This window comes from Carassius gibelio, chromosome B9 (assembly GCF_023724105.1).
Source record: "Carassius gibelio isolate Cgi1373 ecotype wild population from Czech Republic chromosome B9, carGib1.2-hapl.c, whole genome shotgun sequence".
NCBI classification, from domain to species: Eukaryota; Metazoa; Chordata; class Actinopteri; order Cypriniformes; family Cyprinidae; genus Carassius; species Carassius gibelio.
The window spans coordinates 2,355,028-2,499,206 of NC_068404.1; the positions used below are offsets into that span (position 1 = coordinate 2,355,028).

The 144,179-nt window shown below is 38.5% G+C and overlaps 5 protein-coding genes and 1 long non-coding RNA gene across 12 annotated transcripts; 4 read left to right on the plus strand and 2 right to left on the minus strand.

The window, feature by feature from the left end:
- Positions 1-2,695: 2,695 nt before the first annotated feature.
- Positions 2,696-15,915, plus strand: LOC127965415 (WAS/WASL-interacting protein family member 1). Of its 4 annotated transcripts, none has more exons than XM_052566227.1 (9): positions 2,696-2,914; positions 10,080-10,164; positions 11,118-11,247; positions 12,441-12,488; positions 12,519-12,602; positions 13,492-14,142; positions 14,704-14,892; positions 15,371-15,475; positions 15,663-15,915. In XM_052566227.1, the coding sequence occupies exons 2-9, from the start codon at positions 10,111-10,113 to the stop codon at positions 15,707-15,709; spliced, it is 1,308 nt and encodes a 435-aa protein (XP_052422187.1). In that variant the 5' UTR covers positions 2,696-2,914; positions 10,080-10,110; the 3' UTR covers positions 15,710-15,915. The 4 variants fall into 4 exon arrangements, with proteins under 4 accessions (XP_052422187.1, XP_052422185.1, XP_052422184.1 ...); XM_052566226.1 differs by having other exon boundaries at positions 2,698-2,914; positions 13,489-14,142; XM_052566225.1 differs by having other exon boundaries at positions 12,441-12,602.
- Positions 15,916-17,518: 1,603 nt separating this feature from the next.
- On the plus strand, positions 17,519-40,692 carry LOC127965007 (integral membrane protein GPR155-like). 2 transcript variants are annotated; one of them, XM_052565524.1, is made up of 16 exons: positions 17,520-17,705; positions 18,974-19,453; positions 20,775-21,174; positions 27,233-27,401; positions 28,224-28,379; positions 29,957-30,040; positions 30,907-31,027; positions 32,425-32,509; positions 32,973-33,063; positions 33,505-33,664; positions 35,622-35,708; positions 36,202-36,341; positions 36,972-37,067; positions 37,162-37,226; positions 39,199-39,333; positions 39,488-40,692. In XM_052565524.1, the coding sequence occupies exons 2-16, from the start codon at positions 19,027-19,029 to the stop codon at positions 39,678-39,680; spliced, it is 2,409 nt and encodes an 802-aa protein (XP_052421484.1). In that variant the 5' UTR covers positions 17,520-17,705; positions 18,974-19,026; the 3' UTR covers positions 39,681-40,692. The 2 variants fall into 2 exon arrangements, with proteins under 2 accessions (XP_052421485.1, XP_052421484.1); XM_052565525.1 differs by lacking the exon at positions 35,622-35,708 and having other exon boundaries at positions 17,519-17,705.
- On the minus strand, positions 40,688-45,377 carry scrn3 (secernin 3). Its single transcript, XM_052565526.1, has 8 exons — positions 45,210-45,377; positions 44,700-44,856; positions 44,436-44,617; positions 42,965-43,164; positions 42,658-42,870; positions 42,392-42,554; positions 42,127-42,307; positions 40,688-41,886 (listed from the first exon to the last, which is right to left on the minus strand). Exons 2-8 carry the CDS (start codon positions 44,853-44,855, stop codon positions 41,725-41,727), a joined length of 1,257 nt encoding a protein of 418 aa, XP_052421486.1. The 5' UTR covers position 44,856; positions 45,210-45,377; the 3' UTR covers positions 40,688-41,724.
- A 2,185-nt stretch (positions 45,378-47,562) lies between these two features.
- cir1 (corepressor interacting with RBPJ, CIR1) lies at positions 47,563-55,358 on the plus strand. Of its 3 annotated transcripts, none has more exons than XM_052566179.1 (11): positions 47,566-47,897; positions 48,151-48,245; positions 48,348-48,421; positions 48,711-48,724; positions 49,020-49,072; positions 49,450-49,498; positions 49,624-49,741; positions 52,272-52,378; positions 52,680-52,765; positions 53,926-54,242; positions 54,300-55,358. In XM_052566179.1, exons 1-11 carry the CDS (start codon positions 47,826-47,828, stop codon positions 54,617-54,619), a joined length of 1,305 nt encoding a protein of 434 aa, XP_052422139.1. In that variant the 5' UTR covers positions 47,566-47,825; the 3' UTR covers positions 54,620-55,358. The 3 variants fall into 3 exon arrangements, with proteins under 3 accessions (XP_052422138.1, XP_052422139.1, XP_052422140.1); XM_052566180.1 differs by having other exon boundaries at positions 47,567-47,897; positions 53,926-54,299; positions 54,381-55,358; XM_052566178.1 differs by having other exon boundaries at positions 47,563-47,897; positions 53,926-55,358.
- A 2,624-nt stretch (positions 55,359-57,982) lies between these two features.
- On the minus strand, positions 57,983-60,476 carry LOC127965379 (transcription factor Sp9-like). The gene is made up of 2 exons (XM_052566181.1): positions 60,347-60,476; positions 57,983-59,769 (listed from the first exon to the last, which is right to left on the minus strand). Exons 1-2 carry the CDS (start codon positions 60,365-60,367, stop codon positions 58,471-58,473), a joined length of 1,320 nt encoding a protein of 439 aa, XP_052422141.1. The 5' UTR covers positions 60,368-60,476; the 3' UTR covers positions 57,983-58,470.
- A 135-nt stretch (positions 60,477-60,611) lies between these two features.
- Positions 60,612-92,662, plus strand: LOC127965380 (uncharacterized). The gene is made up of 3 exons (XR_008155291.1): positions 60,612-60,756; positions 61,165-61,235; positions 91,920-92,662. It is a non-coding gene; the product is annotated as an uncharacterized LOC127965380 (long non-coding RNA).
- Positions 92,663-144,179: the final 51,517 nt, after the last annotated feature.

Consider the following 144,179-nt stretch of genomic DNA (forward strand, 5'->3'; position numbering starts at 1 on the left):
CATTTACTGGGATCCTCAGCCGGTGATATTGTGGTTTTGGGAGGCGTGTGAGCGAGGGGTTGGGGGAGGTGGTGTTGAATCTGTCGGAGGCGGCCGGCGGTGAAATGGATGTTAGACGCTGTTATCTGGAAAACGAAAATCTAAATCAATCCAGTCAATCACCTTTGTGAGGTAATGGAATAGGACACACAATTTTCAGCCCTGTTTGTGTCAATGCATTTATATGCCAAACACACCCATTCAAATAAACATATTCACACACAAGAGCCCTTTTCAAAACCCTTGTGAAAAGTGCTGTAGTGCAACTTTGGTTTGTCTAATGCATCACTAAGATCACATCATGAATAAGAGTGATGTTGTTCCAAATATCTCAAACCTATGTAGGTCTGATACAGTTAATATTTTAGATATGATACTGTCAGTTAATCTGCTTTGTCTCAGTTAAATAAAATATCTCCAAACGATGCCACAGCAGATCGAACCATTGCATATCTCTGTAAAACACAGTAGTGATGAAATGAGTCAGGTGAACAGATCAGTGAAGGAAATCATTCAATGACTCACTTTTTTCCATTCATAAATAGGCCATCAGTTTTAAACAAATTGGTTGAGTGAATAATTCAATGACTCACAAAGATTGTGATTTGTTTCATTCCTAACTTGATCAGTGTTTGAATGAATTGGTTGAGTAAATGATTCAGTTACTCACTCATTAAGATGAAATCAAACACTTTCCTACTACATAGAAGACCAAAAATAGCATATGAAATCCTATGTCTGAAGTATTCATAAAACAGTACCCAGATGACTTACTGCTCCTGGGGAGATTCAGAAGTGTGCATCAAGTGGATATGTCACTGTCTCATGTTGCCACAGGAGAGGATTTGTGAATGGCAGTGAAGCAATACAACTTACACTGGAAGGTCACATAACAAACAATAACGCTAATACTGCACACATTCGCCTGTCATATTTTTAAAGGTTGTGCACTAATTACTTATGCAAACTAAGTTCCTTTTTAGAGAGCTTGCAATTTTATTCACAGCCATAATCACTAGTTTCATTAATACATAGGTAAGCAGTTTTGAATGAATCAGTTGAGTGAATGATTCAATGACTTACACTCAAAGACAGTCGTTTATCGCCACCTTCTGGTGTATTGGTGTAACCTGCAGAAAGACACCAAAAAGAAAAATCTCTAATGCACAAATTTCCAGTCTGAATGAAATGCACAAACATAAACATTGTCAGAAAGTGAAATTTCACTCTTTGATCACCCCACACTCGGGCAGGGATTCAATATTTGACACGATGTTCAACAACAAAAGGCACAGGCTGCATCCACAGAGCACTGCTCTCAGATCAGCCACTAGAGGAATGACAAAGAATGAGGAAAAAAGGGTTAACCTTTCTGCCTCTTTTATCTCCTGTGAAGGAAAGATGAAATCTAAGACATTTTTGTCAAATGATGGTACAAACTTACTGCAGTATCTTTGAAATCATTTAATTTGCTTTGCTTGGGTAAAATACACAACATAGTCATTACAGTATGTACAAAAATTAAATCTTTTATAATTTTGATATGCTTTCATTTACATCATGCCAAATTAGAAAGGTTTGTGTGTAAATCTGATGCTGCAAATGTGTGAAAGCAATATGCTCTCTACACATAAAACAAATCCTTCTAATTCAGCTGATATGGTTTATTATGGTGATACTATCATAGCACTTCCCTACCACCAGAGGTCGCGTTCCTCAAACTGTGCTCTCATCTGAGCAAAGTTTTCTAGCAGTTACAGGCCAAAACAAATGCTATACATCAGACTTTATGGGTTAAAGTATTTGTATAATGGTTAACCATTGCATAAATGTTTAGGGCTCAAATTACATTACTGAAATATTATATAGTAGTTTGGCAAGACATGAACCCACAAGAATTCAGAGACTGAAACCACACTTATAAAAATATCAAAGATACTAAATTTGGTATTTGTGGATCATGTGAAACTGAAGACTGGAGTAATGATGCGGAAAATCCAGCGTTGCGTAACAGAAATATATTACAGTTTAAAATATCCTACAATTGAATAGAGATATTATAATAATATTTCATAAGTTTTACAGTGTTTTTGACCTTTTAATGAAAACTTCCAAAAATCTTACAGACACAAACCTTATAACGGCAGTGTGATTCTTTACACCAGTGGTTTCACTGTGTGAACTATGCAATAACTGAAATAGCATGAAACAAATATTATAGCATGCTAGGCAATCAAACTTGACACCTGCTGATTAAAAGTCACTGAGCAAAAATGACTAAGAAAAGTGAAGTTAGTTCTGAGAAATGCTTTGATACTTAGTAACCCAATGATATTCAGGTATTTTAAGTGTCCAAATATTTGTATTTGTATTGTATTTCTCTTTTTCAGTCATAAACCTTTCTCTGATTTCCTTTCACAGAAACATGCTTGCTTTGTTTACTAGATTAATTCATGTTTCGTGGACCAGTGATGACTCCAGCAGTATTAAATCCACCGATTCAGAATATATGTGCAATAAAAAGTTCACAGAGGAGCGATTTGAATAACAAGCTCAGCGTGAGCAGCAGGCGAGACCAGCTTCAGCTCTATTTTCTCCAAATTAGTCATTTAGTTCCTGTTTCTGTTAATGTTCTCATAGTTGGAGCTCAGAAGAGCCCTGGCTTGGCTAATCTCACTCTTTCAAAGACACTCTGTGAGGAAATGCATGTGGTCACAATCGTTTGCATGCTGCGATCATCAGCTCGTTCTGTTGCATGAACAGCTCTTCGGAGCACGACTGTAGACTCTGATTGGTCTGTGGAGTCACAGAGAGGAAGTGCAGCGCAACTTTCTCCAAAACCTTGGATCTGGTGGCACCAAATGATCTGACATAGGTGAGTCTTTCTTTAAGTGTAGAAATGAAGGAGTAGAGCTTGTGAGGGAGAGAGTGATGCAGTGTCCAGGCCATCCCTTTACTGGATGAAAGTTGGTGTTTCTTTACAAGCTGCTGCTTTTCTAACAGTGTTCAACCACAGAGGAACTCAACAGAGGAAATGTAGCTCACTCTCTCGGTTTTCACACAGCTTGAGAACAAAACTAAAATAACTGTTAACTTGCTGTTAGATTGCATTTCAGATCATATAAAATGCACTTTCAATATAAATTCTGAGCATCTTTGGAAGTAATATGTGTAATAACTGTTCTTTTTTGAGCTTGAAAAACATTTAGAACAGGATACACATGAATTTGAAATCAAATATGTAAAATGAAAGTAAAATAATGTCTCTTTAAATTCATCTAAAATGTATATCGTTGCACACGTGTCTTAACACAAAATCTTTTGGATGTTAGTCACACAAACACACACACACACACGCATGCATGCACACACACACACACACACACACACACATATATATGTATATATATATATATATATATATATATATATATATATATATATATATATATATATATATATATATATATATATATATATATATATAAAGCAAGGATGCACAGAGTAAGGTTCAACGTGACAGTAAAGACTTATATATAAATCCATTTCAATGCCGTCCTTGGTATCATGGTTTCAAAAAAACATATTAATCAGGGTAATTGTTTTCAATTACTAAAACATGAATTAATTTATTGCAGAAATGTTTTTTTACACAACATTTGACTAAGTTATAAAACATTTAATATTATCAATCTACTTAAATTAGTGCAGTATATTAGTTTATGAGCATTCATGTTCACATTTTTAAAACAATCTTTTTAAAAATTGTAATATTATCAAATCTTACCTAAAATCTTTAAAAGTTTTAGAATTGTCTTCACTGAGAGCCAGAATGATTTACTGAAGTTGTTCTCTCATTCTCTTATACTTCCTGTTAACCTGGTCACTGAAAACGAGGGCTGTTCGCGACTAAGGTTTTTTCTGGTTGACTTGTAGTTGTTCATTTGAAGCATTAGTTGACTAATCAATTAATTAAATCCTTGTAATGAGCCTTAAATTGCCTTCATAGCCTATAAGTGCTCAAGCACACGCACAAAGCTTGCCACGGCGCACTGCAGAAGCTAATGGTTATGAATGTGTCATTGAAAAACAGCAAAGATGCTGCATTAACATTTTGTATTGATGCATTGATAGCCCTACACTATAGTGCTTTCTGTGTTTTCATCTTTCATGAATTTCATCTATTCGTCTTTAAGGCTTGTGAAGGTTTACAGGGTAATCTGAGTTTTGCGCTCAAGTTTACAGACCATCACGGCCAAAAATGCATCCTGTTTGCTTTCAATATTTTACAAAAGCACAATGTTTTGTTGTTATTGTGAGTGCACACAAATGAACATAGACTCTTTACATATTTGCAAGATGTATTACTTTTATCTGAATGACCATAAATGGAGTATATTAAGAGCAAGTGAGCGCACTGGTGCCTCCATCTGTCCTGTAGTGAGCTACTGTTCAGCTCCACACTCCGTACAGACACTGAATAGCGCACCTTTCTTTCTCTAGAAGATTATTTCTCTAGACGACATTAGATTGAGCAGCCATGTGAAGTTGCTAGTAATACTTAAATATTTCAGATGATTAACCATATTTGGGAGGTCAATGAATGATAGGCGAGCGTTTGGATGTCCTGTCTGATATACTGTATTACCACAAAGACCAGCCGTTAATGATCTGTCCTTCACAGACTGCGTGACTTCATCTGTGATTTTTGTTATTCTCCGACTAAGTGAAAAAAAAACATTTTGGTTGACCAAGCCTTTTCTTGTCGACTAACGGTAAGTCGAGAGGGGAGCACTACTGAAAACTGCTGTCCTCATTCCCACTTTTACTCTTTGGTGACTTCAACGTTCACCTGGACAAGCCTTATGCTACAGTTTCCATTCACTGCACTTCTAGCTTCATTTGATCTCAAACACCTTACCACTACAAATCAGACAACCACCTTGACATAATTTACACATAGTGTTGAATTGCAGATAACATTTTGGTCAAACCCCTACATATCTCTGACCATTTCTTCATTACATTTACAATACATCTTTATACATGTGTGCCTCCAACCCATCTACAGGTTACTTTTAGACTAAACCTACGCTCTCTTTCACCATCTTTCCTCTGTAGCATTTCTGTCTCCTCTCTCAGGCAAAAGTATAAAAACTCACACCATCTATCACCTCACACCTTCTCCTAGCAATCTCTCCTACACTCTTACCAGCACTCACACATCATCATCATCATCACATCTCTCCTCACAGGCTCGGGTAACCCCACTGCTAAAAAAAAAACTACATTAAACACTTCACTTATAAATATCTACTACCACTTCGCTGGTTTGAATCCAGTCTCACCGGTAGATCTTTCAGGGTTGCCTGGGGAGGGGAGGTATCCAAAGCACATCAACTGGTCACTGGGGTTCCTCAGGGCTCAGTTCTAGGACCGCTCCTCTTCTCCATATACACTACATCAGTGGGACCCATCATACAGGCACATGGCTTATCTTACTATTGCTATGCTGATGACACACAGCTCTAGCTCTCATTTCAACCAGATGATCCAACGATAGCAGAACAGATCTCAGGCTGCCTGGTGGACATCTCAGTATGGATGAAAGAACATTACCTGCAGCTCAACCTGGCAAAGACTGAGCTTTTTGTCTTCCCTGCCACTTCAACTGTACAGCATAATATCACCATCCTGCTAGGTTCTTCCACAATTACCCCAACAACTTTGGTCAGAAATCTTGGTGTAATCTTTGTTGAAAAGCTGATTGCGGTTTGCATTGCATAACTTTCGAAAGATCAGGGGTCTCATTTATAAAACTCTCCGTAGATTTATTTCAGATTTTTAAACAACGCATACGCTAGAACCTGTGCAAAAATCACTTTATAAATCTCAGTCAGGGGAAGATTGTGCGAACTTGCCTCTCCACCTCATCTCCTCCCCGAAATCACCATATATGGAGCTTACAACGCCTAGTTTTACTATGCATAACTTCATCTGCATATAATTTCCATGCATATTCCCATCCACCTGACACCATCAAGGAAATATGAGATACCGAGTATAAATGGCATTTGTACCATACAATATTTATTCCTAAAAATCATCCAGTATTCTTGTTATGTTTTAGCATAAATATATCAAAATCCAGAAAAACTAAACTTTTTAAAATAGTTCTCAGATAAATATTTTAGAATAGAGTTGATCTTATTTATTTTCCACTGGCCAAAATGTATTTCAATTGTTTCATACAATTTTAATCAATTTTCATTTATGCAGTTATCCTGATAAGGTGAACGTCTTTTAGCTATTTTTATTCTATATTTATTGCAGTGTAAATATTGTCTGACTCAGCACCTCACTGACAAAATAGCCTGTTTTAAAAAGAACACATGCAAATTAACATTTTCTTCAAGTTGTATTGTTCAAATACAGTGGTATTTTTCATAATGGCACCAACACCTCTGTGCAGCTGTGGTTGTTTCACTGACCTATTAAAACCAGACGACATAGATCGTTCTACTAAATCCAGCAGTGTCCGCCACAATCTCGAAGTGCACATCATTGATAATTGTTCTCACTAAAATATTTTCTCAAAACATCTACAGTTTAGTTTAAAGATGAATTATTGTGCACCTATAGCACTCCACACTGTCATTAAAACAGCATGACACAGGAAAAGTGATCAAACGCATCCACTAAACATGCCTAAATTTGTATTTTTTTTTTACTTCTGCATAATGACTTTATGCGATTTCAGTATCTCCATTATTGAGAGTGGAATATTTAATGTAAATGTGTAATTCAAAATGAAAACATTACTTTTCTCACTCCAGGAAAAAGAGTGCATAATATGCATGGTCTAGAATGTCCGTATGTTGCGTACATAATGTACATAATACATAATTTGGGTGTAGCAACATTTATAAATGAGACCTATGCCCTTTCTAACGAAGCATGCTGCACAACGTCTTGTCCAGGCCCTTTTCATTTTTTAGGCTGGTCTACTGCAACTCTCTCTCGCTGGACTTCCATCAACCTCAACAAATGATTAAGAATTCAGCAGCACGAGTGGTCTTTAGTGTGCCCAAAAGAGCCCATGTTACACCTCTCTTTATCTCCTAGTTCAAGACATTAAAGGGGGGGTGAAATGCTCGTTTTCACTCAATCTCCTGTTAATCTTGAGTACCTATAGAGTAGTACTGCATCCTTCATAACTCCAAAAAGTCTTTAGTTTTATTATATTCATAAGAGAAAGATAGTCTGTACCGATTTTTCCCGGAAAAACACGACCGGCTGGAGTCGTGACGTTAAAGAATCACGAGCGCCAGTAGGCTTTTGCGTTGAGAGCGTTTGGAAGCTGTGACACCGTGAGGAAAAAACCAAACAAAACAAACCATGGCTAACAGTTAGATTCAGTGTATATTTATGATCCAGAATCAGATCCAGAGGCTGAAACTGAACGAGAGCAGCAGCAGCAGCAACGACTCACTCCGAGCGGACGCACTAACAAGAAGGCAGAGATATTTGAAGCAGTTTTACTCACCGCCTGCGGTTCCAACACACGATCATGGTCCTTTTTCGTTGGGATTGCATCATCCTTAAGAAATAAACGATACGCAAATCCGTCGTCAAACTGGGCCATGTTTGTAAAACAAGCATCTTCGAAATCCAGGGAACAAACACAAACACTTGCACAACTCCGTTGATGCTCTGTAAAAATAAACTCTATCCACTTTTTTTGGTAATCTGTGCAGGGTTGTCTTGCCCTGGCAAACAAAAATACACTTCTTTTGTGACATTTCGCGATGCTCTCGCTCTGATCACTGAATGCCTCTGTTCTTTTACTGTCTATGCTCTGCTCTCAGTGCTCTGCTATACGGGAGCGCGCACTCTTCCGGCAGAAGTGCCCTAGGACCCATATAAGGAAATTCCGCTCCATCTAACGTCACACAGAGCCATACTCGGAAAAAACTTTCCGAAACTTGTGACAACCCGGAAGGAGTATTTTTGGAACAGAAATACTCCTTCAAACGTACAACTTAATTTTTGAAACTTTGTCCATGTTTAGCATGGGAATCCAACTCTTTAACAGTGTAAAAAACTCAGTATGCATGGAATAGCATTTCACCCCCCCCCTTTAATACTTGCATATAGAACAGGCACAGGCTCAGCACCTGCCTACTTCCACTAGCTAGTACGAGTCTACATCCCCTGCAGAAGTCTGAGATCCGCTAGTGAGCTACGCCTCGTGGTACCATCACAGAGAGGCTTAGAATCACTTTCCAGAACATTTTCATTCACTGTTCCTGGCTGGTGGAACGATCTTCCCACCCTTTCTGAAATGCTGATTCCATGTCAATGTTCAAGCGACTGCTGAAAGCAAATTCCTTCTCTTTCTAGCTTGTACTTGTTTGAAACAATGCCTGAAACTTGGCTTTACAAGCACTTCCTGTGACTGTTTGCCTATTTAGGAAGAAACGCTTTATGTATTCCCCAGTTGTAAGTCTCTTTGCATAAAAGCATCTGCAAAATGACTAAATGTAAAACTATAAAGAGTATCTACAGTCCCTGAAGTTACTGCAAAGTGATCATTTTGTTCTCAAAACGTGCTTTTCTATATATGTGCACCAGTTATAATAACAAGTATTGCAGGTCAGTTTGACTTCACAGAGGGTTTCCTTGACCATCTGAAGGTCACTGTATAATCTACAGAGATGAAGCAGTATGTCTATGTTTGGTCCATCCTTCTAGCTGGAGAAAGAGATATGAAACGAGTTTAATGGTGAACTGCTCTCTGTACAGCAAAGCCGTGTTTATTTCTGCTAGTTTCAGGAAGTCATTGGCTTCAGTGCGATCACTTGAGAAGCAGATAAGAACTTTAAACTATTTAGCAACTGTATTTAAGTGTGAAATAGGTCAGATTTTGGTGCATTTTACAAGCTGTTGTTTTGGCAGACTGACTTCAATTTAAGATGTTTTTAATCTAATGAAGAAGGTTTAAGTTCTGAAACTCATCGGATGTTTTTTGTTTTTGTAGCACAATGATCTCTTTTATATCAAAAGATCAGGGAATTTGGGTTTGTAAGTTCATGACCTATTTAAAGTACACTGAGTGTGGATTGACAGGCTGTTCTGGGTGGATGATAGGGTGTTGGTAGTGAGTGTTAAATACCAGCGGTGGTTTTGGTTTGTTGTGTGGTTCTTATGTGTTTCAGTAGCAGTTCTGCTGTTAAAAGGAAATAAGTGGAACTGTGGCAGTATCTGTTTAAATCCACTTTAAATTTAAGAGACACGAGGAGCACTGCATGCAATGATTTTACTGCCTATGCAAAATATCCACAGTGATGCACATTAGATTAGATTAGATTCAACTTTATTGTCATTGCACATGTAAGGTCTAACCAGAAGTGCAATAAGCAGTAAGTACAGAATATACAAGGTCTACAAGGTATTATGGACATATTTTAAATACTATCAGCATGATATACAGATAGGTGTACTATGAACATACTATACAGATGGATTGTGTAAAAGTTTATGAATACTATAGGCAGAAACTATGAACATATAAACATCATTTACACATGAGTAATCAGGTCACAGCTCTCACATGTTCACTTATGAATAGTCCTTATTATCAAAGTCTTTCTGCCGCTGGTGGTCTAACATCAACCTCAAGTTTTATTTTATCTTTCCTAAAAATACATTCTGAGCATGCTGCGCAATAATTGTCATTGTAGCAAATAATAAACTTTTTTAAATCGTCTTTATTTCTTTAACTTTACTTGTGGCACCCTACGATAGTGAACACCTGCTGTTTTGTTACTTTCATATGGTTGTATTAAACTACAGAAGGGTACGTTTGAAGAATGTATGTAAATATGTTCGTATCATGTGATATCATGTCTGTTTCTTTAGAAACAGGAACAAGCAAGATGAGGTATGTGTCTTCAGAAGATGTGCTAATGTGACTCGTCCTCCACTCCATCCTTGTTGACTGGTTGTTACTAATGTATTCTTTATCTGTGTGCTCTCAGTCTTTTAGGTTAGAAAGAAAGAAGAGGAAACATGTCTGGCCCGCCACCACCGCCCCCTCCTGGCCCTCCTCCAACCTTTTCACAGGTATAACAGCATTGTTCACATCTACATATATTGATTATTGGCTAAACTTAGTACTTAAATCTATCAAAATATTTATACCGAACCTAATAGATGTATTTTGGTAGTGATTATGTTACCAGTTCATTTGTATGAACTACAACAGTATCTTACTTGAAACAGATGATGAATCTACATTTGTTTTCAGGAAACAATCCCAGTTGTGCCTGAAAATGAAAGGACAAGGCTACTGTTAAAGATACTGTATTTTGGCACCTAAAAAGTTTACTTTTTTACTTTTACAGTTTATGCATAATTATTATGCAAGTTGAAATTCTGGTCATACTATATATGTATTTTTTTCAAAGAACATTTGAACAATTCCAAGCCATATCAATCTTAATAACTTCTATTAATTTTGTATTTAATAATTTATAAGTAATATATAATTGTTAACCAGGGCTGGAGGTGAAAAATGCCTTATGCTTAGTTATGCATAATTATTATAAATGCCTAAATCATAAAAAAAAGAGAGTGAGAGAGAGAGAAATGTTTAAGTTAAATATTATTAAAAGCCAATGAGAAATATTAAAATCTAATGCAATACAGAAACTGCAAAAATAAATCATGACCACTGCACGGCAAAATGCAAAATGCAGTTGGGACAACTATAGTATAGTATAGTATAGTATAGTATAGTATAGTATAGTATAGTATAGTATAGTATAGCATAACATAAGATAGCAGAGTAGTCCCATTGTTATTTCAAACAAGAATGTGACCAGAATATCAGCATGCATGATATTTATGCACACACTGTATTTAAATCATGTGGTCAAAAATGCATTTACACCATATACATAGCGTACGCCATATTTCTAAAGGGTTTGGTATTCAAGGCACAAAACAGCTATTTTGAGTTGATGGCAGTGTGTGTTGTTGATGGAGCCTGTCTAATGTACAATGACTGTCACTAGGCAAACATAGAGAAGCCAGCCCTGAACAAAACTGAAAAGCAAGGGAGAAATGCTTTACTATCAGATATCAGCAAAGGAGCACGGCTAAAGAAAGCTGTGACCAATGATCGGAGTGCCCCAGTGCTGGACAGTGAGTTCACCTTGTTTTCTGCAATATATTTGGTAACATATTTAATGTGTGTATGTGTGTGTGTGTGTCTGCATGTATCCTTTATTTTTTAAAGAGTGTAGAGCCAAAGACATTTGTGACCTGTGTTGGCAAAATGAGTCACAATGACCAACTTTTCAAAAATGAGTTGTTTTTTATTTGACTGAGCATCACTCATCTGAAGTCGATAGAGTCTGCAAAGTCCATTTGGAGAAAAATCCAGTAAAGGTTTTCTGAAGGTTCCAAAGCAAAACCATTTAGCAACATTACATCTGTAACAAGGAGTCAGAGGCGTTCGGATCCATGTGCAGAATTATATTAAGAGAATGGTCATACAGGCAGAAATCAGGAACGGTGTCAGGTGTGTTAGGGATATCCAGAATCATTAATGGTAACAAACGGATGTCGGGGCAGGCAGCAGAGAATCAGAGTCGGTAACACAATCCAAGATCAGACACGAGAAAAACAAACACAAGGGAAAACGCTCGGAAATGCTAGACAGGCTAAACAAGACTTTGCAGTGAGTGAGAGTGATGGTTTTGCTTTTATGTGTGTGTAAATGAGGTGCAGGTGTGGCAAGGTAATTGGCTGATGAATGAGGTGCAGGTGTGGCAAGGTGATTGTGATGCAGTGACTCATGGGGAATGTAGTTCGGGTGTGGTGCAACAGTATGAGAGGTGCTAGTGTCCAAGTGACATCTGGTGGTTGATGGGTGAAATTGTCCTGAGTGGAGTGCCCTCTACTGAAGTTCATGGGCACTCCATCTAATGATCGTGACAACATCTTTTCCTCCAGCTAAAATAATAACTATATTAGTCTAATAATAATAATAATAATAATAATAATAATAATAATAATAATAATATAGCTTATTTATTTTATCTTTGTTATTGTGAATAAGAACATATGCCGAAAACATATGCTCCTCAGAAACATGTACAAATAAAGATAATTTTAGATGTTTAATTACTATTTGGAGCAATACGATTGCTTGACGAGGGCTTAATGAACTAATTTTTGTAAAATCCTCAAATTTTATTTAAAAATTTACTTTTTAGCGTGTAGCTTAACATTAGCCTGTGCGCATTTCAACTCATTTTGCCAGCACGGGTCACATGTGAAGGATTCATTCTCGTGATTATAATATCTAATGATAATGTATTTATTTAATGCAGAGCCCAAAGGAGGCGGAGGCGGAGGAGGAGGAGGAGGAGGAGGAGGAGGTGGAGGAGGAGGAGGAGGAGGAGGTGGAGGAGGAGGAGGAGGAGCTCCAGGTGGACTAGGTGGGCTGTTTCAGGGAGGAATGCCAAGACTGAGATCATCAGGAGGCAATACCGGTAATCATCTAAAATTAATCATATTTAGGATTATTTAATATTGTACAAACCTTACACAAAAGTGGTGAAAATAAGACTTATTAAATACATAAATATATTTTTTATAAATATTACATACAATAAATATTACAACAACAACTACTACTACCACTACTAATAATAATAATTAAATTCATAATTTAATCATATTATTTTGACATTTTGGAAAAGAAATGTAAATCAAACAATAATACAAACTTGCATACTTACAAAATACTTATACTATTCTACACTTATTCATTTAATAATAATTAGAATTGTATTTGTAATTGAATCATATGATATTATACTATGCTATACTATGCTATGCTATGCTATAGTATACTTTGCTATGTTATGTTGTTCTATTCTATGCAATGCTGTACTATTCTATACAGTACTATTCTATGCTATTTTATATTATACTGTACTATGCTATGCTATGCTATTCTATCATATATTATACTATACTACACTATACTATACTCTACTACACTTATATAATGTAATAATAATTATAATTTAAAATTTTCAACCTTTTTTGCATTGTGACAAAAATTTAAATCAAAATGTTTACTATACTATACTACACTATACTATACTATACTATTCAAATTTTATATCAAAATGTTACTACACTATTATTATATACTTGTAAGGACAATTCTAATCCTATTTTTTATTTAAACAAAAAAAAGGACACTATACTATATACTACACTGTAATATATTATACTATACTACTAGGATACTATACACATATAATAACCCTAATCATAATTTATTCATTGTTTGGATTGTGACAAAAACTGAAATGTGCTATAATTAGAACTTTTCTTCATGTTCTTTGTTTTATGATCATACTAAAGCAGCAAGACCACCGATGCCTCCTACAGCGGGGAGATTCCCAGCACCCAGCAGCCCAGCCGGAAACAGACCCCCACTCCCAACCGCTGGACGACCCTCTCCTGGGAGGGCCGGACCCCTACCCCCCTCGGTTCGCTCGCCCAGCTCTCCCAGCGGCCCACCGCCTCTACCAGGAGGGCGACCATCAAGTTCCTCCCCTTCTGTTCCAGCCCCCAGCCAGCCGGGCAGACGTCCAAGCCTTCCTCCACCGAGGGATCCCCAGCCTTCCTTCCCTCCACCGCCAATGCCCACAAGCGCCCGGCCGCCACCAGCCACGATCCCAAGCAGGCCCTCGGATGACTTCCCTCCCCCTCCACCACCCACCGGAGGAAGCAGAGCATCATTTTCTAGAGATGGGCCACTACCGCCACCGCCGCCATCAACTGAGAGTAAACCCCTGAGTTCTCAGAGGCCTATGGGTAATACGCCTCCATCCTTACCTCCAGGAAGAGGAGGGGTCCCACCCATCCCACCATCCCCACGGGACGAGCCCAACACAAGAGGCTCTCCTAGAAACAGTCTTCCTCCTCCACCACCCCCTGGACGCTCCAGCCCTCTGCCACCTCCACCCAACGAGAGGCCGCCTCCACCGGGACGAGGCCCATCCACACGCTCAGGTATGAGCAGGGTCACTCCTGTTTTGCTATGTATTTTTTACTGTAACATTATTAAGTATTTTATTTTTTTTATAGAGCAGCTTTACAGAAAATTCTGTGAATTATTTACTATATATATATATATATATATATAAACAATCAAGCAGTTGATACTTGCTATATAGTATACTATGCATACTTTATATCCAATCTATATAAAGAGCAGCGTGATAATAAAGTTTACATTTGCAACATTATTTGAAATTCAACTAGTGTGACTAACTAATATGATGTTAAACTTTGAATATTTGGTGCTAATAGCGTATTTATAAAACATGCATTGCAATTCAAAAGTTTGAGGTGGTTAAGATATATATTCATAAGTTTCTCATGCTCATCAAGGTTGCTTCATATTTTTTTCGGAAACCATTAAACTTTTTTTTCGTGATTCAGAATGGAAATTTCAAAAGAACAGCATTTATTTTAAACAGAAATCTTAAAAGTTATGCATGTGTTGTCTTTACTGAGAGGAATCGTTCTATATTGTGGACTCATCATTTTGTGGCTGCTGCTCTCCTTCAGGTCCTCTACCACCTCCACCCGCTGGAGGAGGAGGAGGCAGAGGAGTGTCTCCCCCCTTACCTCCTCCTAATCGTCCCGGTGGATCCGGCAGACCCCCTCTACCCCCAGACCCTCCCAGGGTGCCCAGCTTCCCTCCTCCACCGCCCGACACCATCAATGGCTACCAGAGTCCTCCAGCACCTGCCACAGGTATGCTATTCGGGGATAAGAGAAAGTATTAAAGAAAAAATTAAAACGTACTATTTGGCAGTTTAACAAATTTTAGCTCAGAGGAATAATTCACCCAACGTTTACCCACCCTCAAGTGTTTTCCAAACTTGTATGACTTTCTTCTGTGAAATTTTAATAAAAAAAGGTGATTCTTTGAAAAATGTTGGTTGGTAATCAAACAGTTCTGGTTCCCATTGAAATTAATTGTATGGACAGACAGACAAACTGAAACAGTTTGACCAACAGAACATCTTCTTCTGTACTGCGCAGAAGAAAGAAAGAAAGTAAGAGTTGCTATGATGAGAGGTTGAGTAAATGATGACAGAATATAAGACACAGCATGATGTCGATAGAAATATTGACTTAATGAAACTGCTATTGAAAAACTGAGTGCTTATGTAATTGTTATTGATTCACTACTTGGCTGCACATATTCTCTTGTATTCTTTTCCTTTAGATGAGTGGGGGATGAGGTTTTCCTTCCATCCTCCGTCTGAATTTCCTCCACCGGAGCCATTCGTGTCCTTCCCCAAGACGTACCCCAGCAAATCTGGAGGCAAAGGTGAGCACCGCTGCATGTTGAGCAGAATTGTAATAAGAATTGTTTAAAAGTTATTCTTCAGCGTGTGTTGTGCTGTCTTTTCCTTCTGCTTTTACATAAGACATTGTATTTTTATGCAATATTTAAGTGTTTTAATGTTGTAATAATCCATTTGATCATTTGATATCTATTTGTATTTGTTTTTTAGGAACGAGAGACAGAGGAGCGCCACCCTTGCCTCCACTTCCCAGATAAAATGCTTAGACATTATTTCGTGTGAGCTGGATTTTCATCTGCTGAATGAGACTCGGGAACTCATTTGTGAAAATATGAATGTTTCTAGCTTTTCAGTTACATTTTTTAAATCACTTTCTCATGCATGTTAATTCCTTTGGGGGTCATTTTATATCATGGTACATATGTATTTCCAGATACGGCGATTAAAGTGCATTCTGTCATCATCTGAGAAAGTTTGTTTTAATCATTATAGCATCGTGTTATTCTGCACATTTCACTAATTACAAAAATATCCCATCCCGTAAATTATATTTCAATGTATTAATGTCACAGACACAGGTAGGTATATAAATGTACATTCATGCATTTAGCAGAGACTTTTATTCAAAGCCACATACATTCACTTTCATTCAAGCCATACATCATGTGTGTTCCCTGGAAATCAAACCCATGACCATGACCTTTTGCTGCTGCTAACACAGTGCTGTACCACTGAGCCACAAGAACTTCAACAGACATTTATAAATTCAATAAACATTTCGATATAGAGCAACAAAGAGTTTTTTTTTCAAATACCTGAAGCTCTACATTTTCACAAACATCACAAATATAAAAGAAGGGTGTAATTGTTTACCATTTGCATGTGTGAATATGATATTTACCCAGCAAGAAAACAAAACTGAAAACATCTGAAAAATGAGAACTGAATCCACACATCAAAAACAGGATATCTTGTAAAACACTGATAACCAGCTGCGGATATCAAACCAGAATTTAGAAATAACCTCACAGTAAAAAAAAAAAAAAAAAAGGCAATGAACCGTTTCAGGAAAAGAAGAACAAAAGTCACACAGCTACACCTCAAAGTGAAATCTTGCCTGTATAAAATCGCTAACAGGGTAAATCTTAAACATAAATATGTAATGTGTCTCCTTAACTTTTGGCTTTCACAACTGTATATGTGAGATAAAAGACAAAACTTCATGCCTTACTGAGGCTTCAACACCTAATGCACCATGATAATACATTTACTATCGAAGAGATCTACATCACATAGTTTTGGATTATTATTAACAAACCAGTGGGTATTGGATACTTTATAATAGCCTTTAATTGTAATTCTAACTCCGTATTTATTACTAAAATCATTATGAGATAAGAAATACACATTTGCATCTTATAAATCATGAATAAAGTAATGCCTTGGCTTTACTGTATTGTTTTTAAATGATACCTGTTGATAACTACAGCCCTATTGTTAAAAAAAGTGGAGTTGTGAGGGGAAAGCTTATAGGCAAATATCATTTCCCAAGAAAGCCGTTATTTATAAAAATTCAAAACCTTTAAAGGTATTTTCAAATAGATCAAGAAGACATCTTAACACAAATTCAAGGCCACCAATGTTTTTGAAAATATGATTAGGAATATGGCACCATAACCCATTTTATTCTGAATGTACCAAAGGATTGATTTAAAGTCAATGGCTTTCAAACAGTTCAACCAATAATCCTAAAACATAAATAAATAAATAAATAAATAAATAAATAAATAAATAAATAGCAGTGAATCCTTAATTTAGAGAAATGCTTCCCTCTATCGGTCATCACGAGAACCTGGTCGTATTTTGTATTCTGTCAAATTAATTGTTTAGTTTTTGATAATGACGTTATAATTTTAATATTATTCCCCATATAATCGAGAGATTTCATAACAGTCTTTAATAAAACAGTTGGAGCTGTTAAGTCTGTTTGGGGTTTATGCAAAGAAGCAGGTGCAAGGTCCCTGCGCATGCGCAGAGTCTTGGCTGTTGTGTGCGTGTGCGTGTGTGTGCGCGCGCGCTCGTGCGCGTGTTATACAGCGATAACAGACACATGTTTCCAGCAGAGTCGAGGCGGAAGAGCTGTCATGGAGCTGAGTTCATTGCTCAAAGTCATCTGAATGAGACAGAATGAGTGAAAGTGTGTTTGTGTGTTTCTCACACACTAGATCGGATTTACAGGAATCAGCTGAGCCGGTGAGTCTGTCAACTATTCACTACTGTACATCTAAACTAGACTCTGATCTGATCATTTGACCATGCGCAATCATAGCTGACTAGTAAATTAGTCAAGACTAGCAGACTAGAAGAAAGTGCCACAACTGGATATTTACTCCGACAGCAGGACCATGATATTATTAATGATATGATTGGGAGAGTAATGTAAATAGTTACGTAAATATGTGTAATCATTCAGTACCATGGTACTATCATCAGATGCCTTCTCTGTGTCATGCTACAGCGCTGTCTGAGCGCAGGGTCCGACTCAAGATATATTCCCATTATATATACACCATGAGACCCTTTTAAACCTTAAAGTCTGGGTTACTGAATGCAGTAGTCAGAATATATGTGTATACACACACACACACATATATTAGTGATGTCAAATGATTAATCAGATCCAAAATAAGTTTTTGTATACATAATATATGTTTGTATACTGTTTATATTTATTATGTATATATAAATACACACTCATACAGTATACATTTTATAAATAATATTTACATGTATTTAAATTTAGATATTTATGTTTTCATTTATATTATTTATAAATATATTTCATATAAAAAACATTTTCTTCAGTATATACTGTATGTGTGTGTATTTATATGTATATAATACATATACACAGTACACACACATATTATATAAACAAAAACTTATTTTTGATGCGAATAATCGTTTGACTGTTCTTATATATATATATATATATATATATATATTACACAGTCAAACCAAAATTTATTCAGACACCTTCAAGATTCACATTATCACTGGTAGTCCACTGTATGAAGATTTTTTGGGTATTATATCACTGTTCACTTTATTTTGCCATCCTCATGTACATAAATGAACTAGTAAAAAAAAAAAAAAATCTAATATTATATCTGGTGTCTATAATCTTTGGTTTGACTATGTATTTAAATGGAAGGTAATTGAACCTTTATACAAAAGACAATATAAAACTATGAAATGATGAAAAAGAAAATCTAAAAGAGTTTGCATATGTGTTATGGCTCATATAGTACGATATAGTGACAATACGGAGCTAATGATGAGGATTAGAAATTCATGCATCAGATGTGATATAATAGGCTTCATAAGGTTCGACTAGACAGTGCCACATATATTCAAATAGTCACATTGAAATATTCCCTTGATATGTATGACTGTTATATTTTGTGCAACACAAGACTGTCATTTGAATAAACTAATGAGTTATTTTCCTTTGCTTTCAGAGTGTTTTGGTAGTTGTCTGCCGGGTTATGAGCGGCCAGCGGTCAGCCTGAAGATGGGTCATCTCTCACTTAATATCTCCATCTTCAGCAGCAGGGACGGATCTGACCCCCCCTCCGTCCCCCCCTGTATGTCCATCGACAAGCTCCTTCCAGCCCTGCTCGAGTGTTTCGGGATCATTCTCTGCGGATACATCGCAGGCCGTACAAACATCATCCCAGCTACACAAGCTAAAGGACTGGGCAGCTTCGTGTCCAAGTTCGCACTTCCCGCTCTGCTCTTCAAAAACATGGTGCTGCTGGACTTTGGCGATGTAATCTGGCCGTTTTTCTTTAGTATTTTGGTGGCTAAAGTGTCTGTGTTCTTCTTTGTGTGTGTCCTCACACTGTTGGTGGCGGACAGAGAGAGCCGTTTCTCCAAAGCTGGCCTCTTCTCCATATTTGCCACACAGAGTAATGACTTTGCTCTGGGGTTCCCTATAGGTAAATAAAAAAAAGGAGTAGCCATAAGCACAAAAGAAAATACTACAGCATTTGTCATAGAGTTGTTACTATAAGAAAACTCCTTATTATGGGTATCAGAACAAATCCAAACATAGATCTACACTCACAAATCTTGAAAAACTTGAATCAGTGATATTTCCGACTGTTCTTTCTTTCTTTCATTCGCCCAAAGTTATCTTCAAGCATTATGAGTTTGTAGGTTATTTTTCACAGTTGCATGTGAACGCATTTCCAGGGTTTGGCACATATTACTCGCTTGATTCACATAATACCTCACCTTCCCTAAACTTTAATGTTAAGAAGTAAAACAACATTGTGATATCAACACTGATTTGCTAAACTTAAACAAAATCATAATAACAATTAATCGCATCCAAAATAAACGTTTTTGTTTATATACTATATATATATGTGTGTGTGTGTGTGTGTGTGTGTACTGTGTATATTTATTATGTATATATAAACACACACACATAGAATATATATTTTTAAATATTTACATGTATATTTTTATATTCTTATAATTTATGTTATATATAAATACAGTAAATGTATATATAACAACATAATATATTTTCCGGAAAAATGCATGCGTGTGTATTCATGTATACAAATAAATATACACAGTACGCACATATGTTATATACTCAAAAACTTGGATTTTGCATTTGATTCATTGTTGACCGCACTAGATTCAGCCATGGTCCATGAATACAAAGAATAAGCCTTAAGGCTGCTTCAGACCAAAAAATGTTGTTTTTAACAATAAACGGCAAAATAAAAGAAATAAAAAAGATTTGTAACTGCACTCTGCTCATAGAATTAGAAGGATTAATACAGTGTTATAGATATATTTATCGTACTTGCTGTGCATGGGCCTTTAACCTGTAAACACATATAGTATTGGATGATAGTGGTGTTCCATTGACCTTTAACCCAGAAATTGTGCAAACAAAAAGCCAAATGGAACTGAAACATGAATCTGTGTGTGCTTTGCTTCTCGTTTCCACCCCATTATGCTTTTCCAAACCCATATTATCTTTCTATTTATCTTTTTGGTGTAATAAAAGTGGAGCATTTGCTCATATTCAGCCATGGCTCTTAAAACCAATGCTGTTTGGTGCTTTCATAAATCTATGGTTTATAAAAAAGAACACAATTGACATAGAGAGAAGCATTTCCTTTTGTGAGGAAAGAAAGAGAGAAAGTCTTGGAACCAGATTAGTGTGATTAAATAAATAACGGCAAAATGTTGAGTGTTGCTTTTATCTGACACTAATCGTCTGTGTCTCCTCCGCAGTTGAAGCTCTGTACCGAAACACTCATCCTGAGTATCTGCAGTACATCTACCTGGTGGCCCCCGTCTCCCTCATGGTCCTGAACCCGCTAGGCTTTGCTCTCTGTGAGGTGCAGAGGCGGAGGACAGGGGAACCTCAGCCGCAGAGGAAGCTGGAGGTGCTGGGTTCGGTGCTCCTTCAGGTGGTCAAGAACCCTATCGTCTTCATGGTGGTGATCGGGCTCGTTTCTCACTTCCTGCTGGGCCAGAAGATCCCGGCCTTCATGCAGGAGTTTGTAGATGGTCTGGCGAACTCATTCGGAGGAGCAGCGCTGTTTTATTTGGGTCTGACCATGGTGGGGCAGCTGAAAAAGCTGACCCGCTCCACTGTGGTGGCACTTATTCTCCTCATCACGGCAAAACTGTAAGTCTACCACGCAAATAGTAGTAAGAGTTGAAATATTCTGTGGAACACCGAATCAGAAGTTTAGCAGAATGTCCACGCTGCTCTTTTCCATTCAAACTGTTAAAGGGACAGTTCAGCCAACAGTTAAAATCGCTTTCTTGCCCTCACACTGTTCCAGAGCCTTATGAATTTCTTTCTTCTGTCGTACACAAAAGAAGTGTCACGATAGGTATTGGGGAAAAACACAAAGAGAGGGTAGATCCAAATGCAGGTAAGGGTTTTATTTAAACAGAGGGATAAATACAAAATAAACAGTCATGAGAGACAAATCAAACAAAAAGGGAACCGGATGAAACGGGGAACTCGGAAGAACGGGAAGGTAGAGGAAGTCTGGTGGAACGAGAGAATGAGACACATAGGGTAAGACAAAGCAAGACTGATGGACCTGAAACACAATGACATCAGACAAGGACTCCGTAACATAGACTAAGACAGACTGGGTATTTATACACAGAAGGATAATTGGGAAACAGGAGACAGGTGGGGTGAACAATCAATCACGTAACAAGGAGGAAGGTGACCATATACGGGAACAGGAAGTGATCTGGGACAGACACCGTGAGAAGGAGGACATCTAGTGGAACCCCGGGGAACAACAACCCAGACACTGTGACAGTACCCCCCCTCTACGGAGCGGCTACCAGACGCTTAAAGAAAAAACATGACACAGAGACCAGGAGGGAGGCGGACAGGTGGAGGCTCAGGGGGAGGGACGGAGGGCCAGAAAAGGAACACAAGGGGAACAAACACCAGAAATGATACATAAAACCGGGAGACCAGGAGGGAGGAGGACCGGAGGAGGTACAGGGGGAGGGACGGAGGGCCAGACTAAACTAAAAGGAACAGACAGAAACAGAACTCAAAAAAAACACAAAACATAAGTCCATGAAGGACATGTTGAGGCGTCCACTAGGACGGAGCAGATGACCACCACAGCCGTGTGGTCAAGGACAGAGCCCTCCAGGGCGGAGCGGAAGACCACCACGTCTCTGTGGTCGAGGCCGGAGTCCACCAGGTCGGAGCAGAAGACCACCACGTCCTCATGGTCATCACCAGAGTCCCCCAGGGTGGAGCGGACGACCACCACGTCCTCGTGGTCACCGCCAGAGTCCCCCAGGGCGGAGCGGATGACCACCACGTCCTCGTGGTCATCGCCAGAGTCTCCCAGGGCGGAGCCGAAGACCACCACGGCCTTGTGGTCACCGCCTCGGGAACTGTAACGGACACCGCCTCGGGAACTGCATCGGGCACCGCCTCGGGAACTGCATCGGGCACCGCCTCGGGAACTGCATCGAGCACCGCCTCGGGAACTGCATCGGGCACCGCCTCGGGAACTGCATCAGGCACCGCCTCGGAAACAGCATCGGGCACCGTCTCGGGAACTGCATCGGGCTCCGCCTCGGGAACTGCATCGGGCTCCGCCTCGGGAACTGCATCGGGCTCCGCCTCGGGAACTGCATCGGGCTCCGCCTCGGGAACTGCATCGGGCTCCGCCTCGGGAACTGCATCGGGCTCCGCCTCGGGAACTGCATCGAGCACCGCCTCGGAAACAGCATCGGGCACCGCCTCGGGAACTGCATCGGGCTCCGCCTCGGGAACTGCATCGGGCACCGCCTCGGAAACAGCATCGGGCACCGCCTCGGGAACTGCATCGGGCTCCGCCTCGGGAACTGCATCGGGCTCCGCCTCGGGAACTGCATCGGGCACCGCCTCGAGAACTGCATCGGGCACCGCCTCGAGAACGACCTCGGCCTCGGGAACAGCATCGGGCACCGCCTCGGGAACTGCATCGGGCTCCGCCTCGGGAACAGCATCGGGCTCCGCCTCGGGAACAGCATCGGGCTCCGCCTCGGGAACAGCATCGGGCTCCGCCTCGGGAACTGCATCGGGCACCGCCTCGGGAACTGCATCGAGCACCGCCTCGGGAACTGCATCGAGCACCGCCTCGGGAACTGCATCGGGCTCCGCCTCGGAAACAGCATCGGGCACCGTCTCGGGAACTGCATCGGGAACTGCATCGGGCTTCGCCTCGGGAACTGCATCGGGCACCGCCTCGGGAACTGCATCGGGCACCGCCTCGGGAACTGCATCGGGCACCGCCTCGGAAACAGCATCGGGCACCGCCTCGGGAACTGCATCGGGCACCGCCTCGGGAACTGCATCGGGCACCGCCTCGGGAACTGCATCGGGCTCCGCCTCGGGAACTGCATCGGGCTCTGCCTCGGGAACTGCATCGGGCTCCGCCTCGGGAACTGCATCGGGCACCGCCTCGGAAACAGCATCGGGCACCGCCTCGGGAACTGCATCGGGCTCCGCCTCGGGAACTGCATCGGGCACCGCCTCGGAAACAGCATCGGGCACCGCCTCGGGAACAGCATCGGGCACCGCCTCGTGAACTGCATCGGGCTCCGCCTCGGGAACAGCATCGGGCTCCGCCTCGGGAACAGCATCGGGCTCCGCCTCGGGCACCGCCTCGGGAACTGCATCGGGCACCGCCTTGGGAACTGCATCGGGCACCGCCTCGGGAACTGCATCGAGCACCGCCTCGGGAACTGCATCGAGCACCGCCTCGGGAACTGCATCGGGCTCCGCCTCGGGAACTGCATAGGGCACCGCCTCGGGAACTGCATCGAGCACCGCCTCGGGAACTGCATCGAGCACCGCCTCGGGAACTGCATCGGGCTCCGCCTTGGAAACAGCATCGGGCACCGTCTCGGGAACTGCATCGGGAACTGCATCGGGCTTCGCCTCGGGAACTGCATCGGGCACCGCCTCGGGAACTCCATCAGGCACCGCCTCGGAAACAGCATCGGGCACCGCCTCGGGAACTGCATCGGGCACCGCCTCGGGAACTGCATCGGGCTCCGCCTCGGGAACTGCATCGGGCTCCGCCTCGGGAACTGCATCGGGCTCCGCCTCGGGAACTGCATCGGGCTCCGCCTCGGGAACTGCATCGGGCACCGCCTCGGAAACAGCATCGGGCACCGCCTCGGGAACTGCATCGGGCTCCGCCTCGGGAACTGCATCGGGCACCGCCTCGGAAACAGCATCGGGCACCGCCTCGGGAACAGCATCGGGCACCGCCTCGGGAACTGCATCGGGCTCCGCCTCGGGAACAGCATCGGGCTCCGCCTCGGGAACAGCATCGGGCTCCGCCTCGGGCACCGCCTCGGGAACTGCATCGGGCACCGCCTCGGGAACTGCATCGGGCACCGCCTCGGAAACAGCATCGGGCACCGCCTCGGGAACAGCATCGGGCACCGCCTTGTGAACTGCATCGGGCTCCGCCTCGGGAACAGCATCGGGCTCCGCCTCGGGAACAGCATCGGGCTCCGCCTCGGGAACTGCCTCGGGCTCCGCCTCGGGAACAGCAGCTGCCTGTCTCCTCCTCCGCCCTCTACGATGGGGAGTCGGTGGCGTTGAGTCGGCCATCTTGTGCTGTGGTGCTGGGCTGGCGGCCATCTTGGGCTGTGACGCTAGGTTGGCGGCCATCTTGGGCTGTGGGGCTGGGCTGGTGGCCATCTTGGGTTGTGGGGCTGGGTTGGCGGCCATCCTGTGCTGTGGGGTTGGGCTGGCGCCCATCTTGTGCTGTGGGGCTGAGCTGGCAGCTTTGTCTGGACACTTTGGTGTGGTTGTTGCATCCCACTGGGCCCGATGGTGCAGGTAATTGGTAAACCCCCAAAAGTCCAGTATCTCTAACCCCTTCATCTCCCATGAAGGTAAAGGATCATCCAGGCAATTATTAAATAAATCCTTTAGTGCTGCATCATTGTAACCTAGCCCGACTGCCATAGTCCAAAACAATTGCGCCAGGCCACCCACCTCACTTCCCTCTTGATGAAGGGTGATTAAGTTCTGGTATCTCCCCCTCCGTTCCTCCATGGTGGCTGGGGAACCGATTCGAAATCCCACACCGCTGGATCTAGGCATGACGGAGTCCTTCTGTCACGATAGGTATTGGGGAAAAACACAAAGAGAGGGTAGATCCAAATGCAGGTAAGGGTTTTATTTAAACAGAGGGATAAATACAAAATAAACAGTCATGAGAGACAAATCAAACAAAAAGGGAACCGGATGAAACGGGGAACTCGGAAGAACGGGAAGGTAGAGGAAGTCTGGTGGAACGAGAGAATGAGACACATAGGGTAAGACAAAGCAAGACTGATGGACCTGAAACACAATGACATCAGACAAGGACTCCGTAACATAGACTAAGACAGACTGGGTATTTATACACAGAAGGATAATTGGGAAACAGGAGACAGGTGGGGTGAACAATCAATCACGTAACAAGGAGGAAGGTGACCATATACGGGAACAGGAAGTGATCTGGGACAGACACCGTGAGAAGGAGGACATCTAGTGGAACCCCGGGGAACAACAACCCAGACACTGTGACAAGAAGAGGTTTTAAAGAACGCTGGTAACCAAACATTTGCTGGTATTTTTTATACAGTACGAAGAAAATTCATTTAAGTTTTGAATAACTTGAGGGTGAGTATATGACAAAGTATATATAAAAAAAAAAATTCTGTGAACTATCCCTTTAAGATTTTAAATAGTCCGAAAGAGCACCATAAAAATAGTCCATTTGGCTTGTGTGCGAAAAAATCATAATCGTGATTATTTTGGTCAATATTGTTATCACAATGTTTAGTGTTGCACGAATATGACAAAAAATTATAATTGCAGATATGTCGATTATTCCCTTGAAATTGTAATTGCGATTATTAATAACTATTATCACAATTTACACTGAATTTACTCTGCTTTTGAATAGTATAAAGCCTCAAATGTCAAATATATATGGGACTGATTTCTTCTTTAAATTATAAACAAGTAAAAATATGAATGGTATTATATCGAATAACATAAGTGGACTTTGAACGATTACGTAATTTTGGCATCCATAATTGTAATCGCGATTAGAAATTAGATTAATTGTGCAGCCCCAAAGTTATTTAACACAGTTATGAGTGGACCGCATGACCAAAACATCATATGAGTGATTTATTTAAAGATAGCAATATATATCAAATATATATTTTCTGTAAATAAGGTTACTATGACATCTACATTTTATATACCAGTGAAATTTCAATAATCAACACCACAGCAGAATAAGATAACTCATAAAAAATCCTCAAAACAATTCATAGTTTTACACAGTCAATAATACAATTTAAAAACAGCCTGCTACAGAAATAAAATAATCGAATGTAAATAAAACAGCATAGTCTTCATTTTAAGAATTAAACTTGCTTTGTTTCTTATTAAAGCTACAAAAGTCTTTCAGCCAAAAGCAGTAAGTCTTTGTATTTTGTAGTTTGATTAGTATTAAGCACTTAGTCTTCAGCAGGAATATTAGGCTGCTGTCACTTTAAGAGCTGCACGGATCCAGTTGACATGAATGTTCACAGTACAAACATGAATAAATCTAATAAACGTTAGTAAAAACCAAGCAGGTCCTATTTTGCGAGTCACATGATTTTACTGATTTGCACTTGAAATCGGGCTTTTATGGAGGAGCGCATGTGCACTGTTGGAAAGGGGCAAAATAATGTTTTATCATGATTATTGTATTTTCATAATCGTTGAAGGCCGATATCAAAATCAAAACTGTATTTCGATTAATTGCACCGCTCTAATTCCAAGTCTTCTGAAATCATAATATAGCTTTGCTTTGTTTTGATTGAACCTTTAGAGGAGCATCAGTAGTGTATCAGAATTACATTTATCTTCACCCACATTATTAGGAGTGATCTTTGCATGTTTTACTGAGGCGAGGAAACTAGTTTAATGCTCTTGCCTTCAGGTTTTTAGATTGCAGGTAGTAGCTTCCAGTGAAACTGAGTTTCACTGTACAGTGTTGGTCCAATGGGAATGTTTCGCAGAGTTAATCCATCTAGATTTAATGCACAATCTTCGTTAGAGGACAGTCACTCTGCTTTTGTGTGCAATCTTGTGGTTTGATTGCATAATGCCGAACTCCTCTGTTGATCTGTGGCCTCTTTAGGCTGGTGATGCCTCTGATCTGTAGAGGGATGGTTGAGGTCTTGGACCGTGGAAGCAGGAGCTTGTTGAACCACACCAGTCTGTCAAACTACGCTTTCCTGTATGGAGTCTTTCCCACGGCCCCGAGTGTGGCCATATATGCATCACATTACAACATGGAGCTCGAAGTGGTATGTGCATCGTGTAGATGTGTTTTGAACCTTTATTTATTTATTTATTTGTGACCCTGGAGCACAAAACCAGTCTTAAGTCACAGGGGTATATTTGTAGCAATAGCCAAAAATACATTGTTTGGGTCAAAATTATTGATATTTTTCTTTTATGCCAAAAATCATGATATTAAGTAAAGATCATGTTCCATGAAGATATTTTGTACATTTCTTACCATAAATATATAAAAAACCTAATTTTTGATTAGGAATATGCATTGCAACTTTAAAGGTGATTTTCTAAATATTTAGTTTTTTTTCCACCCTTAGATTCCAGATTTTCAAATAGTTGTTTCTCGGCCAAATATTGTCCTAACAAACCATGCATCAGTGGAAAAAATTATTTATGATTTTTTTTTAGATGATGTATAAATCTTTCAGTCAATTTTAGAAAATTGACCATTATGACTGGTTTTGTGGTCCAGGGTCATATTTATTTAAGAAAACAAGTCAATAAATTGATAAAAAAGTGACAGCATATCAGAATGATTTCTGAAGGATCATGTGACACTAAATACTGCCGTAATAACGCTGAAAATTCAGCTTCGCATACCAGGAATAAATTACACCTCGAAATATATTAATATATAAAAAAAATTCAATTGTAATATTATTTTACAAATATTACTGTATTCCTGGTAAACGTTAAAAAGGTTTATAAATCTCAAACCTCACCTGACATTACTCCCATGGCACACTTAATTACATTGTAACCTATTTTGATTGACTCGTGTAGATTATGGAAGTAGCGCCCCAGTATCTCCTCTTATTTGTCCCGTCCAGGTGACCTCAGGGATGGTGATCGGCACATTTCTGTCTGCTCCCATCATGTTTGTGTCGGCCTGGCTGTTGACCATCCCGTGGATGGACTCGGATCCACTAGCGTCAGCGCTGCAGCACGTCAGCTTCAACATCAGCATCATCAGCCTCTTTGCATTGGTGAGTGTTGAGGCTTTTCATCTCTCTTCCCTTCACTCTTCCAATCTTCCTCTTAAAGACATGAATAGTTACAGTGTGTTGATTTTGCTGTTGTCGCTCATGCTGGTGTGAGAGCACAAGTTATTCTGCTGTCATGCAGGTGATTATTATGGGATGAAGATAAATCCATATTATTACCAGTATTGCCGGAGATGTCATGGAAACTAGGAACTATGCTGTTTGAAATCTGAAATGATGTAAAATGTTTTTTTAGTTTTTTGGGTAGTTGAGAAAATATTTAATGATGCTGTGTCTGGATTTTTGTTTGGGTCTATAAATGTATTCAAAATACGTTATTAATTTATTAAAACATTAAATGGATTAAAACACTATTTATATATTCGAAAATAAACAGAAATTAATGTCCAATTGTTGGAGAGGGGTACAACTGTCCTGGTACCATAATGAGTATCAAAAAGAAAAGTTCTTAAAAATAAAATATTTTTTTCTTTATCTTAGTACCGTTTTAAGTTAGTTCAAGCTGTAAAATGTCATGTGACACAATTATTTTAATTAATAATTTAAATAATAATTCATAATATTTGTAAACATATTGGAAAAATGTATACTTTAATACAACTATTTAAAAGCCTTTGTAAAGTAGTTAATAAATAACAATAATAAATAAGATATGTGCACTAATGTAATGAAGGCAAAAAAATATGTATATAAAATAATACAAAAATAAAATTTTATTACATTGTTATACCACATGACAAACATAGTCGTTAAATTTGAACTTTTGTTGAAAAAGGCATAAATACTTTTCAAAACCATATGACACTAAAATGACTACGGAGAGTAATTTATTTTGGTATTTTTCTGGAACAGTTGGAACAGTTCTTCCCTGTTCATGGTCTTAAATGCCCTCATTTGTCATTTCAGATAAGATAAAGCCATATCAAGGTTATTTATGGAAAAATCTGATAGAGTTCATTCAGCCATATGACAAAACGCTGATAAAAGCAGCTTGTTATTTGGTTTTGATATCGAACATGCACACGTTGAATAAAGGCCAGTAAAAGTGTTTACATGCAAAGTGAAATTGGGTTAAAGGGCAACAATTAATGTGCACAGATCAGAAAAGAACTGCTGGTGATGCATGATCATGCATATTATCAGGCTAGTAAGCATAATCATTGTAAGATGCATGTAAACACTCATTTTTATTTACAGTTGTTATGATCATTGAAATTCAACCACTTCGCAGAATGACTTTTGTAGATGTTGGCTGCAATGTTTCAATCTCAGATTGTGTCATGCTGTTGTTAGATGCATCTGTTGACACTTCCTTCCTCTTTGTGTTCAGCTTGAGGAAAAAACAAGAAACTGAAGTTTGGTTTAAGCTTATACAGTATATAACAATATTCAAGCATATACATGCACACACACACACGCTGTGAATCATTAAACTGGTTTTGAGAGGTTACTGTAGGTGTATGTTCACACTGCACTAGAGGGGATGCTAAAAGTATTCAAACTCTGGCCTGCACTTCTCTGAAATGCTCTGTTCATGTTTGTTCCTCCTGTCCCTGCAGGTGTGGAGTGTTGCAGTCATGCTACTGAGCAGAAAGTTTCACAGAATTCCTCACATTTTCACCATTAATCTCTTTGTGGCGCAGGTGAGCTTGAAATTAGGATTTATTTGGATTATTTGTGCATGTATGAAATAGTACAGCCACAGTGTGTGCACGTGTGTGTATGTTCTACAGTGAACAGGGGATGCAAAATACAACGTAAAAGTTGTTAATGTAAACAATATCATGACTAACATAAAGAGTATGAACATTATTAATAGCAGTAGCAATACAAATTCAAGTTATCTAAACAACTGCATTCAAGTGTATCATTAATATACTAAAGACAGTTACAAGTTAGCTTACATATAAAAATAATACTATGAAATATATGAAACTACTGTATGTGCTATTATAGGAGCTTCGACATTTGGCCTAACTAGATCTGCTTGCAATGTACCTGAACGTATACATATTATTTTAATTATTATTTGAACAAGTACAGTTCTCATATGACATGTAAAATATTTAAGATTGAACAGCTTTGAAGGTAAACCGATAAATACAGAGTTCTGGCATGAAACTCTAGATGGCGCTGTCTGATAGGTCTAACTCTATCTGACCTGATGACATCATTATCACATGACACAGCTGATTGGTTCTCTGCTGTATCGGTAGCCAATGAGCTCTCTGCCTTACATTCAAATATATGACTAGTGCTTGCAGCAGCAGTGCAGCTTGCTTCAGAAACCCTCCTCCTTCCCCAGCTCCACCTGTATAGATCTGCTACTAAGTGATTCATGTATGCTATCTAGGGGTCGTATTTGGGCTTTTGTACAACTGTACTTTTCCATTTATATCACAAATATGTTTCTGAACATTTCATTTAACACGAACATGCAGTCAAAATGCAACCTGGTGATTTTTTCACTGCACATTCTGCACAAACTAATACTGCCGTGTGTTTGTAGCTATTAGCCTGTGTTGGGATGATAGCGTGGAAATTCATGGCGGAGCAGGACAACTTCCTGGGTCAGGTGTTGACCTTTACTCTACTGTACGGCTCTCTCTACAGCACCTATATTTGGCCTGGTGAGTCATTCGAGTTTATCTGTTTCAAAACATCTGATTCAACACCATTAAACACTACCTGGTCCACACAACAGCATTAAAAACTGTAGGAGAAAATAAATAAATAAATAATCTATCTATCAAAAAAAATGTGGACATGAAAAATGGAGAGTGGACTTGTCTAGTTTTATCAGGTGTGGGTTCTGTGATGCAACTACGGTAGATCTGCTGCCAAGAGATGAACTGTAATGTAAGCAACTAAACATTTCTTATGTAAGTACATGGATTAATCCAAAGTTATGTCATGAAACTCTAGATCCCCAGGCCAATCCAAACTCAATCGGATTTAATTACATAGTTATTCACATGGCACAGCGGACTGTTTTCTTTTGCATCACCAGTCAATGAGCTCGCTGCTTAGCATTCAAATACTTAGCTAGTCCACCTTCCCCAGCTCCACCTTATTGATCATTGGGTAATGTTATGCATGTTATATATGGGAGTTATTCCATAAATGTTATATGTGCAGCGGCAGTATTTCATAAATGCTCCCAGCAGCATATCTGTGGATGTGTTGGCAGAAGCAAGTCTTAATACTTGTTTTGCCACAGCAGATCTATTCCGCCAAGACCAAACACTATATAATTGTTGTGTATATTACATGTTAGAGTTTGTTCTTGTCAAAGTAACAGGCTTTTAGGGGTTGTGTTTGAATAATGTTATTTAGGGATGCACGATATTGGATTTTTTTGGATTTTATATAGGATTTTTCAACTCATTTTGGCCGATACCGATATCGATATATCTCCTTTTGTTTTGAAACAAAACCAAGTCTCTCCTGTGCAGAAATTATATGCAAAATATATATATTTTTTATTTTGGTTAGTTTTTAAAAAGAACTTATTTGTTAGAATTAAACAACAATAAAGTTTTTTTGACAGTACATTGAAACTTTGAAAATAACTATAGCCTAAATAAACTAAACCTCAGAAAGATGCAGTGTTAACTCCAACATTTTATTTTAAGATTGAACATTTGTAGATGGTCTAAAGCAAAAAAAAATGTTTAGAGCTTATGATTTGTTTAAAAAAATATCACACATTAATGAATAAATCAGTATATATAAAATTAATGTGAAAATTAAAGTGTGATGTTTGATTTTTTTTTCATGTAAGCTATTGCTTCTGACCTTTAAATCAAAACATGCTCATTAATATGACATCAATAATAGCTTTATTTAATCATAAACAGTCTAAATTTTCTTTGGGTAGGCTATTTTACTTTTCATTTGATTAGAAATAGCTTAATTTTTCATATCGGGCCAATGCCGATATTGACATTTTAAGCCATTATCGGCCGATTCCGATATCAGTCTGATAATACCATGCATCCCTAATGTTCTTCATTGTGTTGTGAAGGTCTGATCGCTCTGTCTCTGCTCTTCGTGAGGAGACGTGAGGAGGTGAACTTCAGGCCAGGGCTCACTGTGATCACTGGCTGGGGGTGAGTGGCACATACAGGACAGTTACATAATGACCAACTGCGTTACTGTATGTGATGAACATGGCAGAATCGATCGATGCTCAATAATATGCTGCATGCATACTGCAGTATAAACTGACTATTCGGTCTGAGATGGTTTCTCAGTATATTACAAATAAAATGTAGTTTTACCATTATGTCAAACTAAGTTATTGTTGTGCTTTAATTAAAATCAGTGATTTAATTACACAGGTTTTTACCATTGTACTTCTTTCACAGTATCTTTGTAATATTGCGATTCGCCTTGGATCCAAATAATTTGGTTCTTATAACCTTTAATTGAATAAATTCTGAAGACACTTCTGAAACCTAGGCTGCTAAAACAGAGCAGGCAGTTACTGTTGTGCTCTATTAGACAACTGAAATAAGTCTTTCTGAGCCAAAAACACTGATATCTGCTGTTGTTTGTCTCTGTGTCGTGCAGTGTCCCAGTTCTGGCTGTGAGTGTCCTCCTCCTAACAGGGGAAAGATTACCAAACACTATCGACTCTGCATTCTTTTATGGAAAGACACAGGTACAAAACTGATGAAAGAAAGCCTTTCACGCTGTGCACAATTCCACATGCCCTGTTTAAAACTGTGTGCGCAGTTACTTTGCATCTGATCTGTTTGTTCAGATAATGTCATCAGAGTTGGTTGATTATTAATGGTGTAAAGATAATAGTCAGACTTAAACACAGTCTAATGTTTACTGGATTTCAAGCCACACACGAATATTGCGAAAATGCAACAAAAGCTGTGCTATCAGTGTGAACCAGGCCCAAATATGACAACAACACTAGAACAATGTGTAGTTGTATGTAATTCAGCCCATCAGATTTCATTGTTTTCAACTGTAAGATGTTTACTTGTTTTAATCTAGTGTTCCCCTAAAGTAGATCAAGTTGGTATGTTACTTACAAAGGACATTCATATAATGAGTGTATTTGCACTGAAATGTTGTTTGTGTGTTGTAGGTGACGTGCACGTCTGTGGTGTTATTCGGGGGTATTGTGTTGTGTGGCGTCTCGCTCACACTACTCAGCAGACGAACTCGAGACTATCACAGCCTTGAACGTGGATCGCTGTCGGACAGCGAGGAGGACACACACACAGATATAGGCAGCATCAACACAGGTGCGACACTCACTACTCCTGTTTTGTGAAACTATGGGTCCAGAATCAAGGGAATATCAGAATATATCTAAAGATCGATCACATAGATTATTAGATACACTTACAGTATTCTGTCACTTCACAGTGTTCATGCACATCCTTAGTAATAGTAATATGTATTATGGCTCTGCGGTCACTGAATGTGACCCTGAAACACAAAACCAGTCTTTAGTGTCATTTTTCAAAAACTGAGATCTATAAATCATCTGAAAGCTGAATAAATAATCTAAGTTAGGATAGGACAGTATTTGACCGAGATACAACTATTTGAAAATCTGGTATCTGAGGGTGCAAAGAAATCAAAATACTTAAAAAAAAAAATCACCTTTAACCCTTATGTGTTGTTGGGGACGTTTCCGTCCACTAGGGGGTAAAGTTGAGTCTTATTTTGGCCACAACTTTCCCTGTGTTTGAGCTAATGGAATGATTTTTGGTGACAAATCTTATTTTGACCTAATAGCTTCATATACAAGTCAGAAACTAAGCTTTTTTTGCACAGGCCTATCTAAAGGGTTAATGGTCCCACCTATTGATCAACTGTAAAAAATAACAAATGTTACCTCTTTCCAACAGTGAAAACCACCAACAATCAAGAATCTCACACACACACACAACCACTATAATTTGCTGTTATACTCCATATAACTCCATATACAAGCCAGAAACTAAGCCTTTTTTTGCACAGGCCTATTTAAAGGGTTAATGGTCCCACCTAGTGATCAACTGTAAAAATAACAAATTTTACCTCTTCCCAAAAGGAAAAACCACAAACAATCAAGAATGCATGATTATATGGTGTCATGGCTTTGCAATCAAAAAATGTCGTTATAATGGAAGTCAATGGGGCAAAAACAGCCACCAACAGTAAATGAGGGAGAAAAAAATGTAAATCTAATGCTGCACAAAAACTAAAAATGCATCAAAGCCAATGTTGCTACTAATCTTTGACATGCAGAAGACTGTTATAAAAAGTAAAAAAAAAAAAAAAAAAAAATCCAGCCACAATTACTATTACTTTTTTCACAATTACTATTACAATTACAATTACTTTTATATTGAAAATAAGTCATTTTGTGTGTTTTTCCCCCACAAATCAGTGACAACATTTATGAACTTTGCAATTAAAGAGTTAAAATCTTGGATTTTTTTAAAAACATTTGGTTTTGATCAAAACTGAAGTTGATTAACAGATATATACAAAAAAAGCACATTTTTACAGCAGTTTAACTGAGTGGAGGTTTTCATCCCGAACATAACAAAAGGGTAGTGAATTTGAACAATGCACAAGCGTTAAAGTTGTCTAAATTCTTAGCAATGCATATTAAAAATCAGAAATTATGATTTTATATATTTATGGTAGGAAATTTAAAAAATATTTTCATGGAGCATGATCTTTACATAATATCCGAATGATTTTTGGCATACAAGAAAAATCTTTCATTTTGACCCATACAATGTTTTTTGGCTGTTGCTACAACTATCCCCGTGCAACTTAAGACTGCTTTTGTGCTCCAGGATCACAAATGTAGTACTGTATTTTATAGTGAAATTATGTTACATGATCTCGTGATGTCACCTATTAAAAATAAAAATCCTTCTCTGCATTTTCAGTGTATTTTCTAGGAACATTTGAGTTACAGAGATAAGACAGCCATCACATTAGAAATGGAAGTCAAGCGTGCTGCATTGTGGGATACAGTTATCCACACTGTGTTCGGGTTGTAAGCAGCTCATTATAGATTCATCTAGTTGTTTCACAAATACAGAAAATGTTCATAGTGCATAATACTTTGAGAATGAAAATAGTAGTGATCAAAAGTAGAAGTTAGTATATGCCATTCAGAGCCTGCAAAAGAACCAAAGATAAAGCCTGTGAGAGAATTTGACTGATGTGTGTGTGTGTGTGTGTGTTTGTCAGACTGTCAGATGTGCGAGTGTGTGTGTGGCCCTCTGCAGTCCGTCCCTGACACGACAAGCACCAGAGAGGAAACACCCATCCAAACAGGTTCTCTCTTTCTTACGGTTCCTGTGCACACACATTAGACAGACGAGAGACTGCCTCATCTTTATACACAGAAAGCATCTCTTTCTGCTCTCTGTGCATTTTCAGTGTAGATGTGAAGTCTGTTTCAGTCTTGAACAGCAGCATGTCAGAAACATCATCTGCAACGCACAGCATCAGTAATGCAGATGAAGAACGAAAAGCTATTTTGATATTATCGATATCTGTTCCTCATATGTGGGCCACGTTCTGGATACTTTTATGACCTTTTGAGCATGACAGACTAGGTCAACTGTACTTTATAATATGAATTATATTATATGTATAGAAAAGTTGCTTGAAAATGAGCGTAAACTTAGGAGTTTGAAATGAAATCGGGTGCCTGTTATAAAATAATTTTCATTAGCACACAAACTCTTTCTTTAATGACTTCTGCTTCAATAAAACATCACTGAAAATCATTGCAATACATTTTGAAAGGCTGTGCTGTTTTCAGGTCAGTGTAGCCAGCAGTGTGCATCCACCAGCTGTCTGCTGGTCGAAGAGGAACAGAGAGAGGCACACAGACAGAACACAGACATACAGTCGACGAGACATGTGCTTGTGTGTCTGTTACTGACCGTCAGTCTGCTCGCTGTGAGTACAGCCAATCAGCATGCACATCTAATTATACTGTTACAGTATTACCATAAAATTGTGTGAGGGTCAGTAATGTGATGAATCTTTGTTTTTGTCCAGATCTCTAAAATTACAGAACCTCTTTTATGATGAACATGATATTTTTGTGTGACCAAAGTATGACCAAAAAGCTTTTTGATTGCTCTGCATATGAGTCACCGCATTAGTTCATGTCAATATGCATGCTACTCCTCTCTGTGGATGGGGTTTCACTGTTCTTCAGAGACTAGTCGTTCTTCTGTGAATCAGTTGTGTGTGTGTGTGAGAGAGTGGGCATTTTTTGTGACATATCAGGACACATCTCTGTATAATGACATGGGTATGACACATGTATTACAAGGAGAGGGTGACTTATTAGGACATAACCCATGTCCCCATTTTTCAAAACACTTATAAATCATACAGAATGAGTTTTTTGGAGAAAGTAAAAATGCACAAAGTTTCCTGTGAGGGTTAGGGTTAGGTGTAGGGTTGGTGTAGGGCCGTAAAATATACAGTTTGTACAGTATAAAAACCAATACACCTATGGGATGAACACACTTTACACAAAAACAAACGTGTGTGTGTGTGTGTGTGTGTGTGTTGTAGAATCTCTCCAGCTGTCTGTGGTGGCTCTTTAATAAAGATCCAGGCCGGCTGTATCTGGAGCTGCAGTTCTTCTGTGTCGTGGCTAACTTTGGGCAGGTAAACCTGTGTTCCTGTCACATGTGCTGTGCTGAAGTCTAACTACAACTTTAACTGAAACATTTACTCTTATTGTCTTTTGTCTTCACTGCAGGGTCTCATTTCATTTGCCTTTTTCGGCCTTGACAAGCATTTGATTATTTCTCCATTCAGAAAGAGGTAACTAAACAAACTCTAAACTTAGGCTTTATTAAAGGGGGTCACATCATGATCAATCATATTTGCGGCATCTTTTGAGAAATTATGAAAGCATACTTCCAATTACAATCTCCAGTTCATGAAGTGCATTTATTGAGATAAAGCTGAAAAATGGCTTGTGTCATGCATCTTCCACAACTTAGAGCGAAGGAATTCATTTGAATGCATTAACAATGTGTAACACTCCACGTTTACACATTAGTGAGGAAAAATACATGCAATTCATTTTCTAACTTGCCCCAAAAAATGGGACGGTTCTAGGTTCAGTGGATATTCCACTATTAGTTTCTGAGCCAAAACATCCACCTGTAATATTTGAAATACTTGTACTGCTCTCTGTAGTGCACTCTATTATGCAGCACTCTGTTTGTTAATCAGGATAACAAAAATTGATGTTTTGTGACTCTGTTTTGCCTCACGGGTCCAACAGTGCTCGTTAAAATAACTGAGATGGCCACTCAAGTCAAAGTAGGTTTAAAGACTGCTACTAAGCACATTATAAATGCATTGCATATCCTCTTTTATTTACCTGCGTGCTGCCAAGTCAAGGTTAGTTAATTCAGGATAAGCTGTACATTGAATAAATCCTTAAATGGCTGTTTCTGGCTGTGTGTAGCACATGCTGCTTTGAAGAACAAGAGCCCTGGTCTCTTAATAGTTTGAGTGGCACCTTTTCAGTTAGGACTGCTTTGTGATCCTGTTGCTGTGTAATGCAGCTTTGCAAAGCTGATGTTGAAGGACGGAGCATTTAAAAACCTAAATACGCCAAATACTGTCTCTGATTGAATATTCAAGTATGGCATTTTCATGAGTCTTAATGGCACAGCTGCCTGTTTCATTTCAAGGGTCAGAGAGAGGATGTAAAATTGGCATAAAAAAACATTATTGACATATTTATAAGTGGTGGGGGGAATTAATAAATAATTATTAATCCACATTTATATAGCCTTTGGAGTCAAATTACTGGTTGAATGTGATTGTAATGTTTCTTCCAAAAACAGTTTTGAAAAATGTTTTTTGTGGCTTTTCTTCAATAAATGGCCAGGATAGAGGAAGGAGCTTTTATTTATAAAGAAGTAGAAAAATAGTTTTTAATACTTAACCCCCCCAAAAAAAAAAAAAAATTGTTGGAAATGTGCTTGTCCCCAGGCCATCCAAGATGTAGATGAGTTTGTTTCTTCATCAGATTTGGAGAAAGGTGCATTGCATCACATGTTCACCAATGGATGCTCTGCAGTGAATGGGTGCCGCCCGAATGAGAGTCCAAACAGCGGATAAAAACATCACAATAATCCACTCCAGTCCATCAGTTAATGTCTTTTGAAGGTCAAAAGCTGTGTGTTTGTAACAAACAAATCCATCAAGATGTTTTTCACTTTAAACTACTGCTTCTAGCTAAATATAGAAGTCTTCTATACATAATATTGCTTTCTCCAGTCAAAACGTTGTCTTGTCTGAATCAAGAGAGAAATGTGCTCCGATCAGACACTGTTTATGAGCAAAAAGAGTCCAAAACAGTTCAAAATAAATATGTGGGTACATTTTGATGTGAGGGAAAACAGGGTATGGACGTTTTCACTGGAGGAAGCCTTATTATATTATTATATTATTGATTATAAACTGGTATGTTGGCCAAAATTGGTGGTTTGGAGTTGATGAATTTATCATGAACACAGTTTTTCACTTCATAAGTCATTAACTGATGGACTGGAGTGGATTATTATAATGTTTTCATCAGCTGTTTGGACTCTCAATCTGACGGCACCCATTCACTGCAGTGCATCTGTTAGTGAGCAAGTGATGCAATGCTGCATTTCTCAAATCTGAGGAAGAAACAAACTCATCTACATCTTGAATGGACCGAGGTTGAGCATTTTTTAAAGTATAACACATGCAGTGAACCGATCCGGTGGCCTTCTGTGTGTTGGTAAAGGTTAGCGAGCCTGTGGCAGGGCTGGGGTCAGGAGGTCACCGGCTCTGCAGCGTCCGAGGAGATCAGACTGACCTGTACTCAGTTCCTCACATATCATAAGGAGCAGTGTGTCAGAGACATCGTTCACAAGAAAAGGTGAGAGGTCCTCCACTGCGCTCCTTTTTTTGCACTGAATTAACCATTCATTTGCATGCATTCTTTGTTTTTAAATGATAGTATAATTTAGCATGTTACGTCATGTGTCCGGTTTGGGTTGGGTGCAGTGGGTGACTCATGCTCTGCTGTGCAGGTGTGGAGAGAGCAGCAGCACAGAGACGTTTCTGGGCAGTGATCTGGTGCGCTGGCTGCAGAGCGTGGGGTTGTCCCGCGCCCCGGACGAGGCTCTGGCGTACGGCTGCCGTCTGCTGGAGGGAGGAGTCATCCAACACATCTCTCTCCAGCACGGCTTCCAGGATCAAGCCCTGCACTACCGCTTCACCTAGAGGCGGACACACGCACAGTTCACTGAACTAGTTGTTCTACTGATACTATAGCAATACTCAGATGTGGAAGTAGTTAGTTATATGAGGTCTTGAGAACTTTAGCTACCTCACACAGACCAGGGTGACTGGAAATCCTGGCCATCTCTTTTAGTTTATTTCATTATTAGAGTCATTAATATATATATTATTAGTATTATTGAAGTGTCTGACATATTCATTTAACTGTTGCTGCAGTTTCGTAATCAGATTATTATTATTATTTTTACATTATTATTATTATTATGTGGACAGTTAGTTTTTTTTATTTTTTATTTAAGTCATGCCAACTTACAGTTCCCACAATAAAACGTTTCTCCGGATGAATCCTTCCGGACTGATTAACTTCAATGAAAGTGTTTATTGACTGCATGGGACATTTGTGCTTCACACAAAGAATATATTTAGGCTTTTTATAATAATTTTATAATAATACATTTATGTAATTCAGAGGTGAATATACCCAGCCCCCAAAAAACTAAACATTTGAGCTTATCCTTTAAATGAAAGTACTATTCTGTATGTACATGTTACAGTACATTATAGTATAATAACTGGGAAAATAACTTAGCTTATACTTCCCAGTACTTTATTTGGGAAGTACACCATAAGTGCATATACTGTAAAATAAAGTGCAATCCATTTAATAAACAAAACTGTAATACAATTATTGTTTTTTTGACAACAAACAGTATATGTGTGACTACTAAAGGAACAATACCAAAGACAAAATGGGTCAAAACGCAGTCACATCTCCATTATTTTTGTAGCGTAATTCCAAATTATCCATTATCTTCACATAATTGATTGGGTTCCTCTCACATCCACATGAGTGAGGGCGCCAGATATTCGTTGGGTTTCCCTCTGGATAATAAACACACGTCCGACAGATGAATAACACTTCCAACACTGTGGTGATTTATCAGTATTGAGTTGGTCTCTGAAACCTGACAACAATAAAGACTTGCTCATTGTGTTTGTGGTGTAGGATTTATTTTCTGAATAGATCTATTGTAATAAAGCCGTGGGTCAGAAGGTGCTGGAAACATGATGTTCACACACTCAAACTTTTCTTCAAGTGTTTGTCGAGTGCATAGGATATCTGTGCATCATAAAGACATTGTCTAATTAAAACGACTGGCACTGGATTTCGTGACACATGGACATAAGGCATGGTAGACACAATTTAAGATCTTTGACATAAACTTACCATTCGTTAACTTGAGCAATGAGACTAAACCATGAACAAGTTCAAATATATTACTGCGTTCTGTACAAATGATATCCAAACATACAGGAAGTGGCTAAATGATGGCGCTCTTGGTAACAGTATGAGGGCGTTTATTCAACTCTGGGGTCTTTTGTATCTGAGGGGGTCACGAAGCTGTATGAAGGAACTCCTCAACGCCGTCATTTATATTTGTTATAGTTATAGACTTCAACTTTAAACTTAAGATTTATTTTGTAACACTTTAACAATTTGTTAACATAGGTTACGTACATTAGCTATCAAAGAATGATCGATTTCAGTTTGTTGAATGTTACATTTACAACTTGAGCTGACATGAACTAATATGACATGAACTGTTGCATTTTTATTACCTAATGGGAACAAAAATGTATAAATAAATGCTGTAGCAAATGTACAGCTCATTTTTAGTTAATGATAATTAATGCATTAATTGTAAAGCGTTACCAGACTGAATAAACTTTGAAAATCCGTAATAAAACCATGAATAATTACATGGTAAACGATGATATTATCAGAAAAAATGTGACTTTTTGTTATATCCACATAGGTTAGTATCAGTATGAAATATAATTAGCATCAGTGAAGAGCTAGAAAATACATTGTGAGACATGTGATGTGTCAGTTCAGTATCACTTGTATTAAGCCTCCACTGCAATCAATCTGCCATTCAGTGAAGCTAATGATCCTCCGCTCCAAAAGTGCCCAGAGTTGAGGAAACGTGCAGCAATCCAATGACTTTGATTCGTAAACTAAGTCTCAGGCGTTGCTATAGATGCTAAACTCCTCGTCTACAGTGTCTGTGAAGAGATGAACCAGCAGCGTTGCATCTTCAATCCCTTTAGTCAGATATTTCTCCATCTCTACCAACTTCTGCTTCTCCAGAGCTCTCATCTCCTCCTCCATCCTCTCTCCTCGCTCCTGAACAAACACACAACGTGCCTCGTTACTAGAATAATGCTATAAATTAGATTACACATGTTTAGCATCATTCGAGATGAATTCAAAATATCATGCAACAAAAAATTTTTTTATGGCTACTGTACCTTTAAGATTTCCATGCTAATGACCTTTGTTATGATTGGCTTAACTCTATGCATGTGAGCTCACTTCCTGTCTTGAAACACTAAGTGATTTGTGATATTTTAGGCACGTGCTCACCCCGCCGCTGTCTATGATGATCGCGGCCCCCTCGTGTTTCAGAAACAGAGGGTGTTTGCGGTTGGGTTTGCTCTGGAAACGGGGTTTCTTCTTCACGGGATCCTCCTCTCCGAAACACGGAGAACACGTGTGCTTCAGCTGCTTTATGTCCACTACAAACACAAAGGGCTTGAAGACAGACCTGCGGACAGAAGAAGACGACACATGAGCCCCGGAGCACACAAGCAGCGGTAAGACTGTGTCAGAGCCTCTGTATGTCCTGTACCGCTCAGGGTCCGGGGTGGCAGTGAAGAAGTGCACCCCAGGGAGGTTCTGGTCCTTCGGGACGACAGACACCATACTCCCTGTGGTCATGAACAACCCCTCCATGTTGATTCCGCTCTCCTTATCCCTCAAAATCTCCATCATCGTCTCTGCTGTGATGTGGCCTGTAGGACAGCAGAACAACATCTCTAACAATTCAATAAAGCGGTCCATGAATAATCTATGGCACTGTTATTATCTTTGCATGAATTAGCTGCTCATTTTCACCTTGGCTTTTCTGCAGGAGCTTGCGTCCCTCGCAGTAGCGTCCCTCGGCCGCCTCGATCCGAGCTGTGTTGGAGTAAGAGTAGACCTTAGCAAAGCTGAACTCAGTCTTTCCGTTCCACCAGCGCTGCTTCTCTGCGTACGTCCTCAGCTCCGGGTGCTCCCTGTCGATCTTAGTCGTGATGGAGTACTCGTTGGAGATGTTACGATAGCCGGCTTCAAGAGAGAGAGAGAGAGACGGAAGCAGGCCTTTGAAACGCTTTGACTGATCTCTGTTTGAAGCTGTGATGGTGCATGCCTCAGGACTTACCCTCCACTCTCTCTGCTGCCCAGTATTTCCCAGCGGTCTCCAGCACCCAGGCCTCGCTGCGGTCTGATATCAGGAAGCTGTTGTGATAGGTGAGTCCACACTCATCCTCCATACAGTTCCCTCCCTGGCCGTGTTTCTCCAGCAGATCTGTTATCACGTCTACAGCGCGCTCCGCGGTGTCGGCCCTCTCCAGAGCAAGCCTACACACAGACAAACAGCATCCAACACTGTGTGAACAACTGCATTTAAAAGCCTAGATTTCTTTCTTCAGAAGATAGTTTGAAAAATTTTGGTAGCCAAAAAGGTTCGGTTTGACTTCCATTGTCATTTTTGTCCATACAAAAAAAAAAAAAAAAAAAAAAAAACATTCTTCAAAAATATATTTTTACATTTGACACAGTCATACTACATTGGATTTTTTTTTTTTGGGGGGGGGGGGGGTGGACTAACCCTTTACAACCTTTATAATGACCTGCACAGATAAATTTAACACTTTATGTCCATGCAGAACAAACCATACAGTTTCGGATATTTTCCTTATTTAAGAATATCAGGCCTGTATTCTATGGCAAAACAGATTTAAGTGCAATTTTAAAATATTCAAATCACATTTTATTCAACATGTGTATTGCAATCAGTTTTTATGTTTTTACAGTATTAATATATAAATACACACATATATGAGGCTGACTGCTGTTAGATTTTACAGATGCAAAAATATTAACATATCATTGTGCTAATACTAATTTATGTTGAATTAATTGACAGATGTAATTAGCGTAACAATACTCAAATAATAATAATAATAATAAAACAAATTTAAAATCACAGTCGAATTTGTAAAAACGGCATCTTTGATCATCTTCTAGTCACTTGTACACATCATAAAAGCAGTGTCTAATTGTTTGCCTTGTCATTCTGATAAGACTATTCAACAGAGAACCAGTGAAAGAGATGCAGAGATTTTGATTGCGTCCGTTGTCCTCATTTGTAAGTCGCTTTGGATAAAAGTGTCTGCTAAATGACTAAATGTAAATGCATTAATGCACAGAAATCACATTTACGATGTATAACTACGTGACTAGATGATGCTGACGTTTAAAAAGCAGTTTTGAGAATTCCGATTGTGTTCAAACGTAACAAAGCCTCTGAAAAAAATCTATAAATCCCAGCCTTTTAGAATTTAATAATGGCCACGATTCCAACGATTCCTGTTTTTCCATCCCCAAATTTAAGACCTCCGGAAATGATAATCAAGGCATTCGGTATAACATAATTTATGACATAAAAAAAAAAAAGTATGTTCTTAAATTTGATCAAACTTAATTTAGACATTTAGAATGTGTTAAAAAAAAATGAATAATAATAATTGCCAGGCAACATATTTTGAATTATAGAAGTTGAATAAATTACAGTGAATGCTGAATATATAATACTTAATAATAATAATAAAAGAGTTTGTTTGGATGACCTGACGAGATCCATGCCCAGGAGAGCCTCTTGACCGTCCACACTCTCTTTCCCCCAAACCGCCTCGTTCCCGATGCACACCTGATGCTCGTTCGCCCCCATCTCTGCCCCCCACAGCCAGGCGGGACGACTCAGGACCACTGCATGCGTCTGAGCCACCTGCTCGATCTCTATATATGTACACTGATCACAGGAGAATCATTTAATAAGAGCTCATCTGAAGCCTGTGGAGGAAACTACAGCTGTAGCAGAGGTTTTAAAGTACCTCAAGTTTTTCTCCTGGTTCATGGTCTTTGGCAGGGAAGTAGACCACCTCTTGAACCTCATCGCAGGGTCTGTCCGAGTTCTTCCCGAAGACTATCCGCTGACCCTCTGTAGATGGAGGCAAGGCTACAAATGTGTCGCAGGAGGTTGGATACATCCTGAAATAAAAAAAATGTAAACACTAAACAGAGGTAATTTTTGCCCAATGACATTTAGTGATCAAGTGCTGAAAAACTATTAATGATACCAAGATTTCTGTTCATGCACTGATGACAATGCAATCACTGATGCATCACACATCATTGACCTTGAAGTAGCTAATAGGAAATAAGAACATGTTTTTATTTCCTTCTACACATAATATATATATATATATCACATCAATTAACTCTTAAAACCGACCTTTGCATGAAACATTCTATAGCACTAACATGGTAGCATTTAAGATGATTCAAATATTACCAGTATTTGTTAAATTCGTCTACGATATGCCCTTTATAATTTGATTTACCTTGTCCAACTCGCGTATGCAGGTACGAAATTAATCACTTCTCTGTTCGATGAGATTAAACGTGTGTTTACTTTCCTTTTCCTTTCCCCATAAACAAAACCGGCCGCAGACTTTGACACAAATCTTCATGCACTGCTATCTGATTCATAACTAATCCACTAATCCGCTCCTGCTGTCTGACAAGTGAGTCCAGTCGATCCACGTGTGTGTTTGATCAGAGGATAAAGTGGGCGGGGCAACGGCGCATCGGTCACATGGTTGTGCAGCAGCCTTTCTGATTGGCTTTTGATTCCGCTGTCGCAAACACTGCAAGGCATCGAAAATATCAAACAAGTCCTCGTAAAATAAAAAGTACAATATAAATAACAAACATTACAGGAGTGCAAATACTAATATGAAATACTAAAATAATGAAAATCAATAAAAAGAAAAGGAACCGCTTGCATGATTTCACAGTTGTTTGTTTATTTATTTAAGAAATATTATGACGTATTACTACATTCGCTGTACGTTTTGAAATTAAAATAAAAGCATTAAAACATGTTTCCAATGTATTATTATTATTATCATTATTAGTAAGATTTACAAATACAACCACGATGTAGCTATGTACAGTATTTCACAAAAGTAAGTACACCCCTCACATTTCAGAAGCAATTTTAGTTTATCTTCTCAAGGGACAATACTATAGAAATGAAACTTGTCATGGTACATAATTCAGAAAATTTGTCAGAAGAAGGAGAAGATCAGTAACACTGAGTCAGCATCATCAAGAGTAAAATGGGAAGGAAGAAACTAAAAAAAATATTGGATGATCCATTTACTAGCAGAGATGGTGAGAGCAAGAGCAAAGCCTACATCTCAGGGAAAGGTCAAGTCTGTTATTTAATGTTAAAACAATTGGGGGAAAAGTCACTGTTGAAGCTGCTGGAGATGTGTATTAAAGTAAGGGAGGAGGGAATGTTACCAACTACCAGAAGCAATAGTGATACAAATAAGGAAACCTGGGAAGCTGTAGTTACAGACCAATAGCTCTTACTTCAAAGTGATGTAAAATCAAGGAAAGGATGATAGCAGGTAGATTGACCATTACCTTGAAAAAAGAGGATTATTGGATAGCTGTCAAAATGGCTTTAGGAAGGGAGGAAATACAATATATTCTGTGCTGAGATTAGAGACTGAAATAAGGAAGACGGCAAGTAGAGAAGGCAGTATTTATTTATTTTTTTAATAGAGAAGTCTTGTGATTTAAAGTGGAAGGAGAGGTTACTAGTCAAACTGAATAAGGTAAGGGCTGGAGGAAAGATGTATAACTGAGTAAAGGATTTTCTTTTCGGAATGAAAATACAGAATTGGGACAGACAGGTCAAATCAATGCACAGCTGAAAATGGCACACCTCAGGGGAGTGTGATCGGTCCGTTACTCTTTATTATTAGGATCAATGGTATTTATGGGAAAGTTCCAGAAGATATAGTAAGGTATTTTTTGGAGATGATGGGGTATTGCGGAAGAGAGGAAGGAAAATGGAATTTGCAAGCAGGAAAATACAGGACGCAAGTGATAAAGTGGTTGAAAGGGGTTATGATTGGGGGCTTAGGTTTTCTAGAAAAAAACTCAGTCAGTCTTTTTTACAAGGAAAATAATTCCGGATGGAATAAGGCTACAAATGTATGGAAGAGACCTAGAGAGGGTTGGAAGTTTAACATTTCTGGGAATAATTTGGATACACGATTAAACACAGACTTATAAGAGCAGTACCACTACCCATGTCTCAAATAGACCGTTGACAATTGAGATTATAGATAGAGTATCAATGGTCCATTTAAGAGATAGGTATAGTGGTAATCCACTTATAAGTCAGTGATCTGCCATAAAGCAAGAAGAAGAAAAAAACGGTGCCGACTGAAGAAGAAAACACGTCCCCCTTAGGACAGTTCAGACATTGCGATTAAAATCAGAGGTAAAAAACAATATAAATACTGTTCAGTTTCTTGCACAGACCAATCATTTCGTGTCTTTACCATACACTGTCTTTACATATTAATGTATTGTCTCGAGCCGCAGGATTTAATTTGGTTTTGTTTGTGTATGTTTTTTGACTCTCAAAGCCATGATTCCCATTTACTTCCATTATATGACTGACAGGCTGCAACGGTTTGAGTTAAAAATTATGAAACAAAGTCACCTACATCTTGGATCATCAACTTTTAATTTCTGGGTGAACTATCCCTTTAAGAATTGGGTAGTGGAAAAATATAATGAATTATAAGGTGGTGCTAAGAAGAACCCAGAGACAGAAGTAACAGGGTTGTGGTGGTGATACCAGATAGAGGTATAGGATTTAATTGGAGAACATTTGATAAATAAGGGGTTTACACAGTGAAAATGCTGGCAGTGTTAAACAAAGAGAACGAATAGTCTGTAAAACAGTTTTCTGATGATCCACACTCTGGAGCAGTAATGCACAAATACGCTGGATCCCAACCGCAATGAAAACAGAAGAAGAAGAAGATGATTGCGTCATAGAGAGGCGCCGCTGATGCTAGTTTAATGTTGATCGGCGGAAAGGCCAACAGTTTTTAATAACAATTTGATCGTTACGCTAGTGGTCAAACATGGGGAAGTCTTTTGCTAACTTCATGTGCAAGAAAGATTTTCATCCTGCATCAAAATCCAACATTAAGAAGGTAAACGGGACGTTTTAGCTAGCAAGCTAGCTTACTGTTGTTAAAGTGTAAACATCAACGGTAGTTCAGATCTTTACTTGTTTTCGAATTGGATACAGTATTAGATATATTTAGTCACAAACACATTGTATAGTCGTAATGATTTCGGTTTGAACAGCTAATCGTATGATAGAAAACAGTGTGATTTCAAATGCAGACGGTAATTTGTGTATGTATTGAGAGAGAAACTAAACTCCTAAACTCTGATCGTCAGGTATGGATCGCAGAGCAAAAGTTAACCTTCGACAAGAAGAAGCAGGAGGAGCTGATGCAGGCTTATGTGAAGGAGCAGGACACGTACAACAACAGGTCAGAGGAGAAACACATCAGTGCTTCAGATCAGGGTCAGGGTTTATTGAAATAACCAGGTCTTCAGCTGTAGCTCTGTCTCTTGTGTCTGTTATACTCCAGACTGCTGATGGGAGACGATCGTGTGAAGAACGGCCTCAATTTCATGTATGAAGCACCTCCAGGAGCGTCTAAAGGTGATAAACTGGCTTAACACCACATTCCTCATGTATTCTTCGGGTTGTTGTGGGCCAAAAAATAAATAAAAGAAAAATCTGTAGTAGATTAAGAGTCATTCAATGAATGTATACTGTACTGATGATAACTGGTCATTTGTGTCCAAATCATGACATCGTGAAACAAACATTCAAACTCATTCAAAGTGTTAGAAAAGCAAGAAACTGAAAAAAAAAAGTTGAACGAAAGTGTATTTATTCACATGGTTTTTTTTCTCCATTTTTTTATATCCTCACCAACTTCCTCCAGAGGAGACTAAAGAGGTAAAGTTCATCTACATCATGTTAAAGTTTGTTGTTGATTATTAAACTTGTCAAGTGTGATTAACCTCATAAAGCCTACTGTTTTGAATTTGATACACAATTTTTAAGGCGTCTTAATCATCAACACGATCAAACATTTACTGAAAACCATATATATATTTGTACAAATTTACATATTTGAATATTTTTCTATTATTTCATGTGTTTGTCTTTACAGAGTTAAGGCATTTTGTGGTTTTGCTTCGTCTAGTTACAACTCATTATGTTGCCTAAAATTGTGCTTTTTTCTCCTTAGGATGGAGAATCTGAGTACAAGTTTGAGTGGCAGAAAGGAGCTCCTCGTGAAAAGTAAGTTCACTAGTCAGCACTTCTCAGGTTTGCACATTCATGCATTTCCTTCTTTTTCCTTTTTTTATATTATTTTATTGAAGGAAGAACATGTTACATGCAAAAAATTAACAATGCATTTTAATTTAAACCCCCACCCCCACACTTACCACCCTCACAGAAGAGAGAGAGGGAAAAAAACTGATTTAAATACATAATGACAAATCAGTAATAATAATAAAGAAAAAATCTCAAATTGTTAATATTACAGTAAGGAATTACTTATAATCAATGTTAGCTTATTGGGTATGATTGCATTGTATGTTACATTATGCACAGGCCTTTTAATTTCTCTGTTACATTCGTGCATTTCTCACGGTTATTTTCGATCTTCTCAGGTATGCAAAGGATGACATGAATATTCGGGATCAGCCTTTTGGCATTCAGGTGATGTTTCGTTCTGTGCTCTACACCTTCATAGATGCAGATCAACAGTTTTTACTTATCCACAAATGTCTCCGTGCAGTGAATGAGGGCATTGTGCTTGTTTTCTTGGTCTCTCGTTGTTTTAGGTGCGGAATGTGCGCTGCATTAAGTGTCATAAATGGGGTCACGTGAACACAGATCGTGAGTGTCCCCTCTTTGGCCTGTCCGGGATCAACGCCAGCTCTATGGCCAGTGATGAAGCAGGTAATCTGCTCTTTCCTTATACGATATATATACGATATATAGACCTGGATTCGCAGACAGGGATAGACTAAGCCAGGATTAGGCCACAGTTGAATTAGAACATTAAGTAAAGTGCCTCTTGAGACCAAACAAAAGCATTTTTATATTTTAAGATCAAGCAGTGCACATTTCTTTCAGTGGAAATCGCTCAGGCTTACATTTTAGTCTGAGACTAGGCTTGTCTGTTCTTATATTAGAGCTGATGTACACTTTCAGACCTGTAGATGGCAGCAGGGTCTCATAATACACCTCGACACATTCTCATTCATGTCAAGGCCTGAAAACAGGTGTTTTTGAGCCAGTGCCATGTGACTAATGGCATCATATGGAAGTGATGTCATGTTCGGACAGTCCCTAACCTTTAGTAGTAACTATCCTGAAGGAAGGGTCTGCAAATGAGATCGTTCATTTCTTTTGAAGGATAAAAATATGATGGAATATTTTATACGCATACTACTATCATTATCCAAACGTGTCGGCTCCAATCCAGATAGGGTTATAATAGTTGTACTCAAACTAAAACCATAATAAATAGAGAGTTGCGGTCCTTGATTCTGATTGGCTGAGCCACATTCGAATCCGAGTCGTTGTGACTCTCCCATAGGCTTCCACAGGAAATGAGGATTGAGGAAGTAAAGTGTGTCATGGAGCAGCCAACAGATCCTGTCCCTGTGTTGAAGCCCATTCTTTTCAGTGCTTCTCAAGCACCCTCGCCTGGAAGTTGAGGAATTTACAGCAGTTTTTTTACCTCATTAGTTTACCTTTCGGAAATCTGACAATCAGTGGTTGAATTTTATAAAACACATTATAGTTAATGTTTAGTTTTAGATAGTCAGTTATGCTATATTTGCAGTTAGGTAATTGTTAGAAGCACCTTAATAGCGATCATAACCAGATACTAGTTGATATATTTACATCTTTCTGCAATCTTTCTCTCCCTGTAGGAAGTTAAATGAGTTTTAATGAAGACTGCCATTAACCTGTTAACTGTCACTCACGTTTTTGAAGATAGACTTGAATGTGCATGATACAAACCTACATTTTTATAATTCATGACTGAAAACATTTTGTAACATGATTTTGATGTGCCATTTACATGGTAATGCAATGTCTGATTTTAAAATGGGTTTTGAAGGATGAATTTTGAGATTTTATGTTTTCAAGTGGTATATAACTTCTGATGATTTCTAAAATGTGATAGAGAAAAAGGCAACGAGGAAGTCTTTTTTTTAAACAAAGGTCAAAGCTCCTTTTGTAATGTAGATTTCTGAGGGTGCACTCTTGTCATAAATTAATCTATTACTTTTCCTACATAATGTTTAACAAAAAATATTGGTAAAATATATATCTGGGAGTCTTAGACCTTTCCAACGATATATAGTTTGTCAAGATTAGATTAGATTAGATTGTAATATAGTATAGTCAACGTAGGCGTCCCGTATACAGGACGGGGTGACATTTAACAGGTTAAAGCAATACAAGAACGAGTTTCAGTCGGCTGCCTTGTGTTTTTTAAACGTTATTCATTTTTTTTATTTGGTTTAATTCCATATTTCTGGGCCTTTTTATACTGTCTTCTTACATAAGTGTTATAACATAATACTGGGATGTGAGTAATTTATATTTTTTAATTCAACATTTAAAAAAAAAAAGCTAAACTTTTAACATTGAGTGTTTGATAATGTCTAAATATATAATGCAGAACATTAAATAAATAAATAAGTCTCTCATTTGCATCTTTGCACCACAATTTAAAAAACTTTCTCTATTTTAACCCTCCATACTATGCTAATTGTAATATAAATAATAAGAATATTGGAAAAAATATTAATGCTGTCTCTTCATCTCTCCCCAGAATAAAATTCGATTGTAAAACGTAGTCAGCGTAGTTCTTCCAATAAACAATCAATGCACATGATGTGTTAATAATCACTAGAGATAGCTGCAGATATAGTGAAACTGCTGTCTGTCCTACTTAAACCCATTCAAACGTGCCTAACAACCCATTAGCTGTTTTAAATTCACTCTAAACCACGCCGTCAAGGGGCTTAATGCTTTATTGCATTCATGCATGAACCAAAAATTTTAAAGAAATACGAATCTTCCATCATTTACTACCTCTTTTGTCTTATGCAAAGCAAAAGAGAAGATTTTTTTTTTTTTAGAATAACCCTGACTTGAACAGAATTTGACAAATAAGCCACTGATATTTCTCAAAATAGTTTAAGAACAACATAAAGTGTGTGAAAGTGTGGTGGCAGTGTCTCCTGAGAGAGTAATATGCATGTAGCAGAAGAGTGGAGGTAGACCGTACTCTGCTGTTGGTGGGAAAACATTATTATTTGTTGTTTTGATTGGTTGAACCCTGTGCTTGTGCAGAATGAAACCGTGTGGGAGACGAGTCTTTGTTAACGAAGCCGCTAGTGCACGTCTCTCAGAGGGGGGCATGATCACACATTATTTGTTCTGAAAGAGTGATTTGTCCTAACAGGTCCGTCGATGCACCCCTCCGAGTTAATGGCAGAGATGCGAAACAGTGGGTTTGCGCTGAAGAAATGTGTCCTCGGGAGGGACAGCACCATGAGTGATCCAGCACAGGTAATGTCCTGGGCCCTGCCCAAATATGACCCATGATATCCATGTCTGGAGCCCAGCATGTGATTGCTGAAAAGCGTCCAATTATTGAAAGCATGGCTCACGAGAGATTCCCTAGAAACTAGAGCTGATGAGACCAACAGCTACAGCTGCAAGAGAGCAGAGACATGCTGGATTACACTCTGTACTTCTGCACAAAAGTGCCTTTCTTGTATATGTATGGTCAGCGAGTGGACCTAGTGATCGTGTGTGTGTGTGTGTGTGTGTGTGTGTGTGTGTGTGTGTGTGTGTGTGTGTGCTTCAGGATCTCGTGGCCAGTGAGGAAGAGGATGACCCTGAGGTGCAGTTCCTGAAGTCTCTGACTACCAAACAAAAGCAGAAATTGCTAAGGTATGAGTAATTATTAATTGCACGTACACAACCGGCACAAAAGTTGTTATAAATGAATGGTCGCACTTTTGTTTGGGGGTGATTTCTCACTATTAACTGTAACTTTGCCTCAATAAACTCCTAATTTGCTGCTTATTAATAGTTGGTAAGGTAGTTTAGGTATGTGGTGCATTAAGGGATCTAGAATATGGTGGTGTGTGTTATAAGTACTGATGAAGAGCTAAGATACTAGTAATATGCATGCTAATAAGCAACTGGTTAATAGTGAAACCTGGACCTTAAAATAAAGTGTTACCAATAAGATGAAGAAAAAAAGAGCTGAAAAATATAGTTAGTAATATTATTAGTTTAAATTTATTATTATTGTTGTTCTTTATTTTTCTTTATTTCTTTTGTACTTTTTTTCTGAAGATAGAAAAGTTGAATATTTTTTTATTTTAAAAATTCTTTATAAACTTATTTCAGTGTAGGCAAGTAGCTGTTAAACATAAATATACATTAGATTTCCGTTTGTGTTGCAATAATTTAACAACACACACACACAAGAAAAGGAAAAAAGCCCAAAATGCACTTCATTTCATGCACTTGGTCATATATACACATTATACATTACTATTTTTTTTTATTTATATAACTGTTATGCTCATCAAGGCTGTTATTATTTGTTCAGAAAGACAGTAAATACAGTAAAATAAAAAAATAAAAACATTATTTTAATTTCAAATAATCTATTTTAACTGTATTTTATTCCTGTGATGCAAAGCTGTATTTTCAGCATCATTCCTCCAGTCTTCGGTGTCACATGATCTTCAGAAATCATTCAGATATGATGATCTGCTGCTCAAGAAACATTTCGGATTATTATTAATGTCGAAAACAGATCAATATGCTTGATAGTTTTGTGGAAACCTTTAAACATTTTATTTCAGGATTCTTTAGAGAATATAAAGTTCTAAAGAACAGCATTTATATGATATAGAAATATTTTGCAACATTATAAGTGTCTTTACTGTCACTTTTGGACAATTTGATGCATCATTGCTGAATAAAAGTGTTTAAAAAAAAATTAACGCTGGAAAAAATGGAAAATGTCCTCAGTATACCGTACTATAACAATTCAGTCTGCAGTCTGTTAAATCTCATCCCCTTCTTCTTTTTAGAAAACTTGACCGTCTTGAAAAGAAGAAGGAGAAGAAGAAAAAGAGTAAAAAGGAGAAAAAGAAGAGCAAGAAGAAGCCGAAAAAGAAACAAGCCAAGAGTGAGAGTTCATCCAGCAGCTCATCAGACAGCAGCAGCGACTCTGAGGATGAGAAACACTCCGGAAAGAAAGCCAAGAAGAAGAGCAAGAGAAGGAGGGACTCGTCCGGCGACAGCAGCTCTGAGAGAGACCGGGAGAAAGACTCCAAACACACACATTCACAACACAGTGAGCACAGAGTTCAGAGGTCACCAGACAACAAGCACAGCGGAGAGAGAGGTAGAGAGAGACACGGGAGCAGGAGCCCTCAGCGACCCAGAGAGGAGAGAGAGAGAGGTAGAGAGAGACACGGGAGCAGAGAGAGGAGGACAGAACAGAGCAGGAGCCCTCAGCCACCCAGAGAGGAGAGAGAGAGAGGTAGAGAGAGACATGGGAGCAGAGAGGAGAGAGAGAGAGGTAAGGAGAGATACAGGAGCGCGAGCAGGGAGAGAGAGAGAGGAGACAGAGACAAGGGCGAGAGGGACAGAGAGAGAAACTCTGATAGAAATGTCAGGAGGAGGAGTGTCAGTCGGGAGCGAGGGAGGGGCGGAGAGAAACACAGCAGAAGTGATAGCAGAGATGCAGAGAGGAGGACCGAGCACAGCAGACGGAAATAGCTGGAAGAGGATGGTCACGCTCTTAACTCTGATTAAAGGAATAAATCAAAACTTTTTAAACATTTTCTCACCCTTATGTTAATCCAAACCCTAAACACTGAGATTTTTTTTTTTAAAACTTAATAGAGACTGTGGCTGTCAAGCTTCAAAATGACAAAGCAGCTCCATAAAATGAGTCGTTGTAAGACACGTCTTCTGGAGTCAAACCAAACTAAATCAAAATTCAAGTCATTCATGTAAATTCTCCTATTTCTTTAAGACATCTTTTGGTCACCTGAGAACCATTGACATTTGACATAATGGGTACCGAGAGCAGGAAAGGGAAAGATTTTCAGTGAATATTTACTTTAAAGGTGTTCTGCTTGTCAAATAAAGTTATATTCAGAAGACTCAGAATATAGAAGTTTTTTTTTATTTTTATTTTTTTATTGTCCTTCATTGTTTTGGAGCTTCACAGATGCCACGACTGCTGTTGTTGAAATATTAGCTGAGTAAATCAATGTGTATATATTTTTTTTATTTCCTTTCCTGAATTCATAAAGGTTTGGACCGATGTGAAGGGTTGATGATGGTAAATGTTGAGAGAAACTGAGAATTTGGGGTAAATTACTTGTTTTGGGTGTCTTTCCCATTTGTTCTTGATGTACAGTCTGCTCTTGGGGTTTCTCCAGAAGAGGGCGCTCTGTGAATGTAGAAACTGAACCTGATATAGAGCACAATTAAAATCATCTTTGACTCATTCCTTCATTTTTTTCCAATATTTGTTGTATTCCTGGTTCTCTTTTCTTTTAGCTTTTAGTCCATCCAAAATGTAACGTTTGTTTGACTTTTTACAAGAGGCATAAATTCTACACTTATTAACTTAAATGATATATTTTTAGCCTGTACAAGTTCATTTAACTAGCTGCTTCTTCCTCTCCTTAAATGTTTCTACTTCTTGTAAATTCTAAAATATGTAAACGAATAAATTGTATAACGAATGTGACACAAAACTTCAATTACTCTTCAACATCGATCACATTCAACATTTTTCATCTCAAAAACGACTGAAAATGGTTTAAAGGATTTTACATTAATTTGGGAGTTTTAATTGTTTCGTAGTTTGTTAGGAATGGTATTTTGATTTAAATTCAGGGTGACTTTATTAGGCTATTTTTTTTAGCTGCAGTGATTTTTTTTTTACGTTTCCATTATAAGCAACATAACTGAACTGTAACTGAATACAGTAAAAATATATTATAAATTGAATTTACCTTTTTTAAGGTAGGCCTAGTGGTAGCAATCAATTTATTTTAGCAACATGTAAATACATTTTACTGAATGTTGCTCATCTAGATCTGTTTATATAAGTGTACCTAAAATACATCGATTACAAACACCTTAAAAACACTGAGTATATTTTTTTCATTGTATACTAATAAAAATCAATACAAAATCCACTGATTCAGCTCGAAGTGTGGGGATTCAAAATTCAAAAATAGTGAAAAGCGCCAATAAAACTATTCACAGCACGAAATGTTTTTATTCAGAGCGCATAGTTTATATGCATAAATGATCAACATTAATGTCTGAAATACGACCTCATTAACAAACTTGCGCGAAAAAAAAACAACTCTCAGTATTTAGTAACATTCAAATAAACCCAACCCAAGGGTGGCGCTGATTAATATTACAGGAACAGATATATAGCCTACTGACTACTTTTTTTGCATGTTACAGAAAAACATAAATAACTGAAAGGCTGAATTTGGCAGTAAAAGATTGAAGTGAATGGGTTGATTTATTATTAATAATAATGAGCATTTAATGTGTAAACACTGACGTGTTCTGACTAAAGGGGAGATAAAAGAGCAGCCGCTCTGGCAGCGCGGGAAACTCACACCATCGTCACGGCTGAGTTTCCCGCGGCCGGAGCGGCGCTCCTCTTTGATCTCTCTTTTATTGCCGCGCGCAAACAAAGCTGACTTCTGCCTCGCGCTCAGTCAGAGGACATTCCAGAGAAACGCGCACAAAGGGCCGTGAGTGACAGCGCCACTGTCCGCCGCCCCAGGCGCATCACTCCCCTCCAAAAGCCTGAAAGACACTTAGATCTTGTCCATGTAAAGCTCCCGTTTGTAAATCTTAATAGAACCATATAATTGTAAAGCGTGCTCGTGAATGCATTCACTCCCAAATAGCGCTCATTTCCGTAACACAAATTTTGAATTGTGTGCCATAAAATCGTCGCATCCTGCATTAACTTTTAAAAGACCGAGAACTGTATTCTGTGCACCTGCTATTTGGAGAAAACATTTGCCTAAATTGGTGTTAAACGGAAATTGCGTTTTGTTGTAGCCTATTTTAGACTTTTTACAAGATGTATTAACCTTAAATATTATTTTATTCGTTATTTGCAAAATGTCATCGGTTTTTCACCAGGTCTTTAAATGATAATGGACCGTGTGTGTGTGTGTGTTTTTTTTTTGTTTTGTTTTTTGTCACCAGCACACAAAAGAAAATGAAAATAATTTTAGTCTATTGCCTTCTGGTCAATTTACCTTGTAGCACAGAAAGCGTGTGGAGGAAGCAGTTCCCAGGCAGGGCTCGAGCTCTAATTATTCCGCCGGGGTTTCTGTGGGATCGGACGCTGCACTGGATAAACACAAAGAAGTCAGAGAGCATCCTTGAACCTTTTCAGTACAGGGCCACTGATATTCAAATAACAGCCAGGGACCATTTGACTGCGAGAGCGTTTTAAATTCAACATTAGCATAAGGCCTCTCCTCGTCTCCCCTTTCAAAACTGGCATCCAGGAAGGCAAGAAAGGAAGAGAGGGGGGAAAACTGTTCCCATACCACCAAATCAAGTGTAGCGTTTTCTAAAAGCTAAACGATGCTTTATGCCTTCAGCACTCTCCTGGATGGACATTTTCCGTTTGACATGCAAATTTAAGCAGTTAATTTGAGCAATTCAAATAAATATTCAGAGGCCCTTTGTCACTGAATCCCCTCGGAAAATGTGCGATAAAGAGCTGCTGAACAAATGATGTCTCGGAGAGTAATTAGATATTTGATAAGACACGAATCCCTAATCGCCAATACAAGACACATGGGGCTGCGATGTGCTCCAAGTCATAATTAACACTATTTAACAAGATTTTCATTTGGACAAAGATGCCTTTCCGGGGCATTAACTATTGATTTTTCCCCACTGGGGAAACGAGTCTACATCAGCGCAACAGTATCGATGTTTAGTCTGCAGTGGTTCCATTTTTCTAAAATGTAAATAAATGTAGCTGCGTAATAATTACGCGCGGGTTTTAAACAATTACAGCTGAGACTGTAGCAAAGCCTCACGAAAACATTTGCACCAGACAACCCAATCTTTCGATTTTAAATCCCTTTAATTACAAAATGAAAGCCTTGTAAGCGTGACTTTGTACATTATATATTTTTAGCAAGGTAAAGGAATGGTTAAATGAATTTTAAATAGCTGTGTAACATACATACTGACATCCACAAAGTGCGACGAAAGGAAAAGCAAACTCCCTGAATTTCAGGATCCACCACAAAACAATCAGAATTAACATTTACAGAGGAAAATAACACGTTCATTTTGTGGATATATGTACACAGTGAGCTCAGCCGGCAGCCGTGGTTATTTAGTTCCCGAGGCAAATGTCCACTGAGCCTCGACGAGACTTTTTCGTCCTGAAAGCTGAGGAAAAGCGTTCGTCTGTGGCTGTGCGCAGCAGGAATAGCCAGTGTGGCACTGAAAGTGCTCGTTTGCAGTGTCAGAGTTTGTCGCATACTCCAGACCCGTTTCCTTCTCTCGATTCACCTAAACGAGAAACATGCCTTTTGAGGTCAAGCTCAGGACTCGTGGTGTGGAGACTGATCTTTGACCGTGACCCGTGGGTTCACACCCTCTAAAATCAGTTCGGGCGACTCGGACCTGGGCGTCTCCAGGTTGCTGGTGTCGGTGTCACTGTCGCTGCCCTTTTTGCCCCCGCCTCCAGCGGTGTGTGTTTTAATGTGTTTGCTCAGGTGGTCGCTCCTCATGAAGCGCTTGTTGCACACCGGACAAGCAAACCGTTTCTCCCCGGTGTGAGTGCGCAAGTGCCTCTGGAGCTCGTCTGACCTGGTGAACCGTTTGCCGCAAAAAAGCCAGTTGCACACAAAGGGCCTCTCGCCAGTGTGCCACCTCAGGTGCGCTTTGAGGTGAGACGTTTTCCCGTAGACTTTACCGCAGCCCGGGATGTGACAGCTATGGAGTCCTTTCCTCCGCAGGCTGGCCCCCGCAGGCCCGAGCCGCTCCGCCTCTTGGCAGTTCGGGCAGTCGCATGTGGCGCGTCCGGAGTATCTCCTGGAGGACCTGGACGAGGTCCCTATGCCCGAGCTGGCGCCGGAGATCATAGCGTTAGTGGCCGACGCGTCCGTGTAAGTGGGGATCACCGTTTTGAAGCCCTCCTGCGTCAACAGGTGCTGGCCGGTGGAGAGGAGGTGCGACGCAGTGGGGCTGATGCCGGTGGAGCTGAACGCGGAGTGCGTAAGGCTGGAGAAGTCTGGGTTGTAGCCGCTGAGCTGCGAGTGGATGGCTTGGGGGGTTCCGGAGTGCAGTGAACTTTGCAAACTGCCGGCTGGGTTTTGCACCTCGAGCCACGAGCCCGGGTTCGTGTGCACGTCCCACCACGTGGACGCGCCGTTGGCCACCTCGCCAGAGATGGTGGAGTGAAAGCCGGACTTGTACCACGATTCGTAAGGGTGCGCCATGCCGACCCGCGGATATAAAGTCTCTGCCGACGAGTGAACTTTGGAAATGAAGGCGGACTGTCCTGACTCCTGCGAGGAAACGCTCGCCGTGTTGGAGAACAAGCTGCTGTACTCGGCGGAGAACGCGGAGGAGGTCGGCGAGGTCGAGGCCAGGCAGAACGCGCTGTTTCCCGAGCCGGTGCTGCTCGATAGTCCCGAGGTGCTTCGGCTTGTGGCGACGGTGAATCCGGGCAGGCTGGAGCCCAGGTTGCAGCTCGACGACGATCTTTTCCAGGGATGGAATCCGCCTTTGGAAAACGTGCTGGAGTCGGGCAGAGTCGTGAGAGGACTGGTGTTGCCAATTTTGTTGCAGGTTGCAGCCAGCATCGCTAAAGGGGTAGTTCCAAACCGCGGCTCTTCCTGTTTGGATGAGAAGTTTAGGGCACTTTACTAGACTGTAAAACATAGTTGGGCTGCTTTGAAAATCAAACAATCCAGCAAGTGTTAACTGAACGCCCGAATAAAACCAAAACAAGCGCGATTTTTTTTCCATGCTGTAATTCCAAATAGTTGTACGAGTTGTCATGTCTTTAAGACTTACATTACCGTAGTATATTTTAATAGGCTGACTTAAGGAATATTAATAGACTAATGAATTCATTGCTTTATTATAATTATTATTATTATTATTATTATTATTATCCAGAAATATTCGTTTCGCTGAACGTGGTTTTCAAGTTTTTTCGTCATAGCATCTTCAAATCAGCGCATTGGTTTCAGCCTTCATTTAAAGTACAAAAGCTGATCTCCTAAAAATTAAAATCTCTCTGTGAAAGTTGAAAGTGTTCTCTTGTGGCATCATTCGTTTTAAGAACGTAAATAAAAGCCACTGAAAAGTTTGAAAGCAAGCAAGCAAGCAACACTGAAATGTCAGTACCGTTAATGCAACACAAAGAACGAAAATGCGTCGAATTAAAATAAAGAAGCTCTTGCTTACCCCAAGTATAGACGTAGCCATATCCAGGGCCCTTCCTAGACAGCTAGTGGAAGAGAACAATGACTCAGTGTTCCAGTGTGACTGAGGCACAGTCGCTGAAGCTTTACTCTCTCTACTCGAGTTGTATAGTGAGCGCGTGCTTTGAAGTACAGCTGGCTGCAATACTCAGCCAATCTGAGCGCGCGACGAGACGCATCCGACCAATGAGCGACGCCACCATGACAGAAATACTAAAGCTGCACGTCAATCAATGACTGGGGTACTGATCCCACTGTCAAGCAATAGCTAAGCCATCAGATATTTTTCATCGTTTTATATATATATACACACATATGGCCATCAAGGCGCAGAATCTGCACAGACTATATAGTGCTCAGCTTATTTTGATGTTTAATAGGCATCCTCCGATGGTAAGCGGCTCATCTTGATTTTATGCATGATATCCATGTCTGTTTTGTGTGTCGGTTTGCAAACGGATATGCTTAAAATTAAAGGTTCACGCGCGTAACCGTCTGCAGCTGCGACCGCGTTATTATTGTAATGATGTTGTTATTTTGTAGTAGCCTAGTTATTTTTTTATTTGATGTATGGATTAAAACCACGATGATATTTCTGTTTAGGCTCGTTGGCGTTATTATAAGGTGATAGACTATTGTTTTGAGAGGATACAAAATCATAAGCATCATGCAATGTCAGCGTCCTTGTCTTTTTATTTATTAATTAATGCTGTTATTTTTTACATTTAAGAATGTTTTTCTCATGCTTTGAACTTATTGAAAATTCCAAATATTCCAAAATATGTCGAACTTTCAAATTAGAGCCAGTCGATGAAATGCAAGGATGGATCTCGGGGGAAGAGGACGGAGGGGCACCACTGATCCCACAACAGGTGTGTTAGACTTTTGTTGAGAGTGTTTGGTGTGTGTGAGAGAGAGAAAGAGGGAGGGGTGTTGGGGGGCGCAGGTTAGGGTTTGGGGTGTTAATGCGCGCGCTCACCTTCGCGCTTCCTTTCATACCATACCTTCAGAACAACACGCGAGCACATGACTCAAAAACCGTAAACAAATGTTACAAAATATTTATTCTTATAATTTATATAACCCATGAATTCTTAATGCAAAGTTTGAGCGCTAAATTGTACATAATTAAATAAAAAACTATATATATATATATATATATATATATATATATATATATATATATATATATATATATATATATATATATACACACCAATCTTTTGGATAAATAACAGATCAAATAATTAATTATGACCATTTTTCTTTTCTTTTTTCTCAGTAATTCTTTTTATATAAAAAGATCAATGCATTAGCAGTGTCTTGCGCTGCTTGTTAAAACATTTAAGGCTGTAATGACAATATAACAATGGCCTGCTTTGGAGTGAATCGCCTCCTTTTAAAAGTTAAAGCAATTTTCTTGAGAATGGCCCAGCCGAAACGCTGTGCATTACTGTATTCAAAATGACCAAATAATGCTCCATTATAGCGGCTGAACGCTGCCAGTCAGGCTGGATGCAATTTACTCCGAAGCGCTGCGCTTTAAATCCCCTCCTATGGAGAGAGCTGGGGAGTATAAAACAATCTATTCAAATACAAGTGCTGGAGGCTCCAGAATCGCTGGATTTCCGCAAATCACTGCAAATTGACGGAGGAACAATTAACACTATTAAACGTCTGTTCAGCGTAAACAAATTGGCCCGAGCTCGGAGAGGTTTAGGTTACATATTTAGATATGCGTGTATGCGCATGTACTGCTTGTCTATTCACACTGCTGCAAATTAAATAAAACTGGGGCATCTGATGTGCTTTTCTTACCAGTTCATGCGAAATGTGTCCAATATTAGAGGCTGATGAAAACAGACCAATAAACAAACTACTCGCGATTCATATAGAAATGTATATATTCACTTTGAGTGGTTTATTTTAATTTGTGGACTGATTGCTCCTGTTACCATTTATGTGTCAAACCGGATAATCTAAATAAAGCTCAATTTTACAATAAAGTTTAAAAAAATAAACATTAAACGGCACATTTAAATGTTTTGTAATTGGTTAAAACTACATTCATTTTTGTTTATTTTTTGGAAGAAGAAGAAAAAAAATCAGGTCTTTCGTTTAAAATTAAGCAACTTAGATGTCACTGCATACTATCATAATTTTAATTTAGTACTTAGTTTAGGCTCATTCTGATCATCAAAACGAACCGGACCTTATGCTCTGCATATTTAAATTAAAACTAGATTTATATTAAAAAGCACAGTCCGGCTGGTGGCTTGCGAGCACTTTTCTGTTGTAATTAGGAGCCTATTACAAGTCATTAGATTGATCAATGTACCTTAAACAATGTGAGTGATTTATTTGGTAAGAACAAAACGCTGTGCATCTATTGTCTCGAGCCTGAGTGACGATATACATCCATCACAGCGTTAAACAGCGCGAGATGAATGATTAATCCGGACCTATTCATTAAAAGGGTCTGGGCCGCTCCAGAAGCCCTGTATTCGCACACAAGAGGGAGAAAGCGGTTTTCAGGGGAGATTTTTTCTCGGTTGCCGCTGGGATTAATTTGTCCCCACCCTTAAGAGGAAAAGCGCATTTGTGGATAATTAACTAATCTGGCTCATTTTAAATCCCTCTCTACTACAGGTCCTTCACTTGATCACCCCAAACATCCTGGTTTCCTCCCCCTAACAATTCAAAGAGAGTCAAAACAAATATTAACTCAATGTCAGTTGATGTTTTTTTTTCTTGCAAATGTCACTTGTCAGTGCACCTCGCACGTTTTTTTTTTGTGATTAAATATCTCTATCTGGAAAAAAAAACTGTTCTGTGGCCAGTAGAAACACAATCTTGTGTTTGTGCACTTCATGATTTTGACAATAAAACCAACACTTGTTAAGTCCGTTGACAGGTTCAAGCATGTTAAATGAGCTCACCGTGATTCAAGGCTCTAACCAAACACTGAGGACTAAGTCTTCTTCTGTGCAACTGTGTTATTTTTTTTAATAAAGCCATATGAATGGACGCGAGGTTTGTGAACGTGGTGGCGCAAAACAAAGCGCACTGAAGAGAAACGCCTTTGTGCTTCCAAGCAGAACATTTTCCCTCAATTATTTCAGTTGGTAGATTTAGTAAAACGAAGACACAGATGCAATAACGAGTTTTGCAGATCCATGCATACAAGGCATTTGCTAGTTTATTCACACAGCTATACACATCTCTGTTGGGTGTGGGACTATTGTTTTAGGAAAAGCGCAAAGGTCACCGGTGTCCGCCGTGACATTCGCTTCCAAATAAACCTGCAATTCCTCTGTACGTCGGATTTTACGGCAGGACAGCTATTAATATAACTGCTGACACTATGCAATTAAACCAGTCGCGTATTAAACTAACACTTGTCAAATTGGTCAGTGTTTATAAACTGTAGTGTCAGATGAAGATGCATTTCAGGGGGTTTTATTCACATCTCTCTCTCTCTCTCTATCTGAAAAACAGGAGGAACAGATCACTGGGGTTACAGCCTTCTGTGGCCATTTCAGTATCCAAACATGGTGATCTTATCCGTGCACATTATATTCTTTCATAATTTGCTCACAGACGAAGAGCCAGTGGAGGATCGCTCTGCAGCGCGCGGGTCATGTCGAAGGATGTCGTGTTTGTTCTTAAGTGGCCAGTGAATGTTATCTATTCTCCTCCTGTCACAGTAGAGCAACAGTGACACTGCGCACAGAATGCATGACTACTTCTTGGAAATTTGCATATGTATGCCATATGATAACATTTTTTCCTACTTCCTCTAGGTGTTTGTTAATGTTAATGCCGTTTTGGGATTATTTAACTGCGGGATAGCCTAGGCTACTATCTTGCTATTTTTTTCCACGTTAATGTATTTATGTATTCAAATTTATATTATAATTATATTTAATGCATTTTTTAATATATTAGTTATATATAATTTATAATTAAAAAATACTGAATTTATTTATTTATTTTTACCCCCCCCCCCCCCCCCCCCAAAAAAAAAAAACAGCTTTACCAAAACAAAACAAGAAAGAAAAAAAAAATCCCCAAGCAATGCATTAAGCACGCGAGGTCGCGTTTCTGAGCCGAAACGTGTCTGTCATTGCAGTCGCAATCAAGAGGGGCTGGTTCTGTCAGGATCCAGCTCAGATAAACACACGCGCCAACAGGTGCCGAGCGAGAAGCGCTCGAGCGCCACACGACGAGGCTGTCGCCTGTAGTTTGTGGCGCAGAGGGATGGGTTTTGTGGGGAAGAGGTGCTGTGGTCCACCACTGCTCATCTCTGTAGTGACCGTGTGACTGACGGCTCTGTCCAATTGGGTTTGGACTCGAGATCTCGTGAGACGCGAGCGGTTTGCTGTGAACTTGTTACAAAGATGTAATTAAACTGCTTACACAGCTCTTACAAAAAGAGAGCACTGTCATGATTCTGTCATTTAAATATCATGGTGTATGAGGATGCTAAGATGCTGTTGCTACATCACAGCGTCATGTATTGCCATAAAGATGAAGACAATTCTGTCTTTTATTTTTATTTAAGGGCCTTTTTAAGCACAGTGTCAGTAGTATATGAAAATCCATTCAGTACTATGGCATTTCCATCTGATACCATCAACGAAGCATAGTGCAAACACTATGCAAACTTCATTTGCAAGGGGTATGACCCCCCCCCCCCCCCCCCTTTGTTTCTGCTTACCAAGTATGCATTTATTTGATTAGAAATACAGTAAAATAGTAATATTTTTAAATATTGGTACAGTTTTCTATTTGTTTATATATGAAAATGTAATTTATTCCTATGATGCAAAGATTAATTTTCAGCATTCAGCATCATTACTCCAGTCTTCAGTGGCATGACCAATCCTATAAATATATTAGTCCAACCAAATGTATTCAGACATCTTTAACAGTTTAGCTATAGTTTGGAAAATGGTTCATAAAATATGACAAGAACTCAAGAGTTAAACAATTTTTTATAAATTTTACTGGTAGTCGACTGTATAAATAATTTTTGGGTGCAGTATGTCACAATTTATTTTGCAATCCTCACTTACATAAATGAACTGTAGCACCCTGCACTCACTATTAAAAAAAATATAATGTCTGGTGTCTGGATAATTTTTGGTTGGATCGTGTGTGTGTTTGTGTGTATAAGTCAAACCAATTTTTTTTTAAATATACTGTATATACATACATACATATATTAACATTTACATTTATTCATTCAGCAGACACCTTTATCCAAAGCGACTTACATACATATTTACATATATACTTACACATATATATATATATATATATAGCAAGTCCAAGCAGATTTGACAGCTTTGCAGTGTTTTATTCAGCTGTTTACATAGAGGTTCCTTCACTACTTTAGAGGTCACTCTTAAAGTGCCCTTGAATTATATTCTGCTGTCAGATTGGATGCGTTATTCTGGACAGCGAAAGACCTCGAGCCCTATGTCATCAATCTAAAGCAATTTCAGCCCTATTGGTTTCTGCGTCTCGACCAAGCAGTGATTCTCATTCCCAGCAGCAGGTGAGGAGGAGACACCCTTCCCCGAGTGAAGGACTCTTCAGACGCTGCAGAAATCGCTCATCCTGATCAACATGGGGCCGTGATCTCACTCCACCACTCCACCCACACAAACTATTTACCCCTGAATCCCAAATCCAACAGATCTATTATGGGATTAAAGGCCTTGTTATCAGGCTTTGTGCTGGAATAATAGCAGAGCGTCAGTTCGGAGTCATATGTTATTTTTCTTTGTCTTTTGGAAATGAGACAATGTTCTTTAGTGTCTATACAGTTCTTATGACCGTCATGTCAGTGTGTGCGCTGTGTCTCTGTTTTCAGGAAGTCAGCTCTGCATCTCAAGGCTTTCTCTTCCGCATCACTGAGCCAGATAAAAACACTGAATCCAGGCACCACCAACGCTGCCTTTTGCCCTCCTCACAACACACACACACACACAAACACACACACACACACACACACACACACACACATACACACACACACACACACACACCTGCCAGGTATGGGGTTTTTCTGTCTCACGCTGTGCATCTGTCTGTCTGTATTTGTTGAAAGCTTTCTTTATGCCCTAGACATAGTCAATTAATGTGCAAGAATGAAGGGAAAAGATTAAGAAATAAATATATGAGGCCGTATGCTTTTTGGAGTTCTGTCAATGCTATAAAATTATTAATCGAACAATTATAATCTGTCATTGCTAACTTGATTTTTTTTTTTTTTTTGGACCAGCACCCACTGGGCCACTTTCCTATAGATGTTTATTTTCATTTATTTACAGTGGCTCCAAAATGCATTTAGATGATCCATATCATTAACTACAACCATGTTTCACTCACATGTATACATTTATCTATTCATTTGCTTGATAAGTGTGCTTTTAAAGGAACACCCCACTATTTTTGAAAATAGGCTAATTTTCCATCTCCCCTAGAGTTAACAGTTGAGTTTTACCGTTTTCGAATCAATTCAGTCGATCTCTGGGTCTGACAGTAGCACTTTTAGCTTAGCTTAGCATAGATCATTGAATCTGATTAGACCGTTAGCATCTCGCTCAAAAATGACCAAAGAGGTTTGAAATTTTTCCTAATTAAAACTTGACTCTTCTGTAGTTACATCATTTACTAAGACTATTTTCAGGAGCTGTGCAATATCACTGAACCTGCTACACTCATGGTTCAGCAGCAAAGTTTCCTGATTAGTACGCTGGAATGAGAGTATAGTTCCTAGCCATATCAGCCTATAAAATCACAACTTTTCATTTTCCGTCAGTATTAGTACACACTTTAACTACAGAAGAGTAGTGTTGTTTTTGGCATGACATTTTAGTCTAGTTTTAGTCTATGAAAACTGATGACATTTAGACATTTTAGTCAATGAACATTGAATTTTAGTCTCTTTTTAGTAATGCAATTATATTTAACCAATTCAATATAGTATAAGTACCTAGTAGTATAGACAAAAATAACATTTTTCTTTTAGCCAAACCCATTGACTCAAGAATACATCCTTTCCAGACACAGAAAATGCTCTGATTTGAATTTACAATATTTCTTTTATCAGCCAAACATTTTAGAATTAAACACATAGGTCCCATGCTCTGTGTCAGACATCATTTTTTTGTTGACGTCTTTTAAATAATGTCACGAGTGGGGCTTAAGGAAATTACATCACCTGCGTCAGCGCAGTATGAACCGATGCAGCCCCTGAATTGAGACACAGGAAACACAAAGACTGCAAAATAATAATAGCAACGCGACTAAACGAGATGAAATAACGTTATAATATTTTGGTCAGCGAAAATGAACAGACATTTTAGCATAGTTTTTATTTTGTAAACCACATTTAGTCTCGTTTTTATTCATCAACAATATTGCATTATACATTTAATTATAGTCATCGTCACATGACCAGGATTTTTTGCTGCATCTCGTCTCGGTTTTGTCACGTGATAAAGGATCGTTGACGTCGATATTCAGTCAATTTTCGCTGATGAAAGCAACACTATAGAAGAGTCAAGTTTTAAATAGGAAAACTATCGAAACTTTTTGGTCATTTTTGAGCGAGATGCTAACGGTCTAATCTGTTTCAATGATCTATGCTAAGCTAAGCTAAAAAGTGCACTTTTTCAAAAAAGTGAGGAATTTGGTAAAAGTAAATAAATGCTTGGTTTTATATTTTGTATTTAATTTAATGGCACTCAAACATTTTAACTGTGCAGTACAATATTTATTTTATTTATCTGATCTTATTTAATATGTCAAATTGCTTAATCATGATTAATTGCTTCAACGAAATAAGTTTGTATTTACATAATACAGTATATGTATGTGCATATTTAAATGTATTTGTAAACACACACACGTATATATTTTGTTATATATATATATATATATATATATATATTTTAAATATGATTTATATTATATATAAAAATATTACATATTTTGCCCATATTATATTATCTAAACACAAACTTTCATTGTGGATATTGCGATATTGACAGCCCTAAAAATTAATTGAATATTCAGTTGGCTCCACACTGAATGTCTGTAATTATATATATATATATATTTTTTTTTTTTTCTGGGCTCAGAAGCGGGTGATATTGTTGATGAGATTTCTTGTCTCGGTTTTCTCTGATGGTTTCTGTGTGTGGGATGTGCTGTATGTAATATATGTTTTTCTGTCAAGAAGGTGTGTGCGCTATGTAAAGGCTTCCTGTCACGCAATAGTTTTATGTTGGGAGTTGAGTCATGACTGAGAGCGTCTGTCTGGCCGAGTCGGGATGGGACGGCACCTGTTCCTTCTCACACAGTAACCGTGAGCAATGCAGTGACTCCCTATAGTTTTATGGCTACCTCGTCATGGAGGTTACTCATCGCAGCAGTGTACAGGAGTCTTCAGAAATATATCCACAAAAGTGCACCCACATGTTGGCATGTTGCTTAACACGAAATCACAAAGGGCCGACATGATTCAGAGTGTGGAGTTTTGGTCAGAAAGAAGTTTGCACGATAACAAAGTCATATTAAACTGTGTGCAGATACTCATAAAGAAGTTATATAATGCTCAAGCTGCTACTCTTTTGTACTTAAGTTGCCTTTACAAGCTGCTGACTAAAAGTGTTGAAGGAATATTGGATTATTTGTACAGTCAGGTCAGATCAGAAAACAGCTTTGCTACCTTCACTATTGTTCAAAAGTTTGAGGCTGTTAAGATTTTTTAAATTTTTTTTATTATTATTATTAAGTCCTTTTAACGCAAGATGTTTATGCAAAATACAGTAAAACCGCAATATAGTGAAATATTACTACAATTTAAAATAACTATAATTTAATTATATGGTGCAAATATGCATTTTCAGCATTATTTCTTCAGTCTTCAGTGTCACATGACCCTTCAGAAATCATTCTGAAATGCTGATTTGCTGATAAAGAAACATTCATATTAATATCAATTCTAAAAACATTTGTATTGCTTAAGATTTTTATTGAAACCTTAATGGAAAACAAAAGCATGTGTTTTTTTAAACAGTATGAAAGTCACTTACTGTCACTTTTGATCAATTCAGTGTGTCCTTAATTAATAAAAGTATTAATTTATTTCAATCAATCAATGAAATAAAACCTTACTGACGCCATCCATCCAACTCGAAACCAAAACCAGATCCAGGTTAAAAATAAGAGGACTGGATGATGTCAACTGACCAGCAACATTTTAAAGAAACCATTGCAGTGTGTCCTATTGTACACACAGTACAAATCTTCTAAAAGTTAATTTTGTCATATTTTAGGAGTGCACTAACATGCAAATGTTCTCTGAGTAAACAGACGTGGGCCAAAAACCACAAAACTCCAATCTGAGTTTAATAGGCTTTTGAATGCAAGGCAGAGTCGGCCACTAACAACAGCATAATAAATACAGCATTCCCAGAAGAAACAGTGGATTAAAACCATCTCTCTGAAAAAAAGATCAATATCCTTGAAAGGCAACCCTCAATGTTTAAATGCTGCAAATGAAAACCGCTTTGTTTAACTGCCAATAATGAAATCCAAGACGAGAATTGAGCACGGCCCGACTTTGATATGCTCCTAACTGCATTTCTTTATCTTCATTAAGAGGCTGCCATTCACAACAGCTTAAAGACAAACTGTTTGTCTCAGCCTTATTATGGCGACTAACTACAAACTGTCATTTGGCATCGGCGGAGCGCTCCACACTCAATGCTTATCACATGTCATCTCTGCGTGGCAGCACAGAAATTACGCTCCTCTCATGTTTCTTTTGTGCTCTCGACATCGTCTTTGTCTTACACAATTAAGGTGTTACACGGTAGAATAATTTAAATTGCCAGCACTAAAATGGAGACGGAGGCTCTTTTTAAAAATAGCAGAATTTGTTTACTGATTGTATGCAGCCATTGACTTTCCCATTACTGGAGAAGAGCTCTGATTAGTGGATGTGCCGTTTGAGGCCGAGGGGACAGGGTTACAATACCGAGCGCTTATACTCATTGTTTAGTGGATCTCTTTGCTTGGCATTACTGCTGGACATGGGAATAAAAGTGTCAAGGCAGCTCTGAGGCCATTTTCTGACAGATGCTCAGCAGCCCTTGTGAGGCGAGACAGGCTGCGTCAGTCTTACCTTTGGAAACTTTTTTAAAGGCTCTCTTAGAGGTTTTCATATTTTACACTGTGTTATGCGTCTCATGTGCGCCTCAGACGCCAGGTGAAAACTATTATTCCTGAGCTGCGTGCAATGCAGATGTGGAAGATGAGGAAGTGATTGTTTTCTTTGGGTATATCCACGTGCTGCAGATGTGCAGTCCTGAGTATGAAAGCCAGTCTATATGTAGTAATGACTTCATATGTGAACCATTTCTTGAGGTTAACCTACTTTTCTGTTGACGCTGTGGTCCCTGACAAGAAACCACCCAAATAACAACACATTTCCATTGTCTGAAAGCCAAAGGGTCTTCATTTGAATAGTGTAATAGCAAGTGCACTTGGAGGTTTCCAGCATTGAAGAAAACTTTACAGAGAAAACCACTGCACTCTAAAAAATGCTGGGTTGTTTCAACCAAACTTTGGGCCAAATATGGACTAACCCAGCTGTTAGGTAAAATTTTTAAATTACATTTTAAATCCAAACGTCCCAGTACTGCAGATCAGTCTTACATTGATTGCTCATATTATGTATAGAGTGTAATTGGAATATACTTTAGTTTGTCATTTCTTTTAAAATGTTTCTCCACAAATCCCTTTTGGAGCTTCCACTGAGCCAATATGCTGAATCAAATATTATTTTTATGTGATTTATAACGCCATCACATATATTATTTTAAATATTCATTGCGATATTGCTGTATTTTATGGCTCCTTGTATGTTTAACCATATCCAGCTCCTTTTTAAAAAATCTTTGTTGTAAACAAAGCCTTTGAATAGAACTGGAAAACCAGCCCATAAAACAGACACTTTTCTTTTATGAATTTACGGCTCACAGTTTTCACCCGCCATTGTTTTCCTTGAGCAGATTCCATGGAGTATAAATGGTTCCTCCACCACTTAACCATTAACAATTTCTGTCTTTGTTTTGTAATTATAGAAATGTTTTATCCAGTGTCAGCAGGGACATGTTTCAACATCCAGGGCTCTTCTTTTTATCTCCTGATTATATGGTAGTGGGAACACGCTTTTTCTTGCATCGAAATGAACGTTTGCCAAATACGTTGAGTGTAAAACATAAAACTTTGCTTTGGCACAAATATCTCCCAGAATATGTGTGAGCGTGCTGCTTTTCTTGGTTTTATATAAAAGGTTATGCAGACATTCATGCCTTACGGCAAACCGGAAAAGTCATTTCGATTGATTATAGGATTAGTGTAGAAAACTGCTGGTTATGAGCATGATTGTCAGAGGTCACGTTTGGGTTTAGTTCTGTGTTACTAGGTCATGTATTGATGGTTACCTTCGATCTGTGAAAAGTCTCGCAAGATTCACATGAAACATTCAACTGGGGTTGGAAAGATTATGGTCGACATTATCAACAACAATGACACAAAAATAAAAATAAAACATTGTTGGAAAATATTTTTTGTGGTTGGATGGTCTGATCTCATACGACCTTATGTAAGGTCAAGTCACCATTATTTGTATAGCATATTTTATAATGCAGATTGTGTCAAACCAGCTTTACACAGGGAAATAATGTGTCAAAATAATTACCTGACAAAACCAGCAGTTTAATTCTAGGTTGCAACAAAGTCAGATTGTGCAGAGGACTCATTACCACTGTACTTCAGATGCAATTCAATAGAACAAGACACTCATGAGATGCAAATGAAGTTGAACCAGTGCAAAAAAAAAAAAAAAAAAATGCTAATAGAAATATAATTTTGCATTCTTTATTTGGGGTAAAAAGAAGTTCAATAAACGCTTTACTTTTAGCGACTAACTCAGCTTTAAATCAAGCAGCTTTTCAGTTTTAAACCGTGTCAGTGTGGCTCTCGGTTAGAGTTACAGCTTGATTTCCGGCTATGAAGCAGCTTTTATGTATATGGATATGCATAACTCAAAATTTTAGTGATTTGCTGCCCAACCTGAGACTCAAACTCACAACTTTCAAGTCCAACTCTCTATCCATTACACCACAACTGCACCAAAGCCTACTGATTAATTGATAAAATAATCAACAATTAGTCAGTATTTAATAATTCTTAGATTATTAGTATCAAATTAATTGTCTGTTGCAGCATTACATTTAACACTAGGTTCAAACTGGAAATCAGACTGTTGACCCAACACTTTTGCATGTTATTTCAGTGCGAAAATCTTACTCACTAACCACCCAAATCCAGTTTAACCAGACACTACTTTACCCTGAACTCATCTACCACTTGCATCCTGCATATAAAAATCATCCTTTTACATGAAAACACACCTCCTTTCTGTGTCTTATTCAGAAAATATCTATTTGCCATGTGCAATCCATATGATATTATATTATTATATTGTGATATTTTTAAAACTGGTTTGCGTACATTTTCGTTTGATCCATGCTATCAGTAATTTAAGGAATGATGATTAAATGACTCAATTTCTGGTGTTTGGATCTCTTTAGGTTTGACGATGCTCGACAATCCTAGTAAAGTATGCCAGATTACAGTGATCTGCTGTATCCTCCTCAACTAAGCATTCAGAAACAGCCTGCAAGAATTGGACTGTGCAAGTTACATTATGTATAATTATATTGTTTGGGCCATTTCCCTAATTTGCTGAATTCTTTTAGTGCACTAACCACTATCCAGGACTTTGGGGAAGTCATGGCCCAGTGGTTAGAGAGCTTGACTCCTAACCCTAGGGTTGTGGGCTCGAGTCTCGGGCCGGCAATACCACGACTTAGGAGCCCTTGAGAACTGAATCCCTAGTGGAGTTTACTAGATCATTGAAAACCAACTGTGTATCATGTAAGATTTAAGCATCTGGACAAATCTGAACCCTTTTTAGATCATTTTTTTGGACATAAGAGGGTGTCACTCATTCGTTGTGTCTCTCTATGATAGTCATGCTTGTTTCATGGGTTTAACCGCTGGTGGCTGTATGGCTGTAACCAAACACAGGGTGTGTTTTATCAGCAAGTGATTGGAGCCAGGCAGCGGTTGGACTGGAATTGCAGGCTCTTGCAGAGACTTTTGAAGTACGAGGAAATGTTGCTCAACCCTATACCCTGCCGAGATTTTCTGGTACTCTAATGATTTCAAAAAGGCTGTGTAAACAGTGGATTTATTTTCACTCTGAGCCTCCAAAAACTATTAGAGAGGAGTTTAGGGATCTGAGCGCTGAAAACTGAAGCCTCTGCGTGCCTCATGTTCGGAAAGAGCTTCACGGTAGCTAACCGACGGTCTACTTAAGCTGGGAGAATTGTGGTTTGTCTGTGAGTGTAGAAATCTTCCCATCTCATTTGCCTTAGTCTGGTACACATTATGAGTCTCTTTCCATGCCGCTCTGTTATTCTTGCTCGAGCCCTGTGCATGGCCCAAAGCTCCCCAGAGCTATGCATTTTCACATGGGCTGATCGTCACTGTTGTGCTTGGCTTCTCTAAATGCACACCTTCTATAATCACTACTGACACTGGCACCTGCACACGACTGTGTATCAAATACAGCTCTGTGAAATTATAGACACTTCTGAAGACGACTGTTATGTTACAGAGACTTACACTCCTGTAGAAGTGCAGAAATCCCGTTGTGTTTACACAGAGTTGGTATCAAGCCAAACAATGAAGAACAAAGCCAATGTGGTAGATTCAAACGTCTTAATATAGTCACATCCTGAACTGGGTTTTGCACCTCTGGAGCTGCTGGAAGCTGACCATATTTCTCTTAAAAATAAGGCGAAAAAATCAAGCGATGCCATAGAAGAACCATTTTTGGCTCCACAAGGAACCATTCAGTCAAATGATCTTTAAAGAAGCATCTCTTTCTTGCCTTTTTATAATCTGAAGAACCTTCTTTCGCCACAAAGAACCTTTTGTGAAACAGAAAAGTTCTTCAGATGTTAAAGGTTGTTCATGGAACCATTTAGACAAAAAGGTTTTTCTATGGCATCGTGAAGCCCCTTTATTTTTTAGAGTGTATCTCTGGGAGATGCTGTGTGATGTGGTACAGGTGTGGCATAATTAGACATATGTCCTTAGTAAGATAACATTCTGTCCACATGCAACAATAACCAGTGGCCGTCTCTTTGTTGTGGGAAGACAATTGTGTAATTTTATTTCCCAGGGGCAGTTTGAAAGAATGTTAACAAGTGCATAGAGGTGATGTAACACATGTTGTCACGCTGTAATCCAGGCTTTCACTTTAATATTACTCTGTGCTCATCTTTCTGTTTGAATAAGTGTTTACTTTGCGACCTCAAAAAGAGTATGTATTGCATGAATGTGTGTAGTATGAATGTAATCTGGACGCATCCTCGCCGTTTTGTCATTGTCATGTGACCAGCGTCAGTTGTGTCACTTCACTGCCATCCATAAATCCTCTCCCATGGCCTCATGGGATATTAAAGTTTCCATCATATGCACACAGAATCACGCCGGAAGTACTACTCTTTTATGAGCACTATAAATTAGGACATACTTTTTTCACATACTGTTTTATATAGTAGGGTCATATGCTATTTCGAATGCAGCCCATGTTTTAACCCAATTTGCATGCATGTATTGTTTGTGCCTGATTATCATTGGCTCTGCTTGTTTGCACTGTTCATAGTAGATTGCGTTGATCATTATGAAAAGGATCTAACTTTATCTGTTTTCTTTATTTTGCGGATTGTCAGTAGATCAGCTGCAGAACTTTCCACCTCAGCACTTTTATGGGATTGCACACTGTTTAGTAAATCTGACCCTAAACATATAGGTTCACCCTTGAACCTATAACTCGATCGGTGATGGGCTGGGTGTAACATATGAAAATGCACAATTAATTGAGTTCTTGCATTCATACCAATTCGCCACTAATTTGACAAAACGTAAAAATAGTTACGAATTATTTGGGAAATTTATTAGAAATTTCTGAGTGGATCCTACACCAGTATTTTTTCTCAGTGTAGAACACCCTGACAATCCTTTGCATCTCGGACGACACAAAAAGCAAGTCGTTCATTTTAAACGTTTTAAAGGTTTTTTGAGAGGAACAGCTTGGCCTGTTCTCAGCTCTTATTTTTCCCCACAAGCATCGAGAGCATTTGTACCGTTTTTCCGCGTAAGTGCACACAAGTGCTTGAGGCACTAGACAGACACATACACTGATGTCACAGCACAAGGAGAAATCCTCCCGATGTACAGTGCACACTACAACATTTACACACTCTGTCACCACGATGAATTATGTGATTGCAGTCAATGAGAAAATCTACTGTATTTTGAGCGCCATTTACAGACAGGCGCGGCGAGAGCGAGAGAGAGGAGGGGGTTTCAATCCGGCGGCGCGTGTTGAGAGACTGTCAGCGTTTAAAACGAGCATTTTGATTAGTCTCCGATTGAGGAGTCTCTCTCTGCCTTGCCTCGTCCTGGGTGATTAGACTAAAACGGTCGCTCGTCTTGACTGGAGATCGCAGCAGTTGCACATAACACGCTCCGTGATTGAAGGTCGAAATATTTTGAATTCTAATGGAGGCTGGCTGGATGAATTGCCTGAAATAGACTGTAGAATTTCCGAACAGCCTCAACCTCCCTCCCTCCTCCTCCCTCCCCAAACCGCCCCGTGTCCGCTGTGAAAAGAACGCTTGGGAATGGCTGTGCTTGATGATCATAGAATTACTGGCTGGTGATTCTAAACCCCTCAAAGAGGAGTTGCTATGGAGATCTCGTTCCAAACTGTGGGATGATTCCCCCTCAGAAAGCCTGGAGAGCAGAGGGCTGAACACATCATTGTTCAGGTGGTGGTTGGTTAGGAAATTGCCGGTGGCTGAGCAATCACAGCGGCGGCTATAGTTAAGGATCTAAAACGGTTTGCTCTCGGAATGGTGTGGGACAACACGGATGTGCATATGATGGTTCCTTTCAATCAAGCCGCTCTCAGACGCACCGGCCGGGGCAGGGAAATGACAGACCGAGCGTTCCCGTGAAAGACGAATGAAAACCATTATTGTCTCTCAAGGCTAATGAAATCTGGGACTGTCCTGATATATCTATTCTTTGACTGCATGAATCTCCGAGCCGGATTGAAAGGTTATCTTCCCTGTCAAGTGAAACCTCTCAATGTCTCATCTACCGGCGCTTTCGGCCTCTATAATATTATGTTAATGAAGTATTTGGGAAAAGATTTCCACCGTCTTGGCTAGGGAGAGAGCAAACATTCTGGCCTGCAACAAATGAGATATTTTCAAGCTACATGTGGTGTCTGAAATGTTAGCAGTTTGTCTCTTTGAGAACTTGCCTTGCTTGCACTCTGTAAACATGGCGAGTCCATTATATTTGTGTATGTAACCAGATTATTTTGCTGTTGTGTAGACGAATGGCTTCTTCTTCTGACAGACTCGTAAAGTAGCTTTTACGGTCTTGAATGCCAGGGCAATTGCAGCAGCACATTCATGTAGAAGATCTTAACAGCGAGCCAAGGAATGCAAGTGATCTAGATGTGCTCTTCCCTTTTCACGTGTGGGAACACGCACAGGAAGCGGACTGCCGCTGAGCACTGTAATTTGAGTGAATGATGTCGATCACATGATCTCGCAGCCGCCAACAACAAAGGAGACAGTTGTGGCATCAGAATCTGTCCTGAGTGCCTCGTATGTTTTTCTGCTTAATAATGGACTTGCGTCGCACTGAATAGCCTATCTGTGATTCTGCGAATCCTCAGTAAATATCATGCTGTGCAGCTTTAACCACAAAAACCATGTATGCAGATACATCACATTGATGTAATATGAACAGTAAATCACAGGTTTTAGACCATACAATACATCTTCGGTGCATCTAGCTATTTATGCAGCACAGACAAAAGTTTAATATCTTTTCAGGCAAAGCTACTAAAATTATACATATGTATTACAATTGACCATAAATTGCAGATACTTGTGTTTACATGACATTAAATATGCAATATGTAAATGACTATGGAAAATACCTATGCATACATACTCCCTAAAAATGTATACACACAGTTGTTGAATACATATAACTACAATAATATGCACAAGATGCATTGAGTTGACCATAAATTACATGTTTTTAAAATTCTTTAATTTAAGTTTGCTTTTTAAAATGTTCAATTCAGTTTTTTACCACAGCTGTGCTGTGAAAAAAACTTCGATCTCTTCACAGGCACTTTGTGTGTCGGTGTGCATGAACACTTGTATTTGCTGCTGTTGTGGCTCTACAGATCTCGTTTCTCAGCGAGGCTTTGGCTGTTTCTGTTAAAGATGAAGGCTTTTGCTGGGTCAGACAGCCCAGGCACACCTGCTAATGGCCCTTCTAAACATACAGTAACTAAAGAACAGCAGTAAAATGGTAATTGCCAGATAGACTTGACTTCTGAGGCCGCTCTCTCTCTCACCCTCCTCCAGAGCTCTTTTTTACGGTTTTTCTTGCGGTTGGCTGTGGCGCCGTGCCCTCATAAGTGCAGTCTTCTCAGAGAACTTCACCCAACCTGTTGTTAAAGGACTAATTGTGGAGATTTCCCCTCGGCTTGTCCTCTGCGATCCGTGTTTATTCAAACATCAAACAGACGCTTTCACTTACTGGGAAATGTAAATATTGGAAAAATGCAAACTAAACTAACACATACTTTATACATATAATTTTTCCCCACTGCTTTTAAATAAATCAAATACATTCAGAATCAATTTTTTCTTTAATTAACAATTTTTTTTTATTATGAATAAATTGTAATTGTAATAAATGCATAGTTATCGTAAAATTCAGTAGATACGGTGTTCTTAGTGAATATTGTGACTAACACATTTTGAAGAAATCCCTGTGTGAAATGATAAATAAAATATCCCAAGAGAGATTCCCTTGAAAAATTACATATGGAAAATACAATGGTGCTTAAATTAGCAGATATATTTCTGGCCATCCAGGAATGACTCGCGTAATTTTTTTCTTAAAGTTCAAGCATTAACGCAGAGAACAATAGCACACTTTCTACCCAATCACTGCAGAACTGGGAACCGGCAAATTGAAGCAGCAAAACAATAATTCCCTTGATTAGCCCCTTTCTGCGTGGGGTAAGTGAACTGTTTATACTGTGGAGTACCTCAGAGAGAGCAGAGCAACCAAAACAGCCTCATTAGCCGCGCAGAAATTGGATAACTTCATTTCAGCAGGACAGCCAGACAACGTCATGAAAGCTTTCTGCAAAGTGCAAGACTTTACCTTGCATATGACACAGGGCAAAGTAGCCTTATACAATATTTTATTAATAAAATTAAGATGAAATACAATGCTTAATAGATCATGTCATGAAACTTTGACTCATATATTTCAAATTGTTCATAGGCGAAATGTACGCCTGATATGTTAAAGATTATTTTTAGACTTAATATAATAAACAAATAATATGTTATCAAAATTATTTCCAAGTTATTACGATGATTATGCTTTTTTGTTTTGTTTTGTTGATAACCCATAGAATCTTGGAAAATTAAGAAAGGAACCCTTTTTTTGTTCTGCATATGGATTCATGCAACTGATTCAAAAATGAAAGCTTTTGTTTTGTTTGAGAACATATTGAATCTTACAACTGATTGAAAAAGAACAAAAACCTAAATCTATAAGTTCCATGATTCCATTATTCCAAAGCTTCACTTTCTAATATGCCACGATTGTATGCGTTATCAACATCACAAAACCAATCTTCACTTTGTAGCAGTTCCAAGATTCAATACACCAAGAAAAAAAAAATATGCCAAACAAAATCTTCACTTTCGAATATTCCATGACTCTGTAGATTATCAACAAAAGAAAACAAAGGATTCTATATCTGCAAAACAAAAGATTTAGTTTGATAACAGAGAAACATAAAGCAGTTAAAAAAAATCCTTTATTTTAAGTTTAAAAAATTACTTTCTAATATTCCATTATTCTATAGATTATCAACAAAACAAAACAGAAAACAAAATAAAACAGTAACTTTGCTTTATAAAATTCCATGATCCAATTGACTATCCATAAAAACAAAACATAAAACTAAAGATTCACGTTGTAACAGTTCCATGATTTTTTATGCAAAGCTAAACAAATGATTCTGTTTCAGTTTTATGACTCTATAAACAAATTAAACTAAATGATAGCTTACATTTGTAACAGTTCCGTAATTCCATATGCAAATCAAAACTAAAGATTCACTTTTTTAACGTTCTATCATGCTTCTAGATATTAATGAAACAAACGAAACAAAACAAGGCCTCGCTTTGTAAGAGTTCCATTATTCTATGTGCAAAGAAATGTTGTTTTGACAAAAAAGAATCATAAAACCGTTTTCATTTGGAACTGATAGAATGTAAAGCTTTTGTTTGTTTTATTTTCATATAGAATTGGTTGAAAGTAAAGAGATTTTATGAGCAGTTTTGCTAGAATATCTGTGAATTTGAGGGAATTGGGTAATAATTATATAGGCAAAATCAGTTTTTTGTCATGGTTAAGGTAAGTGAATCATCAATATTTTCTAGCTCAAACTTGTTTGACATCGTTTAGAGTGACATGTAAGATAGATGGGAGTGAATAATTGTCATGCCGTATTGCATGCAGGACCTGTGCTGTCATCGGCCGGCTCCAGAGAGGTGTCAGCTAAACACCCTCAGGCCTACTACAAAAAACACACATGCCGATCGTAGCCACACATGCCTCCCGCGTGATGAATGGTCATCAGGCATCTATGATTTATGAATTGCAAAATGTTGTTGCTTAATCAACATATACTGTCTTCAGCTTGAAAGCACTAATACTTCAGCTTATTTTTGTATGCAAACACATTGTTTGGACTGTAAAAGCTTAGCATGTGTATGCATGTATACAGCGTGCGTGTGTGTGTTTGTGTGGTTGTGTAATGTGCTACTGTTTAGGGTTTCACATTGCATGCAGGCTTTCCATGGAATTATTAAAAACTTCATGGCAGGTCATGTGATCCCTTCCGAGTGCAGTGAGTGGTCAGACTCGTGACTCAATACCTCTGCGAAGACCTGTAACACGGGCTGTGATTGGTTCTTGCTCCGCACCAATCACAATTTAGCTTTTTGTGTGTGCGGTGAGCAATTGAACTGAATCAGAACTTAAGTGTCTCAGAGATTCATTATCTAATCACTGCCAGGACGACCCTTCACAATACACCCTGATTATGATCAGAGGACCCTACACTCGCTACACTGCATTGAGTTTCACACCAACACACATGCAGCAAACACACAGCTCCACCGTGTAAAGAGACCACCGCGGTATGAAGAGGGACAACAGCTACAGTGTTTTTTTTTCTCACCAGGACTGTGTGAATATGAGTGTTTATTTGAATGAATCTTGTCTAGATTTACATTGTTCCTCATCTTATAAAAACAGTGCTTTTTGACCTACTTAAGTAGGAAGTACTTTCATAATTTATTTAACAAATATTGAAGATGAGCTAAAATATACTTTGTTGTCAAGTCTAGACTTTTCATGTTTTTAAATGTAGTTGCAATTACACGTTTGTAATGAAGTTGCATTTAAGTACTGATAAAAATATTTAAATGTTAAATGTGATGATGAATAACTTAGTACTATTAAAATTAAGATCAAGTAGTTTACATGTGATTTAGTGTTAGTCAAAATATCAAAATAATGTACCGCTTTCAAATATGAAGAAACAAATATTATTAAAACACGCACTTAAGTAAAACTTTTAATTTTACATCATTACAAAATGCATATTATAAGTCTACTTAAGTGTGTTAACAAACATAGAAATGAAATTGTGCTCAATTTAAGTACACTTAAGTGGCCTTTTATTTCATTAATTAATTTTTTTCTTTATTTCTATATTATATATAAGTACAGTTCTTTTAAAACGTACACTATAAGAGAACATTAAATACAGTTGAGAACACCCCTAGTGAAAAATAAAATATACTAAAATATATTTGAAAAATATTTATGTCATGTTACGTATACTACAAATACATTTATGTATTTAATAAAAATACCTTGCAATTGTTCAGTTAGTATATTAACTGGTTAAAGTCTGCTAACAACTAATTCGAACTCGAACAACTACTTTTGTGCTTATGCACTTTAATTGTGCAGAAAAAGTGCTGAACTAAAGATACAGTATACTGAAGTATATTTGATAGTGAAGTGGAATTATTGCAAGTATACTTCAGATAAACTTTAAATAAATTTTAATCTTGCATTTAAAGTTAAAGTGACGTGACATACAGCCAAGTATGGTGACCCATCCACGGATTCGTACTCTACATTTAACCCATCCAAAGTGCACACACAGCAGTGAACATACACACAGAGCAGTGGGCAGCCATTTATGCTGTGTCATTTGGGGAGCAGTTGTGGGTTCGGTGCCTTACACAAGGGCACCTTAGTCAGGTTTTAAGGGTGGAGGGTGGCTCATAAAGGGTTAGTTCACCCAAAGAATGAAAATTTGTCCATCTTTTAGTCACCCTCGAAGCATGCTTGGTGTATGTGACTTTCCTCTTCAGAATAATCCAATTGAAGTTATATAAAAAATTGTCCTTGCTCTTCCAAGCCTTTCAATGGGGGTAAGCGGGTGTTTGTTGTCAACAGTTGAGAAGATGTGAAATCACGCTGGTCATGATTAGAAGCATGGAATTTCGGAATAGAATCTTTGCTAAAGTTGTTTCCTTTGCTCCTAGATTTCCCAGAGGCACGTGCATGATGTATACGTGTTCTGTCTTCCACCTTCACGTTTTCCAGTTCCCAACAGTCAGCAGAAGTGAGGGAAAAAAAGTGTTTATTACGTTTGAAATCTGGATATTTATCTTACAAAAACAAATGGATTCCCTACAGGGGCCTTTATTCACCCCCAGAGCTGTGTGAGGGACGTTTTATTACAGATGCACGCACTTTATTCCACGTCCTTTGAACAGTTGACAACAAATACCCACTTACCCCCATTGAATGTCTTGGAAGAGCAAAGACAGTTTTTAATATAACTTCGATTGGATTATTCTGAAAGAGGAAAGTCACATACAACTAGGATGTTTCGAGGGTGAGTAGAAGATGGACGAATTTTCATTCTCGGCTGAACTAACCCTTTAATATTGAGAAATATGCATTGTGCACGAGTAGTATTCCTAATAAAGTTTAATTATAATTTTTATATGAATACGTTCTGAGCGATATGTCAGTAAATATGTTAATTGAATTGAACTATACTATGAAACTATACTATTGAACTATACTATGACACTATACTATTGAACTATACTATGACACTATACTATTGAACTATTCTATTTAACTATACTATGACACTATACTATTGAATTATACTATTGAACTATACTATGACACTATACTATTGAAATGGAAGCTTTAGCCTAAGTTCTGCCAGGAAGACTCAATCACTTCGTCACTAATTACCTTCATCATTATCCAATCACGTCTTTATACTCCTGTATAAAAGATCGTACTTACACATGTTTGAGTTTGCGAATGCCGACGCGACAACAATCTCCACCCTCCCCACCACCACCAGGATGGTCCTGTCCTTACCTTCCAGGGGGGTCGGCTGCACCCCTGCCTTCGTCTTCAGGCAGGAAATGCAGATTCGCTACCCTCGGATTACGAACCATGGACGGGGCCTTCGGCCAAAGAAATTTATAATTGTGCTCGCTGAGCTGTCAATAAATGTATGCTTCGTACATCCTTCTATCTCCCGAGTCTTTCTGGTAGAACTATACAATTGAACTATACTATTAAACTATACTATTGAACTATACTATTGAACTATACTATGAGACTATACTATTGAACTGTACTATTGAACTATACTATTAAACTATACGATTGAACTATACTATTGAATTATAATATTGAACTATACTATGACACTATACTATTGAACTATACGATTGAACTATACTATTGAACTATACAATGACACATACTATTGAACTATACTATGGTACTATACTATTGAACTATACTATGACACTATACTATTGAACTATACTATTAAAGGGGGGGTGAAATGCTATTTCATGCATACTGAGTTTTTTACACTGTTAAAGAGTTGGATTCCCATGCTAAACATGGACAAAGTTTCAAAAATTAAGTTGTACGTTTGAAGGAGTATTTTTGTTCCAAAAAAACCTCTTCCGGTTTGTCACAAGTTTCGGAAAGTTTCTTTCGAGTATGGGTCTGTGTGACGTTAAATGGAGCGGAATTTCCTTATATGGGTCCTAAGGCACTTCTGCCGAAAGAGCGCGCACTCCCGTATAGCGAGGCTGAGCACACATTTCACTGATCAGAGCGATTCACTGATCAGAGCGAGAGCGTCGCGAAAAGTCACAAAAGAAGTGTGTTTTTGGTTGCCAGGGCAAGACAACCCTGCACAGATTACCAAAAGAGAAACAGCATTAAGGGACCAGTGGATGGAGTTTATTTTTACAGAGCATTAACGGAGTTGTGCAAGTGTTTTTGTTTGTTCCCTGCATTTCGAAGATGCTTGTTTTACAAACAAGGCCCAGTTTGACGCCGGATTTGCACATCGTTTATTTCTTAAGGATAATGCAGTCCCAACGAAAAAGGGTCACAATCGTGTGTTAGAACTGCATGCGGTGAGTAAAACTGCTTCAAATATCTCTGTGTTGTTAACTTAGCTATCAGCGCGTAAGCACATCAAGTAAACAACATGCGATGTTGTCATCAAACTGCACTTTCCACATGTACAGCTTAAAAAAAAAAAAAAAAGACGACATAAAGTTGAACTTAGTCATTTTCCAAAACCGCTAAGCAAATATATACAGTTTCAGTTCATACCACATAGAGACGCCTTTGCTGATGCTGCTCTTGTTAAATTTCAGCCTCTGGATCTGTGTCACAGCTTCCAAACGCTCTCAACGCAAAAGCCTACTGGCGCTCGTGATTCTTTAGCTCCGCCCACACGTCACGCCTCTAGGCGCTCGTGTTTTTCCGGGAAAAATCGGTACAGACTATCTTTCTCTTATAAATATAATAAAAATAAAGACTTTTTGGAGTTATGAAGGATGCAGTACTACTCTATAGGTACTCAAGATTAACAGGATATTTAGTGAAAACAAGCATTTCACCCCCCCTTTAAACTATATTATTGAACTATACAATTGAACTATACTATTGAACTATACTATGACACTATGCTATTGAACTATACTATTGAATTATACTATGACACTATACTATTGAACTATACTATTGAACTATATGATTGAACTATACTATGACACTATACTATTGAACTATACTATGACACTATACTATTGAACTATACTATTAAACTATACTATTAAACTATCCGATTAAACTATACTATTGAACAATACTATGAAACTACTATTTAACTATACTATTGAATTATACTTTGACACTATACTATTGAACTATACTATTGAACTATACGATTGAACTATACTATTGAACAATACTATTGAACTAAACTATTGAACAATACTATGAAACTATACTATTGACCTATACTACTGAACTATACTATTGACCTATACTATGAAACTATACAATTGAACTATACTTTTGAACTATGCTATGTAACTATACTATTGAACTATACTATTAAACTATACGATTGAACTATACTGTTGAACTATACAATGACACTATACTATTGAACTATACTATTGAACTATACTATTGAACTATACTATGATACTATACTATTGAACTATACGATTGAACTATACTATTGAACTATACTATTGAACTATACAATGACACTATACTATTGAACTATACTATGAAACTATACTATGGAACTATACTAAGACACTATACTATTAAACTATACTATTCAACAACTATACTATTCAACTATACGATTGAACTATACTATTGAACTATACTATTGAATTATACTATGACACTATACTATTGAACTATACTATGACACTATACTATGACACTATACTATTGAACTATACTATTAAAATATACTATTAAACTATAATATTGAACAATACTATTGAACAATACTATGAAACTATACTATTGAATTATACTATGACACTATACTATTGAACTATACTATGACACTATGCTATTGAACTATACTACTAAACTATACTATTCAACTATACGATTGAACTATACTATTGAACTATACTATGAGACTATACTATGACACTATGCTATTGAACTATACTATGACACTATACTATTGAACTATACGATTGAACTATACTATGACACTATACTATTGAACTATATTATTGAACTATACTATGACACTATACTATTAAACTATACGATTAAACTATACTATTGAACAATACTAGGATACTACTATTTAACTATACTATTGAATTATACTATGACACTATACTATTGAACTATACTATTGAACTATACCATGACACTATACTATTAAACTATACTATTCAATTATACAATTAAACTATACTATTGAACAATACTATGAAACTATACTATTGAACTATACTTTTGAACTATGCTATGAAACTATACTATTGAACTATACTATGACACTAAACTATTGAACTATTCTATTAAACTATAGTATTCAACTATACGATTAAACTATACAATTGAATTATACTATGAAACTATACTATTGAACTATACCACTGAACTATACAATTGAATTATATTATGAATCTATACAATTGAACTATACTATTGAACTATACTATGAAATTATACAATTGAACTATGCAATTGAACTATATTATAAAACTATATTATTAATCTGTACTATGAAACTAGACTATCGAACTATACTATTAAACTATACTTTTGAACTATACTATTGACAGTGTGTCAATTATGCAAAATGATAGTTAAAGGCAGTTCATCATTGAATTCAGTGATGTCATCTCTGTTCAGTTTAAATAGTGTCTGTGCATTTATTTGCGATCAAGTCAACGATATCGCTGTAAATGTAGTGACCCCAACTAAGCAAGGCAGAAGCGACAGAAGCAAGGAACCGAAACTCCATCGGTGACAGAATGGAGAAAAAAACCTTGGGAGAAACCAGGCTCAGTTGGGGGGTCAGTTCTCCTCTGACCAGACGAAACTAGCTGTTCAATTCCAGGCTGCAGCAAAGTCAGATTGAAACTAGACCATTGAGCTATACTGTTGAGCTGTACTATTGAACTCTAATATTTAACTATAATATGAAACTATACTATGAAACAATACTATTGAGCTATACTATGAAATAAGTTTATTTTAAATACGTGACTTTTTGACTGGAACTCCTTTTTTAAGGGATGGTTTGTATGTTTGTGAATGTTTTGACAGTGTCTGTGTGTGTATATCAGCTCTTGCACAGACAACACTGTATAAATCTGACACTGTAGTAATTGTACGCTTGTAAGTGTTTGTTTGCAGGTATGTGTTTCAAGGAAGAGAAGGATGTAATCTTTAAGTCTGAAGGGTGAGAGGGTTTATTGGAAAGTTCATCCACACACACACACACACACACACACACAGTGCACCACTCTATGTATGTCACAGTGCACCTACAACCAGTCAATGCCCCAGCATGCACCACCCTCCCAGCATGCCTCAAATCACTGCTCTCTCATACCGTTCCAATCTGAAAATATATGTATTCTTTCTTCTGTTTTTTTTTTCTTTTTCCCCTATCCCTCGCTCCCCTCCCCCTCCTCTCGCTGGCCCATTTCTCTTCTTTTTCTGTGGAAATTGAGAATGTTGGCAGGTCAGAAGGTTTGTGCTGCAGAAATCATTAGCAGAGAGATACTAACACAGCGGCTGAACCTGGGTCAGCGCTTCACGCTAATGAAAGTCTCTCCAGCAGCAGCTTTTCATCTGAAGGAAAACTCAAATCAGAGCTGCTTACATTCACAGACCGAGAGTGACCCACAATCCCAAAGCAGGACATCTATCTATCTATCTATCTATCTATCTATCTATCTATCTATCTATCTATCTATCTATCTATCTATCTATCTATCTATCTATCTATCTATCTATCTATCTAATGTTCTAGAATTTTATTGTTCATTCTACCATTCTTTATTTCTGTATGTTTATTTCTTTGTCATTCTGTCTATATATATTCAGATCAAACACATGTGTTAGGCTGCAGGAGAGAATGAAAACATTTGCTGGGTAATGAAGCAGCAGTGTGTGTGTGTGTGTGTGTGTGTCTGTGTGTGTGTGTGAGTCTTTTAAACACTGGGATAAAGCGGCCTGCCTCTGTTCTGTCGTGTGCCAGCCGTGTTGAGGCCAGCGTCTGCCTTGACCCCGGTTTGTACGGGAGTGTGTGTGTTGTGGGGGGGCGGGGGCTGGTAATCCTGCTTTTCAACTGGCCTGTTCCAGCCTGGGCACACACAGCCTCTGACCACTCATTATACTAACAAGAAGGGCCATTTCACCTGCGACTGGAGGCCTTGTACGCTCCTTGTTAGTGTAATCCCCCCCCCCCCCCCTCACACACACACACATGCACACACACTGCCAGACCCGCTGCCATTCAGAACAAGCAGGTGGCCACTGACGCACATAATTGCTGACAATTTGAGGCAATGAATAAAAATGATCTACATTACTTCTTGCCGAATGTTGTGTGCACTTGGTGCCAAGTGAAATCTATGGAAGAGCCTCTTTAGATAGCACAGAAAAAGGCACTATCAAAAGCGCTGCAGAGGAAAGGAGGAGGAGCGGTAATTAATTTCTTAAAGACTGAAAGAGAGATTTGACACATTCAGAAGACTGCCGTCTCTGGGGGTGTCAGAGAGCAACCAAGAACAACATCTTTCAAACCCTTTCCTCCAGATTGTGCCATATATTTCATATACAATATGCCTTTTCTGTTTTCCACTTAACTGTAGTTAGCTTCAACTGTACTGGTTTGACATATATATGCATAATGTTCACATAAGAAAGAACGATATGGCAGATTACACCTATTTATTATCTCAGCTGTTTTTCTTAGAGAACAGCAGACGAAGCTTACTAATGTGTCATGTTTCTTAGATTATTTTTTGTCCTATGAAAAGACCTTGCTATCTCGCATATAACTTGTAGAATTTTTGCAATGTCTCAAAGTATGCTTTAATTTGAGGACAATATAATTTCATTATAAACTTCCCTCAATATAAACAATTCTCAGTACAAATTTGCATCAATTTCTTCTGAGACAGAAATGATCTGAGCTTGAATGGCATCTGTGGTTCCTTGAAGAACTTCAACATTTATGTAATCTTTCCCTTCCACAAAATAATCTTTATACGGGATAAAAGCTCTACAGATTTCTAAAATCTGAAGAATCTTTGGGTTTAAATGTTTTACAGCACTAAGAAAATCAAGGAACATTTAGAACTTTTCACTGAAAGTTTCTATGGGAAAACAAAAATGATTCTTCCATGGAATCACTGTGAAACCCGTTTAGTAAAAGATTATAATAAATGGGCATATTACCAAACGTATGTTTATATTCACTTTATGACTTTAACTGTATGTCAACAAGACGAAACATCAAAAATGAGCTCCATTATAAACTATGAAAGTACAATTTCTAAGCAATAATATTTTCCTCTTGGGAATCTCATTGTTTCTTCAATATGATTAAAGGAAAGCAAACTCAAACCTCTTGAGTTTGATGCCGAGAAAAAGGCCCTGTTAAATTCACATGTGACTCCTATATCAGAAAAGATCTCAAAATGTCTTAAAAAGTGCTCAGATTTGCCAATATACCCAAAGCCTGTGATTTTATAGTTTCAGTATGGATGCCATTGTTTGTAGTCATTTTATAGCTCTATTATTGTATATCAGCAGCTGGCTCATTTTTGTTTCTGCTAAGAAATTGCGAGGGGAAAAAGCTACTTACACACTCTTAAGAGATTGTTTTACCCCTCATTCACAGCACATGATATAATATTTCTATATTTATCAGTTCAATGCATGTTTTAGCAGCAGTTAAGTCTGTTTGAGATGATGGAGAAGTGTGATTTGAGGTTGGAGGATATTATCTCCAGTGAGCCGTGATCAGATGCAGTAATGACTGAATCGGGTGTGATAATACGCCATTCACCAGGCCTAATTTCAGTACCTCCAATTACAGAACAATACATAACCTCTGCATTCACATTCAAATTACTGGAGATCAGAGTGGGTCACGGCAGCCCGTCTGAGACTGAGAGCAAGAAAGCAAACAAAAAACCCAGGATCTCCTACACGTCTAGTCAAACGCTGATCTAACTGTGCTTGCATGTGATCTAGCACGTCACTGCATGCATGTAAGCACATCTGACCCCGGTGGACCCATTAGTCTTTATTAACACCTGCCTAACGGAGCGCTACCGCTCGGCGACGAGCCCAACCTGGCACAAACTCAACCTGTGACATCGGCAGTTAGCAGCCTCCATTTCACACATGATTAATCTGAGCGAGAGAGAGAGAGAGAAAGGGGAGGAAAGGGTGGCCCGTGTTCGGTCCGCACGGCTAAAAGGTCTTTTGAATTCCTGCGGAGAGAGCCGCGGGCAGAGTGAATGTAACCGGTTGGGGGTCACTGAGTCTTTGTGTAAGTGAGGCAGTGGCAGCCTCTCTATCCTCTCCTCCTTTCAAATGGAGCGAGGGATTGTGAAGTGTGGGGAAGAGTGCTTGGAGGAGGGGTCTTTCTTTGAATGTTTTTATGAAGGGGAGGTTAAGTTGACAAGAACAGAGTGAATGTGTTCTGCTTATTTCTGCGGTACGGCGTCATAACACTCTCTACATCTTTATTGAAGCAATAAACCATGAGAGGATGTGCGTTACAGCGAGTTGTGTACACAGACACGGCACAATGACTAACTCACTAAATCATGGTACAATCACATGGTAAAAACATAAGTTGATCATTGCTTTTATTAAATGGTGACGAGTGCAATATGGAAAAATACATAAACATGTCATTAATATACAGTGTTTAGTATCCTCGAGATTAAAATGTTGAATTTGTTTTTTTATTTGTATTCAATTCTCACTATTTATTCTCACTATGAATTAGTTGCTTATTAGGATGCATATTACTAGCATGTTGGCTGTTTATTAGTTATTATAAAGCACATATTAATGTTTTATTCTGCATGATCTTATTTTAGGCTATTGATAAGCAGAACATTTGGCGTTTTTGAGGTTAAAGTTGTAGTTAGTTAATAGTAATAATTGGAAAAGTGTAATCATGTTAATAAGTAAAATTTTGTTCGATATATATAATTCAAGAAATTAATTATTGGTTAGTGTTGTTTTATTTTAATTATTTATTTTATATATATTTTTTACTGTTTGTTTTCTTTTTTGTTTATTTGATCTTATTTGTTACAAATTGTGTGTGAATTTATTTTGGTAAGCAAATTTTAATATTGTAAATAATCATCAGAACACCACCCCAATTTTTATTTAATTTGAAACAATTTAATTCAAAATGACAAATACAATTCGAAAGAAATGTAGAAATACATCAAACAACTCTGTGCAATTAATTAAAATACATAGGAACAGAAAGTTTTTTTTTTGTTACTTGTTATTAGAATTGTGTCAAATTCCATCTTTCATACAATTCCATTGTGTTCATATTAATGGGTCTGTGTGATCTAGTCCTGTTACAACCTTCTGAGCCACTTCTGTCATTTAACACCCATTAAATGGATCACAAATCAAATTAATCTAACATTTTCCTTTTTTGAGCTACAAGTCCTTTATAACAAACCATGTTTCTGCCAACTCATAAGGTTCGTTAGTCTCACTTTAGACCATTTACACCTGCCATGCAAAACAACATGTTTTGTTTTGACACAGAATTTATCTGAACACATTTCTATATGAGCGATTTTAGAATGGCTTCATCCATTGACAACTTTTACAACAAATTGTATGACAAACTGTCATTCTGCACTTCAACTAATCCTTTCCGCCTTAAGGTTTTACCCTACTTTTACCACGTTTACCCCACTGCATAACCACTGAAGCCTCAGCAATGTAGTTTGTCACACTAATACTTTAGTGCAACATTGTAGTCTGATAAGTACACATTTAACAAGAAAACAAGCATTTGTGTTGTTTACACAGACTGTGTTGTTTCTGCGGTCAAGCATCTGCTTTTCATTTTAAAGAAGTGTGTGTGTGTGTGTGTGTGCATGCCATCTCTGTCATACCTGTGCCGTGCGCACCACAAGGGAGCCACATTGTTCAGTGCAACATCAGGATGTCGTGCATTTAGGAAATAATTACCCAGCATCCTGCTGTTTTGAAACTCTTTTTCATCTTCTCTAATGGCTTCTTCTTCATTGGTCTCTAATCCCAAACAGGACGTAACGTGCAGAAGGAAGACGCGGCCGCTGCTGTCCCCGCTGGAGCAGAGAGGACGTGAGCCTTTGATGTTCCACTCAAAATTATTAATTCCCCGCGTCAGGTTCTGTGTTTCATCTACATTTAAAGTCCAAATCTTGAGTTTGAGCAAAGCTTCTGCTATGCAAATCAGCGCCTAATGTGCATGCTGGGCTTGCTGGGGATGTTTTATGTATTTTTTTTCTCTTTTTTTTTGTGAGAAAATTAATGACATCTGCGTCATTTGATATTGATCTAAAATCTAGATATCTGCTTCCTGCTGTGCGTCAGATGAGCTTCATGTCTTAGTGTGGCTTCACATCACAAGGATAAAAGTTTGAACACATGAAACTAAATCAAATGTTTGATCTTAAAATGAAGACCTGTTGAAAGTTTATCAATAAAGCAATAGTTCAATGACAATTCTTTTATCCCCATCACTGACTTTCCTGTGTGGAACTCGAATTGAAATGTTCATGCTGCTCTAAAACATGAAGTTGGCCCTTACATTTAATTTTTTTTACTAACAATATTTCCTTCTGAAGCTCTCATAACTCAATGCTCTCACTGACATTAAACCTGGGCCGATGTGTCACGAATCTCCAGTTTTGAATATGAATGAGATTTGAGTTACAGTGGAGACTTTCAGCAAAGAACAACTTAAAAAATATATTTTTCATCATTAAAAAAAGTTGTACACATAAAGAAACAAAAAGGGATTTTGTAAAATATGCATGTCATTATGTAAAACTGTATAGTAAAATAGTTTAAAAGAATGTCATTAAGTGTAAACTGAATGTAATGTTTTTAGATGCATGTCAGTTGTAATTGCAATTAAAATGTAGGTTACACTTTATTTTAAAGTGATGTTGTTCCAGTACAGAGTATTGATTAACAACATGTACCTTTTATAGGATTAGGGTTAGTTACTTAATTATGCATAATTACTATAGAAAGTACACGCAATATGTATAAAAAAAATGTGATATATAAGTTCATTAAACGCATTTAGCTAAACTGTAAAACATAGCGATTTATAATGTACTCTAATGTAACTTTTCATTTGACGTTTATTACAAATTGCACTTTTTAAAGTTGTCTTAAGAAACATTCATGAAAGTGTCTCACTTTAAATTAGGGCTGTGCAAAAAAATCGAATACGATTTCCATACGCATCTTGTCAGTAAAGACACTTCTGTGATTAGTAGTATATCTCCAGCACGTGAGTTCAGATCAGGCTTGCCATGTATTTAAAACAAAACCTGCCCAATTACTTCTCAAAACTAGCCCAATAGCGTTTCATTTCGGGTGATAATTTTTTTTTTTTTGGCAGGGTTCCCTTGGTAAGATTTGCATTGTAGGGGCTAAACATAACATTATTGGTATTGGGGTTGCTTCGACCCGCTGACATGAAAAACAACCACAGACTTGGCAATGCTGCTTGGCCTTTACTACACAGAGCCGTAGTTCACCGAAAATCCACACAAAATCGATTTCAAGCAGGCGAATCTTTGTCCATTTTGAAAGCGATTTTGTGTAGCTTTTCGGACGACTACGGCTCTGTTTAGTAAATGCCGCTCCATCTGAACCAGTGTTGCCAAGTCTGGAGTTGTTTTTCATGTCCATGGGTTGAAGGGACCCCAATAGGTCTTGGGATGCCAGGGACCGGTATGTGGACAAAATCGGCACTACTAATGGTTTGGATCCATATGACATTCCCAACAAAGAGTGGAGTACCGACGACGACTTGCTGCCGCACTTTTGCATTACAGATATCCTCGGCTACCTTGTAGTTTTGTGAGTGCCTACACTTCAGAATACAAGCTACAAATGATTGGAGTCTCATGTACAGTTCACAAATGGATGGGTTCAGGAGCTGCAAATCATATAACCAGAACATCGGCAAACAGTATACAATAATCCGGTAAACTGCGCTCTACCTAGCTGCAAGTTAGTGCTAACAACCATTCACACGTGGACTTTTAACAATGTGTTTCAAAAGTGTAGTTAGTACTGTCCTGTTACTGCTCCTTGTCCTTCCAGCGAAACAGATGTTTTCAAAGCATCGTTTTGCTTATTTGAAAACAACCGTAGCGTGATGTTGGGCTTTTTAAGATAGCGTGGTTGTTGTGAGAGCACGATTTCACGCCAATCTGTAACTAAAGTCACGTTAGACCTAGCTTCACAAATCGCTTAATGTTAGTTAATGCAGCAGTTTTGTATGAATTTTTGCTGTCAGCAGAGGGATAGCAATAAAAAGATGAATGTTGAAATTTCCTGTATTTTGGATGAGTAACCCGAGAAATTTCCCCTATTTTCAATGTTGACTTAAGCTATATAAATGAATGTTCAGATGTTATGGTCTCCGTCGCGCCTCCAAGCAGGAAAGCGGTAGAAAGTTAATCTATTCTCATTTTATTTTCTCCATGGCGATTATGTGTTGCGCTATTACACCCCACAATACAGCAACGGTTTACCATGGTTGAAATAGATTTTTAATAAATCAAATTAAGACACACGGCTGAGTGCGCAGTAATCTGAGTGGCAGTAAAGGAGGCCATCAACATGGCAGCCACGCCAAGTAATGACGTCACGACGCCCAAGCCCTATACCAATAAACGTGCCGTTTAGCCCCTAAAATGTACATTTTACCAAGGCTACCCTGCCAAAAAATTTGTATTTTAACCCCGGGACGCAATTTTTATCGGGGAACCTTCTGGAAACGCGATTGGGCTAGTTTTGGACTAGTTTTGAAAAACAAGTGGACAGGATCTGTTTTGAAAATCTGGCAACCCTGATCTGAATGCACGTGCTGGAGATAATCACAGGAGCGCCTTTATTGATGAGATGCACATGATTTTTTGCACAGCTCTACTTTAAATACACTTAAGTTGTCTTATATTCCATTAATATTGTATTCTCCCAGTTAGTTTTTTCTTTGTTTTTTTTTTTTATATACAATAAGTTTTCTTTTTAAATATATAATGCTGCCTTTCACTCACAACAGCGTCTCACCCCGAGGCTGCGGTCAGCAACTTAACTGCATGTTAGCTGGATGCTCACCTAATTAGACTAAAAGCAACACTGTTCCCAGAACAGACTGACTGAGCGTGTTTATTGAGCCGTAGGAAGTGACCTCCAACATTAGTGCCCTCAGTGTTTTACCACAGGCCACTGATGATGAATGATGATGTTCAGGGTCTCCTCCCTCAAGTGGCACCAACAAACCCCGCCCCACCCAGACTAAGCCACGCCCCCTGATCATCTCATCACAGCTGTGCACTCACATGGTTTTCATTTCCCATTAAAATGTCTCATTTCCATACAATATCAAAGACCAAAAGAGACTCAAAAACTTGAAAAGACTCAAAAAGCTCTGAAGAACTGGAAGCAAACACAGTAATTCAGATCATATGGAAAACACCAATGAATCACTGCGAATGATCTCGTTTGAGCATGATCGTGTTTTTTTTCAGTCTTTGGTTATGTCTGGATTCTGATGCCCTTCTGTAAAGATGTTTAAAGTGTTGGGAAAACATTTTGAACATGTTGTGTTAATTTCATTTGCTTGATTTCAGCCCAATATTTGAGTTATGACTGACAAAATATATTAGCTAAGCATTCTGCTGCTTAAATTTTAGATTTTTGTGGGTGAGAATTGGTATTTTTGGTTATTGTACTGCCAAGTACATTGTGAATGGCTGCACTCATTTATTTTAGATTTACATATTTTCTCGCTTATAGACATCAGAGGTTTCTGACCACATAAAATACATCTTACAAAATTAGAAAGGTGACATGCAAGAGTCACAGTATTTAAATGGAGAGCCGCATTATTTACTGTGTGGTTTCACTCTTACTGTTATTTGTTTGGTGAAACACTTTGTCATAATTGGAAACACATGAGAGAGACGTTCCAAGAAAATCATGTCAGTTAATTTCAGAAAAGTCATACTTAACCAACATTGCCCATAATGCCTTACTGATAAACAGCATGGAAGATTGTAGATGGCAAACATGTTGGATCACGTTTGGAATGACATACTACTATTACAATTTCTGCTGTATGTACACTATGCAAATTTCTGTGCACAGAATAACCAGGTATCCAACTATATTTACCAAAATATGCAGTATGTAACTACAGCTTGACTCTTTATTTGCATAAGCTGCCAAAAGTTAACACATTTTATATTTTTTATAAAATCATGATATTTGGATATCACTTGAAAAAACTGAAAAAACATAAATAGTAAGTACATGTAACAACAATGTAGGAAACAACTTGACACAATTGATTTAAACTTTAGTTTAAGGTGAACTTGTTACAGTGTAATTATAATAATTTTTATGTACTGAGTCTTATTGTACATTTAAATACAGGTACTTACTATATGGTTAGGGTTTGTCTTAGGGTTACTTGCATGTAATTATGCATAATTTATTGTTAATATAATAGTAACAATAAATTAGGACCCCATAAAATAGTGTTACCAAATGCAAAAGTGTTACCATAATGCACCATTCAAACCTGAATGGGAAGGCAAATCGGCCTCTGATTGGCTCATCTGTGTCCAATAAGTGGCAATAAACCTTACTTCCTTTATAGATGACCTAATGTAGAAAGACATTCTTCTTTTTACTGTATCTGATCATTTAAATGAACCTGTTTACACACATCATATATCCACAGGGCCTCGTGAAACCCTATCTTCCTAACAAGAGCTCCAGAGTATGGACTGATACACAGACAAACACTGAAATCGAAGGCATGTGCCTCACTCGGTGACTAAACAGTCTCGTCGTAAGGAAACAAGGCACCATATCGCACTGTTAACTGATCTAGAACAAGTTCAGATGAGGTAACAAAGGACATATTCACTGGCTACAATGTTTAGTAGCAGTACAAATAGGATGGAAAAAGTTTTTGGCCCCTTTTTTAATTACTGCTGAAGCAAACGCACAGGATTGTGGGATGTCGTAGGCGGTGAAGGATCTATTAGGTCTTCAAACTCCAACCAGATGAAGGCAAGTTAGATAGGATGTTATGCAAACTGTGGACTCTGATGTCATTTGTTACATTCCTGCTAGCATTTTTCAGTTTTTAGGCATCGTCTGAGTGTGTCTACAACCCAGGGCTGTAACCACCATAGACACTGTGGGGGACAAGTCCTTCCCCCCAAAAATTATAAATGACAAATTACGCCAAATGTTACATTTGTTAGCTGGCATCTTTCAGTGGTCTAACCATGCTAACCATGAATGAAGAGGGGTCATATGATGTTGCTAAAAAGAACATTATGTTGTGTATTTAGTGTAATGCAATGTATTTATGAGGCTTAAGGTTAAAAAAAACATTATTTTGCACATATTGTACACTATTGTTTCTCCTCTATTCTCACCTTTTTGAAAGCGTTGATTTTTACAAAGCTTATCGTTCTGAAAAGTGAGGTGTGCTCTGATTGGCCAGCTGTCCAGTGCTTTGTGATTGGCCAAATACTTCATGCGTGTGACGGAAATGTTACGCCCCTTACTCTACGTGATGCTGAGTCCTGGCGCTACGAGACAAAACAAATAAAACCCATTACAAACGAGGCATTGGTTGGATCCAGTGGGGAAATAATATAGGATTTTAATGACTTATGTTGTCTTTTTAAGTGTTGTGTTTTGCGTTGCGTAAACTTAAAACCCTGTCTGCATCTGTGATCTGAGAAATGACTTACAACAAGCGCTACTCTACACTGCTCAAAACTCATGTTTTATTCATCAGTGGCAAATCCTTTAACTATGAAAACATACTTACAGGCTGTGAGTCAGAACAGCAGGCATTGTAGTCTACTCTCCCAGGATCAGGAATATTTGGGTTGAACTATTCTGGAACTGTGTTGTAAAAACAACTTAACCACTGATTTCTAGTTGTGTCCTCTTTTGGAAAACCAAACAAAGTATGGTGTTATGCAAATCTTCCCTTGTGTTTAAACAAAGTGTTTTAGGGGGGCATGGATGAGTATTAACTTTTATAAAGAACATCTCTTTGGATTTGAGCCTTTAGTGATTGCAAATTTACTAACATTATATATTGGTCTTATCTATTCACAAACAGCTTGTAACACTCAAAAGACGAAGGAAAACTTGAAATCCCATCATATGACCCCTTTACAAAGGCCCTCCCCCTAATATTCAATCTCCAAATCTTTAAAATAGCCAATCAAAGCAACTAATAATTCACTGTAAAAAATGTTTAAGTTGAAACAACTTACAGGAACAACATGAGGGTGAGTAATTAATACAATTTTATTTAATTATAAAAAAATTGTTTTTGGGTGAACTATCCCTTTGAGTACATATTTCATGATGACACTGCTTTTTAACAATCAAGATCCACAATAACAAAAACAAACCTCACCAGAAAAAAATACAAATGATATGTGTTCACAATATAGAGAGCTTTAGAGATGACGTATTTTTATAGGCCAAAACTAAGAAACAAGTATTTAACACTTCCCATTCCATCATCCCGAAGTTAGTGGGTTTTATTTTAACATTTAACATACATCAGTAATGCCCCTTTGTAGTTTTTTTTTTTACGTTTGTTTTTTGTTTGATAACAAGTGGCTAAATGGGACTACATTGGTTGTTGAACATATTTAACGTCGTCACACCAAACTCACTAGTCTACTTTTACCACCTCATTGTGTTCGAACTCAATCATTCGGGGTAAAAGGTATCAATTAAAGACGATATTCAACAAGTGGGGATGTTGAAGTCATGCAACAATGGTTTAGTTAATTTATAATCATGTTTTTTGCATCTGGCATTTAGGCATGAAAATTAATGAAAGTGAAGACTATTGTTTAGGAAACCAGGGTGATGTGAGCCTCCAGACTGACCTACAAAAATACATAAACACTACAGTGCTGTATACTGATTCACTACATATAGGGATCTAGTGAGACAGAATGAGACACAGCACATATACTGTACAAGGAATGCTGGTTTCTCCTCTGGTGTGTCAGCACTACCCTGTCCCTAGTAAATTATATTGTCATATTTGTTTTTCAGTCTGACAGCAGTGTTGAGAGCTAAAGGAAATGATTTACTTAGGACTGATCAAACGCTCCTCGCAGAAGAGCGCAACTCTGTCTCCGTCAGACGGAGAAACAAATTAATCACGTGACTCACGACTTCTGGAGCATCCGTCACGGACAGGAAGACGTCTCCATGTGGCGTGTCTGTTTCTCTGTATGTGTGTCTCACAGTGTACTAAGTGCAATAAATCTGCCCGAGCGCTTGTAGCGGAAAGGTGAAGTCTCAGAGCCGGAGAAGCTCCGGGCGTTTCTTGCTCTCGAACAATGTGGAGATCAAAGAGTTCATCTCTGACAGCTGATGACTGGCTTCCCATGGCCGGTTCACCAAAGGAGGATCACACCTGCAGCAGGTGATTACAGGTAGATCTGCCTGCCTCTAATTGGACAATAAACACTACTCTCCGCCTGCTAATGGCTGCAGTCTGCCTCTCAGACGCCACTCTGCTATTTGGCCGTTGCCAGTAGTCTCCTCCGCATGGCCACCATGATGACACGCTGCAAAAGCATTCAAAGCAAACTGCCGGATAACTTGCAATCTCAGCCTTTAAGACGAGCCAGAGAGAAAGAGAGCATGAGTGCAGTCATGATCATTCATTATCTTCCTCTCTTGTGTGTGTACCTGAAGCAGTTGGGTTAGTTCTGTTAATAGCCTTTCAGCTGTAATGATGTTCTTTTCACAGGTTTGTAAGAGTAGTGAACATTCTTGAAGTGACTGGAACACACAACATTCCTGTGACGCTCATCTCATGCTGGATCTTGACGTTATGCCTTTGCTCTAAAATGTCTATGGATATGTTTGGAATAGAATAGTACCCGGTGTTACTTAGGAAATGTAATAAGTTACAGATTACAAGATATTCTGTTCAAAATGCAATAAGTAGTGTAACTATTAATTGATTACTCCTCTACATTTTGGTCACACTTTATTTCCAATTCTCGCTGTTAACAAACCATTAACCACAGCTATTGCCTCAATAAACGACTAATTTGCTGCTTATTAATAGTTAGTAAGATAGTTTTTGTGTGTAGATTTTGGGTAGGATTAGGGATATAAAATATGAACATGCAAAACATGCTTTATAAGTACAAATAAACAGCCAATATGTTAATATGCATGCTAATAAGCATCTAGTTAATAGTGAGAATTGGTCCCTATACTAAAGTGCTCCCTAAATTCTAATAAACCGTTAATAATTTAATTTTTTTTAAAGCAGACAGGGTTAACCTTACTATAAGACTATGATCACAGGGGCATATGATGCGATTTCAAGTTTTCCATTGTCTTTTTACTGTTATAAGATGTTTGTGCATATATAAGATACCTAAAGTTGCAAAAACTAAAGTCTCACACCCAAAGATATATTCTTTCTAAAAGTTCAGACTTGTCCACGTCCTCCTAAAATGCTTCGTTCTAACAAACCCCCAATACTTTTTTTTTTTTTTTGCAGATTTGCATAGCACCACCCAAATGTTCACAAAGAAAGTAGATTCTCACTGTAGTATTGTTGCCGCCATCGCGTTGTGGAGACAATGTGCTTTCAAATATGTTTAGGGGCGTAATATTTCTGTCATATGATTGAGGCATTCGGCCAATCACAACGCACTAGATAGCTGGCCAATCAGAGCACACTTCGCTTTTCAGAGCAATGAGCTTTGTAAAAAAAAGAGACGTTTCAGAAAGGCGGGGCATAGAGGAGCCAACAGTTATGTATGGTAAAAACCTAGATCATGTTAACACATGACATTACACCAAATACACAACACAGTGTATAGTGTTATCAAAAACATCCCTTTTCACTCAATCACGACTAAAACATAATGGCCAAATAAATGGCCAAAACGCATAAAACTTTTATTTTTATTTTTTTACCACTATCATGTAAACACCATCTAAATGTATTGTTCAGAACAGACCAGTAATGTAAAGCAAAGAAAATTTTTATTATAATGATATGCATTATAAACAACATTAATTCTAAACAGCAAGCCTAAACTAATTTATTGAAAGCTGAGCAGAATCTATCGACTCATCAGGAATAAACTATAGAAAATATCTCGGGCTCAAGTAGTGCTCTCATTCGGCGAGTGCTTGACGTTAACTGACACATTAAGACGCAGCACATTTCAGATATTAAAAACATGACTTATAAAAAAACCTTTGCGCAATATGTGTATTTTCAGTAGGCAAAACAATATTTTATTTTACCCCAATGTGAAGTGTGCAAAAGAGCAAATGAACTGAATCTCCTTCCTTCCTTCACTCACTTACTGATTGCAATGGCAAAGTATAGGCAAAGCGGTAAACACTCTTCATGCATACTAGCAATACCATCCCAATCATAACCTATACTTTCTGATGTAGAAATAGGTTTTGCTCAGATACAGTCTCACAGGAATTCATAACTATTTTGCATTTTGGTGATATCCTGGGTTATTCATATGAATCCTTATAATCTCTTTTGTTTTCATACAACCCAGAGACAGTGCATTTCCAAGGGGGGCCGTCATGCATTTTTGTAGATTGTTCCTTCTACAAATGTCTGCATGAAAACCAGCTGGTTTCTGGTGAGATTAGGCTGGTTTTGCTCCCCAATACTGATCCTCATGACAGAACAGTAATAAATGTGATGCACAGCACAGGTCTCTGCAGCAGTTTTGTCGAGGAGCAGGAGGAGTTTGAAGGCTGTTATTTTTCTCACATCACACAGAGAGGGACTCATGGAGAATCTAATACTTGTTTGCTAAACAGTAGCATGTACCCTGCAGAGGAAGCACTGATATCAGCCGATTTATCAGGAAAAATAGAGTCATGTACAAAACATTTCTGTATTAATCATTTCTAAACCCGATTTTAATGTTTGTGCATAAGAATTGTTTTATAAAGATTAATTAATTCTGATTGTGTTTAATAAATGAGGCCTATCATTATTTTTCAGATATATTTGAGTGTTTCTTCAATAAATACTTTGTGAAATAAGTTTCAGTTGAATTTTTTACAAGCATGTGTATGTCTCATTTGGTATCATTTATTTATTATATTGATTTTAGCATGATATCTGCCATCATATTCGCTTGATTGCTTGATTTCAAGGTCAGAAACAGCTGATGATAAACAATTTCATTTGCCAGTACACATACAAGAATATAATACATCATATTCCATTCAAAAGAGAATTACTTCTATCGCTCCTATATAAAGCTAATTATATTTAAGGAGTAATCCTAACAGAAAACACACACACACACATATATATTATTTGCCATCACAAGAAAGAAAAACACATTTTAAAATACATTCGAATATTCTTTTAAACTGTAATAATGTTTCACAGTATTAATAATTTAACTGTATTTTTAATCAAATAAATACAACTTTGAAATGCATAAGAGACTTCTTTCAGAAACATTAAATAATTGTACTGATTTAAACATTTAAACACTGGTTGTGTATATTATAAAGCATTTTGAATATTTGAATTTTCTCTTCTTTTCATATTGCTTTATTTATTTATGATTCTACCCTTGATGACATCCAAAAAGAGTTTTAGCTATAAAAATGGGCTTTTAGGCATAATCTAATATAGTGATTTAAACTGTTTATATTTTCGACTTAAATAACAAACCTTTTAATACAGACGATGCTACTGAATTATGTTCAGGTTACCTGGCTAAACGTGTTCAGAGCATTTCAGCGCTATATAAGTGTTGTGTGTTTGAGAATGTGTCCATGTGCATGTTTGAAGTCTGAGGCTAGATGCTCGTTTGGATGTGAATGTAATTACGGTAAGAAGATCAAAGACGGCCAGGACGAGTGATGTTTCACACAGCTCTCTCTTTCTTCCGCTCTTCTGTTCTTCCCTCCAGCCCTGCTGCTGCGCGCACATCTCCGCTCGTAAAAAATGATGAGGGCCGTATTTGTCATCTTTATGACTGAGAGGTATTCTGAGATCAAGACTTCACGACAGATGCTGTCTCTCTCTGGTACCACGGTAAAGTGACGGTATCAGATGGAAATACCATGGTACTGAATCACTACTGTATACCATTTTATATATAGCAAGAATACTATGGTTCTGCCATGCTACATGTTCAAAAACAGTCTCTTAATTATTGATATTATCCACATTTTAGGCTATAATAGGCTACTAGTGACAAACATGTTGAAACCAAAATAGGTGACATGCATCAAAAAGCTTTTCTTTGTCTTGATTTCAGCTCTGCTCATGCATTTACTCAACAAACTTCACATGGGATGCTTGTAAACAGTGTTAAAGGAACAACTTGAGTTCCAGTTTCATACAGAAATTCATACATAGACATATTTTTGTTAGCGTACTTCTCAATCCAGTCAGTTTTTAAGTGTACACTAAATCACTGTACTAGTATTAGTGGATCGAATCTGTCTGTCCTATAGAAAGCTTCAAACTCAGCTGATTACACAGTGGCATGAAGTAGTAGTTAATTAATTAAAAGGCATTTCTGGAGCATTATTTATGAGATTTAACCTTTATAAGCAGCTGACATCTTTTCTTTGGGTTAGTTCATTTGCAGCAGACGTCTGGCCGGGGTTTTACTGTGTAAATGTGAGCCCCTCCAGCGCGGGCAGCTGCTTTCTAATGTACTCGAGAGGTAAATTGGTGTGTCTTGAGTAGGTGTGTTGACCTTTAAGAGACAGGGAAAGGACATTGAGTCCAACTGAATGCCGCAGCACTAATGCCTCACAACGACTATCTTAGCAGGAAGCCTCACATAAAATACTTGTGCATTAATATGTGTGAAGGGGGGGCAACTTAACTATAGTTTGGGGACAAAATTGTCCCCAGTCGTTCTCAGGTGAAAGAAGGAGATTAATAAAATACAATACACACTGCCACTTTTTAAAGATGCTCAGCAATAATTTATTTTGATCAAAGAATTTTACATTGTTATAAAATATTTTGATTTCAAATAGAGGCAGTTCTTTGGAACGTTCTATTCACTAAAGAATACTGAAAAATATTGTTGCAAGCTTTCCATAAAAATATGACATTGATAATCAGTAATGTTTCAAATCAGCATATTGAAATGATTTCTAAAGAAAAATGAGGCTCTAATGACACTGAACATTTAGATTTGATCACAGGAACACATGACATTTTACACAGCATTCAAATATTCAGTTATTTTTAATGGTTCTTCACAATATTACTGTCTCATATTACTACATAAATGCAGCATAAGGGACTTTGCCAAATGCCAAACAAATCCACCCCAAAACTTTGGAAAAATAGTGCATCACATTGCAGTTATATAATAATTATATGTTCTTTTTCTTTAATAAAGGTGGTTCATAAAAAACAACAACAACAACTAATAATTAGTGTGTCTAAAATAGTAAATATATGACTATTTAGAATAGTATTTTATTTAGCTATCATTTACAGTAATCCATGACTGGAATATACACCGAATACAAATAAAAGATATTACAAATATTAAGTCACTGTGGTTTCTCTCAAAAAAAAAGAAAAAGAAAAAAAAGTAAAACATTTACAACTAAATTTTGAGCATTTATAGGAATATTAGTGTTAAACAAAAAATGTTGTATTGATGTTTTCATTCATTCATTCAATCTGCTATAGGTCTACATAAGAAAATAAGCCATTGGCTATATCTGACACATTTGACTATGATTTTATGAATTATTAAATAATTATTTTATTGAAATGGCATGTTCTAAATACAGCTTTTCATCTGTAGAATAAAGCAAAACTCTATCCAGATGCTGAATATGAGCTTGATCCACATCTGTCATCAGTCTCTGAAGTGTTTAGTGGCACAGGACACAAACTCCTGTCATCCGCAGCTACTGGTCCTGAAGCCTCGGCCAACCAGAGGAGACTTTATAGAGTGAAAAACCACGGGCTCCACGCAAGGATCGAGGAGCTGCTGTTTCCGGTCGCTTCAGTCACTTTCAGCTGTACAAGAGAGATGCTGGGAAGATGTCTGAGGGTCCACACACTGTGACACCTCGTGGGTCTGAGCTATCCTGAAGGAAAACAGGCCTCTCATTCCCATGAGGAGCGCGGGTCCCTGCTGAACCCCGGGCTTGAGGCTGGAGATCAAGAAATGAGACGACTGACACGGAGCATAAACAGAAGCAGATGGCATTAATAAAGTGCTTTGGGAGTGTGTGTGTGTGTTTTCACGACTGTATAAGATAGAAATAGCTGACATACAAGCATTTTCTAGCTGGTGAAAATACTACAGATCATTTTGGCCGCCACTGTGTGTGTGGAAACGGTGATACTTTTTTTTCAGGACTTCAGGATAAATGGCTCAAAAGAACAGAATTTATTTGAAATAGACATTTTTTTTTTGTTGAAATGTAAAAGCCTTGTACTGTCACTTTTGATTAGATAAATGCATCGTTGCTGAATCTAACTATTAATGTCTTTAAAAATATAAAATATATATTGAATATTACAGACGCCAAACTTCTAGACTTTCATGTATATTATAATGCACTATACCTTTATACTATATATATATATAAATGTATTCTTGTTTACGCTGATAGTATCTTGTATTATTACATGTAATAACTGAGTGTTAATCTTGTGTTATAATGCTTTACACTTTTAGGTATTTCCACATATTCTAATCTATTATAACTATAGTCACAATTAATAATGTAACATACAATATACAGACAGATGACATTCAAAAGTACTAAATGACAGCACTGTATAAGGCGTATATTACTGTGTTATTAATATGTTATAATGCATTAAGTTTGTCTTTAATTGATTGAAAACTAATAGACACAAAGTTGCGTGAGTGTGCTTGTGAGTGAGTGTGTGACTGTGCATGTGTGTGTGTGTGTGTCCATCAAGGTGTTTGTACCAGTGTTATCAGCTGTGATGTTGAGTGGAGTGTTTGTGTGTGTTGTTGAGGTAAATACTCTGCCAGTATGATTGATTTCAGCACTGATGAGTGCATCGTTCACCCGCTCACAGGCAGCAGATACTGATCACAGCTTTCAGAAACTCAAATCCACCCCCAGTACTGCAGGAAACACAAAATCAGTCTCAGCTCAAAGAGAGATTTTGTTGCAGTTGTTCACCTTGCCAGACTTTGCTTTGCGTCCATCCACATGCAAATCTGTGTAATGCTAGAAACACACTCTACACAAGTAAAAAAAATTAAATAAATGCTTACTCTTACTCAATTACTCTTGACAATAACAAACCTCAGTATTACAATAGAGTTTCTGCCAAATATTAAATAATAGAAAAAAAAAACATACTTTTAAAAGAATATACTTACTGTAAGTCAAACTGAATGCAATGTTTTGAAACACTAGCTTACACGCTATTTACAATTAAATGAAAACTTTTTATAGTTTTTCCAATGATCTGAACTTTAGAGTGTTTGTTTGAAACATTTAGTAGGAATTGAGTACATCTTTAAATGTAATTTCATAATTACTTCTATTGAGTTCTATTACAAAATAGCTATACGGCTGAATGTACTGACAAGCTTTTACAGTAAACTAAAATATTTAAAGTCATTTCCACTGAAACTTTTTGTTGTATATTTAAATATATTTGTAATTACCTATTTGTGATCATTAAATTGTCACTTAGTATGGTTACTTTATAGTTAACACACATTGTAGTTTATATGTGCTTTAGTCAGCACATCAAAACAAGTGTGCTCCATTTATCTTATTAAGTTTTATTATCTGTTTGTACTATAAGTTCACTTCTTTGTCAGCTAGCTGCGAATATGTTGCCTAACAATCTTGAATTGGTTTGCTCAGCAAGATTTTCTTCAAACTACTGCTTCACCAAAACAGTGGTTGACTCATTTTTGAAAAGTTTACTCTAATGTCCACTATAGAGTCCATTTTTTTCAGCTACACTGAAAATGAAGAATTGCGTTATGAATTGTGTTCTGACATATTTCTCATTTCTCAATGGATGCCTTTAACCAAATCACAAATTCCTGAACTTTTGCTGACATGATGGAGCGTCACACCCTTGGGCTTTTTATTTCGAAGAAGTGCATGTAATTACATTGAATGTCCACTAGTGGTGTAGTTCTAATCTTGACTGCTTTAAAAAATAGTAAGAAATCATAATATAATATTAACATAAAACTAAATAAAATTTCATGACTTAACACACCAAAGTACATTTAAAAGTAGACTCTATAATAAAATGTATAATATCAAGTTTTATATATATTTTTTTTAAATAATATTTTTGTCATGCTTTAAAGAAGTACATTTATTTTGAGGTGTTGACTAACATACTAAAGCACGTTAAGTACTTGATTATATTATGAACTGTAGTGCATTATTCAATATAATATTCATAGTAAGTTTCATACGTGTTTATACTAAATAAAAAATAAGTACATATAAATGCATTTGTAATAATGGAGTTGCAATTTAATCCTCCATCAGATCTACATCCTGACTCTCTCTCTCTCTCTCTCTCTCTGAACATCTATTATCTTATAGACTTGTCTGTCTCTGAGCTCTGTCTCACCTCTGCTGTCTTGGCTCCGGATGGGGCGATTTTTTCTCCAAACTACAGGTGTTTTCATTAGGGCTAATGATAGCATGCGATGCTCAGCGCCGTGGTGATCGCTGTTGTTTATTAGTTCTGTGATAAGCATTATAACAAAACGCACATGTCACAGCGAGCGTCCCGTGGCCTGCCGGCACTAATGAGATAAATAAATGAATTTAGTACAGCCACAAATGGCTCCTGAGAGCTAGTAACCAGAGCCGGAGAGGAGAGAGATGAGGTGAGCGCTCTCGCCAGGGCCAGGCGACGGCTGATGTACATATGTCCTTGATTACCGCCGGTTCCCCTGCTTTTATTCTAATAAGTGACATTCTTTGTACTCCTGTGGACAGCTAGACAGTCTGACAGTGGATGGGAATAAATATTGCATGTGGCTCACATTAAGCTGTCAGCTGCGAGCCAAGAGAGCGACGGAGAAATTCACGTGATGTTCAGAGCAGCTACACTTTCTCAGCTCTTGTCACAATTGTCACATCTTGATGATCTCTCCCCTCCATATCCCCCATCTCTCTCTCTCTCTCTCTCTCTCTCTCTCTCTCTCTCTCTTTCTCTTTCCTTCACCCTCCACCCCATCATCTCTCTCTCTCTTTCTCTCTCTCAGTGTCATCATAGCTTATCTCAGTACAGTATTTAGTGCAGCTGGGTTTGTTTGACTTTATCCCTATTCAGCAATCTTTCATGATGATGATGATGATGAAGCATCTATCTCGGGTTTTGCACTATGTGGGTGGAGTTTGTGTGTTTTGCGTCAGCACTGATTCTTTCATGTGGGCGTCTCCGCTAATTGTTCATCAGCACCAGCTGCCACTCATTACCCTTCCCTATATATTGCCCTGTCTAGCGTCTTGTGTTTGTCAGAGCGTTGTTAGTTATTCCGTGTCTCATGTTCTGCCTTCCTTGTGTTTGTTTCTGGTTGTTGATTGTCCTGTCTTCCCGGAACCCCTTCCACTCACCTCATCACTGGATTACACCACTTATCTTCATGGCTCCTTCCCCTGCAGTTCCTGTATCACACTCTCCTGCAGCCAGCTCACCATCACACCATGGATCATCTGAGAGCTCTGCCTCTTCCTGGACTGTGCATCCCCGTCAAGAATCACCAGTTCCCCTGCCTTCATGTTCTTTGTTTGTTTGCTTTCATTAAATACTATTTAACTCGAGGACCTGTCTGTAGCGGATTACTCCATCATGTTCCGCACCTTGGTGGCCATGTGCCAGTGAAACGAGGAGGCGCAGTGGGATCGATTCCTGCATGGGTTGGCCGACCGTGTTCATAAGGAGATCTACCTCCTCGAGTTACCAACCAGTCTCAATGGCCTCATCGCCTTGGCGCTCCGTGTCGATGCCCGGATTAACCATCTAGGAGCACAGGCCAGTCACTCACGTCTTCTCAACTCCCCGGAGAGTGGTAACTCGAGTCGATAGAACATGGTCGGTCCCATCATCGATCACGAACCCATGCAGGTGGGTACAGCTCGACTATCCCGGGAGGAGAGAGAGAGGCAGAGGTCCCGAGGAATGTGCTTATACTGCGGTGGCTCAGGTCATATCCTTCATACATGTCCGGTAAAAGAGCCACCCCCTTAGTAAGTTTGAGGCTACTATCGGGTGGGATCTCCGCTGGGAAGTACTCAACTACATCATCAACTATCCTTCCGGTGAAACTGCGGTGGGGCAACCACACTCACAGCTGTCATGCCCTTCTGGACTCTGGAGCCGAAGGTAATTTCATTGACACTGTCCTTGCACATCCATGTCACCTCACTCAATGGCCAGGAACTGCCACACGTCACCCACACCACTGAACCTATAACCTTGCTCACCTCAGGCAATCACACCGCAACCCTGTCCTTACTCCTCGTGGACTCCCCTGTAGCACCCATCGTTTTATGTCATCCCTGGTTGGTCAAGCACAATACACGAGTGGATTGGGGTTCCAACACTGTCACCTTGTGGAGTGAAAATTGTCATTAGTCTTGTCTGGTTTCTGCTTGTCCTGCTGTGTCTTTTTCTGTTTTTCAGGAGGAGACCATGGTTTTGTCAAACGTACCCACGGAGTACCTGGACCTGAAAGAAGTGTTCAGTAAGTCCCGTGCTGCTTCTCTCCCTCCACATCATCCCTATGACTGTGCCATAGACTTAGTTCCAGGTAAGTCTCCGCCTAAAGGCAAGCTTTACGCTCTTTCTATTCCTAAAAGAGGGAGGCCATGGAGAAATACATTTCTGATTCCTTGGCTTCGAGGTTCATCTGCCCTTCCTCTTCTCCATTGGGAGTGGGATTCTTTTTTGTTGGTAAAAAGGATGGTTCTCTGCGACCTTGTATTGGTTACCGAGAGCTGAACAACATCACTGTAAAGAATACCTATCCTTTGCTGTTGATGTCTTCAGCATTCGAGAGGTTACAGGGAGCATCCATCTTCACAAAATTGGATTTACGTAATGCTTATCATTTGGTCCGCATCAGGAAGGGGATGAGGGGAAAACCACCTTCAACACTCCTAGAGGGCACTTTGAATATTTGGTGATGCCATTCGGGCTCGCCAACTCGCCAGGGGTTTTCCAAGCACTCGTGAATGACGTGGTGCGAGACATGGTAGATCAGTTTATATATGTTTACCTGGATGACATACTGATTTTTTCTTCATCTCTCCAGGAACATGTGCAACATGTCAGACGAGTGCTCCAATGATTACTTGAGAATGTTCCTTTTGTCAAGGGGGAGAAATGCGTATTCCATGCACAGTCGGTTCCCTTCCTAGGATATATCGTCTCATCTGAGGGAATACGTATGGATCCTGACAAGGTTAAAGCTGTGATAGATTGGCCAAGTCCAGATTCCCGTAAGGCCCTACAGCGGTTTCTGGGGTTTGCCAATTTTTATCGACATTTTATTCGTAATTTCAGCCAACTAGTCTCACCCTTGACCACCTTGACCTCCCCCAGTACTCCGTTCAGGTGTTCTAATACAGCCGAAACTGTATTTTCCAACCTCAAGAGACGCTTCATTTCGGCTCTCTGATCCAACACGGCAGTTCGTGGTGGAGGTCGACGCATCAGAGGTGGGAGTAGTTTTTTCTCAACGTCCTGCCTCAGATGACAAGATGCATCCCTGCGCATTTTTGTCACATCGTTTATCTCCTGCCGAACGTAATTATGACATTGGTAACAGAGAATTGTTGGCTGTCAAATTAGCTTTAGAGGAGTGGCATCACTGGTTGGAGGGGTCAGAGGTACCTTTCATCGTTTGGACCGATCATAAAAACTTAGAGTACATTAGAACTGCCAAAAGACTCAATTCCAGGCAGGCTCGGTGGGCAGTTTTTTTTGGTCGTTTAGATTTTTCTCTGTTGTACCACCCGGGTTCCAAAAACGTCAAACCCGATTCTTTGTCATGTCTTTTCGATCCTTCTGAATGCCCGGTAAATCCCGAGTGTATTTTGCCTGAGAATATAGTCGTCTCAGCACTCATATGGGAAGTCGAATCGAAGTTCAAGACGGCCTTAGAAGGGATGCCCACCGAATCGTTTATTTGTGCCGGAGGAGTTACGGTCCGACGTTATTCAGTGGGGTCACTGCTCTAATGTAGCTTGTTATCCAGGGATAAGGGTTTAGTAAAGCAACGATTCTGGTGGCCACTTATGGCTCATGACATTCACGATTTTGTTTTGGCTTGCTCAGTTTGCACCAGTGGTAAGTTGTTTAACTGACCTTTGTGTGTTTCGCGTCAGCACTGATTCTTTCATGTGGGCGTCTCCGCTAATTGTTCATCAGCTCCAGCTGCAACTCATTACCCTTCCCTATATATTGCCCTGTCTAGCGTCTTGTGTTTGTCAGAGCATTGTTAGTTATTCCGTGTCTCATGTTCTGCCTTCCTTGTGTTTGTTTCTTGTCGTTGGATTGTCCTGTCTTCCTGGAACCCCTTCCACTCACCTCATCACTGGATTACACCACTTACCTTCATGGCTCCTTCCCCCGCAGTTCCTGTATCACACTCTCCTGCAGCCAGCTCACCATCACACCACGGATCATCTGAGAGCTCTGCCTCTTCCTGGACTGTGCATCCCTGTCAAGAATCACCAGTTCCCCTGCCTTCATGTTCTTTGTTTGTTTGCTTTCATTAAATACTATTTAACTCGCACTTGCTTCCTTCCCTTCCTTTTACGAATCGTTACAGCATCACACGCTTGAGACTGAATATTACCTGCTATACAGTATTTTCATGCCACTGATTTCAAATTCAAACCGCCAGCGTCTTTCTTATGACATTGTTCGCTTGTAGTGTATATAGAAATCTTGTTCATAAAGGAATCTGGTTTTGTCTTTGCATTGTTTTTTTGTTTAGTTTTTTTAGCTAATGGCTTTATCTTGTTGTATTGTATTAGTTAAGCAAACGCATCTTCTGAAGTCTGCTGAAGTTACAGATATTCATGTGTATAACAAAAGTTGCTATGCAGATGCACCAGCAACGTGCTCTGTTCACGGACTGGCTTTGACGTTGCAATAGAAACAGCTGATAATAGGGCATCTCGCTGTATGGTTGGAGGTGTGTTTGCTGAGTGTTTGACTAATAATATTGAGTAATAAATGTCACATGCCACTTTTTACATACACAAAAGGAAATGATGGAAACCCAAAATAACAACTCATTTAGTATCCTTTGTGATGTGTGACCAACACAGCTCTGTGTCTCTATGTTCATCAATGAACGATAGCGACGATGATCACCTCTGAGAGAGAGAGAGAGAGAGAGAGAGAGAGAGGAAGGCAGCAGTAAAAGAGAAGGACATTCAGAGTGTAGGAGCACATCTGCAGTTCCTCTAGTGTGTGTGTGTGTGTGTGTGTGTGTCCGCGGGGTGCAGTCAGCGTCTGCACTCGTGTCCTTCCAGTTGTTCACTGCTGTGAGGCTGAAAAACTTCCCGCTGTGATCTCCATCCCACTCTTATTCCTCCATCAGCTCATTCCTTTTTCCTTCATGTCTCTACCACACACACACACACACACACACACACACACACACATTGGGTTTCCATGCTTTATGGGGGCATTCCATAGATAAAATGTTTTTTTTACTGTACACATTTTTTTCTATCCCTTCACTCTAACCTTACCCCTAATTCTGCCCCTCTTACAAAACTTTCTGCATTTTTACATTTTCAAAACACTTTATTCTGGATGATTTATAAGCTTGCTTGCTTGTGGAGAACTAAAAAAAAATATCCCTATAAAATCAAAATGTACTGGTATTACTGTACTTGTAGGGACATTACTATACTATGTTTGGTCCCCATAACACACACACACACACACACACACACACACACAGATCTGACATAGTGAAGAACTGCAAAAGAGATATTTAAACAGGGAAAGGTACTGAAGATTTGTAGATCAGTTAATGAATCACACCCTTTATAACAATCTGTTGACAATAAGTAACGTTGCACCTACATGTAAATTAACACTCATTAGAGTATTAGTAGGCAGTCTACTTAATATCTACTAACACTTTTAATTGTGATGGTCTCCCAGACATTCTACTGTCTATAAGTAACTTTACATCAACCTATTCAAATCCTAACCCTACCAGCCTACTAATACTCAACTAAAACTCTAATTAGAGTTAGTAGACATGCAGGTGCAGTGTTACATTTTTTCAACAGAATGTTCAAAAGGGACCTTTATAAAGTGTTACACTTATTCTTCATACAATACATCATTCGTCATTTTATGACACACAGTTCTTCATTGCTTTCAGTTGTTTGCCTTATGAATCAGATCAGTCTAAAAAAATGTAAAGTGTATAAATAGTCATACTTTTCATTTTACTATTCATACATATTTATATATATTGCATCAACTTATTCCACTCCTAACCTAATTCCCCACTCCTTACTCCCACTTCTCAATGACACAAACACTCAACAGGCAAAATCTGAGATATGTATTGTATGATTATTTATTTACAGGTATTGTTCCACTTTATATCAGGTGGTCTTAACTATTATGTTTTTACATTTAGGTACAATGCACATATTTTTAAAAAGACCTGCATGTAAATACATATGTAATTAATTTCTGTAATTACTTGCAGCAGAAGTGTTTTGTAATACAAAATGAAGACAATAAGAGATTGAGAGAGAGTGGTGACAAAAAAGGAGGATCCTGACTGTGATGAGTGTGTGCGGGGCCGAGAGCCATGGGAGTTGAGAGAGGACGGTGGAGTGAAAGATAATGAGGGACACCTGCACCACACACCAGTCTCCAGTCCAACGGAGGAGCCCTGGAAGGATAAAAGGTGGTGTGATGACAATGAAGGACGAGAGAGGATCAGGCCTGGACTATTTAAATGGTTTTGGTTCTGTTTGTGCACGGCAGTTGTCTGTTAAGGGCTTTCACACCATTTTCATTTTGGTGTTTATTTTGTTCTTCAATTATGTTTATCAGGCCACTTAATGGAAAATAATAATAAAAGGGTTTTGTTATGGTTTTAACAATACAGTGTAATATGTTTATCTTTGTAACTGTAGTGACGCGCTACTGCGCACGTCACGAATCAGGAAGTTGATCGCTATGCGTTAATCAATCGCAACAGCCTGCAATCTCTCTCAGTCACCTGTTTCTCCAGCGATCGCATTTTTCCTTTCCCTTTGCTAAAGCAACGTCTGTGAGTATTTCTTATCATGCGATATTAGGATAATGTCTATTTTTATCTTTGTGAGACTATTGAGAAGGCTAAGTTTGCTTTATGTTATTACTGCTGATTGTTTACTAGCTTGATTGAGTTTATCATATAGATCGCTGTGTAGATAATTCGTTCTGTTTCTCTTTATTTGGATTTAATATCAATATGCATCTCATTTGCATTGTATTACAGTTTCACAATATTCCCAGTGAATTTATGGAGATTAATCATCTGTGTCCCGAGTTTCTTGGGAGTGTTTAAGCTGAATGGAGTGTAGTCCATGACAATGTTTAAATTCCTGCCTCCTTCTTCCCCAAACTACAAACTTTGTTACATTGACACTTTGTTTCAAGAATCAATATGTGATGAGTTGGAAGTGAGAATGCGTTGGAATGTAAGTGTATTACACAGGAGAGATGAGCAGAAATCATGTCATATCTCACACACACACACACACACACACTCTGTCACAGCTACACTTGAAACACACAAAGATGATGATGAACCACTGGAAACAGTCTTTAATAATCCACAATAGGGCAAACACAGGTCGGACAGGCAGGATAAACATGTAGGGTTTTAGTATACTGGACCACAAACAGAGAACAGAACACAACTAATATAGTGGAGCAAATGAGGATAATTAACCAGACACACCTGAACCAAATGACATAAACATGCGGCCTGCGGATTGAGAACCATTGCCCTACCCCAACCCTAACCCCAACCCTAACCATAACCCTAACCAGTCCCCACAATGTCAGAAAATTTCAGGTTTCACTATCCTTCTGGGAATACACACATTTTTAGATATTAATTGTGCAAAGAAAAATATTATATACCACCACAGACAGACTTTCCGACTCACTCTGTCAGTACAGCCGAAGTGCTAAACCTCTTTATCTGTCCGTCTTAATGACTCTCTCTTTCTCTTCTCCAGCACTTAAAGCCTGATGTACAGTTCAAATCACCTCTAAATACAGACACCCTTCCAAGGAAAAGTGCTTTCCTTTCCTGTCCTGTCCTGTCTTTTCCTAGTCTCTTCTTCTGATACATTTAAGGAGATCAAAGGTCAAGCCCAAGGTCTCTCTGGCATATGAAAACACTACCCATACAGATAATCAACATGCACCCTGTTAAGATCGTGTCTTTTGTGTGTATCTTTCATCCTGTATTTCTCCATTAATGTCATGTCTGTTTGCTGGGTGATGGCAGTGTACACACACACACAGCAAAGCTGAACTCATCTGATTTGACAAAGGCTTGACTCTGACATTTGACCTGTTCATATACTGTACCCTCATCTGTACAGAGAATGAAATATTAAACGTACAGTGCATGTGCATGTAGGCCATGGTTAATTGATTTATTCCATCGATATGTTTATGGTTTCTGTTAAGCACATGCAAGCCGTGTAGCTGAACACCAACCTGTATGTGATGAAAACCTTCATTGGCAGAGCGGCCCGTTAGAGCTCGTCAGCACTGAGTGATTAGCTGAAATAATGTCTCTGTCAGCCTTAATCACATTAAAACGTGGTTAACATTTAATTTTTCTCTCTTCATATGCAAAAATTTCCACTAGATTTGCAGTGAAGGCCATTGAAATTCCATTATAAAAAGAATAAAAATTTCAGGCATCATTTATTCAGAGAGCAAGAGTGAAAGAGGATGAAGAAAGTGCTGAATCTTTCTATTAGCACAGGTCTGAGAAATGATCTTCAGCCATACAGGATGTGGGGACTGAGACCGGACGCCCCGAACGCACATTCACCCAAACACTGACCCCCATCATTCGTGACCCTGCTAACTGTGATTTACATGCGTTTGCTTTCGACTGGACAGACTACATCATAAGATACATAGAGAAGAATGATGATAAAGAATGATGCTTTTGCTTTCACTTGTATTAACCTGTCATGGAAGTGCAGAGCCACCAAAAAGTATCTGGAAAAAGCAAACTATGACAACAATGTACTTATGATTTTTAGTGGATATTTAAAGTCAGGTCCCCTCAATTCACCATAAAACATACATATTGGTACATGTATATTTTGCTTATAACCATTTATTTCATTTAGTCATACAATGCTCATCTACCTGAAATACCAAAATATCCTTTGTACCTTATAATGTACTGATAACCAATGTGGTAAAACAGAAAACCATACATAAGTTCATTATAAGCTGCCTGTCTATAAAAAATGGCCAATGCTATTACATACGGTTCACAGGGACAATCAAGCAAAGACAAAACAATTCATGGTTACACACAACACTAGTAATGCAATAACTTGGTAACACTATTTGAAGGTGTCCTTGTTACACATACACTTACTATTATAATAGCACTCAATTAAGCTTAATTAGATGCAGGTAACCTTAATACAAACCCTAATCCTAACCCTAACCATATAGTAAATACATGTAGTTAATTAATATTACTCAGTACTTAAATCTATAATTACACTGTAACAAGGACACCTTAACAGATCTAATACAGATAAACAAATGATAAAGCTTGGCTTATTGAATATCAGATTCCTTTCTACGAAAACACTTTTTGTAAATAACATTATCACTGATCATAATTCTAGATGTGCTCTGTTTGACAGAAACCTGGCTAAAACCTGATGATTACATTATTTTAAATGAGTCCACCCCCCCCAAGATTACTATTATAAACATGAGCCGCGTCCAAAATGCAAAGGGGGAAGTGTTGCTTCAATTTATGACAATGTTTTCAGGATTTCTTAGAGGGCAGGCTTCAAGTATAACTCGTTTAAAGTATTGGTGCTTCATATAACATTATCCAGAGAAACAAATGTTAATGATAAATCTCCTGTGATGTTTGTACTGGCTACTGTATACAGGCCACCAGGGCACCATACAGAGTTTATTAAAGAGTTTATTTTACATCTGAGTTAGTTCTGGCTGCAGATAAAGTTTTAATAGTTGGTGATTTTAATATCCATGTTGATAATGAAAAAGACGCATTGGGGTCAGCATTTATAGACATTCTGAACTCTATTGGGGTTAGACAACATGTTTCAGGACCTACTCATTGTCGAAATCATACTCTAGATTTAATACTGTCACATGGAATTGAGGTTGATAGTGTTGAAATTATGCAGCCAAGTGATGATGTCTCAGATCATTATTTAGTTTTGTTCAAACTTCATATAGCCAAAGTTGTAAATTCTACTTCCTGTTACAAGTATGGTAGAACCATCACTTCTACCACAAAAGACTGCTTTTTAAGTTTTAAGTATCTTGCTGATGTATCTGAATTCCTTAGCATATCCAAAACCTCAGAACAACTTGATGATGTAACAAAAACTATGGACTCTCTCTTTTCTAGCATTTTAAATACAGTTGCTCCTTTACGCTTAAGGAAGGTTAAGGAAAACAGTCTGACATCATGGTATAATGAGCATACTTGCACCCTAAAGAGAGCAACCCAAAAAATGGAGCGCAGCTGGAGGAAAACAAAACTAGAGGTATTTCATATTGCTTGGCGGGAAAGTAACCTATCCTACAGAAAAGCATTAAAAATGCTAGATGTGATTATTTTCTTTTCATTTAGAAGAAAACAAACATAACCCTAGGAATTTATTCAATACAGTGGCTAAATTAATGAAAAATAAAGCCTCAACAAGTGTTGACATTTCCCAGCATCACAGCAGACTTTATGAACTACTTTACTTCAAAAATCGATATTATTAGAGGTAAAATTGTAACCATTCAGCCATCAGCTACAGTATCACATCAGACAGTGCACTATAGACCCCCTGAGGAACAGTTCCACTCATTCTCTATTATAGGAGAGGAAGAATTGTATAAAATTGTTAAATCATCTAAACCAACAACATGTATGTTAGACCCTATACCATCTAAGCTCCTAAAAGAGGTGCTTCCAGAAGTCATATATCCTCTTCTGACTATTATTAATTCCTCATTGTCATTAGGATATGTCCCCAAAACCTTCAATCTGGCTGTTATTAAGCCTCTCATCAAAAAAACACAACTTGACCTCAAAAGAACTAGTTAATTATAAATCGATCTCAAATCTCCCTTTTCTGTCCAAGATACTAGAAGAGGTAGTATCCTCACAATTATATTCCTTCTTAGAGAAAAATGGTATCTGTGAGGATTTCCAGTCAGGATTTAGACAGTATCATAGAACTGAGACTGCTCTCCTTACAAATGACATGCTCTTATCATTTGATCCTGGTTATATCTTTCTATTAGTGCTATTGGATCTTAGTGCTGCGTTTGACACAATTGACCACAACATTCTTTTCCGTAGACTTGAACACTTTGTTGGCATTAATGGAAGTGCATTAGCATGGTTTAAATAAGTACATACTTATTTGACTGCCATCGATTCTTAGCAGTGAATAAAGAGGTATCATATCGATCACAAGTTCAGTATGGAGTACCTCAAGGCTCAGTACTAGGGCCACTACTCTTCACGCTTTATATGTTACCCTTGGGAGATTTCGTCAGGTAACATGGTGTTAGCTTTCACTGTTATGCTGATAATACGCTCTATATTTCTTCGCAGCCCGGTGAAACACACCAATTTGAAAAACTAATGGAATGCATAGTCGATATAAAAAACTGGATGACGAGTAATTTCTTACTGCTAAATTCTGAAAAAAAAACCAGAGGTGTTTTTATATATTACCTAAAAACTCTGCATGTATTAACATAGAACACTCTCTAAGACTTGATGGCTGCTCTGTCAATTCTTCGTCATCAGTTAGGAACCTAGGTGTGCTATTTGATAGCAATCTTTCCTTAGAAAGCCACATTTCTAGCATTTGTAAAAAAGCATTTTTACATCTCAAAAATATAACTAAATTACGGCCTATGCTCTCAATGTCAAATGCAGAAATGTTAATTCATGCATTTATGACCTCAAGGTTAGATTATTGTAATGCTTTATTGGGTGGTTGCTCTGCACGCTTAGTAAACAAACTACAGCTAGTCCAAAATGCAGCAGCAAGAGTTCTTACTAGAACCAGGAAGTATGACCATATTAGCCCGGTCCTGTCAACACTGCACTGGCTCCCTGTCAAAAATTGTATAGATTTTAAAATATTGCTTATTACTTATTAAGCCCTGAATGGTTTAGCACCTCAGTATTTGAATGAGCTCCTGTTACAGTATAATCCTCCACATCCTGCTGCGTTCTCAAAACTCAGGCAATTTGATAATACCTAGAATATCAAAAGCAGCAGATCCTTTTCCTATTTAGCGCCAAAACTCTGGAATAACCTACCTAATATTGTTCAGGAGGCAGACACACTCTTGCAGTTTAAATCTAGATTAAAGACCCATCCCTTTAACCTGGCTTACACATAACATACTAATATGCATCTAATATCCAAATCCGGATTTTTAGGATTTTTAGGCTGCATTAATTAGGTAAACCGGAACTGTGAACACTTCCCATAACACCCTGTGTACTTGCTACATCATTAGAAGAAAGGCATCTATGCTAATATTTGTCTGTTTCTCTCTTATTCCGGGGTCACCGTAGTCACCAGATCCAGTCTGTATCCAGATCAGAGGGTCACTGCAGTCCCCCGGATCCAGTAAGTATCCAGACCAGATGGTGGATCAGCACCTAGAAAGGACCTCTACAACCCTGAAAGACAGCGGAGACCAGGACAACTAAAGCCCCAGATACAGATCCTCTGTAAAGACCTTGTCTCAGACGACCACCAGAACAAGACCACAGCAAACAGATGATTCTTCTGCATAATCTGACTTTGCTGCAGCCTGGAATTGAACTACTGGTTTCGTCTGGTCAGATGAGAACTGGCCCCCCAACTGAGCCTGGTTTCACCCAAGGTTTTTTCTCCATTATGTCACCGATGGAGTTTCGGTTCCTTGCCACTGTCGCCTCTGGCTTGCTTAGTTGGGGTCACTTCATTTACAGCGATATCGTTGACTTGATTGCAAATAAATGCACCGACACTATTTAAACTGAACAGAGATGACATCACTGAATTCAACTGCCTTTAACTGTCTTTTTGCATTATTAACACACTGTTTTACTTATGAATGTTGTTCAGTTGCTTTGACGCAATGAATTTTGTTTATAGCGCTACATAAATAAAGGTGACTTGACTTGACTTAGTTTAAAACCATAAACTAAATAACAGAATACATTAAAAAAATTATTATTAAATACATTTAATAAAGAAAATTAAGAATTAAATATCCTTAATAAAACTTCCCGTTTTTCACAATGCATCCCATTCACCAACATTCTGTCCATGATTTTTTGGTCTCCTGTCTCATGCTGTCATTTGCGTAATGTCTTGTGTCTTATTTGCGTCAATTTTACACCTCTTCAACAGAAATGAACTGACAAGATATGACTTATTCAAGAGCAATTATTCTACGCTGAAACAACACTCCTTTTTCAAAATAACAAATCCGTAAAATGATTCAAACTAAATTTGTTTGATGTTTCATCACCATTTGTCAAGCTGTTTGTTCAGGGGCAAATAATTGGGGAGACTTATGCTATCCCCATGTCATAAAGTTCCTCAAATTGGTGGTGAAAGAGGTGCTGACAGTGTATCAGATTCTTTAATTGACAGTGGTGTGTGTGTGGCGTCTCGGAGAGAGTGTGTGTGTTTGCCTCTTCGCTATCTATGTGTGTGTGTGCATCTGGGCCCGTGTCACTCAGTGCCAGGACCTCGAGACCTCCGCGCTCATTTAGTGCTAACATTATGAAAATCATCCCTCAGCCCTAAAGCGAGAGATCTTTGTTACGACTCGTGGCTCTGTCAAGCCTTCACCAATTACACTCGCAGGTACAATGGTCTATTGAGCCCTTGACTGGCACAGCGACAGTGATTTGTGAATCGTTACTGCGTCGCCGAGGAGAGCCCCGTACCTGAGAAATGCAAATAATGTGCCGCCAAACCAAACTACATCTACTATTACCGCAGATTGGATTTTGTTCCTTTCTTCACCTCTCACAAGTGTGAAGTTTTCAACTAAATGTAAATTTCTCTCCATCAGAAGTGGCCACTAGCTCCGAATGATGGCTTTGACTCTCAGATCGGGCTGAAGTGCCTCTGCTGGAATTGTGGTATATAAGAAACAGCAGATTTGGGCCTACTGTAGCATTACTTTAGAATGACAACATGTGCTGATTGCATGTTCTCGAAAAGATGTGCGGTCCACCCAGAGGGGACTTCTTTATACGGCAAATGCAACCGAGCTGAATTTTAACGTCTTATTTAATCAGTCTGCCACATTCAATCTTCCACACACTCGATACACAGATGGAAATCACTCTGGTTCAGTGGCGTGAGCAGATGATGGACTACTAGGAGAAGCCTAGTTTATGGGAACAGTTGAGATAAAAATGAAAATTGTGTCATCATTTTTTCACCCTTGTGTCTTTTCAAATCGCTTTTCTGTGGAATAGAAAATAAGAAGTTCAGTAAAATGTTCACGCTGCTCTCTTCCATAAAATAAGAAAAAACTCAAAGATAATAAAATTAGCTCATGCCACTCATAATGCTAAATTCCAAGCCTTATATGTAACTCATTACTCACTGATTTTTTTATGCCAAACTGCCGAATATCATTGTATCTCATGCCTTGTATCTAGTCGTGACACATGAGTTTTGAATATCAACGTTTATAAGTCATATTTGACGGTGATCATCCATTAATGGCTTTTTTTATGATGCCTGTGTGGAGATTATGAGTGAATAACAGCTGATATGTTGGTCTATTCCTCACATAAATCTTCCTTAAGAAGATTTGGGATACAGTACACGAGTGTCTTTATGAATCATTTACTGTAGTCCAAATCTTACCACTAAATCTTTTTCTAACTTTCATAACCTTTATGGCGATGTGTCTATAGGAGATTGATAGCTCAAGTGCTTTTATAGTATGGAAAAGGGCAGCATGAACATCCTTCCAAATATTTATTTTCAGGTTTTCATGATTCATATTATATAAGAGAATATGGAGCTCATATTTCAATACCTACACCCCCCACCGCAGAGACTCAAACTGAGCAAAACAAATATTGTGATTATGGACAAAGCTTTAATTGTTGGGGGCAAAAAATAATGCAATACATTGATGATTGAGAGATGAAGAAATAAACATTCCTCAAAAGCATGATGTACCATATTTGATACATTTTAACAGGATTTAAAAAATGCTTTAGTCCATTAAGTGTTCATATTAAAACAAACATTATTATGTTTACCTTCATAAAAATCAGTAATGATTTCACAACAAAAGACACATGAACCACAACCTAAAGTTAAAGGTTTTATAATGATACTAACAGGTTTTTTTTCTTGCTAAAAAGTTTAAATGATAGGCTTTATAGGGTGAAAGTAAATGATTCCTTTAACTGGTTCATCTAGGAAGCAGCTTAGTGTTGCATTAAAAATAATGTCAGAATCAGTCAGAAACCAGGTTTGGCTCTTTGAAAGAAGTCCAAAACTTCTTCTGAAAGCATATGGATGTAATCGTATAATTTCTCCTCAAACGCACACACACACTTTGTTCTGACCATTTTCAAAAGGTGCTCCCGATGTATCCTGTTGTGTCAGGTGTCCCACTGCGTGTTAAAAGCAGAGAAATCCATTTAAAGGGTTGTTGAGTATGTGATTGACGAAGAAGGTCTTGACTGAACAGTTACTGAACAAGTACTTTCTCTGAGAATGACTGTTTTGTATTTTATGCGTATGCGGCCCAAACATTCATCCTAACCATCCTATAACATTAATTTAGTGCAGTTCCCCACAGGCAGGGGATGCTCTTCTGTGTCAGCCACGCCATACGCATAGATTTTCTACATATATTCAATTCAGTTCAAGTTTATTTGCATAGCTCTTTTTACGATATAATCATAGCAAAGCAACAATACAGAAAGTTACGTTTCTACAATATTTAGTTTTCATCCAAAATATCTTAAATTGTGTTCCGAAGATGAATGAAGAGATTATGGGTTTGGAACGACATTGGGGGAGGTGAATAATGACAACATTTTCAATTTGGGGTGGAGTATCCCTTTAAGAGGGTAAACTTTTTGTGCAACAGAAATAAACAATGACTCCAGTTATTTGGCTTGGAGATCAATGCAATATTTGTGATTTGATCTTTTGCACAGGCACATTTCAGAAAAATCTAGTAAATAAACACTATTTGTCTTCTACCTAGAGGAAGTAATAGAGTTCAGGCAAGTGTAAGATACGGTGCGGCGTGACCCTGGAAAACCGTCGTTCTGAAACAGGGTAAACAGGCATGACTGCTATCACGAATATACAAACGCCCATGAATAATAAACACCCCTATATCTGTAAGTAAGTCTGTCTGCAGACCATAGCAGAGATGACCAGGCAGAAGCTCGGAACCTGCAGACCGGGTCACGGCACCACCGGACGGATCGTAGAGGAGCTTGAGAGGACAGCAGCAGACAAGAGGAGCGAGGAGCAGCCCATCCCTGAGGTTAATTAGCATTCTCTTTCCCTTCACTTTATTATCAGCTGTGTCCTCCACACACCCGTTTAATTGCATGAGCTGATCGAATAATAAATGGAAGAGTAATTACCATTCTAAAGGAGAGATCTCTCTCTTTCTCTCCACCGCACAACTCAGTCAAAAGAGATTTTTATTCTAAATTAAGTTTTTAACTGTCATCTGTCATCTTAGGTATAATTATAACTTAGACATTTTGGGTACATTGTTCTCGCACTGTGAAATTCTCGATGGAGAAAAGACATTGTGACAGAGGATTTTTAGGCGCATGGAAAATGATGTTTAGGGGGAATTCTCAATGCCTCTAAATGAGAAAGCAAATATGCTAATTAATCAAGCTCTCTCACAGGCTAATAACACAGTTGAAATCCTGCTCTTATTTTAATATATTTAATCAGTCTCTGGATGAGGTAATGCAGGCTGTCTTTGCTGGAGGACTCCATTGTGTGTGCTTTTCTTTTCAACTATAAGCACTTATGGCTCTGTGGACAATTGGAAAATACAGTTTTCACATTCACACTAATTTATCATTTGTAATTTCGACCACATCTAAAATCACCCTTTATTTTGGGGTGGAACTAACTTTTTAATCTTTGTAATTTTGGAACTTCTTGCTATGGCTAATTTCAAAGATTTAAAAAATAAAAATACAATTAAATAATACTTTCAAAATCACACTAATATTGACAAAATTACAGTTTGAATATAAATTACACAAAATGAGTTTAAATATATGGTCACACTTTATTTTAAGGTACATTAGTCATCATTAGCAAACCATTAACTACAACTTTTGCCTCAGTAAACTCTTAATTTGTTGCTTATTAATAGTTAGTAAGGTAGTTGTTAAGTTTAGTTGATTAGGGATGTAGAATATGGTCATGCAGGATATGTGCTTTATAAGCACTACTAAACTGCCAATATGTCATTAATGAGCATGCTAAATAGCTAATTAGCAACTAGTTACTGTAGTAGTGATAATTGGTCCCTATACTAAAGTGTTACCAAATAAATTAATATGTAAACACATGACCTTTTTTGAGTCACACCAGGGTTATTGTTGTTAACTAAAATATCAAAACAGTTTGTTGATTAAAATAAAGTTGAAGTAAAATAAAATATAAATATGAAAATTAGAGAAATGTTACCTTGGCAAATAACTGTTGAAGCACCTAAATTAATAACTGTAAAAACAAAAAAACAAACAAAAAAAAATTAGCCTAAATAGTATTATCTTAAAAAAAGCTAATGACAAAATATAAAAACAATTTCACTAAAATTTAAATGATACAAAAGACTAATTCAAAATATTCATAAAAACTACACTGTAAAATTGGTATTTCTACCTTGGTATTTAACCCATAAAAATTGTGATGTTAAATTAATATTAATATTAAACCAGTTAAACTGGTTTATTTAGATATTACCATTTTTTCCAGTGTAGAATAATATATCACATCATTAATATTGCAGTGGTTTAACTTTTTATTTAGAACAGATCATAGTTAAAGCCTGAAAGTTTGATTCTGCGGCAAAAACAATAAATTGAAGACGGGATGGAAGAAAGTTTACCCAGTTCCATATAGCCAGTTTTACGCTTTCTGAAATGATCGATGTCCACTTAAATGGACAAGTGGCTTCTCTACCCATAATGCTCCAATGTGTTTGGTTTAACCAGGTGTGTCTGTACGAGAAGCCTCCAGCTGTTGCGAGCCGCAGGCACCTGGCCAGATATCAGCGGCCTGCACCCCGGTCAAGCCACCGTCCCACGCCATGGAGAACTTCAATTACAGTGGGATTCTCAGAGCGGAGAGCGAGGGGCTTGCATTGATTGAGGAGGGCAACAATTGATTTTGTCCATTACGTGGTGAGAATGTTTCCATCCTGCACAGATCAGGTTGCCCTCCTCCTGTGGGTGGAGATAAGAGGCTGCTGCATTGTGGCTGCCTAATCTGTGTGACGGCACTTGTCTGTGCTGAAATTGATGTGGCTTTTCATGCAGCCGCGTGTGGGTCTGCATCGGGGGGGTCTGTTCCTCTACACCCCCGTCTCAGATCCACTCGGAGCACTGAGTGCCGCTCACATCAGCAAACATGAGGGGATTTGCAATGATACAGATATTTGCCTTGCATTTGTTCCACAGGATGTTTCTAAAGAGAATAAAGGCGTTTTTAATGATGTCCGCGACTTGTTGAATTCTTGAGCCTTTATTGTCCTTACAGTGGGGTGTGGGTCAGAAGAGGGTCAGAAGTATTAATACAAAGGATTTAAACCATGTTAATCTGTAAATAGGAGAGTTTTGTAAGGATTTTTTATTGAGCTTTTTAACCATAATGCATTCAAATGCTGCCACACAAATGCACAAACAACAAAACCCTTAAAAGACATTAAATTAAAATGTAGCTTTCTTAAATATGTTTTGCTGTTGCTTTTCTGATGTCCTTTAAGCTATGATGGGTTTGGATAATCTAAAGCAAGACAAATAATTTTTCTAACATTATTTCGTAACATCAATTTCAGGATTGAAAATCCCACTCTATATTTTAAATATAATTTGTAGAAAAACATTTGGGTCCTAAGGTCTGAGACCAATGTTTTCCCTTGATTTAATTCATTAGAAAAAAAATAAAATAGATTTTGCTGAAAATCTTATACATAGTACATGACCCAATACATGCCTTCTGTTGTCTGATGGATTTTTTGTTTGTTTGTTTTTTAGCAAATAAAAACCTTTTAGTATCATTGCAAGATATAAGACACATCATTGGTAGATATAGTTTCCATAACTGCTTTAAAGAGTTAATAATTGTGCAGTGAATTCATAGTACTTTTAATTTAAAAAAAATCTTAAATCATTCTGTTTATTTCAAGGTTCAAATTAGATTTTCAATCCCAGACTTTCAATGCTGTCTCACACTTTTGGAGTCCTCTGCGCATCACGATTCCTAAGTAAAATGGTCTGTGAATGGCATTTCATGTTCACTTTAAAGCCAAACAACAGCAACAAGAAAGTCAGCTCATTAGGCAAAGCCGGGCCGGGCACATAACTGATTACAGGCAGCCTTGCTTCTGAACGAAAGGCACTTAGTCAGGTAAGCACCAGTGAGTAGTTATATTAACCCAATACATCTTACACTGTAAAAACTCCAGTCTGTAATGCTGCCCTGCTAAGCCGTGTAACATGCTTTATTAGGCACCCTTGAGGTGAATGTTATCTATCAGCCTGCTCTGCATCGAGACCCCCCATCCCTTCCCCGAATACCCCACATGGAGAACATCGCACGCTCATCTATTCCTCTCTAACCAGACAAACCCTGATGCTGATTAATGGTAGCTAAACTTACAGGCACTCTGTCAGAGATGTTTCACAGGGAAGGTAATATATGGGAGCCATTAAATACACATCATTTTCCTGGCATGAAATATGTTGACCCCGATCTTATTACACACATAATTAAAAGCGTTCAACAGTTCTGTGGCCGTGTGCGGTAGAGCAGGGTTGCTCACCGACAGCCGCAAGTCAAATTGATGCTTCGCCGGAATGTCATTTGTTTTATTCATCTGTCAGAGCTTAGCTTCCTCGGCTGTGCATATAAATATTTTTTTTTATTAGAGAGTCTGATTCACAAAACTTGGTTTCATTGAGACGGATGTATCTTGTAATTGCTGGTTTTGTAACAAAGGGATCATTTATTTTGTTGTTTACATGTGGGTATTTCATAAAGTGTATCAACATGTAGAGATTTTGTAAACAAAAAACTTTGTAGAGACACATGCTGTGCAGTTAACTACCGTCTGAACATCTGTGCAACAGTCAAACGCTCTTAAAATAAAGACTGATGCCATAGGAGAACTTTTTAATTTCCACAACCAACTTTTTATTCTCTCTTTCTTTTAGAAAACCTACTATGCCCTTAAAGATCCCTGAAACCAATTTACACATGTGAAGAGCCTATAAAGTATGATTAAGAATCTTTTAACCTCAAAAAACTAAATATCAACTCAACAAACAACAATGGTTCTTTATAATGTAAATGTGCTACAAATAACTATTTAATGTAAGAACCTTTTTATGTTTGGATTTCTATGCAGATTTTGTGAGATTAAAAACACTCTGGCTGAATATAAGTAAAACAAACCTCTTTATTTCGATATTGTGAAAGTCTGTGGGGTCCATTGTTGTGTCATTTTATGTTCCATAGAAGAAAAAGGTGAGAAACATGAGAGAGGGTGAATGTTGACAGCAATTTCTTTTCCAGGTGAGCTATTAAACTTACAGAATTCATGCATTTAATTTTTAAAAACACCAATGATAGTCTGACTATTGCAGATGATGTGGAACACACCTCGAAAACTCAGTGAAGGGCAGACATTTATTTGGTGTGTCACATCCTTAAAATTCATACTAATGACTGCAGCGTCAGTCGTTAATGTGCCTCTTGTGGCAAGGGGAGTAAAGTTCACCTGCACAATAATCTCTTACCAACTAGCCTCACCCAGGGGCAGCACTATGGTTTCTGGGCCCTCCGAACAGCATACCGTTACCGAACTCAGTTCCCCTCGGTAGAGTCACTTACAGGGTTTGAATCAGGGCCCCTTTTCCGAAGGTGTCAAGTAACAAAGTACAAATACTTCGTTAACTTACTTAAGTAGAAATTTTGGATATCTATACTTTACTATCGACTTTTTACTTCTACTCCTTATATTTTCATGGAAGTATCTGTACTTTCTACTCCTTACATTTAAAAAATAGGTTTGTTTCTGCTATTTCATTTCAGCTTGTATTCATTCCGACTTGTAATCATTCAAAAAATAATATTAATAATCAAGATAAATTGCGCCATCTGGATGGAGTGAATTTGATTGTGATTGGATGAGAAGTATAAACATACCATTCCGTCACCCTACTGGTTTGTATGCGATCCATCACACCTGCACATGACACAATCACATCACACTCCAGCAAGGTCATGGCCAGTTTTGGTGCCCCTCAGGGATGTGTTCTCTCCCCACTGCTCTTCTCGCTGTACACCAACGACTGCACCTCTAAAGACCCCTCTGTCAAGCTCCTGAAGTTTGCAGATGACACTACAGTCATCGGCCTCATCCAGGATGGTGACGAGTCTGCTTACAGACAAGAGGTTGAGCAGCTGGCTGTCTGGAACACTCTCAAAACAGTGGAGATTATAGTGGACTTCAGAAGAAACCCCCTGCACTCCCCCCACTCACCATCATGAACAGCACTGTGACTGCAGTGGAATCATAAAGATTCCTGGGAACCACCATCTCTCAGGATCATAAGTGGGACAATTACATTGACTCCATTGTTAAAAAGGCCCAGCAAAGGTTGTACTTCCTTCGCCAGCTTAGGAAGTTTAACCTGCCACAGGAGCTGCTGAAACAGTTCTACTCAGCCGTCACTGAGTCTGTCCTGTTTACTTCAATAACTCTCTGGTTTGGTTCTGCTACAAAATCAGACATCAGAAGCCTACAGAGAATGGTTTGGACTGCTGAAAGGATTATTGGTGCTCCTCTGTCCACCCCTCAATAACTGTATACATCTAGAGTGAGGAAAAGGGCTCAGAAAATCACTCTTGATTCCTCACATCCAAGCAAGTCCTAGGACAGTCAGGCACAAGAACAGTTTCTTCCCCCATACAGTTAAATGTTCCCCATTTATGCATAAAAATGTGCAATATACTTATATTTATTTGTTACCCCTCCATCATAGTACATCCCTGCATCTTACTCAGTACAACTGTTTATACAACTTATGTATTTGCAAATTCCTTGTATGCGCAAACATACTTGGCAATTAAGCTCTTTCTGAATCTGATTCTGAAATGTCTTTGTACACATTAAAATGCAAAAATGTAAACTAAATGCATTACTTAGTTACATTTTTGGAAAGTAATGCATGATATTACTTTTGCATTACATTTTGTCTTCTGGGCCTGTTCTCTCTTCCACGAGCCGAGCTCTCTGCAGGTATGCTGGAGTAATCCGTGAGGACATGGAGGCGGGCTTTATTACATCTGATGTGATGAAACTGGGTCGTTATAAAGAGGCCGGCGTAGGGAAGGATGTCAGGGCCCAGATGAGCACGACCTCCAGTGATCAGACAGCTCAGACGTCTACACACATCTTTACTTTTACACAGGGGGAGAAATTACTGCCCTCAGCTGACAAAACGTCCAAATCCAGTCTGAAATCCACTCTACATAGACTTATATCCCCATCTCTGACTGGAGCCACAAAGCCATCTCTCACAGAACAGACTCCGTGACTGATTTCCTCTTGCTTTCTTTTTATCAGGAGAAAACGTGCTTCATCCCCTCATCTTGTGTGCTGCACTGACACTGATACCAACAGGCAAGTTAAATAAAGTGTGAAATTCCAAACATAAGGACTGTTACACGGATGAAGGGAGCATGGATAAGGGTTGCATATCTTTTTTGCGACTGCTGATGTGTTGTGACCCTTTTAATGGAGCTGCTGTGTTTTCACAAATAAGTGAATTTTATGGTGGATTTGTAATCACAAAGGCATCGACTTAAAGCATGTTGACGCCGTGTTTAAAGAGTTCAGACCCAGTCTTAAAATCGGACTCATGCAGCTTATGGGTGTTAAAACTTGACTCCAGTTGTAGACCTAACAACATCACTCAATCTGTCACTCCTTACATGTATAATTTGGTGTTTCATGTTCTTTTATGCATAGTACTGATTTAAAGCTGCAGTGTGTAATCAGGCATAAAACAGAATTGCAATAATCTACTAGCTTTTCTGAAGAAATGTGAATGGTCCTTGCTTATGCAAACCCAAATTGGTTTTTGCTGTGTCAAATTGTTCAAACAAAGTCTCACATTGTTTCCACACCGAAATAAACCCACGTATGGCTTGCTTACAGTTGTGTCTTCACAGTGAACTGTAATGAGGAAGCACTGCAGCTTTAAGACATCACAGTGGTCGATCTCAGAGTCAGATGTGTTTGTGTGTGTGTGTCTTTGATTGGTAAGAGTGAGACATTTGTTTTAACTGACTGAGGTAATGCCATTGTGACACATCCCAGTGTTTGCAGGAAATGCCCAAGGCTGGGAAAAGCATTCCAAAGCCCATCACGTCACAGACAACAGGGGCTGGAGGGGGTCTGGGAAGATTGCTGGGCGCGGAGGTGCTCTGCTGGGATTTCAGGGATATTGCATCAGGGGATTGAGGAAGTGGGGATGTTTTGGTCAAGAGACAGACTTTTTAGATCTAACCACTTTAATATTCAGTCCTAAAATATAAAGACGGGTATATCATATGATTTAAATATTTTTCGGTCACACTTTATTTTAGGGTCCAATTCACACTATTAACTAACCATTAACTATAACTTTTACTTATAGTTTATAAGGTGGTTGTTAAGTTTAGGGTATTGGGTAGGATTATGGATGTCATGCATTATATGTACTTTATAAGCACTAATAAACAGCCAATATGTTAATAATAGACATGCTAATAAGCAACTAGTTATCAGTGTGAATTGGACCCTATACTAAAGTGTTACCCATTTTTCATTCCATAATGTGTACAGTTCATTATCCTATATTTTAAAATTAGCAGAAAATATCCATAATATACTGTGGAGCATTTAGTAACTATTCCACATCAAATGCCCTGAAACTAAGGCGTTCACCCATATGAACAACCCATAACATAACCTATCTCCAAAAAGCCACATAAGGATCCACTGACATCTACAGACCACAGATGAAAACAGGTTTCCCGCTTGTGGAAATTCTCCCTAATACCTGTGGATTTGCATTCTTACACAGAACATTGTTATGAGTGTGCGGTTGTTTAATGCCGTCCCTGAGGGAACGTGAGCCATGCAGGTATGTAGCTTACTGCACAACACCTGTTTAAACTAATGAGCTCTTAAGAAGAGAACAGAAGCAGGGTGTGAGAAAAAACCCTGACACAAAGATCTCAGATCTCTGCGGTAATACCTCAGATTACACGTGAGATAAGCACACAGCTTACTGTTTACAGTGGCTGTTACAAGAATTTAAGTTGCACCTCAAATATCTGCATGATATTGGATATCAAAATCTCTGCACTCAAATGCTGCCTGAGCTTCTCTCAGAGCTGATTTCACTTGTGTTACATGTCTTTCAAATAAATACTGTTTAGGTTAATATTTTATATCCACTGCATTGACTAGAGAAGCAGAAGTTTCCAAATACATAATAACCATTGTCTAGTTTAAATTCTTATTATGAGAGTATGCACGTTATAAACAGAAACATGCAAAGGCGTAAAAAAACAGTCATTATGTTTTAATTCTTTATAATCATATAATTATGATGAACTAATTATGCAAGGAGTCATTTCATAAAACGAGCTAATCACGTCATTAAATAAACAACTGAATAAATAGTTCAAACTAGGAATAAATGTTGGCAATATTACACTATTTTATGATACACCTGGTAAGTAAAATTGGAAAGTCATAACACTAACAGCTTTGCTTTTATAAATCCGTTTAAAGTGTTAAAAATGCAATCAATGTGTATACTGAGAGATGTTAAGTGATATTTTATCAGGACGGCTCAGATTAATCAGTAGCCTGGAGGAGATTGAGTTAAAGCGTTTTAGGCAGTAATCCCTGTGTGTATGTGTGTGTAATTGAGACAGCCCTTTAACCCTTATTAGCAATAGCCCAAGGGATCTGACAAATACGGTTTGTTGTCCTCATTGTAATCCCTAAATATACTCTTGTCTCCATTCATCTGGTGTAAACCCAGGATGTTGTGTTAAATAAGCCGTAATTTAACTTTTATATAGAAAATAGTTTGATGCAATTTCTTTTCTTTTTTTTTTAGGTGATTTTAACATTTTGAGTGTCAACAGAAATTCACTGTCAATTAAAGTCTAAGGGTCATGTGGTAAAATATAATTTCAAAATGTTCTCTGAATGTTCAAAATATACATTTTTTAAAACTGCAAACTTTAATTGCGATTAGAGAACACATTAAGGAATTGTTTCATTTGATTGTATTTACAAACATTATGAAAACATTTGAAATGTTCTCTGAATCTTCTGAAACCAGTAGTAAGTAGTATCAATTAAATACATGAATGATCAACTAAAACATTTCAGAAAAATTCACCATTAATGTGTGTGTCCTTAAATTGCTGTTGTTCTGTTATTGTACTGCGGGACGAGGAACTAGTGAAAAACATTTCACTATATTAATACATGACAAATAAAGAACATTGAACCTAAATAATATTAAAGGCCAGATATGAATAATGTTTAATTAATGTTACTGGAAGAATATTTCCTCCTCCAGAATGCCTTACCTTAGCATGTATAAACGTAACATAAACAACTACAATTTTTGTTGTTGAAATATAGCTACTAATGAAAATGACTTACAAAATTGCTTGTCTAAACTTAGATGTATATAGACTTCTGTCATTTTTCTATACAGGTATCTTCAGAGCAAACCAAACCAAATGTTATAAGAGTCTTATTTGCTAAATTCAAGGGAGTTTTTGTCAGCTTCATCTCTCTAAAGTGAAGCTAAACACATGCATTCATGCAGAGAAGTTCAGAGACCGTCAGAGATGCTAAACTACTGAAGGCCCCTCAGTGAGCTAGTCTCTTTATCCCACACTCCAGTTCGACGCTCGCAGGCTGTTTATATGTACGCATACGAGCGTGTTTGTGTCTGCATGTGTGCGTCCCTGACTTCTCCCAAGGCAGAAAGCCTTGCTTATTCATTTCAGCAGTGGGAATAGGGCGTTTGAATGGGCCAATGTACGGCTATATCACATTATTAGTAATCATATCTGCTTAAGCCAAGCCTGCTGCTCCAGATGGCTGCTTTCAAGTGCAAATGAAGCAGTGAGACGAGGCCGCCTTTAATACGTACTCACGAATCACAAATAGCCATTGATTTTTTCCTGTGTCCCCTCCATCCAGGCAGTCTGCCGGTATTGAGCTCGGATTAAATGGTCTCCTGGGTTTTTAAAAGGAACATTGATTCTTCTAATTAATTGTGAGCTGTTCAGAAGCAGAATGCATAAACTCGCTCATATTTGCACTTCAAGTCAATTATTTTGAGTTCAGCCGGACAGGGAACAAACAGGCCCGGAGTATATAGGCGACGAGGAGCTGATGGGAGTCATTTTGTTTCCACAGGAAGTGTGAATACTCAAATGAAAGAGAGTTATTTCCATTTTAGCTGTACGTCTGAAAGTGAATTGACAGAGGAAGAAATACAGTCGCCCACTGGGATTTCAAACACCGTATGAATAACACATGGACATTTTTTTTTGAGTGTGTTTGATTTAAAGTATTGACAAATGCCTCATCATTATCTTAAATGAAATACTTTAACCACTGCTCTCAGAAGCACACTATGCAACCTTTTCACGAGACTGTGAGGATTTATTAAATGGTCATCATCATCGTAAATCCGTAAAAAGTTTTTTTATAATTAGATTTTTTTTTTAAATGTATATACAGTTATAACACTTTGTATTATATCAAATTTGCATCTAATTACAAAATACTAGTTAACGCTTAAGTCCTGTTCACACTACAAGCAACATGCAACAACAAAGCAACGCAGTCACGTTCATTTCAATGGAGAGCTGGCGATCTCCAACGACAAGATCGACAGCGACCGGATGGGGCGTGATCAGTGACTCAACAAAGTTCAGAATCCTTCAACTTTATGCAAATGAAGCGCAACTTTCGGGAGCAACAGCCAATAGGAAAGAAGACTGTAGAGCGCCTGTAGAGCTCTCTTCTCAGCCATAGATAAACACACAATGGAAAAAAATAGGCTCTGTTGCTTAATTATTTTGGTATGTATGTACGGATTTAATATATATTTATATTATATTTAATGCCTGTTCACACCAAGGATAATAATAAACTAACTTATAAAGACAAAGATAAGGTATATAGTTATATAGTTATAAAAATCATTCTTAAGATAAAAAATAGCCACAGATATATAGTCCACACCACAGCTATAATGATAGAGGCACAGAGAAATAATATAATTGGAAACTTTTTCAGTAAAATATTGTTCGCTGGTGTGGATGCTAATATCATTATCTTTATAGTTATCGTTCTTGGTGTGAACGGGCCTTTGGTCTTTTTCCAACAAAATGTTTGCATTTAGTGCCAAGAAACCCTGGCGATATGGAGCGACAAAAGCTGCTGCTAGTGTGAACACAGCTTAAAGGGATACTACACTCCAAAATGAAAATGTTGTCATTAATCACTTACCACTATGTCATTCCGAACCCGTAAAAGCTTGGTTCGTCTTCATACTTTTCTGGACCTTGACAATCTAACTTACTTGGCAGTCAATGGGACAGTCTCAAGCCATCCAAAATATATTAAATTGTGTCCTGAAGATGAACAAAGCTTTTACAGGTTAGGAACAACATGGTAATGAAAAAATTGTCATTTTATCCCTTTAATGCAGCTATGGGAGGGACAGTAAATTTGACATTGTTTTCTCTTCTGACTGCTGTTATCAGCCTCTCACAATTTTTTTTCCCGTTTTTAAAAGTCACACAATCGTGGAGTTTCTTTTTTTTTTTTTTGCTATTTGAGCAAATGGTAATACAAAAAATATATATTTGTGGAACTCTGCCATTCTCTGCTCCTGAAGTTAACCCAACTACGACGACTTCCGCTGCAGAGAAACCCGGAAATGTGAAAAAGGCCCATTGTTTCATGGATTCATGCCAGGGTGCATAGTGGGAATTAGCTTTTGATGGCGAGCTGCCAAGAGGCCAGCAGCGTTATCTGTGTCCGTTCTTCTCGCGAGCCCTGTACACCTCTGTGCCAAAGTGAAAGGTCCTCTCAGCACTGACAGCTTTGCTATTTAAGACGGGGATGGTCCATTCCTCCAGATTGTAAGAGTGCTCTAAGAAGCGTATTACTCTCCTGATACTTCATTAATCTCCATCAAACGCGCCGACACTGCCACAGCTGACAGCGGGGACAAAGCAGGGTGCTGCTCTCCTCCCAGCTCAGATAATACATGTTTTACAGTAGCCCAGATGTCCACACTCAATAAAACATTTGAGGGAATCAGGCGAGGTGTGTTTGGGGATGTCTGTATTGACTGGCTGCTGTGTGGAGACAGCGATACGGGGGCTGCTCGTCTCTGATTACAGAATTAAAAGATTGGGCTGACAGAGCGACTGGCAGGCCGAGGGACGGGGATAATTGTGTCTGTGGAGGGATTTGGATTTGACCAAAGTGTGCCATCCTGATTATCTCATGCAGGAAGAGCTGCATGACTGAAATGAGACTTGGATTAACCTTTATTTCCTTTTACTGTTTGCTTTTCTTGAGTGAGGATAAAGGCCTACCCACCGTTGAGATGCTGTTATTGTGAATACAACAAATGTTCAACTTTATAGGAAAAAAATGAGAGCTGATCTAATGGAATTATTATTTAGTAACAGTTACTTATTTGAGTTAATGTAACTACCTTGAGACTCATTTTTATTAAACTTTTTTAAAACTTACCATTAAACATACTATGTTTACACAAAAAAAAAGATTTTTATATTTCAACATCATAAAATGCATTAAACATTACATTAAACCAGGGTTTCCTAAATTTGACTTAATTTAAGAACTGCTGTGGGTTTGTGAGTTGATAAAAAGCTAATAATTAATTAAATCATAAAAATGTAAAATAAAAATAATTTAAACACTTGAACAATAAATCAAAACTATAAACATGAATGTGAATATATACAATTTAAATATTTGTTAAATATTTCACTATATTACAGCACGTTTGTAATGTGTGACAACTAAATAAATCTGAACACAAATAATAGTTTGAGAACATAATTAAACACCAGATTTGAACAATGTTTGATTAATGTTACTGGAAAAATATTTCTTCATAACTTTGACAGCACCTTGACAGAACAGACTTTCAGTATAATGAAACATATGCATGTCAACTCACTTTTGCTTTTTGAAATATAATTTTGAAAATTATAATGACATTTTTTTATTTTTTTTTATTTTATATTGTTTGTATGTACAGTGATCCATTGTCAGCAAATACACAGGTGAACACAGAAATGCACACAACAGCAGGTTTATTGTACACAGGCAGGTACAGTAGATGAGAGCAGACAACGAATCCATGTGAAAAAAAACAGGGAGAAGGAGGGGTTCTTGATTCTTATCAGTGAGTTAACAATTCATTTTCCTTATCCAGGGAATCTGAGGGGAATGGTGGAGAATGGAGATGATGTAGCACAGGAGCAGAGGAGAACAGGGAGCAGCTTGATGGAGCGGCTAGCAGGTAGGTAATAGATGGTAAGAGTCAGGTAAGTAAATGTGAAATTTGAGACCAGACAATGACGGTGTTGGAGGAGTGCAAGTATGAAGTGCTCTTGATGAGTTGTGACAGGTGGTGCCATTTAGTAATCAGGGGATTGGGAACTGGTCACTCCCTGATAGTACCCTCTTCTCCAGGGGCAGCTCCTCACGCCCAGCTACAGCAATGGGGAGGACAAGGCCTCTGGGTGTGGGACGGTCTGGGTGGTTGTGATGGAATTCAAAAGGGAGGGATACAGGACATCATCCCGGGCAACCCAAGTTCTTTACTCAGCCCCGTACCCCTCCCAATCAATAAGGTACTCCAGGTTACCGCCCTGTCGTTAGGAGTCCAAGATCTCCCTTACATGGTAGATAGAGGGTTCTGCCATTACTATGGGAGGAGAATTTGCTCCAGGTTCGTCGGGACCTGGGGTAGATAGAGAGAAAGGTTTGAGGAGTGAGACGTGGAATGCAGAATGGATAACGATACTGCACGGAGTTGCAGGAGGAAGGTTACCACATTAATCTGCCTCTGGATGGTGAAGGGACCAATGTAGTGGGCACTCTGCTTCCTGCAAGTCAAGTAAAGATGCAGATCCCGGGTCAAGAGCCAATCTCCTCTATCTTCCGCTCAGTCTGGCCATTAATCTGGGGGTGGTATCCAGAGGAAAAGCTACTGTGGCACCCAGGAGCTTAAAGAAAGCCTTGCAGACATGGGAGATTAATCACGGCCCACTGTTTCCATTCTGGGTCTCCAGGCGGAGCAGGCTCTGCAAGAGTAGCTACATGGATCGATTCTTCCATTGAATGGGAGGATAGGTTCTGGAAAGGAGGGATCACCAGGAGAGTGGATGCGGAAGAGTGAATTGGCATTGATGTTCCTGTCTCATGGTCGGCATTTGATGGAAAACTGGAATTGGGTGAAGAAGAGTGCCCAGTGGGCCTAGCAGGGATTTAGCAACTTCTGAGGTATTCAAGGTTCTTGATTGTCAATGATCACAGTAAAGGGGCGTTGTGCTCCCTCCAGCCAGTGCAGCCACTCCTCCAGAGTCATCTTGATGGTAAGTAGTTCCCCATTACTGATGTCGTAATTCTGCTCCACTGGGGTTAGCGTCCTGGAATAGTAAGTGCAAGGATGAAGGCAGGGAGATTCTCTATAGTTGAAGAGTCCACCTCTACTATGAATGATAGTTGGGGGTCCAGATGAGTTAAGATGGGAGCAGTGCTGAAGGCCACTTTAAACTTCTTGAAGGCGGCCAGAGCTTCGGGCTTCCAGGACAGAGACTTGTAAAGTGAAGTGAAGGGGGCGGAGGGGAGGCTGAAGTTCTGGATGAACCTACGATAGATGTTGGAGAATCTGAGGAATATTTGAAGTTCCTTGATTGAATGCATTTGTGGCCAGTCATGGACAGTGTTGGGTAGTAACGCATTACTTAGTAACGCGTTACTGTAATTTGATTACTTTTTTAGTAACGGAGAAGTTTAACACATTATAATTTTCAAAATTACAATATAGATACAAGCTAAGGTCTCTATATATTACTGACACATTACATTGCTGGCAGAATGCAGTGTTTTATAATCTAGAGATTGTAAAAAGAATGTAGCACAGGCACTGTCGAGGCAAGTGCCAGTGGATTAGAGACCTGCTCCCACAAGACCCAACGCAACAGAATGCAACGTGGGACTGGTCATGGATGGCCTGGACCTTCCCCTGGTCCATTTGAATTCCATCTGCACTGAGGATGTACTGAAGAACTGGACCATGGGGCGGTGGAACTCAAACTTTTGAGCTTCAGGTAGAGGTGGTGTTTCCTGTGCTGCTGTGGGACCTACATGACATGGATTTGACATGACATGGTTATATGTCCAGCTTCGAGAAGATGCAAGCCCCACAGAGTTCTTTGTGGGCAGCTGGGACCAGCCTCCGTCCTTCTTGCCCACACAGAAGCTTGAGGCAAATGGTGAGGTAGAAAGGGTGAATAAACTGTTGTTGGAGAGCCTCCCTGATCCTCCATTGCCTTTCCCTCCAGGATGGACAGTGGGTAGACTCAACCCTTGGGGAGTGTGGCTCCAGGCAGCAGGTCAATGATACAGTTCCGTGGCTGATGCGGGGGTAAACGGGTGGCTGTCAGTTTGCTGAAGACATCCTGGAATGACACATAGTCAGATGGGATTGCAGGGCTCTCCCAGGGTTCTGAAATCTCCACAAGGGTGGCGTTAACATGGAGACGGGGTTTTGGCAGGGGGAGATGGAACGTTGAAAAGACCATTTTTGAAACAGGCCTCACTTTATCTGAGAATCTTGCTGGAATCCCATCTGACTTAGGGAGAGTGGTGTGAAAGCTGTGGGGTTCCCATGATGATGTCCACTGTGGGTCCGTCCAGTACAAGAAAAAGGAAGTAATTTCACAATGGAAACATCCCACTTGCAGGGAGATGGGAGGAGATCTGGAATTGACACGCCCATGCCCAAACAGCTTCCCTTGTATTTTTTCAAGCTACTGGGCTTGCCTCATTCAGGGCAGGTCGAGACGTTTTAGGAGGGCTTGGAGATGAAATTTCCAGAGGAGCCCATCAACAAGTGCAGACACTGAAATGGAATGCTGAGGGGTAAGGTAAGGTAGAGATATCAGGCTCTATGTGGAGTGTACAAACCTCTGGGTGTGGGGGACGAGAAGGGCACATCTTAACAAAGTGCATTTAGGCTCCACAGTTGAGGCACAGCCCCTTGGTCAAACGTTGAGCATGCTCCGCACATGTGAGATGGTTGGCGTCTAATTGCATCAGTTCTGGTACTGGAGGACAGGCAGCAGGTAAGACTAGCAAATGAGACGGGAGGCGAATGAGCTGGTTGGTGATGGACAGAGAGCCGGTAGATTGGCCGAAGACCTCCTTAAAATGGGCTGTGAAATCATCGAAAGAGTCAATTAAGCTGCTCTGAGAGTTCCAGATGGCTCATGGCCAGAGCAATGCTCGTCCAGAGAGAAGGGGGATCAGGAAGGCCACCTTTGACAACTCTCAGACAAACTTTTGGGGCTGCAGCTCAATGATGAAAAAGAGTTGAAGCTAAAAAAAACTACATTTAACTTCTTCACCCAAATAATGAGCTAGGAGGGCCATGGAACTAGCAGAGGCAGACTGAGGGTTGGGGGCCAGAGAGAGCGGCACTCTTCGAGAATGTCCGCCCTAGTGGGGAGTCAGGACTACATCTCCGGTCTTCGTTAGACAGTCTGGTCTCCTGTCCACAAATACAAAGGGGGACACAGAGGTAAGTGCACATGACAGCAGGTTTATTGAACACAGACAGGTAAATGACAGCAGACAACAAATCCAGGTGAGTAAATGGGGAGAAGTAGGGGTTCTTGGTTCTTATCTGTAAGTTAACAAGTCCTTTTCCTTATCCAGGGAATCTGAGGGGTGCAGCGGAGCATGGAGACGATGGAGCACAGGACCACGGGGAGCAGCTTGATGGATGGCTAGTAGGTAGGTGATAGCAGGTAAGAGCCAGGTAAGTAAACATGCAATGTTTGAGACCAAACAATGACATGCGGGAGGAGTGCAGGGATATAGTGTACTTGAGTGGTGACAGATTGTGCCGTTAGAAATCAGGGGATTAGGACATGGTTGGCATAGTAGGTCATGACTGCGGTGACTGTGACTTCCTGACATGAATACAGCAGTATGCAAAGATGCAGACTATAGATATAGCTGTGGTGTTATATGCTTACCTAAACATGTATAGAATAATGTCATTTAATTGTAAATGTGAATGTGTGATTGTGAATATAATATAATGGGAAGATTTTTTTAAATATTAACTTCCTCAGAGATATTTCAAATAAATATCTTATTTTGTCATGGTTTGGCTGACAAAAACACTACTGAAGGTCACTGATATGATCATAGTGTTTCACAGCTATATATCATGAGTGTTTAGGAACTTAATTATTTTTTGTTATACATGTTGTTATTGTTTAAGAGGTGCTATTTTCCCTTTAACTTTTTTTTTTACATGACTGTATGACTGTAGTCAAAGCTAAATGGATCTATCGAACTTGATTGGTCTTTGGAATTCCATTTGTATTCTACTTTTTGTCACTGTCCAGAAATTTTGGATGATTACATTCACTTAACTGAATCCATTCTCCAAGGGGCAGATGCTGGAGCCTATCTCAGCTTCCTGAGCCATACTGGAAGATACCCTGGACGTAAAGCCAGTCCATCACAGGTCTCACACACATTCTCACTTTTACAATTTAGTGTCTGTAATATACAACCAGAAACCAGAGCACCAGGATGAAATTCCACTCAGAAAGACCTCCAGCCAAGACTCAAACCAGGGCCCTGACATTTAATGTGCTGCAGATAATGTGAGTAGCCAATGATATTCCAGACCCTCATTCAATACACGTTTTTATTAGTGCTGTCAAACAATTAATCAATATTAATTGCATCTAAAATAAGTGTTTGTTCACATTATAAATGTGTGTCTGCTGTGTATATTTATTATGTATATATGTGTGTATTTATATATGCATAATAAATTTAAACACTACACTCATATATGTTATGTAAACAAAAACAATATATTATTAAATTATGTTTAGAATTTAGATGTAATAAAATTTAATATGTTTACTATTAAAAAGTCATTTGTTTACTTTACCCTGCATGGCGCAGGAAGTTGAGCCACTTTTATTTTATTATAAGCTATAATTTAAATAACATGTATTATAGATAATGTGTTATAATTTCAACTGATAATCATGAAATATAAAAGTACCTCTGTATAATTTTGAATTACCCCAAAAAATCTTAAGCACACACCGGCACATCTTACCCCGTGCACTCTCCCCTACAGTATGTGTGTGTAATGGAATGGTAATGATTCGACGGTGTGATCACATTCTCTGCAGGAACCTGGGAAAAAAAAACACAACCTGCCTTGAGCTCAGAGCACTCACTCCCACACACGCTCTACAGAGAGACTGCATAAATTGTCATCTTTCTCTTATTTACGAGACAAAGTCTGAGCTGCTGATGCAGTGTAGTATAGTACTCCTGGCTGAAATTGCACTCTCAGATATGGGAAAACAAAACCGTTTCTGTATTACTGTGTCTGTACTTCAGAGACTGAATAGAAGATGTGTATGATAAAAAAGAGAGAAGGATGACAGAATATTTTAAATTGTAGTACTTTACATGTTTTGATTGTAGGTCATAGAGAGGGATATTTTGACTCGCTCCACAGGAACACTGGGAATCCATGCATACTGATTCCTGTGCCTGATTTTCATCCCGTGAAAACAAACACACATATTCCTTTATGATTTCAGCCATTTATTGTATAATCCCTACTATCTTTTCTTGGTGAAAGAGGATTTTAGGTATATGATTGATGGGTCCGGACTGCTTTTTATTTTTTAATCTTTGTTCAGGACTTGTCGCTGCGTTGCCTAAAAAAATTCCATTACATTTCAGAGTTAGCTCTTGAGAAAATAGGTCAGTCTCTTTGTAGTATTTCTTCAGCGGCCACTGAGGTTTCTCCCATTAAGAAGTTCACAAGGAGATAAGTAGAGGTTGGGTTTCTTCTCTAACTCCCAGGGCCGAGTTCTGCTTGCGCTAGCCAAAGCTGAAACCCATTATTGAGGCCTGTTTGTCAGACCTAAATGAGCTAGGAACGACAAGTTGTTTTCTGTGGCTTGGCTACAATGTTTTGTTTTGCATATAGTGACACTAACATTTCTGGAACAATAATAAAGTTATTTAGAAAAGCGCGTATGTAGTTCATAAGACAAAATAATAAACTACTCTTGCATGTCAACACGTCATTGCGCAAAGATGTCTGGAATGTAAGGGCAACAGGCAGAACTCGATTGACTTTGGTGGATAAAATACACATCAGAGAGACTCCAGTTGTGTTCTCCACTCGGGGCTGCTTTCATTTGATTTAATTGTAACAGATTTGTGAAATGAAGAGGAAGGATTAGAAGATATCAAAGAGCGATTAGTGGCTGGTTTTTGGTGTCTGCGCTACAAATGTTGTCATAGTCATCCATCAGCTGGTGCCACTCCGCCCCGAGGCAGAAACCACAATGGCACCACACCAAGCTAGACAGACAGAATAAAGGACTGCACCCATGAAAGGCCAAATTCTGCTGCCATAAATCATACCAGTGCAGCAGCACTAACCCCAAAACATTTAGAAAAATACAAACAATCTCCCACTTTAAATCTTGTGGGTCGGAGAGAAATAAACACATAAATAAACATGACAATTCTAAGTGAAAACAAGGCAATACAAATTTAAATGCAAAACCTAAGAATGACACCAAACTGGAAAAGACATTTAATTAAAGGTGCATTTTTGCTTTTATTTGACCGAATAGTATGAGAGAGGGGAATAGTAATGGGAAAAGGATTCAAAGGCGGCTTGCAGTTGTGCAGTATGAGAAGCCTACAAGGCTTTGGTTCTGACTCATGAATAAACCATGTTTGATGATGTCCACTCATGTAAGATGACCACTCCAATCCTGTCAGTAATAAAAACCATTGTGTTTTGTTTTGTTTTATATGGATTGGGTTGTCTAATGGGGCTAGCATACTGAGATAGCATGACCCGACCAATACATATTTAGCGCTGCAGTGAGGTTAAGAATGAATGTATGCATGTTAAGAACACGGATCATAGCATCAGCCTGGTTCCTTCCACAAAACCATTTATGCCCAAGAAAAGTTTATGATAATGATTTTGTTCATCATGATATTCAACTTTTGAAGCCAGAATTTTTAATATATTCAATCACCAGGCCTTAAATGATCTACACATGACATCAGTGTCAACACCATAAAGCTTCCAACAGCCTTTTCAGCCTTGATTTTAAAAAAAAAATTCCCTGAAAGGCTGAGTTAGAACAAGAATATAGAAGATAGAAGAGCACAAGAGCATGAGTTTACCCGTTCATTGTGATGACCACCT

Bases quoted from the DNA above. Each gene is read 5' to 3' on its own strand.
- LOC127965007 (XM_052565524.1), top strand. From the start codon at position 19,027: ATGGGTCATCTCTCACTTAATATCTCCATCTTCAGCAGCAGGGACGGA. The intron at 37,068-37,161 runs GTAAACCTGTGT...TCTTCACTGCAG, and splicing joins TCGTGGCTAACTTTGGGCAG to GGTCTCATTTCATTTGCCTT. The intron at 39,334-39,487 runs GTGAGAGGTCCT...TCTGCTGTGCAG, and splicing joins GACATCGTTCACAAGAAAAG to GTGTGGAGAGAGCAGCAGCA.
- LOC127965379 (XM_052566181.1), bottom strand. From the start codon at position 60,367: ATGGCTACGTCTATACTTGGG. The intron at 59,770-60,346 runs GTAAGCAAGAGC...TCATCCAAACAG, and splicing joins TGGCTACGTCTATACTTGGG to GAAGAGCCGCGGTTTGGAAC.
- scrn3 (XM_052565526.1), bottom strand. From the start codon at position 44,855: ATGTATCCAACCTCCTGCGACACATTTGTAGCCTTGCCTCCATCTACA. The intron at 43,165-44,435 runs GTCATCCAAACA...GTCTGTGTGTAG, and splicing joins CTGGGCATGGATCTCGTCAG to GCTTGCTCTGGAGAGGGCCG. The intron at 42,871-42,964 runs GTAAGTCCTGAG...TCTCTCTTGAAG, and splicing joins GGCAGCAGAGAGAGTGGAGG to CCGGCTATCGTAACATCTCC.
- LOC127965415 (XM_052566224.1), top strand. From the start codon at position 10,111: ATGTCTGGCCCGCCACCACCGCCCCCTCCTGGCCCTCCTCCAACCTTT. The intron at 14,143-14,703 runs GTATGAGCAGGG...GCTCTCCTTCAG, and splicing joins AGGCCCATCCACACGCTCAG to GTCCTCTACCACCTCCACCC. The intron at 14,893-15,370 runs GTATGCTATTCG...CTTTTCCTTTAG, and splicing joins TCCTCCAGCACCTGCCACAG to ATGAGTGGGGGATGAGGTTT.
- cir1 (XM_052566178.1), top strand. From the start codon at position 47,826: ATGGGGAAGTCTTTTGCTAACTTCATGTGCAAGAAAGATTTTCATCCT. The intron at 48,246-48,347 runs GTCAGAGGAGAA...GTTATACTCCAG, and splicing joins CAGGACACGTACAACAACAG to ACTGCTGATGGGAGACGATC. The intron at 49,499-49,623 runs GTGATGTTTCGT...TCGTTGTTTTAG, and splicing joins ATCAGCCTTTTGGCATTCAG to GTGCGGAATGTGCGCTGCAT.